The 144,179-nt window shown below is 34.8% G+C and overlaps 1 protein-coding gene, 3 long non-coding RNA genes and 2 pseudogenes across 13 annotated transcripts; 4 read left to right on the top strand and 2 right to left on the bottom strand.

Annotated features, from left to right (window-relative positions):
* Nucleotides 1-12,289: 12,289 nt before the first annotated feature.
* Nucleotides 12,290-39,114, top strand: LOC129928588 (uncharacterized; annotated as a pseudogene).
* A 1,567-nt stretch (nucleotides 39,115-40,681) lies between these two features.
* On the top strand, nucleotides 40,682-67,868 carry LOC129928685 (mitogen-activated protein kinase kinase kinase 13-like; annotated as a pseudogene).
* LOC129928693 (uncharacterized) lies at nucleotides 42,486-50,506 on the bottom strand. The gene is made up of 2 exons (XR_008780167.1): nucleotides 48,315-50,506; nucleotides 42,486-42,978 (listed from the first exon to the last, which is right to left on the bottom strand). It is a non-coding gene; the product is annotated as an uncharacterized LOC129928693 (long non-coding RNA).
* Nucleotides 67,869-90,153: 22,285 nt separating the features above from the next.
* LOC129928688 (uncharacterized) lies at nucleotides 90,154-118,234 on the top strand. 10 transcript variants are annotated; one of them, XR_008780154.1, is made up of 17 exons: nucleotides 90,154-90,351; nucleotides 92,729-92,886; nucleotides 99,783-99,973; nucleotides 103,316-103,424; nucleotides 104,074-104,190; nucleotides 104,856-104,980; nucleotides 105,895-106,206; nucleotides 107,597-107,692; nucleotides 108,556-108,679; nucleotides 108,946-109,088; nucleotides 110,386-110,448; nucleotides 110,596-110,662; nucleotides 110,894-110,999; nucleotides 111,105-111,228; nucleotides 111,730-111,796; nucleotides 111,998-112,120; nucleotides 117,270-118,234. It is a non-coding gene; the product is annotated as an uncharacterized LOC129928688 (long non-coding RNA). The 10 variants fall into 10 exon arrangements; XR_008780155.1 differs by having other exon boundaries at nucleotides 92,740-92,886; XR_008780151.1 differs by lacking the exon at nucleotides 92,729-92,886 and having other exon boundaries at nucleotides 90,155-90,351.
* LOC129928694 (uncharacterized) lies at nucleotides 96,883-98,445 on the bottom strand. Its single transcript, XR_008780168.1, has 2 exons — nucleotides 98,133-98,445; nucleotides 96,883-97,125 (listed from the first exon to the last, which is right to left on the bottom strand). It is a non-coding gene; the product is annotated as an uncharacterized LOC129928694 (long non-coding RNA).
* A 14,366-nt stretch (nucleotides 118,235-132,600) lies between the features above and the next one.
* LOC129928589 (piggyBac transposable element-derived protein 4-like) lies at nucleotides 132,601-134,466 on the top strand. Its single transcript, XM_056043254.1, has one exon. It carries the CDS (start codon nucleotides 132,601-132,603, stop codon nucleotides 134,464-134,466), a length of 1,866 nt encoding a protein of 621 aa, XP_055899229.1.
* Nucleotides 134,467-144,179: the final 9,713 nt, after the last annotated feature.

Here is a 144,179-nt window from a genome sequence, read left to right on the forward strand (position 1 = left end):
CTAAAAGTGTTTATTCTACTTTGGCCGGCCACTTCGCAAAATGCCGGGGAATCCCTGGCCAATACCCAATTTGCGGATTCAAGTCTGTTAGGTATTTCTGTAACGATAATTTTCAGCTTGCTGCTTTTTCAAGAAAATGCCCTGCCCCCGTCATCTGTGTGTGTGTGTTTTACTGCAGTTTCATTGTTAGTGTTATTCCTCGGCTCGTGCGAAGCAGAACGTTGTGACACCGGACATTTTGGTGCTAAATGTATTTGAATCATTATACATTTTCATTTATTATGTCTTTTAAAAAATGATCCTTTTCAATGTTTTGTATGTTTTTGGACGCCTCCAAGCGAGAGTGTGGCGGAAATGGAATAAATCGCCCTGGCTGCCTACAAAGATCAGTGTCTATCAAGAACTTCGAAGAAGTGGTTCTCCCAACTCTTCTATAAAGATCGGAGAAATGGGTACTATACAGAAAGCAGATACTTCTTGAACGCTTTTCCCAATGACTTCTGCGCTCCTCCAGGAACATACGCTGGCAAGAGCAGTATTGTTCTTGTGAATGCGGTATGGACATGATAGAGGTATTGCTTATAATAGTTTGACAGCGACGCTGGGCAGGGCACGTATATCGTACGGGGGACGACCGTATGCCAAAGGCAATCTTTTGGTAAGACGAAAGATGGTTGGAGTCTTTGGAGCAATTATACAGCCATGCTTCACCCCATTCTTTACAGAGAAATAAGCTGATATGTCACCATTGTATCTGATTTGATTCTTTTGAGACTCATGCTGTTGGTTCAAAATAGTAACTTGGAAGGCATCCGATCCAAGATAGTATCCTACACACGGCATCGCGTACTCACTGTGCCAGATGTTTTGGTAGTTGATTCTAGTAGCAGTAGTTTTTGGTAGTAGATTCTATATTTATAGTAAATTTACAATAAAGTATAAAGGTCATTCATGCAAGAGATACCAAACATTGTATTGACCGGGTTTCTTAATGTGTTAGTTTGATTTTTACATGAATTGTTTCAGACACGGAAAAAAAAGTTTGACCTATTTTTAGTGAAAGTAGACGTGTTATCATTGCAGTTCATGCGCGCACATATTTCTTTTCGATCATTTACTTTTTGTATAGAAATATGCTTCAGTGAAGTTCAGATATTGGAATAATTAGATTCTTCAACAGATTGGATTATTATAATCATACGGGTATTACAGGCAAAGTTTGGATTATTTATTACGCAAAGGTAAGATTCTTTTTCTTAGAAGAAAAAAGAAATGACATGAACATCCAACTTCATGAAAAGATCTATTAAAAAATGTTGGCCTAAGTCCATATAAAAAAGACAACTTACAAATAATGAAAAAATAATAATACTGTATAAATGTCTCCGTCTCTCTTTCTATGTATAGGCCTATATAAAGCAATAAATATATTGTTGTAAACCTGGTGGTGACACAGATGGAGGTAGTGCTGTGTATTTTTAGCCTACCCAAATCGCCACTGTCCAGCGCAGGAAGAGCGGTCAACTGTGACCAGTGACAGTACTCGCCAGTTCGGCAACGACCTATGTGTAAATATTACGCACGCAAGTCACGGCGAAAGTGATCAACTGGAGTGGTCAAGAAGGTTCGAGTAGGCCAGTAGAGACACTATATAAGAGCGAGTGTGTTAGAAAGACTAATTATTACTTTTCTTGTATTTTAACGTAGATCTATATTATTAATTTATTAGTAGTTAAAAGTTAGGCAATCAATCACTGAGTACCGGCACCTATTTTTTTTTTATAAAAAAAAAGCCGTGATTCCTTCATTGTGAAATGCTTATTGTTCTATTATAGTACATTATTGACACGAGACATGAATTCGACAATTATTTGCATTACAAAGAGAGCAAAAGATTCTGACGATGGCATTGATTCTTACTTATAAATTACTGACGTCACTTCAAAAAAAAAAAGATGATGATTACATCTTACGCGTGTCAATCTAGTCATGCATGTTATCCTATGACTTAAATTCTGCCAAGTCATTGGTTTTCCTGACTCAAATAACCCATTCAATGCTCTAATAGCACAAGGAAAGCACTTACTTTTAAGTCTTCTATCCTAAAGGTTTCTAAATTTAGTGATTTTACAAAAGGTGTCTAATCAAATAAGAATATTCGTTTGCTATGAATCTCGCTGCTCTATTTTGTGTCTGTTACAGTTTGCTCACTTTCTTTGAGTTGGGGGTTCCAAACAGATGCATATATTCTACTATTCGCATACTATGAATAACAGCACAATAAACCACTTTTTTTAAAGCAAAACAAATCAAAGTCGATTAAAACTATTTTGTCATCTCAAAAAATTGAGAAACTATTTTAAGCTTACTTTATGTATCATCATTTGTAACTGTAAGTGTTCTTACATAGCTTATATCAATTCAGCCTATCTTAATGTTTTCTTGAGTTGATTGCTGAAACCTAACCCTTCCTGCCATAAATAGGCTTACTGCCTGTGGAAGTGTATTTTCAATGTACATTGACAATCATTGAGCGAAGGCTTAAGCTAAGCCAGAAACATAAAAATAGTGATATTTCTCAAATACAACATGCAGCCCTGATTGATAAACTGACAGTAGTCCAATTAGCTACTTTATATATATTTTACTGCTTCGATGCTATGTGTACTTTAACTGCAGCAATTTGAATGTTTCGTGTTTGCAATAGCTAGTGTGTTGTAATTTTTTGTTTTATCAGAGCATTCGGGTAATCAACCCTAGGGAAAAAAAATGTAACACTTTCATTCACATCCCCCCTCTCTCTGCCCTAGACTGAACACTAAAAGTTGGACAGTAAACCATTAATGTGTTGGATTGGTCAGATAGACCTAGCTTGTATAGTCGATGTCTCGATACGTCGACTAGTTGCTATATATGATGAAAAGACTGCCTTGTATTTTTCCTTGTGCGTAATACTAATAGCGTTGAGTTGTCTAGCGATCAAATAACACATCTGTCAATGAAAAATCTAGATCTGGGTGTAATAAAACGGTTGCCTGACCTAGAACACTACGCGGAGAGAGATGGTGACCAAGAAATGTATGGACAGTGAAAAATCACGGGCCTCAGCTCTGGAAGAAAAGCGTGCCATACGAAAAATGTCCAGCTCATCTAGATAGACCAATAAAGCGAAATAGGCCACCTGTTAATGCGTAAAATGTGGACTAGAGTGTCTCTCCACAATAGGGCTCTACAGTTATATACACGAAAAAGTGTTCTGCGAGATTAACCTTAGTCGTTGTACGACTGAATGAGGCCAACACTTTTACACAGGTCAAATGTGTCTTACCCCGCCCTATTTTTGAAAAATGGATCTAGCGTGCACCAGTTACGTGTGTGTAGGATTTTTGTAAATTTCAGATCTACTTGTGACTATTCTAATATAAGCTATTAATAATACCGCTCTAATATCGACTATAAGATAATTATTTATTATTAAACTGTATAATTATAACTGATTTAAAAAATAAAATACGCATTAAAAAAAAAACTTTGCGTCCCGAAAAAAAGACCACGCATTTCCCCTTTGTTAGCACCTCCTACCAGCACAGTTGACTACACAGTGGGACGGAGTAAAAAGTTGCCGTATTCCGCGTTAAAACGGCGCCTTCGACATACACGGAGGTCACGGTTAAAATGCACAGAACACCTTGTGATGTTTTTGCTAAATCGGAAGGCGTGTTTCACAGACTAACCAATCAAATCTTCCTAGGCTTTCAAGTTAGGCAGACTCTAGAAGCACGTGTAGTTGTTAATGTCTATTATTTGCGGCCAAAATTTTAGGTGATCATATTCAAATCATCATTGCTCATTACTTCAAATCACTACACCTTACAGTAGATTATAATTATATCTAGATACAATAGAGGCACATTCCTAGACCAAATTTCTACAAATGCTCCAGCTTCCCTAGTGATATTAGAGCATGGAATGGGTTGCAGAATAAATGCATGACGCATAGAGGTTTAAAAAAGACTAATCGTTTTTATCGCTATAACAATAGGTCTCGTTTTTTTATATGTTAATAAATTAATAATGAATCTAGTATCTATTTTATAATCAATATAATAGTAATTATATCCAAATACTATAGTTCTCTCTTTTTAAATTAGTTTAAAAGAAAGGGGGAGATATAGAATGTAGATATGGTATTTTAAAATTTCTTTGGGTGAGGGGAAGATACTATCAAGTAACAAATCTCAAGGCTCAATCCAATCACAGCCATCAGACCAACACACATTAGAGAAAGTTCATTAATAGCACAACACACAGGTGTATACCAGGCCATCTACACAGCCCCAAAACATTGCTCTAGTTTTATTGACAACAATGATGAGAGAAAAGGGGGAGGAGCCAATTATTGATCGGTCAAGCCGTTAATTAGGTCACACACTAAGCATGCTAGTACGTTGATGCTTTTTGTATGTGTGTGCAACAGACACTGAGCGTGCTCTAAGATACGTTGTTTTTTTTTGGTCAACTAGGTGGCTTGGAGAAGGCGGAATTTATCTAGAATCTAGATGTATAGGTAACACAGTTCACAAGCTATCATAGCTTTTTAGCCCCTTCCCCGGAAAAAATATTCAGTACTGACTTTGGGGCCTTTTTCTTTTGTCAGACTGTGTTATATATAGACTATAGAGATAATAGACTACATAGATTAAAGATACTTAGAGTAAGTTAGATCAGCGCATGTTTTGTTTTTAGGTCAACCAGGTAAATTGATGTGTCCTCGAATGCCTAGGGGAGGGCGGGATTATCTAGATCTATATACTTAATATAGACTATAATCTATACGTAGATCTAGATTATATAGATCTAGATCTCATTCTATAGTAGCCTTTACTATCATGCTATGATTTAAACGTATTTTAAAAAATCCTTTTCTTTTTCTTAGAAACAGGTTAGACTAGGCCTACTCACTGTTAGACCTAGATGGTAGACCCAGATTCTAGATCTATATAGACTAGACTGACTAGACAGTCTAATATTCTTATAATATAAGATCGATCTAATTATCTGATCTAGCTAGACTAGAATTGACTAGATCTGATCTGAATGGATTGTCAGGAAAAAAAAAAGGATTTAGTCGGCTTAGTGGCTTATACTGTAACTTTAGTTTGTTCTTTGTCTTAGTGAAGTAATACTAATAGTAAGGTACTAAGGTGTTCTTGTTTTAGTGTTAGTGTTATGGGTTGGTTGTAGTAGTAGAATATTGTAGATCTAGACTAGTTTATTGTAGTGTGTTTGTGTCTAGTAGATCTAGTATCTAGGTCTAGTATAGATTGTAGTGATTTAGTTAGATTTCAGTGATTCCCAAAGTGGTCTATATAGACCCCCAGGGGTCTACGAAGACCTCCAGGGGGTCCATGAAAGTGAAAAAGTAAATTGGGGGTCTATGAGATGTCCATGGGGGTCTACGGTGGTGGATTTCATTTAAGCAGGCCATGACTTTAATGTTCACACTCCATTAATGTAACTATTTCAAGCACGTATAAATAATTTGTAATTTAGTTCTAAATATTTGTCCTGCTATTGAAATGTAAAAATTGTTGTATTTAATTTCAATACTTATCTAAATAGTTACTTTTGTCTACATGTAACTAATGTTTAACAAAAAGAAATCTAGATTTTACATCATAGATTATTTATTTCCTTGGTTAAATAAGCGGTTGTCTAAGTGCCTTTTTATGACCATATGAAACCAATAACACTGAAGGATTATTTGAGACGATGCTACCCTCGTAAAAAAATAAAGGTGATAAAAAATTTCAAAAATAAAGTTCAGAATAAACCAACACAAGCTTTCTTCAACATTATATAGAAAAGATTTGTGAGTGTTTTATAAGATCTCTTTACCTATTGTCAAATATGGAAAACACTATAGATAAAACATTGATTTTACCAGCCATTGAAGTAGTTTTAAAAACTGTTTTACATAAACGTAAATCTGTTATCATGCAACAAATTTCTTTAAGAAACACTATAGTTCAAGGGCACATCGGTGGGATGAGCATTAAAGCTGCAAACTGCCTAATGGTCTTCTGCTCCATTTTTATCCACAGGGCTGACCCACGAAACCTTTCCCATGTTTGGGTATAGCTGCAAAGCAGCAGATTATTGAATTCTTTTTTCCTTTGGCTTGGTGGGCTGCAAGCCAAGGCTAATGAGTCCCTCCTGCCAAAGCTTACCGATTTAGGCGCCAGTAACTCATCTTTAACCCTTCTCATGTTAGTGAAAACAGCTCCGCGGGCCCAATATTTGAGCCAGATGTGAAAAATCAAGAAACACACTAGAAACTGCTCTTTTCGAAAACATTTTAAAATGATATTTAAGGCAAATTGATTAATTAATTAATATTTAATGTTTGAAGGACTACGTCATAGAACAAAAAATTTCTATATGAAACATAATAACCGTAATAACGAATGATGAACAAGCAAAAAAAAAACATCTCTAGTGTGTTTGGTGATTCCAGCAATACATATTTTTTTTTTTTTTTGGTTTAAATTTTATCAGTCAAAAAAGATAGATCTCTGCAACTTTTGAAATTACTTTTTCACTCTTCGACTCAATACAGTTATAAATTAGTTTTAAAAATGAGTTTATGAATCTGCAAAAATTGCAAAACAAGTTAAGCAGGGGGTCTACCGAAAACCAGAAAACATGGCAAGGGGTCTACGAGACAAAAAAGTTTGGGAACCACTGAGTTAGATAGTTGGTTTTATCAGTTTGTGTAGATAGTTGGTTTTATCAGTTTGTGTTAGATAGTTGGTTTGGTTAGTTTATTGGTGTTTGGTAGGGGCGTAGATTTAGAGGGTTTTAGTTAGTTTCTGGGTTCAGTTGTAGTGGTTAGTATATATATATTATATTTTATTATTGATTTATTTTTCATGTAAATAAAATATCGTTTAATTTTAGTATTTCAAGTAAAGTTTTTGTTCTTGCTTTCTTTTAGTTAGTTTAGTGTAGTCTAGTTGTCTGGTTACTTAGGCGACTCTAGCCCCTTGGTCGCAGACCGAGGTGCACAGATTGAGCCCACCCAGTAGCGCTAACATCTGTCTACTGTTATAAAATTTAATGTTGAGCAGAGAGAAAAGGTCTCTCTCGCGCCTCCTGACCTGCTCACATGTTAATTCACAGGACATCACAAACACATAATAACAATATGTCTTGAGCATAGGTTGTAGGAGGGGGGCGGGGACTTGGTTAGAAAATTCTCTTCTTTTCAATGTCAACATTCCTTCTCAGGCTAGTCTTTAACAGTGCACTCCTACTGCACTACTTGAATGGTGGTGTGCATGGCAGGGTTATAACTATATATAGATAATAATAAATAAAACATGATGATTGTTATTCTATACTGATTTATTTTCTTGCAAAAACAAAATAATTTTTTATAATAATAATAATAAAAGTCATGTGACCTTCACATTCCAATATTGTTTGCATAGTTTAAATTTGTTTAATTTTTTTTTCCCTATAGCCTGATGCCTACTTATGAACAGCTTATCCTGTTGAAGATGAGGAATATTATATTTGTAAGTCAGTCACACTTTTACTTTGTGTTGACAATGTTAATATATTACTGTAATATGCATGTCTGACTCATTCTAAGACAGGAGATCCAAACAGATCTTATAGCTCACTGTCTCTCTTTTGAATTTGCAAGTGTTATTCTGAGAAATGCTTATCTCAATTCAGTTGAAGGAACAAGTTGAAGTTGAAGAATCCAATGCATTTTATGTGTAAATTTAGTCATGAATGTTAATCAATGGCTTAAACTCTGCCAAGTCATTGGTTTTCCTGGCTGATTCATGCAGCCCATTCCATTCTCTAATGGCACTAGGAAGAAGAAGCACTTTTACAAATTTGTTACTACATCCTAAATAGCTTGTATCAACCAAGTCCAGCACCTGTCATGCTAATATAACTTAAACTGTTGTAAAGAATACCATAGTTAGTTCTTAAGTTTTATAGAGTCCTCTCAGGATTTTCCCTCAATCTCTTGTGGCTTGAAACTGCTGCAGCTTGTTTGGAATTGGGAGTACTAGATAAATATTCAATGGCTACAAATGCTAAAAGTTCACATAACTAAAAGATTGTTTATTGATGTTACTACTCAACTACTTTGTATTGTGTTTGAATGTCACTTACTTTCTGTCTCATGAAATACTGCATTCTTCCTTAATCTTTGGACTTATTATTATAATTACCTTCTATCTACTTAATATAGCCTGTAGTGTTGTGACTTTGACTCTTAATATTTTATGTAGATTCTGAGCCTACTGATCATTCAAGTCTTAAGATATACACCACATTTCAGAAGTAAGTTTTTAAACCCTTACTCTTGTATTTTAATTTGTGTAATCATTTCTATTGAAGTGTCAACACTCTTATTACAACCGTTCTTTCTGCTCCAACTTCTAGGCCTCAGTTTGTGGCTGGAATATTTCTTTTGGCTAGTTACCGGTTTCAAATTCCACCCCAAGTGTCATGTAAGTATTGACATTTAATGGTAACAATGTAACAGTTCAACAGACATGCACATTATAAGAGAACCATGTAAGAGAAGTATGTAATAGCTCTGTAAGAGAGATATATGATTAAGTGTTAGAGAAGTATGTGATAGCACTGTATTAGAGATATGTCTATGATTAAATGTAAGGGAAGTAATCATAATTTTCAAAATTATTTATTGACCATAAAATGTAAGAGCCCTAATGTCTGGTCTTTTGGAATTGTTGAGAAATGTAAACTGTTTGCTATTCTTTGTATATTATAGCATATTGTAGCATATCCTGTAGATATCAGCTGTACATTCCAAAAAGAGAAAAGTATATTCCCCTTTGCATATAGAACACATGCTCATAAACATAATTTTTTAATTTTTTTTTTTTTTTTTTTTTTTTTTTTTTTTAACCTAAAACAATTAAACTCCAAAATAAAAAATGTTTCTTTAAACTTAAATATTTTTATTTTTAAACTTAGGCAAAGTTATCACAGGCTATCAATACAATGGGACTTATCATGAAATAGGCAAAGGGAATCCCCAATGGCCACAAGTGAGTTAGTTCTAATATTGACACTACTAGTGACACCAGCATTAGTTTGATTTATTTTCTGCAAGTGTAAACTTACAAAAGTCTGCAAGTGTAAACTTACAGCGGTGTCATACAGCCAACCGGCATCTTATACCATTTCTTTGCAGATGACTCACAGTTATATGATTCATCAGTACCCTCAGAGGTGTCGCATCTGGCAGAGAAAATCAGTGGTACCGTTGCAAGGGTGAGCGATTGGATGGTTGAAAATAAACTCAAGATGAACGAAGACAAGACAGAAATAATTAAGATTGGCACTAGGAACAATGTCTCAAAAGTTGAAAGCACAGATTCTCTCTTTATCATGAACTGCCATGTTCCTTTTGTCCATGTAGTGCAGAATCTTGGGAGTTTTCTTCTACTCAACACTATCTTTCGACCCACACATAAGTCAGCTCTGCAAAGGTCTTTATCTGCAGCTGCACAGATTAGGCCAGATCCGACCATATTTAACAACGGAGTCAACAAAAACGCTAGCTGTGGCATTCATACTCTCCCGCCTGGACTACTGCAACGCCATGCTAGCAGGTATACCTGATGACAAAATAGCCAAGCTGCAATGTATACAGAACAACGCCACTAGAATAGTCCTTAAAAAAAACTAGACAAGATTCTACTACTACACTCTTGCGCACGCTCCATTGGCTTCCAGTGAAAGCGAGAATCGATTACAATGTCGCCACACTTTGTCATCAGTATATATATAACGATGAGATGCCCTTGTACCTTAGCGAACTGATTACTCCATATGTCCCCCAGAGAGCCCTGTGCTCAATGGACTCAACGCTTTTAATAGTGCCACGTTTCTCCCTCAAAAGCTACGGTCTGCGGGCTTTTTCAGGGCACGGACCAAAGGTTTGGAACTCACTCCCCATTGATCTCAGACAGACAACATGCTACACCACTTTTAAGAAGAACATTAAGACCTATATGTTTAAAACTTTTTTAGATTAACTGTCATTTTAGCTGTCATGTTTGTGTTTGTAATCTTATTACAGCGCCTTGGGCCTACATTTTGTTTGTTAACAGCACTTTATAAATAAAATTATTATTATTATTATCATTATTGAATAGCTTTGGTTCTAAGAAAGATCATTATGGCTGAAGAAGCTACTCTTACTTCTTTACCTAGTACATGAGGTTGAATTACTTTCTAGTCATAAATCTTAAAATACAAAGTTGCTTTTTTTTTTTTAAATATTCAACAAAAACCACTAAAAAAAATTGGATACTAAAAACAAAAAAATGAATCCACATATTAATTTGCTGCTTTTTTTTTTTTTGCAATAGCAGTTTTTTAGGTTATTTAACAAAAAATTATTGTTTAAAAAGTTTTCCTTTTTAGATCAATTTTTACATCTAAGCCTCATGTATTTAAAGAGGAGTTTCATTAGTCTACATTCTATTGGCCCACAATGATACTTCTTTAAAAATAAAGTTATCACATGTTTACAAATATAAATCCAAACCCTTTGAACAGTTTTAGTCTTAGTGGGAACTCCACAAATTTCTCTATTTTACTATTCCATTTTTCAACCAGTCTAAATTGATTCCATATCTGATAGTCTCAAAACATCTGGTAAAGAAAAGAAATAATGAGGATAAAACTCTTTCAGTTTTAAACCTTAAGTAAACACTTTTGGTCTAAGGATAATGACAGGAGCAATCAAAACAACACCCATAAGATGGAGGAAACCGCTGCCCTGATTTCTCTGGATGAAAGAAGAGAAATTAAAATTCTTTCCCAATTCACTAAATTGGAAACCTTGGAGAGGCACCCACTCAGAACAAAAATCCACAAAACTGGCACAAAAAACCGTCTCAAAAGGACCAATTTCATACAGGAATCTCTAAACCTAAAAAAGAAACACCAACTTGAAAAAATTACTCTGGAATCCTCGATACACTATAATGAATCTCCACCCTGGGACGAAAGCCCTCTTCCTACTATAAGGGACCATATTGAAAACATAAAAAGAAAATCTGATTACAGACCAACAGAGCTCAAGGAAATAGTGAACTGTTTTCTACATACCAATTACCCTAGCAATCAGTGGATCAGAGTTTACACGGATGGCTCATCCCATAAAGCCACCACACATGGAGGAGCTGGAATACTTATCGAATGGCCAGATGGAGGAAAACTAGAAAAATCCATTGCAACTGGAGAGCTCTCTGACAGTCACAGAGCAGAAAGGGAAGCACTAGCACTAGCTGCTAGCAAATCATCCAAGTTCCCCTCACAGTCAGATTGTCTTTCTAACAGACACGAAAACAACCCTCCAAAGCTTGCAAAACTCTGATTCCCCTTATATTAAAAACCTCAGAACAGCACTTATAAAGCTCAACAACAACAGCAAAATACAACTAGCAGGAAATGAGAAGGCTGACACACTCGCCAAGAGTGGGAGAACAAACTCACAAGTAAACTCTGCACTCTATCCAGAAGAAATGAAGAAATTAATTGTACATAAAATAAATGAGAAATGGACGAGCTCTCATCCAAATCACAAGAAAGATGACGCTTACTATAAGCTATCCCGACAAGACCAACGTCTAATCTTTCGACTCAGGACCGGACACAACAGAATGCGACAACACATGTTCCGGAAGCTCAAAATTGGAACCAGTGAAATCTGCCCATGTGGAGTATCACCAGAAAATGCTGACCACGTCCTCCAAAACTGCTCTCTCTACCAAGAGGCCCGTATAAGACATTGGCCCCAAATCACCCCAATAGAAAGAAAACTATATGGAGAGCTCCCTGATTTGGAAACCACTGCGCAGTTCATCTCATGTATTGGTCTAGTCATATGAACACTCCAACATAACAATGAGAATGATGAAGAAGAAGAAGAAAACACTTTTTTTTTTCTCAATTGTATTATTGTTGATTTTCAAAACATTTTTTTCTTTTAATCTTGTACAGGTCAACAGGAAATGATGAGTTGTTCACTTACTGATGATAATTTCTGATGCAGGTCAACAGGCAATGATGAGATGTGCAATTATTACATCATGTTCTACACAAATAGTTCTGTAGCTGACTCATCAGAAGATTGTAAATTCAATGAACTTACACCACTGACAGGAGATAACTTTCCCAAAGATGTTAGTGTTCCACTTCCACCCAATCCAGCTCTTGAAGAAGCAGCCATAGGATCTCACAACCATCCAGGAGTAAATCCCCCAGAACAAAACAATGGTCAGTTGGATTTTATTGATTAATATCTTAGCAGTGTCTGCTTGAATCCCAACTGAGCTTTGTGTTTGCTGACTGCCTAAAGGAAGCATGAAAACTTCCATAATACCTTCTCTCTCTCTCTCCCCCCCCCCCCCCCTTTTGTCCATACAAGAAATTTGACAGTAGTGCACTAAGCATGCTTTGCAAGCACTATATAAAGGCAATTTATAAAAGAATGAAGCTTTCTCCTTTAAGAAAAGATGAACTTGATGTAATTTATTTGCACACAAAGACCTTGGAGTTGAGTCTTCTTCTCGAGAAGCAGAATACATTGGAGACATTAAGAGGATTCTTTCAATGGCATAGCTCAGTAAAAGAGACTTACTGAAAGGCTTATTGACTTCTTAATATTTTGAGCAATTTTCTAGATATTTAAAATACCAACACTCTTACAAAAATAACAACACTCTTTAATACAAATAATACAAATAATAATACAAACAAAAATGTACAATTAATCAACAGAACTTTGTTTTCAACAATGTTTATACAAAAATGGACATGATCTTAAACCACTAATAATTTTGTGTTTCATTACTGTTTAATTATTTTTTTGTTTTCTTTTTGGCTCAAATTTATCTACTAGTATTAATACTTTGATGTCTTTTTCTCTCCTAGTTAGTCTACCTTTATTTGTCTTTAAAGAAATATTTCTCTTTTATAAATATAAATCCCCCTACTGGAACATAGTTGGCTTTCTAAGTGGTGGACATTATTAAATGGCATTTTTTTTTTTCCTTGAGACTTCCATAAACTATTCATAAAAACTAAACATCAAAAAGTCTATTGATGGTCTTGCAAATCTTTTGTGTTCATTTCAAACCATTGCAATGCTTATGTCAAATTCATCTGTGAAATGAGCTCTCCATACTTTAAAAGCAACTATTATTTTTTTAGTCTGACTTATTTGAATAATGTAAAAGTTTTAAATATAAAAGAAATAATCTTTAGAAAAAAAAGTTTGGTGGATGTTAAGTTTCTATTCTGCTCTACTCAACAGGAACTGTCCACTAATGTGTAAAAATGGTCAGTCCTCAATAATGTTTGCCTGGGCTAAGAATGCTCCTCCAACTGTCATGCCCAAAGGTAAGGAAAATTTAAAATAAATATTTGTGTTGATGAATTATTTAATTAATTATTAATGCCAATGTGCTCTATCAAACCACATTTTGTATGAATTGAACAAGGGAAGACTGACTGAGGTCTTATAATCCATCCATTTATTTATACATGTTAAACCCTTTAACAATACGCTAATTCTTTTTGTTGTACTTAATAATAACAATACCATGTTACATTCAAAGCTTTATTTCACTGAATGACAAACAACTACACACATAGTAGAGTTCACAACACGGACTACGAAATACGGTCAGTAAACAGGTTAACAAGTGTAACAAACACTAAGGGGTGACAATCCAAATAAGCAAATTCACGACATTCACCCCACGTTTAAATTTTATACATATAACACAACATTAAGTAGTCAAAGCAAATACAATGATTAATAAAACATAAGCATCTAAACACATCTGCAATACTGGTTAATAGCAAACTGTTTATCAAACACATCAGTCTGTTAAACCCTGTAGTTGGGTCTTGATTTTCGTTCTCTTAGGTTGTATCGGCAGTTTGGATCGGCAGTATCAGTACAATCAGTATTAGTACTAACAACATTACTTGGTGACTCGATGGTAGGGGCTTCAACCGGGTCCACTTCCCCCGAAAGGGGTGGTTTGGTTGTTCGGTTAACAGGAGGGTTCAGAGAAGAGTTCTCTGTGTTGCTTTCTGTTTCGCTTTGAAGTGAGGGTGTCGCATTCCTGGGGGAACCGTCTCTCAGCACAGGGGGTCTCACATTCTCTGTGAAACAGTCTTTTTCTTTGGGCGCCAACAATCTTAAAGAAACTGTTTCTTCTCGGCCCGTAGATGTTTTGATAAGAGCGTATTGAGGGTTGCTGTTCACCAGCTCTACCTCCTCTGTTAAAGGGTCATACTTAGAGGATCTATTATTTCTTTTTAACAACACGGGGCCAGGAGATGTTAACCACGTTGGTAGGGAGGTTCCAGAAGTACTTCTGCGATAGTATCCAAAGAGTCTCTCGTGTGGAGTTTTATTCGTCGCCGTACACAGAAGTGACCGAATTGAGTGCAACGCGTCTTGCAATACTAGTTCCCACTGAGACGTACTCAAGTCCTGGGAGTGTAAAGCTAAGGTTATAGCTTTCCAAAGGGTACTGTTCAGTTTCTCTATTTGACCATTTCCTCTAGGGTTGTAAGCCGTGGTCCTGCTCGTAGCAACTCCTCTTTCGTTAAGGTACTTCTGTACTTCAGCAGACATAAAGGAAGTACCTCTGTCGGTATGGACATAGGAAGGTAGCCCGAATAAGGCGAACAACTCATTTAGGCATTTAATAACAGTAGCAGATGACATATCTGGGCATGCAAAGGCAAAAGGAAACCTAGAGAATTCGTCGATCATGGTAAGCAGATATTTATTGCGTGAGTTGGAAGGGAGAGGTCCCTTAAAGTCCATGCTTATTCTTTCGAATGGCTGAGTGGCTTTGATTAATTGTCCTATTGGCGGCCTGAAGAATCGAGGTTTAAGTTCAGCACATGACTGGCACTGGTCGATCACTGTTCTGACGTCATCGGTGGAAAAAGGTAGATTTTTTGATCTCACAAAATGTAGCATTCTTGTTACACCAGGGTGACACAAACTATTGTGGAGTAATTTTAGGTCGTTACGTGACATTGCGGATAAGTAGCGATTTCTGCTGAAAGTGTCAGCAGCAGTGTTCTGTGTACCTGGTCTGTAAACGACGTCATAGTGAAAGCAGGATAGCTCTAACCTCCACCTTTGGATCTTCTCATTCTTGATCTTGCCTTTATTTTGTCTACAATACATAAACGACACGGATCGCTGGTCTGTGACAAGGGTAAATGGTCTTCCAATAAGAAAGTGTTTCCATTTCCTCAAAGATTCTACTATTGCATACGCTTCTTTTTCCACTGATGAGTGCCTTCTTTCGCTTTGCGATAGTGTCCGGGAAAAGAAAGCCACAGGCCGGCCATCTTGATTAAGTGTAGCTGCTATAGCTATGTCAGACGCATCTGTCTCCACTGTTAGCGGGCGAGTGTAATCAATGGTGTACACGGCGGATTCCTCGAGCTCGTCCTTTAGGTTCTGGAATGCTTGTTTGACTTCCTCAGGGACAGGAAATCGTTTATTTCTAGCTAAGAGGCTGATTTTGTCTGAGAAGTTAGGAATCCATAGAGAATAATAAGCCAGCAGGCCCACTATTCGTTTCTGTTCTCGCAGGTTCGACGGAGCATTTAATTCCCGCAAGGCTGTGAATCTTTCAGGGTCAGGCTTGAGCTGACCTTTAGATATTTCGTATCCCAGCAGTCTGACGCTATGTGTTCCTATCTCACTTTTAGCTTCGTTGAAGGTAATGCCATACTTCTGAGCTACTTTGAAGAATCTCTGCAGGTTTCTATCATGAGATTCATTATCATGTCCACAGATGGTCACATTGTCCACATAAGCGAATGTATTTTCTAGTTGCTCATCTTCGATTATTTTATCTATGGTTCGCTGGAAACAAGCCACTCCATTTGTAACTCCAAATGGAATTCTTCGAAACTGGTAAAGTCTACCCCCAGCCTCGAAAGCTGTATATGGCCTTTCTTCTTCTTTAATCGGGATCTGATGATAAGCATTTTTGAGGTCCAGAGTGCTGAAGACAGAAAACTGTGATATCTTCTCCGCTAATTCATCCATTCTTGGCATGGGATAGGCGTCTAGCAGCGTATATCTGTTGATCGTCTGGCTATAGTCAATAACCATACGTCTTTTGTGCCTCTCATTGGATGTTATTAGAACCTGTGCCCGCCAGGGGGACTTTGAGGGTTCTATTACTTCTTCTTTGAGTAGTCTCTGAATCTCAGCATTAATAAACTTAGAGTCCAGTAGTGAGTGTCTGCGTGACTTAGTTGCCACTGGGGTGCAGTTTGGAGATAAGTTACCAAAAAGACTAGGCGCCTCTACTTTGGCTGGTCTAAGGGTACTTACGCACAGAGGTGGTCTCTTCCCACTAAAGGGAATCTGTAGATTCTCGTGTAGGCTTATGAAATCCAAACCTAGAATAACATCTGAACACAATCCATCTAAGAGTGACAGTTTAATATTTTCATATTTTTCATCTTTGAGTTGAATGGTAGCAAAGATATGGCCTTCAGTAACTCGAGACAGGTGAGTAGAAGCCATAAATATTCTGTCCACGGAGGTTTTTATCGGCCATTTGTGATTCCTGGCAACTCGAGCTGACACGTAACTCTCACAGCTTCCAGTGTCTATCAAGGCTTTAAGTGGCACCCCATTGAGAAGAATCAAGGAGGTTGATTTGCCTAGTCCTAAAGAGTGCAATGTAGCGAGGGCAAATGCTGTAGATTTTCTTGATTTGCAAGATCTCTGAAAATGTCCCTTCTTGCCACACTGATTACATGTGGCTTCACGTGCGGGGCACTCATTACGAGGATGTCTTCCTCTGCCACAGAAGTAACACTTGATAGATATAGCGCTTACCTCTTGTTTTGTTTGAGTCGAATTAATCGAGGCTCGTAGATCAGGCAACTGGGGAGCGACAGGATCAGCAGGGTGTTCTCTTACAGCATTTGTAGTAGCCCCACTAGTGGTTTCTGACTGTGACTCGTACAATAACGAATGTTGATAGGCGTGTTCAAGTACTCTGGCTTCCTCAAATGCATCCTTTAACTTTAAATCTGTTTTCTCAAGGAGACGTTTTCTAATGCTGTTGGAGGCAATACCTGTGATGAATGCATCGCGTATGGACTCGTCACGATGTTGCTCAGCTGTCACGGCTTTGAAATTGCAATCCTTGGATAGACTGCGGAGTTTTTGAAGAAAGGCGTCAACGCTTTGACCCTGTTCTTGTCTGCACGTGGCTAACTTGTGCCTTGCGAAGACCTCGTTATTGGGTTGCACATAGATGTTGTTTAGTGACTGGATCGCTTCCTCATATGTTTCCTTGTCACTAATCATCTGGTACACCGATGGCGAAATGTAGTTAATTAGTAGTTTCTTGTTATCTACATTTTCTATAGTAACTACAGACAGAAAGTTTTTAAATGTTTCGTACCAGTGCAGCCACTTTTCTTGTGCTTGAGGTGCGGTAGGTTCCACATCGAACCTTTCAGGCCGAAGTAGTCTATCCATGTTTAGACAGATTCAGTGAAATAAATTGTTGTACTTAATAATAACAATACCATGTTACATTCAAAGCTTTATTTCACTGAATGACAAACAACTACACACATAGTAGAGTTCACAACACGGACTACGAAATACGGTCAGTAAACAGGTTAACAAGTGTAACAAACACTAAGGGGTGACAATCCAAATAAGCAAATTCACGACAATCAGACTTAACTAATTTAGAGTGACAACTTGATATTTACAGCTTTGGTTTTGCCACAAAAACATTCATAGCTCAGTGGTCTAAGCTAGCCAGAAATAGTAACAATACATAAGACTATTCCTTAGTTCTATAGTTAGCTATCTACATGTTTTTATTGAAACCATTAAGGCAACATTTTCTTTACTTCCAGGTCATCATCTAACTAAAGACCCTTATATAATATAACAGTAATAACTTGTATTAATATTTTTATTTTCTACACCTTTGATTTGATTGCTACTTGATAAACTGGTGCATGAAGACCAGAATGTGTGGGATTTTTTTTTTCCTGCTTTACTGATGCATTGATATGTGTTGCAGCTTCTTAGTGCCATGTGAACTTAAAATGAACAAAAAATGTTTAGGAAATTAAAATAGAGCTATAATAGAATTTTTTAAAAAAATATATTTAGGTCTGAGAGTTGGCAGTAAAACTTCCTCACTAATCTTCAGACTCGAAGACAAGCTTTATTATTATTATTAATAAGTAAATTAAAACTATTGTTTTATAAGTAAATTATGCCAAAGTTTGTTTTTTTTCTATTTAGGTGTAGGTCTGAGAGTTGGCAGTAAAACTTCCATTCAAACTATTGTTGTACAAGTACATTATGCTAAAGTTTTTAAAGGTACATTTCATTTTCTAATGTTAATGTAAATTGATTTTTTTTTGTTTAAGTCACTGAGTTGTTGATGATTTTTTAAATTTTGTGTTTACATGTTTGAATTTGTTTTTAAAGAACATTTAGTAAAGAATAAAGATATACTGATGTTTATATCAAGTCAAGATAGTTTTTTGCTTTACTACTTTTGTGATTTCAGATTCAGAACCTGAAGATCACTCTGGACTAAAATTTTACACAACACATCAGAAGTAAGAAATTTCAATATGTGTAGTTTCCTACCTACTGCTGTTTAAAAAACAAAAGCTATATCTAGGGAGAGATTGAAAAGATGAAAGCGTTGAAGATTAGTCCATACATAATACTATGGGCTAATGAATTTTTGACCCAGAGATCTCAGAGGGTAAACAATGTTATTTCAAATGAATGCATAGTTAACACAGGTGCGCCCCAGGGGGCTGTGACATCGCCATTGTGGTTCATTTTGTACACCAATGATTTTCAATCTGATAGTCCTTTTTGCTCCTTCACAAAATTCGCTGATGATGCGGCTCTTCTTGCCCTGCTCTCAGAGAGCTCAGACGTAAATGAGTATTTCAAAGAAATAGAACACATTGAAAAATACTGTAAAGATAATTTTTTATTATTAAGTGTAAAAAAAACCCAAAGAAATGATAATCGATTTTCGTAGGGAAAAGAAGGAAAATGATGTTGTTTCTGTAGCTGGAGAGACTATTGAAATTGTGCAAACCTTTAAATACCTTGGTACTATCCTAGACAATAAACTAAATTTTACTGCAAATACTGATTATATCAGCAAAAAAGGGCAGCAAAGATTATGATTACTAAGAAAACTGTCCTCGTTTAATGTTAGCGAAAAGGCCTTGGCTATGTTTTATCATGCTCATATCTGCAATATTTTAAGTTTCAATATCACTGCCTGGTATGGCAATCTGAGCATTAAAAATAAAAATAAACTTTATAGAATCCTAAATGCTGCTGGTAAAATCATTGGCAAAAAACAAACCCCATTTAGTCAGTTGTTTGAGACAAACATCTATAAAAAGGCTAACAAGATCCTCGAAATAAAGAATCACCCTTTTTGTCAGGATTTTGTGATTTTACCATCACAAAAGAGATACAAGACACCGATAGCAAAGACTAACAGACACAAACTCTCTTTTGTTCCCCTGGCAATCAAATCATTAAATAAGAACAATCTGGTATAAACTTTGTCACATGTAAATTATGAGTGAGTCTGGTGTGAATGTACACTTTGGTTTCTTATAGTTATAATGTTTTTGTTTGGTGTAATGCACAAATTGTAAGACCAATTTCCATACGGACAATAAAGATTATTATTATTATGTTAGAAATGAACGAGTAGTCATTCTCTGGCGCTGCCAGGGTCGAGTTTCGCTAAAGAGAAACAAAATTCATCGTAGTCCCTTTAACAGTTTCCACTGAGGAATTTTCTGGTGATGTGGCAGGTCTGCATTATTATTATTATTATTAATAGAGATAACTAAAACAAATGAAAACTGCTTATCCTTATTATTCAAAACCATTATCTCAAAGCTCAAAATACCTTGGAATTATAATATTATATTCATATTATGGAATTAATTTAGAAATCAAACAAATCATTAGAGCTTAAAAATTATTAAAAGAAATTTTTAGAAATCCAATAGGAACATACAACTGAAATTCTATTTAATCTTAGCATTATAAGTTGATCAGGTCTAAAATAGAGCTGTTTAGTTTCTAACAAATGAATGTTTACAATTACTGGAGTAATACCAAGAGTAAAGTTACTAGGAGACAATTCAGAAGTAAAGTAACAAACAATATTACACAAGAAAAATACGTAAAAATACTTTTTAAAAAAAAACAAGCTTATATTAAGTGTAATTGTATCAATTAGTTTGGATCAGTCATGTAATTAAATTTGTAATAGATCTAGACTAACAATAAGTCTGTGCGATTAGAAATATTTCTACCTATTGTTTTTGTTTAGCGCAATTTCCTGCCCTTAGCTCTCTCTTATGGCAGCCTCTTTGTGGAATAGTGTGGTGGCTTGTTTGAACTCAATGGGGACCATATTCACCTGTTGCTTGCAAATCCACTTTCCACAAAATAAATGTTTCCGAGCCGCTTCGTTGATACCATGGGAGCTGGAATCTTCAGAAGTCTTTCAACAGCTTGTTTTATATTTTTAAACGCTTTTAGCATTTGAAGGCTCTTAGCATAATTAACATTTTGCTTTTTAAAGTTCTATCTTCAAATTGTTCTAAATCTAGTTAATTTAATCAAGGATTTTTTTCTATTTCTCTTATTATATACTCTTCAATGCTTACTTACAACCTTCACTTCTAGGCACCAGTATATTCATCATCATCATCACTCCTTTGAGTTCCTCATGGAACATAGGGCCTCGACAAAAACACGCCACTCTCCACGGTCTCTTGCTAGCTTTTTGATGGTGTCCCAGCTCTTCCCGGTCTTCTCTGCTTCTTCAAGTACACTGCGTCGCCATGTTCTTTTTGGTCTTCCTCTGCGTCTTGTTCCCTATGGGTTCCACTCTAAGGCCTGCCTAGCTCTGTTGCTGGTATCTTTTCTAAGGGTGTGACCAATCCATCTCCATTTTCTCTCTAAGATCTGCACTTCTATATTTTTTTGTCCACTCATCTCCCACAGTTTGGTGTTTTCTACTTTGTCATACCAGTGTATTTTTAGGATATTTCTCAGGCATCTGTTGATGAAGGTCTGTATTTTTTTTTGTTGTGGCTTCAGTTGTTCTCCATGTTTCAGAACCATACAGTAGGACAGCCTTGACATTAGAGTTAAAGATTCTTAGTTTAGTCTTGTTTGAGATGTAAGGAGATTTCCAGGTTGGTTTTAGCTGTGTAAATGTCTGACGTGCTAGATTTATATGGCGTTTAATATCTTCATCTGTTCCACCTGATATACTGACTACACTCCCAAGGTATATAAAATTTTCTACTTGGTCTATTGTCTGAGAATCCAATACTATGTCTCCGATTTGTTTATTGTTTACTTTAAGTACTTTAGTTTTTTGATGGTTTATTTTGAGGCCTACTCTTTTTCCTACTTCACTTAAAGCTGTGACCTTTTCTTGCATATCCTGTAGTCTGTGTGATAATAGGGCTATGTCATCAGCGAATTCCAGATCTTCCAGCTTTTGTGTGAGAGTCCATTGGATTCCTCCCTGTTTGACTCCTGTTGTGACTGGAAATTCCTCTGACAGCTTGCCACAGTGGGTTACTTGGCAGGTGAAACCATCATAAAGGTTCTTGATTATGGTTATTATTTTATTGGGGATCCCATAATGTCTCATTACAGTCCAAATAGATTCTCTGTCGACACTATCAAAAGCTTTTTCAAAGTCGACAAAAGTTGCATAGAGAGGAGATTGCCATTCAACACATTGTTCTACAATTATCCTGAGTGTAGCTATTTGGTCAGCACAAGATCTCCCTTTTCTGAATCCGGCCTGTTCTTCCCTTAGGTGTTCATCACATGCTCCCTTTATTCTGTTTAGTAGGATTCTGCTAAAAATCTTGCTTGGTACTGACAGCAAAGTGATGCCTTGCCATTTCTCACATTGTGATAGATCTCCACTCTTTGGTATTTTTATTAGCAAGCCCTTTTCCACTCACCCGGAGGTGTTTCTGTTAACCAAATTTTGTTGAATAGTTTGTGCATTTGGTCAACTATTTCACTTCCTCCTTCTTTTAGGACTTCGGGTGGTATGTTGTCAATTCCAGCCGCTTTACCTGTCTTCATTTGTTTGAGTGCATTCCTTATTTCTTCTTTTGTTATTTCTTCCATGTTTATGTCTAGTGTTGGTCCTGCATTTAGATCTGGTGGATTTCGTGGTTTAGGTCTATTGAGCACTTCTTGAAAATATTCTTTCCTTCTTTCAAGTTGTTCATTTATTGAAGAAAGTAGTTTTCCGTATTTGTCTCGGACTGGAACATTGCAATTAGCCTTTTTGGTACTGAGAAGTTTGGTGATTTGTATAGTTGTTTTATATCTCCTTTACCTGCTGCTTCTTCTGCCTGTTCTGCCAGATTATTGTAAAATGATCATTTGTCTTGTCTAAGCATTTTGGTGACTTTCTGTGAAACTGCTTGGTAGTCTTGTTTTGATTGTTGCTTGTGGTTTCTTGTTTTTGCCTGTTTAGCGCATTTCCTTTCTTCGATTAATTTCCATGTCTCGTCACTAATCCACTGTTTTTTCTTCTTAGGGTTAAGGCTTAGTACTTCATTGCTTGTTTCAGTAATAATTTCTTTGAAATTTTGCCAAGATTTATCGACGCTTTGTTTGGCCTCATCTAGTTGTAGCACAGCAAATCTATTTTGAAGGGATAGTTGGAATTCCTTTTTAATCTGGGTGTTGTTGAGCTTGTCTAGGTCAAATATTTTCCTTTTGTTTCTTTCTGTTTTATTGCTGGCCAGCTTCATTTTTAGTTTGGCAACAACTAGGTGGTGGTCTGAGCCAATATCTGCTCCTCTTCTGTTTCGTACATCTAGTAATGTGCTTCTCCAGTTCCGCCGTATGGTAATGTGGTCGATTTGATTCTCTGTTTTATTGTCTGGTGAAACCCATGTCACTTTGTGGCATTTTTTGTGGGGGAAAATGCTGCCTCCTATCACTAATTCATTAAATGTGCAGAAGTCTGCAAACATTTCTCCATTTTCGTTTATGGTGCCAAGTCCATGGGTGCCCATAATTTTCTCTCTCTCTCTGTTGTCACTTCCCACTTTGGCATTCAAGTCTCCCATGACGATCAAAACATCTCTTGTAGGTATTTTGTCAACTATACTTTGCAGTTGGTCATAGAATGTATTTTTGTCAGTATCACTTGCAAGGTTGGTGGGAGCATAGCACATAATGATGTGAACATTTTTGAACTTAGACAAAAATTTGGCTCTAATTATTCGTTCTGAAACTGGTTCCCATTCTAAAAGACTTTTGAAAGCTTCCTTGTTTAGTAGTAGTGCTACACCATTTTCATGTAAGTCATCTTCTTTTTCCTTTCCAGAGAAGAGAAGGGTTTTTCCTGATTGCAGTCTTGTTTCACCGAATGTGTTCCATCGAACTTCACTCATTCCCAGGATCTGTAGTTTGTAGTTGGCCATTTCCTTGGCAATTTGTGCACATCTACCTGGTTCTAGTTAAGTATGGACATTCCATGTTCCCAAGTTAAATGCTGCCTTCTGAATAAGGAAGTGTTTCTTTTTCATTGGTTTAAGTAAAGTGGTCGGCCTCACAGGATTCGTTTGACTTTCCCTGCATAGCTTCATAAGTCTCCTTTGTGGAGCTCTACTTTCGCCTCTGACAATGTTTAGTGTTTGTGTTTTTGTTCTGGTTTCTATAACACTATTTTTTCCACGGACAGGTTGTTAGCCTATTGCACAATCCCTGTGTCCCGTGGAGGGGGATGCACCTTTTGTCTGGCCTCTTTCCTAACAGACCTGTCTGGCTTGGTAGTACCTGCCAGGAGTGATGAGCTCCCGCCGGTATAGCTCTGAGGGTCATTGAGGCACTCAAGCTGTCACACCACGGCAAGGTATGTGCATCAGGTGACAGCCCCAGTATGTTGCTGGTATATTTTTGTTGGCTGCTGGCTTCACCATCCCACCACATGTAAATTGTAAGAATTCTTAAATTCTATAGACTATTTTCAGTAGATATTATTCCAAAGAAAAAGCTTTTTTTTTGTTTAATGAAATTTAATAATAGTTGAATCTTTTTTTTAAAACATTATAAACACCCAAGGACATACATTTTTTTTTAAATTTCAGTGTACCCTGTAGATATAAGCTGTACATTCAGAATGGACAAGAGTATCTTTCCCTTTGCCTACAGAACACATGCTCATGGATTTGGTAAGAGTGAGAATTTCTCTCTTTTCTCCTCTTCAAGATAAACTATTTCACTTCTTTCACTTCCTCATGTCTCACACACTAACTAGAAAATGAATTAGGGTCTTCAAACTAGATCTAGGTAACAGCCTTGTGCCTTTCAGTTCTCTTCCACCCTAACTATTGTTCCAGGTCGAGTCATCACTGGTTACCAACACAATGGTTCTTATCATAAGATTGGCAAAGGAAATCCACAATGGCCACAAGTGAGTTAGCTTGACAATATTATATTAACATTAAGAAATTATATGTAAAGACTAAGCAATATTTTCAAGACAATATCGAGCACTGTCTATTATATCCTTTGTATAGGCTTTTTACCCAGTGAAAGATATTATTGAAGTCAAACCTGGAGATGCTTTGGTATGTTTTTAGAATTCCTACTACATTTATTTTTTGTTATACATTCATTATTCTATAATGCTAGGACAAATTTGTACAAATACTCCTTCTTCCCTAGTGCTATTAGAGCATGGAATGGGTTGCCTGAGCTAGCCAGGAAAACCAGTGACTTGGCAGAATTTAAGTCATTCGTTAATATGCATGACTAAATGCATGACGAGTAGGACGTAATCATCTTCTTTTTTGAAGTAACGTCTGTATTATATAAGATAAGATAATGAAATTTTCAGTTAATGTGTTTTTTTTTATTTGTTGAAAATTAAATTGTTGGACCTAATCATTTAAGAAATTACGTCACATTCATTTTTATAAGAAAAGTTCACTAAGCAATGTCTAGAACGTACTGATATTTTATGTTAAAAAAAACAAACTATATTGTTATGTTCATATGTTTAACTAGTTGTTTATTTCTTGTATACTAAGTGATTGGTTTTCATGTCTGTTTTAGGCAACCTATTCCATCTCTTTAGAGAGTATACACTTTAAGGCACTGCACATTTTAATCTTTTTTGGGTTTTTTTTTTACATTGAATGATCAAATAAAAAAATATGATTGCTATTCCCAAGACATCACATTCTTTCATAGGTAAACAAATGTGTGATATTTATTTGCTAATTTCTTTTTTGTTTTCACTTCCTATGTAGGCTGCTAGATGTACTTATAACTCAAGTTCAATGGATCATACTGTTGGGTGTCGGGTTAGTGTATTGACTTTGTATTGTATTTTCACCTCATTTGTATTTATTTTCTAAATATGTGTGCTGATAATAATTTAACCATTAGTTCAATAATTATTTTATTATTCATTCTTTTTAAATGTATTATACTGTGTTTAACAAGTCATGAAAGGATTCTTTCCAGTCATCATCATTAATTTAAGATTTACAAGTAAAGAGGGGGCAGCAGGGTGGCTGAGTGATAAAGTGCTTGACTTCCACACCAGGGAATCCCAGGTTTGACTCCTGGTGAAGAATGGAATTTTTAATGTTGTGATCTTTGGGCAACCAGCTTTAATGGATACCTGTTGTTAGTTGGGGAAAAATAAAGGCGGTTTTCATTATACTTGCCACATAACACCATCGTTAACCAGAGGCCACAGAAACAGATGACCTTTACATCATCTGCCCTATAGACCACAAGGTCTGAAAGGCACTACATTTTTATGTAGGAAAAACTTAAAAGAATTAGTCCTCAGAAAATATACAACTTAGTAAGGGACTTGACTGTAGTATTTGTATGAATCTAATGATTGACAGTCCATTAAGTTCCTTCACTCATTAAAAAAATGTGCCCCATGACCTTATTTTTTCTGATCCTCTTGTAAATTAATAATGTACTATTGAAATTGTAGTTTGTATGCCATAATTAGAAGCAAACTAAATAAACCCAACTATTTAAAATTCTTATTGACAATAAATATATCCTTTTACAGGTCTACAGGAAATGATGAGATGTGCAATTTTTTATATTATGTTCTACACGAACAGCTCTGTGGCTAATCCTTCATGGCAATGTGGCACTAATGAACTTCCACAACTGACAGGAGATAACTTTCTCAAAGATGTCAGCGTTCCACTTCCACCAAATCCAGCACTTGAAGAAGCAGCCATAGGATCTCACCACCATTCTGGCATGAATCATCCAGATGAAGCCAATGGTTAGTTTTGTAGCATATAGAAGCAATTCAATTAATTGTTTTGCATTGTTAAACCTTAATTTTGTTTTGTTGTAAATAGATTTTTTTCTTGAGCAATTAGAATCATCATTTATTTGTATTACAAGTGATATATTGAATACACTGTCACTTTCCAGAGAAATTGTACCAAGACACAAAAACGCAAGACATATTGATGCCTGGTGCTAAGCCTAATACAGTAAGTGTTTATGAAATATAAAGAAAAAAGCTTATCCCACAAGCTGACATTCAAGTTTTAGATGTACTAAGAAAATATTGTGATGGTTGCTGGTATTTTTTATATTCAGTCCTGTGTTATTTCTAAACAATTCTTTATCCAAAACCAAATTTTTAAAACATGGGCTAACTTTGGAAAACATTTTTTTCTTAATCAAGATATTGAAGTTTAAATTAAAAGACTTATTACAGTAGCATCTGAACATTTCTCATCATAAAAGTATTGGGTTATATTAATTAATATTTTTATTAAACTTGCTTAAACATAAATGTATTTAATAAATAAACAATGAAGTCCTACCTAGCCATGAAAAATTATTAATACAAGTGTGTCAGTAATCTAGTCAATTAATGTGTTTGTGAGATGATGTTGTTTCTCTTGTCCTGTAGCCTGACACCTATCTATGTACAACCTATCCAGTTCTAGAAGAGGAGCTTTATATTTGTAAGTCATCTCCAAGTCTTGTTGACTAAACTATAGTTACAGTGGTGTATATGACATACACTGAATAGTTAATTTAAAAAAAAAAATCATGTAATATATTTAATGGTATTCAATTATCTTGCTAATCAGATAAATTTGAAGCTCTGGCCAATGCTGCCACTGCACACCACATGTTGCTGTATGGATGTGATGGTGAACCTTTTTCTACAGACAGCATCTGGTAAGTAAGAAGCTTTAATTTTTTAATGGTAAAGTTGTTTTTTTTTTTAAATAAAATTCAAATAGTAATAAAATGATTCTAGATAATTAATATATTTTATTTGTGACAAAGTGCTTGACCTTCTAGTTTGTAGCTAAAAATAAATAAGAATGGCCTCCAGCTTTTGCTGAATTAGAATTATACTTTTTCTCTTTCAGGAACTGTCCACCAATGTGTAAAAATGGTCAGCCTACAATAATGTTTGCCTGGGCTAAGAATGCTCCTCCAACAGTTATGCCTAAAGGTAACAAATAAACAGTTGACATGTTTTAAGCTTAACAAACTGACTAGAAAGAAACAAGTTTTTTCAAAATTCAGTGATGAGTGAAGACTTCTGTTTGAGCAATTCACTTGTTAATTGATGGTGGAATTGCATTTCTGAACTTGTTATTAAATGTTAATATCCTCTCACCCCATCAATATGTAACACTTTTTAAAAATTTAATACTATAACCTAGACATCTTTTTCTATGTACCTGAAATTGATTTTCAGATAGGATCTTTGCTTATGTTTTTGACAGTAAATGGACTTAAAAGAGCCTGGTAATGGTCCATTTTTTTAAAAACCTGCATAAAATATATTTCAAAATAATTTTTTGTAAAAACGCTATATTTCTCTTCAGCAAGCTGACAATTTAAAATGATTACATAATATTCTAAGATCTTTGATAAACCATTTTAGTATTTTTTTCTTCTTGGCACTTTTGTGTTGGTGACTGCGCCTTGCCATTTTATTTCCAGAGTCTTGCACAAATACCTGAGACAGACACTTTTAATGTGGCATTCAAGACATGCATTCTTTTGTTTATCTCTCACTGCCACTGAGGCATGTACTAAGCATAAATGCAATTGGTGAAAACCAGCTGGAAAGGTTTAACAATAGGTTAATGACCTGTCAAGAACTATGTTAGGCTAAGAACATTACAAGCATGCTGAAACTCAGATATAAGCTCTCAGTAGTCCTTTTATATTATCATCATCACATGATGACAGGTCAGAGGGATTTATCTGTGAAGAAATTGAGTTAGGCATACTATTGTTGAAATTAGAAGATTACTGAAACTTTACAGATCAGACTGTGCCCACCTGCTCTCCATTGAAAGTAGTTTAACACAAGTAAGGGTTTAAGGTAGCAAATGTAATTTCCAAGATATAAGCTGCATGATCTGTGATAAAGTTCTGAGTTGTGTTCTTAGGAACACCTGACCAACTTAGTGGTAAAACATTGAAAGGAGGTTCATTAACATATGCAGTGCAGTGAACAAAATAGTTTGGCAGTAATGCATTAAGAACATCTGGGTTAACATTGACAAAAGAAATAGAACACCTCAAGAAGATACACTGAGTGTTTCATTGGGAACGTTTAAGTAGGGAGAACTTACTCTGCAATTCTTTCAATTAATCAACCATCATGTTGCTTGTATCACCTTTACAAAAGGTTCCTTTTCACCTATTCCTTACTATTGCTAAAAAAAAAAATCTAGACTTTAAAGTCAGTAAAAAAGTCATTGAAGATCAGATTTCTCCTGTCTCCACCATTACTTGTCAATACTCACACACACAACATGTAGGAATTAAAATGTTATCAAGAATGTCATGTTCTTTCTTTAAAGGTGTAGGTCTCAGGGTCGGCAGGAAAACATCAATTAAGACTATTGTACTCCAGGTACACTACGCAAAGATTTTTGAAGGTTAGTTTTATTTACTAATATATAAATGTAGATGAACCTATAAAATTGTATTCTATATAATTATTAAAAAAAAATTTAGACAATGTATTAGAATGCATTATGGGGGTGCGGTGGCTGAGTTGTTAAGTGCTTGGCTTCCAAACCTGGCGTCCTGGGTTTGAATTTCAGTGAAGACTGTGATTTTTAATTTCGGGATTTTTAGGGCGCCCCTGAGTCCACCCAACTCTAATGGGTATCTGACTTTAGTTGGGGAAAGTAAAGGCAGTTGGTCGTTGTGCTGCCCATTAACCATTGGCCAAAGAAACAGATGACCTTTATGTCATCTGCCCTATAGACCACAAGGTCTGAAAGGGGAACTTTTCTTTATTAGAATGCATCATTGAAATGATTTGAAAACTCAAACTTCAGATTTTTTTCCTTATATGAACTTAGTCATAGAAATTGATGAGATGTCATTTTGTCAACTAAATTGTTATTTCTCCTTCTGCTAACATTTTATTTCATTATGTTTATCTTGAACAATATTTCATTCAGTGATGTTATTCCATAATGTTTTATGTAACACTTCAATCTATTTTCTTTAGTAACTACCAATATATTTCAGACTCAGAACCTGCAGGTCACTCTGGACTTAAACTTTACACAACCCACCAAAAGTTAGTAGTTCATCTTGAAATAATTCTCTTGTATTAGATTATTATTGATATATTTGCCCCTCCTCACTCCCCCCCCCCTCCTGGAAAAAAAAATATGCATGTTTTGACACCTTGTATTTGTCATCTTCACTAGGCCTCAGTATGTTGCTGGTATATTTTTGTTAGATTCTGGGGACATTCCTCTACATACTAATTGTAAGTTTTCATAATTTTTAAAAAATATTACATTGTCTGCTTAACAACTAGTTTACTACTTTGAATTGTATTAGAAGATAGTGTGTGTGTAAATTATGTTAAACCTTTATGTATGATGATGGCCAATAGATTGCTATGAACATTGCCAAACTCATTTCTAATCATAACAAAAATAATCTGAAAAAAAAAATAAAGATTATAATTTTTATTAATTGCTGTTTTTTTTTAAGGATAGATTACTTATATTTATAGATTTTAAGAATCATAAGTTTCTTTTAATTTTATTCAAATGTGGTTTTAATAATGAACAGTGTAGTTGTATTTTTGGTTATTATGATTTTTCTCATACAACTTAAGGATCTAATCACAGATGAATTGCATAACTTTCACCTAATTACATCAGATTACATAAATTTAATTGATGATAGCCTGATTAAAATCTGACTGGTCAATCAAATTTCATCTCATAAAATCGAAAGTACTAATTTGTCTTTGCCCTTCATAAAATGTAAAGAAGTTATTTTTCTTTGTCCTTCAGTGTATCCAGTAGACATCAGCTGTACATTCATGATGGACAAGAGTATCATCCCCTTTGCTTTTAGAACACATGCACATGGTCTAGGTAGGAGACAAAACACTGTCTTAAAATATCTCTTTGTAATGTCTAAGATTTTATCATATCTCTTCTAATTGTTATTAATTGTAATGTTCTTCAGGTACAGTCATAACTGGTTATCAATACAATGGAACGTATCATGAAATCGGTAAAGGAAATCCACAATGGCCACAAGTAAGTCTTAAAGTTACCATATTTGATATTCAATTATTCTAACATTATATGATCTTATACAAACTTACACTTAAAGTGCCACATGTTTATGATATGAAATGTTCTTTCAATTTATTTTTTTTAAAACAAATCTAAAGGCCTTCTATCCAGTGAAGGAAGTAATTGAAGTCAAACCAGGAGATGCTTTAGTAAGTCTGATATAAATATTTACCAACTGTAATGTCAGCTTTTCTTTTTCTGAATTATTATTAAAGCTCTTATGGTGTTTTTTGTCTAAATTTGAAATGTAACTTATGTTCCAGGCTGTTAGATGCACTTATAACTCAAGCTCGATGGATCATCCTGTTGGTGTTGGGTGAGTTTCTTGAAGGTTTAGCTTTTAACTCTAAAATTTAAACAAACTAACTAAAAGTAGTAAAAATTGCTGAAATGTGTTTTCTGTTTACAAATTCTGTCATCAGCAACATAAAAAAAATTTTTTAATAAAACATTCATCTGTAATATGGACACCTAATAAATAATTGGAGAAAGAAACAAAATTGACTAAAAAAAAAAAAGTAAAGAAAAATATATTTGTTGAAAAACTTCATCTCTAATATTAACTTTAACCATAAGAAAGATAAATCTATTTCAATTAAACCAATTTAGCATTGTTCACTTACTGATGATAGTTTCTGATGCAGGTCAACAGGCAATGATGAGATGTGCAATTATTACATCATGCTCTACACAGACAGTTCTGTGGCTGACCCATCAGGAGAATGTGCTTTCAATGAACTTATACAGCTGACTGGAAAAAACTTTCCCATAGATGTCAGCGTTACTCTTCCACCCAATCCAGCCCTTGAAGAAGCAGCTATAGGATCCCATAATCATGCTGGCATGAATCATCCAGGTGAAGCCAATGGTAAATTTTTTCTCAAAAGCTTTAAACACAATATTTCCAATAAGATTGCATAGTCTTGTAATGTTTTCAGTCTATTGTTTGTTGGCTTGTGTTGTACATGAACAGAGCAAATTTTAAAATGTTGTTCACTATTTCTGATTCTTTTTTATCTGTAGTTGACTTTGAAGACACACAGATATTAAAGATATTGATGCTGGGAGCAAGCCCTAGAAAGGTAAACTCTTTGTAATTGTTCATGGGACATAAGAAGAGAGTGAAGATGCTTACAAGGATTCTATTTTAATAACCTTTTGGATCAATTTAGTCATATTTCTCTAAAGTACTAAGAAATTGAATAAGGAAATCAAAATGTGTAATTTCACAACTGAGTTAGGAGTTGTCAACAAAAGAGAAATAGTTGAATATCTTAACAAATTTAGTTTCTATTTTCATACTTTTAGTTTCTGCCTTTATAAATAAACAAATATTTCTACAAAATCTTTATTGTGTTTTCAGCCGGATTCTTATTTATGCACAGCTTACCATGCACAGGATTTGGAATCATATATTTGTGAGTGTATAATCCACATTTTTTTTATGATAAACATAGCCTCTTTCTATTCTTTAGAAGATTTCACTAATTTAATATAATACAGTATAGGCTAAATTGTATGTTAAGCAATACAGCAAACAAGTGACTGAAAGGTTATTAAGTACAGAAAATGTTATTTAAAAAAAAAACATGATGAAAGCAATTGACTTTTATTATTGATGAAGGCATAAAGTCTGATTTGTTGTTGAAATAGAGTTCAAAGTACATATTTCTTTTTTCCTTGTTTTGCATTAACTTTTGGGTGCCTAAGTTTGTATCTTTGCTCTGAAGCCAGCCTTCTCCCCATCATTCCCATTCCTTCAACAAGAATATAAAACTTCTCTTACAAACATTTATTGGTATTCTGTATAGTAAAGAGCTTAAATCATCGCTTGCCCTGAAGTTGCTGTTTGTCCAGACAAACCTACTGCTGGCTTATTTTTTTAAGTATAATGGAAACATCTTTCTTAGTGAAAATTGAAACAAGTATATACTTAATATAGGATCTTATGTACATTATGTCATAGGCCTTTTTTTTGCTGATACCTCAAGTTAGTTTTGAAGACCTATTTTAACTCTGGGAACTCTGTAGTTACTGTTATGAGTTTGGTGCTTTTTATTTCAGATAAGTTTGAAGCTGTAGCTGACGCCAACAGAGCTCATCACATGCTGTTGTATGGATGTGAAGGTGAAGCCTATTCTCAGTAGCCAGTTTGGTAAATATTTTCATTTGTGCATGATAGGTAATGCAAGGATAGTCATTGTAGTGTGTTGGTGTAGTGGTGTATTGGTTGTGATACGGTGGTGAAATGGTGTTCTGTTATATCTGTTCATTATTCATTAAGATTTTTTAAAATGTTTCTTTTAGGAACTGTCCTGCAATGTGCAAGAATAGTCATCCTGTGATTTTATTTGCTCGGGCTAAAAATGCTCCTCCAACTATCTTGCCTAAAGGTACATTAATAAACTCATTGTTATTTTAATTATTAGTTATTGGTATTGAGAGAAATACATTCAATTGAAACTTTTTTTGGTTACTTAATGTTCTTTGTATTATCTTAGATGTTGGTTTGAGATTTGGCAACAGAACATTCATTAAAAACATTACTAAACATTAGTACTGCAAGTTCACTATGCTAGGATATTTACTGGTGAGGAAAGAGAATGTAACCATATACTTCACTATAGAAAACTTTGTAACATGTATTGTCTATACTTTTTATTTTGTATAGTTATACTGTTTTGTTTGGTGTAAAGAGATTTTATCAACTCTCTGTTTCTTAGTTAAATAACTGAAAACAAAAACCAAAATGTCTTTCTTATTAATTGAACAGATGCTGAAGATGAAGACCACTCAGGTTTGAAGATTTATGTCACACACAAAAAGTAAGTCAATCTGATAAAAATAATTAATTATAGGCTGTTGTAATTAGAACTTTTTTTTTAGAGCTAACTTGGCTGTAAACTTCATTTTGTGTTTTCACAGGCAGCCATATGTTGCAGGAGTTTTTTTCTTGGCATCTGATCGTTTACGATACCTCAAGGACATTCCTGTAAGTACAAGCCTAGTTTGTTGTCTCTATCAATATATCTCGCTAGTGGCATGGTTTTATCTGGTCACTTTAAACTTCTCCCATAATGTAGAATATCAGCATTAAACAAGACTCAGAAATGTACTTCATCATTGTTTTATGCCATTTTTTTAGGCTAATCAGCCTCTGTAAGAAATGTAAATCCTCTCCCCCCCCCCCCCCCGGCTGAAAAATAAAAGTGAAGGATCACTGTTTTATACCATTTCTTAGGCTCTGTTAGTCATTTTTGACATTTCTACAAGGCTATCCACATGGTTGAAGTTCAAACAACCTTGACCCAACAATTACTTTACTCAGTCAATTACAATTACCCACAGTTCTCCACAGTAAATGACAAGAGACCTACAGTTAACATTTAACCCTCAGAGACCTGCAGTTAACTTTTATTCTTTTTTTTTTAATATTTAATAATAATTTAATAATATTTAAGATTTTTTATAGAAAAAAAAAGGCTGTAACATTTGTATCAAATTTATTAACAGCCTTCCCTGTGGATGTCGGCTGTAGATTTTCAAAAGAAAAAAGTATTTTTCCATTTGCCTACAAGCCACATGCTCATGGTTTAGGTGAGAATATCTTTGTTTTTTAGTCTAATATAAATAGTTTAGGCAAAAATATAGTTATGATTTTAGTGTAAAATATGTGCCCATGGTTTTAGAGGAGAATATCTTGGTTTTTAGTGTACAATACATTCCCATGGTTTAGGTTTTCAGTGTGTACTAATGACACAATGGTGTTAAGTTTTTTTAGTCATGTCAAATTTTGTTATCTTTAAAATGACAATTCTAAATATACTTGTTCTTGTTTAACTGTCATATTTTGTTAGGCCGAGACATCGCAGGCTACCAATATAATGGATCCTACCATGAGATTGACAAAAGACACCCTCAGTGGCCACAGGTCAGTACTAGTCCATTCACTTATCTAAATGCTTCATTCAATGTGTCCCTGTAAATTTGTAATAGTTTGTAAAAATTAACTATTTCTTGCAGTTAGTTTTAATTGAAACCATTGTCATGGGAAACTAAAAAAAATTACTTGGTGACCTTTTCAAATTGTGATTAATATAATTTTGTTTCTCTTTAGGTTTTTAAAACATCACCAGGTCAGACTGAACCAAAAATGACACTAGGACAGAAGTTCCAGCATGGTGAAGATACAAATCTTTTTTGTAAACCTACTGATGTAGCTGTTCTTATGTCTGGAGAGTTTTTTTGTATCTGATGGGTAATACTAGGCTTTGCAATTAATTGTTATTATATATTGTGTCAGCAAATATTGCTTTAAATAAATGAGTCCATTGATACTAATTAGGCATTAAAAAAATATATTTTACATTTGTATTTTGAATTATGCAAAAATAAAAAAAAATCTTGATTGTTTTTTATTACAAACCTACTTTTTGTACAACAGGTACTGTAATAGCAGAGTTCTGAAAGATGGAACTTTTTTGATGTCCTTTGGGAAAAGAAACGTTCAGTTTGGTGGCAGGTAACTTCCTAAATATATATCTGATTCTTAGTTTGATGGGCATGATTTTCAAGTCATGTTTCATGATAACAATTTAAAATAATATATGAGTTCTTAGTTTGATGTGCCTAATTCTCAAGTCATGTTTTGTTATAACAATTTTAAAAACTCTTTTGTCTTTAGCTCCTCCTGTTGTGACATTTGACATCCCTCATAGCATCACTGTGTCAGAGGAGCATCATTTGGTTTGTGTGGCTGACAGAGAGAATAATCGCATACAATGTTTTGATCTGGATGGAAATTTCAAGCAGGTCATCAAACGCCCAGAATTTGGTCCACGACTGTTCGCTTTAGAATATTGTCCTGCACATGGTATGTATGGGCTATGTGTCTGTAGAAATAGGTTTGGTTACCTTCTGTTCATTATCTGTGCTTTGTATATGAACAGCTAGATTAGCTTTGTTTATTTTATTGTCAATGAACGTTGAATGATGTAATACTGAGTTCTTACTTCCTGAAGTACTCTAGACACGTGACAAGACAAACACTATACGACTGACTCAAGTCCGTTCAGCAGACAACATGAAGTTTATTTTACAAAAATAATAATAATATACTGCACTCCTTGTTAGTGCTACAAGTCAAGAAATAATAACAATCCTATCCGCATAGCAGCGGTATCAAAAGTATCCAATACGTTAACAACAAATCACGTCCGCATCTCAGCGGGCAACACTGTGTAGAAATATAGATTAACTAATACATGTCTCAAAAGACCACTGGCAACAACTGCCCACAAGTTACTTTCTAACTGAAATTACTACAGACTTTTCTAAGTCGCTACTGTCCATCCCGGACTAAAATATTACTTGACCACCCGGTCCAAAGAATAACACTTGACTTCTAACTTGACTTCAATTGTCTGCTTGACTTCACTGACTGACTTCAAAGTCAACTTTATTCATTCTACTTCCTGTTTTCTACATCAGGAATTCCACGTGTCTTTTAAACTCTTAACATGACGTGAACTTTAGATCATGCAATGTCAGCTAAGACTGTGACATTTATATAAAGCTCAAATACTCTTTCCACTAACTATACCACTAGATATAAAACTATAAAACCAGATACCATATGAATTGTATTCAATAGCCACATTTTGTGGTATGCACTTCGAACTCATCAGGATTGTTTTGAGTTTGAACACTGCCATCCCCTGTTATCCTGCAGGAGGTTTGGGTTAGAACATAGTTATGTTTAGTTCTGAAGGAACATCCAGAACTTAAAAAAAAAAGCAAAATAAAGATTTTAAGCTAAATAAATTAGGTTATATAAATGTGCTTAGCTTGGTAGGTTTTTCCCCTTATCAGCGTTTTATAAAGTTCAAACTATGTTTCTACTGTTTCTTCATTATTTTGTAAACAAAGAAAAATGTTACAATATCACCATCAATATTTTATTGTAGATTTTGGTCAGTAGTTTGCTGCATTGTCAAACAGCTCATTTTTTGTTCTATAGGAGGTTTACTGTATGCTGTGAATGGTCCTGCTTTTGAGATTTGTTGGAAATGTGGAATGTACCAGATGTAAGGTTCTATTTCATGTGACAACAAAACTCAGCTTGGTTTAACTACAAATAGCTAATCTCTCTCTCTTTCATTGTATCATAATTTATCAAAGTTATGTTTTATTTATTTATTCTTTTTCAACTTTTACAAAGTAAAAATGTTATGAATGAAAAAAATTGTATTTTTTTAAAATTTAGTTACAGTTATATTGAATAGAATTATTTATGTTAGCAACTTTTGAATGCATCACATAATTTTAATTTAACACAGAAACTGAAAATCATTTCAATTAAAGATTGTTGACTGTTGTTTCACCTCAGATGAATTGATTACATTTTAAGAGGTTATCAGATATTTATATTTATGACATACAATCTTTTTGTTATGTTATGAGTTGTTTTTGTTTTTATTTTCTACATGTTTAGGGTATTAAGTTCTAGTGCATACATATGTAGATTTCAACCCACATTTTTTTAGTTCTTACTTATGTATTTATGTATTTACATACATGTACTAAGAACTAATGTCTTTTTTTTATTAAAATCATTTGTATCATGAAATATTCCACCTGATCTTTGGCAACTGCATTTAATTTATGTAATTGTTTGATTTCTTTCTGGAAATGATCTGCTGTTTGAATATTTTAGTTTCAGCTCAAGGGCTGTGATAAAAGTTTAAAAAAATTTTTTTTTTTTGATTATACACTGTTTGTGTGAAATTACAACTTAATCATTTTTTGTGTGATCTTTATATATTTGAACCAATTTTTGTTTTAAATTAGCACAAGTTAAATCTGTTGATCAGAATTTTTTTCCTTGTAATAGTTATATTTATACTCAAACCCATTTGATGTTACTTCTGCAAAGATTTATAGACACTCAGAGGAAATGATAGCATGGTAGACACAGCTAGACTTTAAAGGCAGAGTTTTGGAATTCAAACTAAAATTTTAAATAAATCAAAAACATTGATAAACAAGCTGTTTACTGCTAGTTCAGTGCATCAATCCATTGTCTGCCTTTGCTTTAGTCTTTTGTTCTTGATTTCTATGCTGCACTGTGTCAATAACTTAACTTTTTAAAGCAGTTCTATTAATCTCTTTCAAATACTATTTGCTTATACTAATCAGAATGTAAGATTAAATGGGTTTGATATTTGTTTCAACTGGTGATGGTCCCCCTAAAGTATTGTATTAGTACTTCAAAACTTACTTATGTACAGTTTCATTAAGCCCTAGCCTTTATTTTTTACTTATATTTTTTAGGCTGTTGAAGGTTTATCAATTTTTTTTTTTTTATCTGGTGGAGACATTTAACAATTTTGTTTTTGACACAAAAAAAAATTCAACTTGTCTGTTGTGAAAAATGAAATCAAAAGTGAATGATCACCTAGTCTTTGAAAGTTCAAAATATTTGTACTACTTTATTTATGTCATGTACTCACATAATATTTGTGGATGGCTGCCTGGTCGTGCGGTTTGCTCGCTGGACTGTCGTTCGGATTTATCGATGGTCGAGGGTTCAAATCCTGCCCGCTCCCATCCCCCGTCGTCCTGCGGGAGGTTTGGACTAGGAAGTAAACTATCTTCAACTCTGAAGGAACATCCGAAACATGTAAAACATTTTTGTGTGTTAGTGTTTGTCTTAACATGTTGATGTTGTTTTGTGATATCTATATCAACATTGTCTCTTGTTGGTGGGGTATGCAAGACATTGGTTCTATGCTGTTGGTAAACATTTCTCATCCTTCATTGACTTCCATTGTACTCCACCTTGCACTTAGAGTGTTTTATGGAGTGCTAGAAATCTAAAAAGTATCCCAGTCATAATAGAAATTTATAGATTTTTTAAACTAACCACATTTAGAGCATTTCATTTTTACTTTGCTCTTTTTTTATTGTGTATGTTCTTAATTGTAATCAACATCTGACAGTGCTACATAATGTTTTATTTAATGACTGAGCATAATGCTTAATTTGATTTTAATGTGGCTAAGATTCAAGAAACATGTTTACAAGTTCAATGCAAAAAACACCTGGTGCAGAGTCAATGTATATTTAATCTCTGAAATAAAATGGGACTAACAATGACTTTCAAAATAGTGATGTCATTTGTTTCTCAAATGTTAGTAGCATAGAAAACGTGGACATGTTTGATGTATTGTAAGGGATCATATGTAACAGTTATGGGTATAGAGAATAAAATACAAAATATTAAACTCATTATGTTGTTTCATTTTTCTTAAATAGATGACCAGACTTGAATAGATCCACCATTATGAAACTGTCAATCATACCTGCTTAGACACAATTTAAGTTCCCTCAGACTGACTTTATTAAAGCTAATCTTGAGATAAAACAAAACTTGATCATTTAGCTTTAAAAAAAAAATAATACCATGCTTCTCTTGAGGTTAAGAAATTAATACCTGGTTAATAGTTAATGAATGTCAGGGTAGGTTATGTTGACAGTGCAGTGTGAATAATCAAGATCAAATAGCTCTTAGACCTGGGTGGACTTATGTTTTGAAATTTCATACCTACATCATAATGAGAAAGTAATATTCTCATTTTACCAATTAAATATTTGAACCACAAAGCAAGGAATCTTTAAATGCAGACAAATATCAAGTAATTTTTTAGATTTATTTTACAAAAAGGAATGATAAATCTTCATTTTCATTTCTTAGTTGTAAAACATGTAAAAAGAGATTTAATTTGAAACATGAGAGTTTTGATACCTGCTGCTGAAAAAACTCTTTACCTATCCCTTAGTCTGTTGGACCATTGGGGCACCACGCAAGATTTATTCATCATCTTTCTCCATTCCACTAGTCTTTTACCTTAGTTAGAACCTCTTTCAATTGCAGGGCCATCCATTCTTTTATGTACTTTATCTTTCCATCGCTTTCTGTCTGCCTCTTCTTTTTCCTGGTACTGTTCCCTGAAGGAAGGTCTTAGCGAGCCTCGAAGACTTTGTAATATGGCCATAGATTTTTAGCTCAAGTTTTTTTATGATAGTAGGTCATCATGGGGTCATCATGCCTCTAATATCTTTGTGATGTGGTTTAAAATGTGATACCTAGGATCCTTCTGTAGCAGCTCAATTCCATTGCTAGGATCCTCCTCTCTAGCTCTGCAGTCAGCGTCCAAGACTCACAAGCATATAAAACACTTGCAGGTAAACATTGAAAAGTAGGCATGCTGATGCCTTGGTAGTAAGGGCACCTAAATTCCCTAAGTAATGCTGCCTATAATATAGCTTTAAAAAGAAAAGGACAATGGGCATTGCTGAAATCGAAATTTTCAAAACAGGATCCTTACTTTACATTCAGCACTAATTTTGTAAGCAGCTCAAAGGCAGATCCAAAACATTTTTTATGGGTCGAAAGTCGAGAGGCACTGAAAGGAGCACAAAGAAATTGTCGTCCAAAGCAAAGCTGGCTGCACAACGAAAAAAGGCCACTCTTTAGAGATCCTGCTAATAATAATAAGGCTAGTCTTCGAGTCCGAAGATCAGTGAGGAATGCAGTATTTCACGTGGCTGCGCAGTCCCAGCTGTGACCTACATATTTTGCCACATCCAGGGCAAGCATAACCATTGTCCGCAGGTGGTCGATTTAGATTTTCTTTTCGCCGTCTGTTCTCGACAGCAGATTTTCTTTTGGTTTTAAAATGTGTATCCCGCGGCCTTCGTAAGTGACCTCCAGCTGTCTCGTTCTGAGGCCGCATGTAACCAGGTGCTCTCATCTGTAAGCCAAAGAAAGTTGACGCCTAAGCTGGTCTTTGAAGCGTTTCCGCGGGGAAAAAAAATGGGGGTGGGGAAGATTTAGATCTAGTTGCTCCATAAATCTAGAATCTATGTAAGAAGAATAGAACTACAGAAAACTGAAAAATATCCTTGGTAACTGATAATTTAGTTTATTTGATTTCATGGCTTTTCAAAAAAAACTTTTTTAAGCTTACGGACAGTCAACTCATTTGTTTTGAAATCACGGAAATGGCAACACTCAATGTTTGTCGTAGAAATAGAGGGAAAATTGATAGATTTCAAATTCCCATATATCAAGTCTAGATCTAGATCTAGATGATTCTGTTGATTCTCTTGCAATTGAAATTAGTAAACAGATTCTAACTGACGATTTCGGTAACCTAAAATTTTTATAAATAGTTAAAAATACTTTCAATGAGATGAATCTGGTAGATCTATCATCTTCTATAAGTAAGTATAAGTTCTACTAAGTTCTAGACATCTCTCTTGTCTCTACTACTCTGACTCTATCTAGTTACTAGATAGTATTCTTTATTTCTTAGTTCTGGACTAACTCTTGACGTCTTGAGTCTCTTGATCTTGAGCTAGGCCTAGTACTACTACTAGTACTCCGAGTAGTACTCAGTGAAGTCAGTGTGTAGTAGTACTATTAGTAGCACTCTTAGACTCTAGTAGTAGTAACTAGATTCTAGATCTAATCTAGATCTACAGTAACTTACGTTTATCGAACAAGTTAAGCTCATTCGCCGACATTTTTTATGTTTGAATTTGTGTATCTCCGTAAAAATTAGACCTAGAAAAAAACTGATTATATCTATGAACTCCTCATCCATTTTTCTTAAAATGTAGATATGTTTTATTCTATTACTACTCAAAGTTAAACTTATATTTGATGTTAAAGTGAGTCAGGTCGATGATTTCAAAAGCTTAAATTATCGAACACTTTTTTTACCTTTATCTTATCTTTTCGAACATATTAAGAACTTATCGAACACATGAGAAGTATGGTGTTTAAAAGTGTTATAATCTTAAAATTTTGTGAAAAGTATGGTGTTTCAAAAGTGTTATTTAGTATAATCTATATTTTTTTTTATTTATATCATTTTCTTTTTACGCCATGTCAAGACAAACAGATTTTAGTCATTTCCACATGGTCCACATCGAAGGAATCTATAATCTATCACTGATCAGCTCTGCTTAGAAACTGACGGTGCTAAGCCCAGTAACGCATTATCGTAGTACTTATTTAGGTCTAAGCTATTTTGAGTCATAAGGTCATTAATAAATTAAATCCAGATATTATCTATTTGAGGGAGAGCCTAATAAGCTTTGGTAGCCAATAGATAATCCTCCCCAAGTCATTGCAGGACACAACAGTTTACTTGGTTCACCTAAAAACAAAACATACAGTACGCGGTCCTACGGAACTAGCCGCCGATCTAGCACGCTCAGTGTATGTAACAGCCCAAAAGTCAGTGCTAGATATTTTTCGATCTGGGCGGGGAAGGGGGGGTTGCTGAAAAGCTATGGTAGCTTGCGAGCTGTGTTACCTATAGATGTAGATAGATCCGCCCTCCCTAAACCACCTGGTTGACCAAAAAAAACAACCGTATTTTAGAGCACGCTTAGTATTTGTCACACACACACAAACAACATATCTATATATTGTGATGTTGCTAGTTCAGGCTGTCTTGAAGTCAACCAATTACTCTGCAATCGTTTGGGTGTAATTGTTCGGGTGTATTACGTGTAGTTGACCAACAACACAAACAAGAACTGGCACATCGATTGTAACAGGTGAAGAGATGTAGTCAACGATGATGAACAAGTTAATATATATTTATTATGATAAAAGGCCACAGTAGAAGTCTCTGTCACTAAACACGTCGTTACCCTGGAGTGTTCTAACGCTAACTGATTTTCCGGTCTCTAACCCAACATATCCCAAACGTCACTAGTCCCGTTCAATATGCGTCTACTATGGTGCGTCGCTAAATAACTAAAATAACTAACCTATATAAATAAGGTGTCTAACAGATTCCTCCCCCCCTTGAAAAAAAAATATGTCAATATTTTTCCACTACTGTCAAGTCTTACAAGGGCATTTTCAATTTAAGGGGAAGACCACAAACATAAAATCTTGATCTCTTCATCTTGACATCTTCATCTTGACAGTTCCTCATATTCATGTCAATGTTCATAACAGTTCATAACATTCCAGAATCATCTTCATTGGTACACAGTTCATCATGGAGGAAAATGTGGCATCTTATGGGCATGTCCTACACATCTCAAATGTTCTTTACTGGCAGTAATCTGATAAAATACAATATTTCAAAAAACAATTACAAACTTTATTTACACATTCAATAAATTTTTTTTTTTTTTTCTTACCACCCTTTTATACGCTTTTGTCCATTTTTCTTTTATACTCACCCTTTTCCATAGAACTAACTTTCGTCAATGATATATGAAATGATTCACACAAAAAAAATATCCATACTTACTTTTAAATGCTTAACATCAAATTTACTTATCTCCCTTTTTCATAACATATAAATGGTGTCACTATATTAATATATATTACATACTCAATATAATCATAGTTTATTTACAAAAGTATTTCATTTCAATGTCATTCTAGACAATAGATCAGCTACAATATTCACAGATCCACTAATAGCTTTCACTTCAAATTTATATTCCTGTAGTGCTAAGAACCATCTATAAACACGACTGTTTTTCATGCTCTTTTGCTGTATATATTGAATAGGTTTATGATCAGTTAATAATATGAATTTCCTTCCTATTAAATAGCTCTCTAGCTTAGTAATTACCCATATTACAGCTAAGGCTTCTCTTTCAATGACACTATATTTTTTTTCTGCCTCTGACAATTTTCTGCTTACATATAATATAGGATGTAAGTTATCATAGTTCTGCATTAAACAACCACCAATAGCATTACCAGATGCATCAGTTGTGACATAAAATATTTTGTCTTTATTAGGTAGTCTTAATATTAGTTCATGACTAAAAACATCTTTAATTCTGTCAATAGCTTTCACACATTCCTCATTACAAACTACTTTTTGAGGTTTTCCTTTTTTAAGTAAGTCATTTAGTGGATTCACTATTTCTGCTAAGTTTTTTATAAACTTTCTGTAATAATTTACTATTCCTAATATGCTTTTAATTTGTCTTTTTGTTGTAGGTATTTCAATATTAAGTACTTTCTTTATGTTATCTTCAATAGGGCTAATCATGTTGTTATTTACTTTATGTCCTAAGAAAATTATTTCCTCCAATCCTATTTCTACTTTTTCTGCTTGAATTGTAAGTCCACTTTCTTTTATTATTTTGAATACTTCTTTTACATCTACCAAATGTTCCTCCCAACTATTATTAAAAATACATATGTCATCCAAATAGCAAATAACATTTTCTTTGTTTCCAATTATCATGTTCATCATTCTATTAAATGTGGCAGGTGCATTTACTAATCCAAAACTCATATAATTCCATTGAAAAATACCATATGGTGTTACAAATGCTGTGTAAGGTTTTGCATTTTCTGTTAAAGGTATTTGCCAATAACCTTTAGTTAAATCTAATTTAGTAAAAAATTTTGCTCCATTTAATTTATGTAAAATATCCTCTATATTTGGCATTGGATATGGGTCAAATTCTGTGATGTTGTTAAGTTTCCTATAATCAATACATAACCTTATATCTCCATTCTTCTTTTTGGCTATCACAATTGGTGAAGCATAAGGAGATGTTGATGGCTCAATTATACCTGATTCTAGTAAATTGTCTATTTCTCTCTTTACTTTGTCTTGTAAATGTAGCGGTATTCTATATGGCTTAAGCTTGATAGGTTTTGGATCTGTTACTTTAATGTCATGTTTAATAATATTAGTTTTTCCTGGTATACTGGAAAAAATTTCTTTGTATTCCTGTATTATTTTAGTTATATCTTTTGACATTTCCTTAGTTAAATTATTAAGATTAATCTTTTGCCAAGTTTGATTCTCTTTTGTTTCTATTACAGGTATTTCCTTAATATCATTTTCATTGTGATTTTCATTTGTTATTATCATCAAGCATTCTTCTCTTTTTGAAAATTTATTTTCTATTTCCTCCTGAATGTTTTGTATCAACTCATCTTCTCTATCATGATACAGTTTCAAATTATTTATGTGATATGTTTTAATTTTCCCATTTATTTCAATTTGATAATTCACATCACTAATTTGTTTTATCACCTTAAATGGACCTTTCCATTGTTTACCAATTTTATTTTTCAGGTCATTTATCAATATTAATACATTGTTTCCTACTTCTAGTGTTATCAATTGTCTTTTCTTATTTATATTCTCATGAGCACTTTGTTTGTACTTCTTATTGTTGTTATATGCTTGAGTCCATATTTCTTTCAATTCTGTTGTGATTGTTGTTTCACTGTCATTATTTAATTTATTCTCATTGCCTATTAGATTTTCTTTAAAAACATCTAATTCATCTCTGGGTTTTCTTCCATGTATTATTTCATATGGTGAAAATTGTGTTGCTTCATGGATGTTGTTTCTATGAGCAAATAGTACATAGTTAATGTAATGATCCCACTTGTTCTGATTATTCTGAATTATTTTTGTTAGTGATCTTTTTAATGATCCACCATATCGTTCACATAAACCGTTACTCTCCGGGTGGTAAACCGAAGAGTATATGTGTTGTATATTGTATTGTTTAGTCCATTTCTTAAATTGTTCTGACTTAAACTGAGATCCCTGATCACTCAATATAATTTTAGGTATACCATGTCTTGTAATTACTTTTTGAGTTATGGCATTAATGATATTTTCTGCACTTGTATTTGATAATGGGATTGCCTCTGGATATCTACTAAACATGTCTATTACTGTTAAAATGTATTTGTTATTATTTTCAGTTTGAATTAAAGGACCTATTAAATCAATAGATACTTTCTGAAATGGTGCTGTAGGTTCATCCATTTCTTGAATAGGTGCTTTATTCACTAGGCTTTTGTTAGATCTCTTTTGACATATGTCACATGAGTTTATGTATTTGTTGATTGTTGCTTTCATTTTGGGCCAAAATACTTGTTTTGACAAATTCCTATAACATTTCTTTACTCCCCTATGTGCTGCTAAATTATTATCATGTGTCATGATTAAAACATCTTTCCAATATTTCTGTGGTAAGACAAGTTGTTTTATTTTCTTGTTATCATTACTTGTTTGTCTAAACAATATTTTATTCTCTATACAAAATTTCTCCATTGGGTTATTATTGTTTTTATCTGATATTCTTGAATAAATTTTCCCAATAATATTGTCATTCATTTGTTCTAATGCAAATTTGGGTATTGTTTCTTTTTCACTTTGAGATATTTGTGTTTCAAGACTATTTTGTGTTTCATTTTCTATCTCTCTTTCCTTAGTATCTGTATTTTCTATTTGTATTACATTACTGGTTTCTTTTTCTTTATCATTACTTATTACATTTATTGTATTTTCCTGTTTCTCATCTTTTTTATCCATTGATCTTGTTATTATCATACTTGTTATATTTTGTGTTTCTATGTTTTCATGATTTTGTCTTATGTTTTTGTATTTGTTTTGCCAGTCTTCTAATTCTTTTCTTGAACATTCTTTAACTCCTTTTATGTTTCCTACTAACATATCATATCTCATTTCTGGTATTGCAATGCCATCACAATAACCAGTGAAAAATGGAGTTTCAATGTATACCCTTATAGCTTTAAATTCCCTTACAGTGCCATCTGCTAATTCTACTTTCTTAGTAAATCCTTTATACCAATGAGGTTTGACAAATTTAGTTTTTACTGCCAAAGTGTTACAACCTGAATCCCTGATTAATTCCACCGGAATTCTATCTACAAACCCTGGGTACACTGCAAAATTGTTCCTATTTCCTTCCATGAAATATATCCTATCTGTACCTTTATTTTTGTATTCCCTACTGTAACTTCTATTTCTATAATTTCCCCTGTCATTCCTATCTCTACTCCTATATCTATTGTTATTTTGTTCATTGTATCTATTTCTACTTCCAGACCTACTATTCCCTCTTCTACAGTTAGCTGCTATATGACCTTTTCCTTGACATTTAAAACAGGTTATTTCACTATATTTTCTATTTCCACTATTTGATCTGTTTCTATTTCTACTTCTATCAACATTTTCTTTGGTGTATCCTATTAAATCTACTTTGCTCTTATCCCTATCAGAAAATGGTTTATTTGGATAGGCATTTTTGTATACTCTCATTATCTCTGTTATTTCATCTATAGTTTTTGGGTTTCTTTCTCTAATAAAAGATTGTAATTGAGGATCACATTTATTTACAAAGTTGTCCACTAGAATAAAATTTTTTAATCCTTCATAAGAGTTATTCACTTTTTCTAATTTTACCCACTTATTGAAGAAATCCTTTTCCATATTAATGGTAGTTTGGGGTTCTATTTCTAATGATGGTATATTGTCAAAGTATTTCTTTCTAAAAGTTGTAGCATTATGACCATATGCATTTAATAACTCTCTTTTTAAAACCTGATAGCTATCATCAATATGATGGTCATGATTTTGGCATATTGTTAGAGCTTGACCATGAACAAAGTCTATCAGTATTTCAGACCATTCTTCTTCAGGCATATTAAATGTAGACATTTTTGCCTCATATCTTTTCAGGAAATCACCAATGTCATCCTTCTGTTCATCAAAACTTTGTATTTTTCTCTTTAGCCATGTCTGTGAATTAGGGTTGTCTCTTTGAGTGGTATAATTATTTGAGTTATTTGTGTTATTTCTTTGTTCAGTTTGGGCTCTGGCTTGTGCTGCGTCCAATCTCATCTTCTCCATTTTAGCTTCATGCTCTCTCTGCCTTTCTTGGTCTTCTTTTTGCTTTTCATATTCTTCCTTTCTGATCCTTTCTTGCCTCTCTATCTCTTGTCTTTGATGTTCTTCTTGTCTTTCTATCTCTTCTTTTTCCCTTCTTATTTTATCTTGACGTTCCATTTCTTCCCTCACAACTTGCTGTACATAAGCGGCTAAGTCTTTTCCTTTTAACTCCATGGCCTTTCCATCCTGCATAGCTGTTTCCTTAACCTCCTTAAGGTCCACATATGATGATGTAGCCATTGTGTTTTATATTTTATATATATTTTTACTTAGCCTATATTGGTTATGGCTATACTTTAAAAGTTTTTACACACTTTTATACCAGTTTTAAGTGTTATGTCTCTATCTATAGATTTAGTAAATGTGTAAATCTAGTCTGAGTTATTATGGTTATATTCAAATCTGTATATTAGGTCCAGTATTACACACAAATTTAAATCTAGTATATTATAGTATGTATAATAATACTATTTAGATCTATAGTTATCAAGAGCACTATGACTTTTAGATCTAGTATGAATAACTATGATCAATTTTAAAATCTGGTATGACTGAAGTCACAGTGAAGTGTTTAGAGTAAATTCAAAGACTGTCTAGAGTCTAGATCTAGATTAGATTATGGTTCTATTTAACCATACGAAACAAATATGTGTATACAGTGTCAAATATATCTTCAACAAGATATATATATCTAGAATGTACTACCTTCATTCATCTTCAACTTAATAATATTTAAGTAGAGTCTAGATAATTAAATTGTACCAAAGAGATGTACAACAATTTGCAGATCTAAATTTAGCCAGACGATAGTGTTTGACTACATAGCCAGTTTCGGCATTATTCTCATGGCAAAATCATATTTGATTTTAACCGCTCAAACTAAAAATTATTTTAGTCTGATTCACAATGAAAGAATCCTACCCGCACTTTCTATCATTAAGTGAAAAAAAAATACAGATCTAATTAAATTAATAAAAATAAATAATTTAAAATAATATAAACAAATGAAATAATTAAATGAGACTATCGCTATGGGTTGGGATGTGACAATATGGCACACAATGATAACGTCACGAAGTAACTAGGCAACAACGGATATGACGTTTACACAAACAAAACAAATTACAACCCTAAATGTATAATATAGCTTTTCATCTAAATTACGTCTTCTACCCCGACGGGTTTTAAGGCGCACCACCTGATTTTACTCAGGCTAACGTACCAAATTTAGACAAAATCTATTTCTAAGGGCAATCTAAACATACACTAATAAGAAAAATGGCACTTAGCTTTTGATAAGAAAGATCCCTTTGTTCGGACTCCCGAATATGCTAGATCACAACAAATTCCACTGCCTCTCTTCCAGTTCTGACTCTGTTCTCCGGTGCTACCAGTATCCCACGTAATGCCACAGATGTCCTGATATGCCACAGCAAAATGTTCCAGTTCCTTCGACGACTGTTGATGACCGTATGTGTAGTTCCGACGACTTTGTGTACACAGTTACTGACGAAAAGGTTAACGGTTCTTCTGGCGATGACTTGATTTGTTTAGATGACTACTGACAAATAACAGTCTCTTGACGGCAACTTGATCTGGACGACTGACGAATAACGAATTTCTTGACGATGACTTGATCTGGGCTGACGAATAACGACTTTCTTGACGATGACTTGATCTGGGCTGACGAATAACGGTTCTCTAAAATAGTTCACTGCCTCTGCTGCTACTCTGGTAGTACGACGAAGTTTGCTGTTGTACGTTGCTTCACTAGACCAACTGTCCAATGTAGACTAGGTGAAACCAAGGTCACCTCCGACGACGTTCCGTTAGACGATTAACGGTTTTCAACGAAATTAAGTGGATGTAGCTGTTTCCACAACTTCACTGCTAACAAGTCTAGGTATGGTCTAGACCGACGAATACTAGATATATCAATGTTCAGTACTGATAAAGATTACTTTACTAACCTTCCAAAGGTTAAACACAGTGACCGTTATAAACGTGGCAAGCAACCGGTTCAATGAGCAAACTGCTCCACAAGAATCTCTCCAAGGGTAAGACGACAGAGCGATTTCGATTTAGTTAGCTACCAAACTTGTAGTACTCACAATACTTCTGACAGCGGGCAAACTGTCCTTCTCGAAACTGACGAGGTAAAACTTGATACTCGACGTGGCTCCTACGACGAAGAAAAAATATGTCCAACAGGTTCACTAACGATCTCTCACCCGTTATGAATGAACGGTTTCTCTGGTTGTAGGTCGATTCAGCATATGAAGATCAGGCGTTGCGATGATTACGGTCCTGACGAAGGTCACCCTGAGTTAACGGCTCGTTGAACGTGCGATCAAACAGGCGATGACTGTATGTAGATCTAGAACAAAGTCACTCTGCGATACTGCTGTGTTCAGCCGTACTCCGATGAAATCTTATATCTTCGAGTGCACGACCCTCACCTGAGTAAACGTTCTGCTTCGAGGTCCGGTACGATGTTCGGACTTCGGGCGTCGGGGGTCGCCACTGTGATGTTGCTAGTTCAGGCTGTCTTGAAGTCAACCAATTACTCTGCAATCGTTTGGGTGTAATTGTTCGGGTGTATTACGTGTAGTTGACCAACAACACAAACAAGAACTGGCACATCGATTGTAACAGGTGAAGAGATGTAGTCAACGATGATGAACAAGTTAATATATATTTATTATGATAAAAGGCCACAGTAGAAGTCTCTGTCACTAAACACGTCGTTACCCTGGAGTGTTCTAACGCTAACTGATTTTCCGGTCTCTAACCCAACATATCCCAAACGTCACTAGTCCCGTTCAATATGCGTCTACTATGGTGCGTCGCTAAATAACTAAAATAACTAACCTATATAAATAAGGTGTCTAACAATATCTATCATGCCTAGTGTTTGTGACCTAATTAGCGGCTTGACCTTAGGTATTTGTATGCATAGGTTACCACACTCTCTATATACATGAAATTTTAAAAATAAATCATCAACCTACTCCTTTAAAAAAAAAGGGTCATCACCAAAGAATAATTTTAATGGAAAATATCTTTTTCTTTCTTTCAGGAGTGCAATGCCCAGAAATAGACCATCATTTAGACTAATTCTCATGCACATTGAGATTGCCTCTGCTGAATTACTTCGGTTCAGTCTGGAGGACTTTTCTGAATCTCAAGTAAGTCCTATACTGATTGACACTATGGGTTCTGTCATTATCAACAAGAAACTCTTAAGAAATTATCTGAGGTGTTCTCATTTTCCCAATTAAAATATACAGATGAAAAACCTACCTTTGTGCATTATGCATATAATTGTACATTATTATTTGAGTAAAGAGCAGATGGCTTCCTGACTTGTCATATTCTGCTAGAAAGTTTGTCTTTTTATGGCATTTAACGTTTAACAGTACATATTTAATAATGGCCTCCTTCAGTCACAAAGCAACTATGGATCATCTCATTGAAATAAGATGAATGCCTGGGCATCAGCTGTGGTCAGAATGATATTGCTTTCTCCATGCAGCTGATGTATCCAAAGGAGTGGCAAGTGCTGATACAGTTTGGTATCAGTGGTGTTGCAGGCTCTGCAAATTGCCTAAGTGTTGCAGTCTCCTGATTTTTTCTCAGGGTCAACTCTCGAAACCTTTCACATGATTGGGTATAGCTGCAAGGCAGCAGAGGTTTGAATTCAGAAGTTTCCTTCTCCTAGGTGGGTACAAAGAATTGATATTACTCTAGTATCAGCATCTTGGTTTGTCATCTGAAGTTGGCTTTGTACTTAATGTAGCTGTGTGATAGCAATGGTAGAGCCAGAAGTGAACTTGTGCTTTGAATGGAAAAAAAAAGAGACAGCCTCTTATTTTCTAGCCTTCTTTTACACTCTGAGAGAGAAAAGCTTTTACACTGCAAGTATCCCTGCTGCTATATGGTAGTAATGGTGACCATCTTTCAGACTATTCAAACTTTTTATTCTGACCAAATGCAGAAATAAAGCAAATTTAACTTCTTTCTGTTCCAGCTCTGGTTTATCTTCTAATGTCATTAGTTCTTAAAGTGAACCAATTCCTATCTAAATATTTTTTCATGATACATTTTTTTTTCTACTATATATATTAAAAAATGTTAAGAAAATATTTAAACCTTTTTTGCTTAGGAAATTTGGAGGAAAGAGATTCGTGAAAATTTCCAAAAAATGAAAGCTGAAGGTTCCAACTTACCGCAGCTAGAAGAAGAGCTTATAAAAAGAAGAAAAGAAGAATTAAGGTATTTTGTATGGAGAAGATTTGTTTGTTTTTTTTCTTTCTCATGAAATTAAGATCATTTATTTATGCAACTGAATTATTTTTTTTCATTTGACTTTTAAGTACTTTGTTTTATTTTTAAGTAAGACATAATAGACTTGACAATTATATCTCATGCCGTGACTTGTATCTATATAGACTTTGACTAAACATATAGTAAATTTGGATATTTCCATTATTTGTTGCTATGAAGTGTTAACTGTTATGTTTCAATATAAAATTATTTTGTTTAGACATGCACAGGATGTCAGAGAGCATTATGAAAGCAAGTTGGAGCATGCTAACAATTTGTATATGGAATTAACAGCTTGTATGCTGCAACTGGAAAAGAGAGAACGGGAGCTCATCAAGTAAGGACATGTTCTTTGGTGTTAATGTTAGTCATGCTTTACAATGTTTTAGGGGTGCTTTTCTCAACCTGTGGGCCATATCACAAAAGGACCCGCTAACAAGGACTTGACTTATTCCTGTGCACTCCCAGGGTAGCATAGGGCCACAATCACCACCAAACTCTCCACTAAACTCGGTTCTGAGCAGCTTCCTTCGCCTGTCATTCAAGTACCCTCAGCTTCACTGATGACTGACCTCTTCCAGGTTTGCGTGGGTCTGCCCACTTTCCTCTTTCCTTGCAGATTCCAATCAAGTTCGTACCTTGCAACATTGGTAGCTGGTTTTCGCAGGGTGTGTCCTATCCAGCTCCACTTTGGCTTTGTGATGTCTTGGGCTATGGGCTTTTGTCTAATTCTCTCCCACCAATTGCTGACAAGGAGCAGTCACATATCTGGTCCCTTTTTTTTTTTTAAACTTTCTTATGGCAGTATTAATAAAATTACTTTATATTGTACAATTAAATTTTACTAAGATTATATAATAGTTATATTTATTTATATTATATTTATGTTAATTTTTGTTGTAAATGTTCTTTTTCAATGGATACACATTTAGATACAAGTAAAGTAACTTTAATGTTGCGTATACTACCACTTTGGAAAGCCTTACTATTTTACTATTGATATAGATGTTTTGTATGAACCACAGCATAAGCACAGTATATTCTATTATAGATGTATCTAAATAAGTGTTTCCCAAATATTGGAATATAAATATTGCACATTGGAAAAAATATTTATCTGAATATTTATCTTATTTTTAAGGTAGAATATTCCTTACATGTAAAATATATAATTTGTAAAACACTTTCTGTTTTGTATTAGAATTTATGCTAAGATAAACTGTTATTATAATTAACCCATTAGCTCCTTCTGCAATCTAAAACGTTTTCTCCTGTCATTGTTGTCGTAAACTGTTGTAGAACGTTTCTAAAATCCCCTTTTTCAACATAGGCCTACTTGCTTTAAACTTTTTTAAATAGAAGATTTCTCCTAGTCTCGTTGCAAGCATGACTATAAATCATTGTGAAGATTATCGATTCTATTTTTAGTAAAATCTGGAAGATTTTTATTGTTTAAATAATTTTTCAAATGAAATGGCCCATAAACCCCAGTGTATAAGCCCCCACCTGAGAAAATGAGTTCTTCTTCTTCGTTCTCATTGTTATGTTGTAGTGTTCATATGACTAGAGATGAACTGCGCAGTGGTTTCCATATAATTTTCTTTCTATTGGGGTGATTTGGGGTCAATGTCTTATACTGGCCTCTTGGTAGAGAGAGCAGTTTTGGAAGACATTGTCGGCATTTTGTGGGAAGCGTGGTCGAGGGGCTAAGTGCGCTTGAACTTGGCTTGTCTCGGCTACCTAGAAGGGGGCTAGAGGTTCGACACCCGACTCGGGCAGAGTTGCGTTTACTGAGCGCCTAAAGGCAGCACGGAAAACCAACTCCTAGATACCCCCTCCCCCCCACCGGTCCACAAATGAGATTGGACCAGAGCGCTCTGAGCATGCTAAAAGCATGAAAGTAGCGCTGTATAAAAGCTATAATAATAATTTTCTGGTGATACTCCACATGGGCAGATTTCACTGGTTCCAATTTTGAGCTTCCGGTACATTTGTTGTTGTATTCTGTTGTGTCCTGTCCTGAGTCGAAAGATTAGACATTGGTCTTGTCGGGATAGCTTATAGTAAGCGTCATCTTTCTTGTGATTTGGATGGGAGCTCGTCCATTTCTCATTTATTTTATCTACAATTAATTTCTTCATTTCTTCTGGATAGAGTGCAGAGTTTACTTGTGAGTTTGTTCTCCCACTCTTGGCGAGTGTGTCAGCCTTCTCATTTCCTGCTAGTTGTATGTGAGCTGGTATCCACTGAATAACAGTTTTTTTTTGCTGTTGTTGTTGAGCTTTGTAAGTGCTGTTCTGAGGTTTTTAATGTAAGGGGAATCAGAGTTTTGCAAGCTTTGGAGGGTTGTTTTCGCGTCTGTTAGAAAGACAATCTGACTGTGAGGAGAACTTGGATGATTTGCTAGCATGGTAGCAGCTAGTGCTAGTGCTTCCCTTTCTGCTCTGTGACTGTCAGAGAGCTTTCCAGTTGCAATGGATTTTTCTAGTTTTCCTCCATCTGGCCATTCGATAAGTATTCCAGCTCCTCCATTTGTGGTGGCTTTATGGGATGAGCCATCCGTGTAAACTCTGATCCACTGATTGCTAGGGTAATTGGTATGTAGAAAACAGTTCACTATTTCCTTGAGCTCTGTTGGTCTGTAATCAGATTTTCTTTTTATGTTTTCAACATGGTCCCTTATAGTAGGAAGAGGGCCTTCGTCCCAGGGTGGAGATTCATTATAGTGTATCGAGGATTCCAGAGTAATTTTTTCAAGTTGGTGTTTCTTTTTTAGGCTTAGAGATTCCTGTATGAAATTGGTTCTTTTGAGACGGTTTTTTGTGCCAGTTTTGTGGATTTTTGTTCTGAGTGGGTGCTTCTTCAAGGTTTCCAATTATCTTATCTTATCTTATATAATACAGACGTTACTTCAAAAAAGAAGATGATTACGTCCTACGCGTCATGCATTTAGTCATGCATATTAACCAATGACTTAAATTCTGCCAAGTCACTGGTTTTCCTGGCTAGCTCAGGCAACCCATTCCATGCTCTAATTGCACTAGGAAAGAAGGAGTATTTGTACAAATTTGTCCTAGCATATGGGACGAGGAATGTGCCTTTATCTTTGTGTCTTTCAGAGTATTTTATTAAATTTTGTTTTTGTATTTGAAGATTATGGTTCAGTGTTTTATGTATGATTGCTACTTTACTTTTGAACCTTCTGTCCTGAAGGCTTTCTAAATTTAGTGATTTTACTAAAGGTGTTACTCTAGTCAAATGTGAATATTCGTTTGTTATGAATCGCACTGCTCTATTTTGTGTCTGTTCTAGTTTCTTAATGTTTTCTTGAGTTGAGGGGTCCCAAACAGAGGATGCATATTCTATTATTGGCCTAACCAAGGTTAAATAACATTTTAGTTTTATGTTCTTATTTGATTTATAGAAATTTCTTTTAATAAATCCTAATGCTTTGTTTGATTTTTTTGTAGTTTCATCAATATGTGGATTCCATGACAGTTTTTCATTTATTATAACACCTAGGTATTTTGCGTTTTTAGTCTGTGTTACTGGTTTGCCATGAATAAGATAAGTGGAATTAATTTGTTTTAGTTTTTTTGTTACTCTTAACAACTGACATTTTTCTGGGTGGAAAGACATGCTCCAATTTGATTCCCATTTCTGTAATTCATCTAATTCTCTTTGTAAAATATCTGTGTCTTGTGTTGTTTTTATTGTTCTATATATTATGCAATCATCTGCAAATAATCTGACTTTTGTTCCTGAAGTAATGCAATTTGGTAAATCATTTATGTAAATTAAAAATAGTAGTGGACCCAAGACTGTTCCTTGAGGTACACCTGAGTTTACTGTTATCGGTGTTGATTTAGAGCCATTTATTATTACAGTTTGTTCTCTCCCTATCAGAAAGTCCTTAATCCACTGATGCAGTGGACCATTAATGCTGAAATATTTTAATTTTTTAAGCAAACTATGGTGGGGAACTTTAGTGAATTGGGAAAGGATTTTTATTTCTCTTCTTTCATTTAGAGAGATCAGGGCAGCGGTTTCCTCCATAGCTCTTATGGGTGTTGTTTTGATTGCTCCTGTCATTATCCTTTGACCAATATTTTGAACCTTGTCTATTTTTCTTAGGTTGGTTTGGGCTGCTGAGCCCCATGCTGTGGCACCATATTCTAGTACAGGTCTTACATAACTGGTATAGGTCTTTTTCAGGATGTTGTGATTAGCTCCCCAATCTGTGCCAGCTAATTTTTTCAAGAGGGATAGTCTCTGGATGCCTTTACTCTGTGTTTTATCTATTTGTTTTTTCCAGGTTAGTCTTGGGTCATAGGTGACTCCAAGATAAGTAGGGCTGTCATTTTTTTCTAAAGCTTCCTTATCTAATGTTAATTTTATTGTTTATTGTTTTGTTGACAGTGAGAATATGGTATATGTGGTCTTTTTTGTGTTGATGGACATGCCCCAGTCTTTGGACCAATTATTGAGTTTATCAAGAGCATCTTGTAATCGAAATTTCGATGTTCCTACATATTCTTCTGTGCTAATTATGGCAAGGTCTTCTGCATACATGCTGCTTTTAACTTTTCTTGGTAGGTTTTGATTTAGATCGTTTATGAATACTAGGAAAAGTGTTGGGGATAGGACTCCTCCTTGGGGGACGCCATTTTTTATACCCACTTTGTGGCTTCTTTGTCCTTGCATGCAAACTAAGGCTTTTCTATTATTTAGATATTCCTTTATCCAGTTGTACATTCTGTGGGATATGTGATGCTGGATTAGCTTGAGCAAGAGACCTTGTTCTCAGACTTTGTCAAATGCTTTTTCTAAGTCAACCCACACAATTGTTGTTGGTTTCTTTTCTTGAAAGCCGTCTTCTATTTCTTGTGTGATGAAGGCAATTTGATCTTCTGTTGATCTGCCTTTTCTAAAGCCAGCCTGGGCTTCAGTGAGTAGGTTATTTGACTCAAGGATCCATGTCAGCCTTCTATTTATCACTCTTTCCATCAGTTTGCAAGTACAGCTAGTGAGGCTGATGGGATGGTAGCTATCCAGTTTATTTCTTGGTTTGCTTTGCTTTAGTATAGGTATCATAATGGCTTTTTTCAGATGTTTGGAATTCTGCCAGATTTCCAGCTAGCATTGAATATTTGTAGCAGTTTTCTTTTGGCTTGAGGACCCAAGTGAAGAAGCATGTCATTTGATATTTTGTCCGAGCCCGGGGCTTGTTTTGGTTTGAGGACTTTTAGGGATTCATCTAGTTCCTTCATTTTAAGATTAGTGGTCATTCCCAAGGAGTAAGCTGGATTGTTTTCTTTAATTTTATCTGGGATTTCTGAGTTTACATCTTTATTTCTACTTTCATTAATTTGTATTTGTCCTACGCTTTGGAAAAACTTAATGAATTCATTTGCTGCTTCTTGGCCTTTCAGGGGTTTGTTGTCCTTTTCTATTACTATAGGAGTTGTTCTGCTTTCTTCCTGGTTGAGACATTTGGCTATACGCCAGAGTTTGTGACCATCTCTATATACGTTTAGTTGTTCTCTTTTTTCATGCCAACTTTTCCTCAAGGCAGAAAGGTAATTTTTCCTGAAAACTGCGTTAGCTGCTTTTAGATTTATGTTATTTTCTATACAAGGGTTATTTTCTACTTTTTCTGGCTTCAATAGTGTCATTGAGGAGTTGTTGAAGGTGATCAGACCAGTTGGGGATATAATCTTTACTTGCTCCTCTAGGAATTGATTCCTTAGCTGCTAGGAGGATTGCTTTGGAGAAAGCTGAGTATGACTTATTAACCTGATTTGATTTGCAGTTTATTGAAGTTGTGTATAGGTCTGTGAGCTTTGAGAATAGGTGCCAGTTGGCTTTTTTGTAGTTGCATCTGGGGATGGTGGAGTTTTCTGATATTTTGAAGGAGGTATCGATACTGATCAATATGGGTCTGTGGTCACTGGTGGCTAGCTGGTCTGCAACTTCTCTGGTGCACTTTTTGGATAAGTTGTCAGTTGCAAAGGCTAGATCTGGAGTGGTTGATGTTAGCCAAGCTCTTGAGAAAAAGGTTGGTTTATCCTCAGGTTTATTAAGCAAGATAAGTCTGTTCTCTGCTTGCCATTCTTCAATTTCTTCTCCCCTGGCATTTAGGTCTGGCTATCCCAAGCTCTGAGAGTGACTATTCATATCTCCTAAGATTAGACAGTCTTCTTGGTCAGGTATTTGTATGTGGTCAATCTCGATTTCCTTGTCTGGTGGGAAGTAGCAGTTAAATAGATAAATATTTCCATCTGGGAGAATTAGCTTAGTTCCCATTATTTCTGATTCTGAGGAGTTGGGCATAGTTATGTCTGTGGTAGGAATATCATTTTTAATGAGGGTGGGGATTCCTCCTTTGGGTCTGATTTCTCTATCTTGTCTGATGCAGGTGTAGCCTCTAATGGAGAAACGAAGATTACTGTTCAAATGAGTTTCTTGGATGCAAGCTACATCAATTTCTTTCTCATGCAGAAATATTTTTAGAGCTTGTTTTTTCTTTTGGATGCCCTCTGCGTTCCATTGTAAGATTTTTAGACTTTTGGTCTTGGAGTGTTGGTCAGTAATATTTACTTTCTTGTCCCTGCTCCTGGCTCCACAGGCAGAGATAGAAGAACCACCAGCTCGCTTGTGTGGGCTCCTTCGAGGGGGAGAGCCCGGCCCCCTACCTGCGCGGCAGGATGCCACATCTATTAGAATCGTTACTGAACTCCAACATAGATGAAGTTGCTTGTCAATGTGTTATGCGCCAGGAGGCCCATTGACTCCGACTTCAGCCTGCTTTTCTTTCTGGGTGTGCTCCCATAACCTTTGATCATCCAAGATCATCTGCAAGGTAGCAGGTGTTTATTTTCTGAGTTTTCTCTCCTAAATGAACTGCTATCCCTAGCTAACGGGTTTCATCTACCCGGGTTTAGAGTTAGAGCGCCCTATACTTGCTTTTTGCAATCATTTCCCTGGATTTCTCAGATGTTTTTAGTAAATATTCTAACCACTGGAATACTTCACCTCATCCTCCATGACTGCAAACCAGTTGGTCCTCAGCTGTTTATTTGCTATTCACAGCTAACCCTTATATCTAAGGGTCTTTCCCCTATCCGCCACCTGGGGACGCGCTTGGTAGAAGGTGGTAGCTCCCCCAAGAGAAAATTAGTATTTTTGAAGCTTTTTTTATATTCTAAAGGTATTAAAAGTATATATTTTTTTAAACTAGACATATTGTTCTATTTTTTAAAGTTGTTTGTTTATTTAGTATTAGATCTTAAGTTTGATTACTTTTTCAAAATATTTATTTTTTAGGATTCAGGGTTATCCCTCTTTGATTAGGGCCTTGAAAGGTTTTTTTTTCTAACTGGAAATAGAAGCTATTGGGTTAAAATATGAAAAAAAAAAAAAAATGACTACATGATTTTGGGTCCTTGAAGTGCATATCTTATTTAAATCAGGCCCAGTATTGGTAAGTTCAATGCTAAAAATGAATTTTGAACCCAAGATTGATTTCAAGTTATATAAAATAATTTTGGATCATTTTCAGCTCTTCATTCATTTTTTTTTTTTTTTTTTTTTTTGAGACTATCTCTTGTTACTTATGCATGATGTTGATATTTTCTGTATGATTATTTTGTATCATGGCGAACATTGAATTTTAATCATGAAATTTTTTTTTTATCAGACGAGAACAACAACTGACTTTGTACAATAAACATAGAAAGAGTATCGTTCGACCAATCATAAAAGCTCAAGAAAAGTTAGATCGACTTGGTAAAAAACGTACACATAGGTCAGGGTCTGAAGTCACGACGTAAGTAAATTTTCTTGTTGTGTGAGTGTATCTTTATATCCACAATCTATAGCTCACACTCCACTATCATACTGCAAGGGATCCTTGGCCATGTAGATATAAAGCATCAAGAGAAATGAAAAGATAGAATTTAGGTATAGAATGAAATAAAGAGACAGATTTATGGACAAAAAGGGAAATGACAAGGCACAGTCTTACAGAGGGAAATGACAAGGTAGACATAATGTCAAAGTCAGGGTCATTAATTGAGGAACTGGAAAGACTTGTAATCTATAACACTGTTAAGTAAATATTAACTAGCAATCATAAAGAATCTCTTCACCAAATGGTATTAAGATGCACAGGCTGAGTTTTGTATAGATAAATGACCTGCCATTAGACCTATAAATGTTTGACATATCAAATTTGTATATGTCACAATATGAAAATGGTATTTAGAAAAAGAAAAAAAGAAATTAATTTTAGAATATATATGTGGTTTTTAAAAGATGAATAACAAGAGATGGAGATGAGATAATAAAAATAAAGACTTTTTATTTCTCTTCTGACTTTAGGCCAGACTCTATGAAAAACACAGAAGGGAGCATGACAACTAGCTCTGAGCTGGTACCACCGTCTCCTACGAAATTGCTCACCAGGAAGTCTCGTCATCGTTGGAATAACAGCAGAGGGTCTATGAAAGACATTACCTCTGCTCAAATCTCAATCTACATATGAAGCATCACTGGACACCCAAACATCAGACAAACTTAACCCTGCAGGGCTTCATCCTACTGACCATGCACCCTATCCTGGGACATTTAAATTTTTGGGACCTGCCACTGCAATCGGGGAGTATCGAAGTGAAGATGAAGCGATGGCCAAGAGACAAGGTTAACTCATATGGAAAACAACATTAAGAAACGTCAGGAGTGTTGTAGCAGAAACTCATCCACTTCTGCCACCAGGCACTCGCCAATCTCAAAACACTCACCTGTAAGTAAACACTTACCAGCATCAAAACAGAACTCTTCATCCTACCAAGACAATAACATTAATGATGTCTGCTTTGGCTGTGATGGTGGCTGCAGTGATGCTACTTGTAGCAGAAACGCTCATCCCAGGTCAGTGCAGATGTGGAGAACACATGTGACCAATCCCCTCTGTCCAGCCCAAAACAGAACTTGGAAACTATGAGTGAAAAATCCTCTCCGGATATTGACCTCTCATCCCGACCTGAAACTGGGTCAGGTTCATGTTCTTGTTCACCGGTTACCTCCCCTGCTGAAATACTGGAGGATCAATCAAAACCGGTGCGAGAAAAAGACTCATATAAAAATTTAAATTACTAATCAATAGCTCAGCCACTGAAAGTTGTCATTTAACATCTGGACAGAAGAATAGAAGCCCCTCCAGAAGGATTCTTGAATCTGATTTGATGGAGGGAAGGAGTTATAAAAACATTAGAGGATACAATACGCTAGGAAATTTAGAGACCAACTGTTTCCAAAGTGGAATAGAAAAAAGAAATGAGTCACCAGAGAAGACCAATGCTCCGAAGAAGTTTAGAAATACAAAGGTTAGTATAGTAAAATATTGTATCAATGTTAAATGACCATTTTTGTTGTGTAGTTGTGTAGGTCTTATCTACACTGATCTTAGTAAAATCCTGACTTCCCTGTTACTTTGATCCACACTGTGTCAGTGGAAGTCTTCCAAAGTTGTAGTTTGATCATGACTCAATTATTTATTCCACACAGTGTCAGCGGTGATAATCCCCATATCTTGATAATAAAAGACATAACCATATAAATTTCACTGAACCGAAGGTTAAACACCAGTCCACTAATCAGGACTGAAGTGCCAAAGTGTTCTTGTATCACATAGAATAATCATTTAATTGGTTCCAGGTCACTTCATCCCATGGTCATTTCATCCGCTAGTCATTTCATTCTCTAATCCATCAAATTATAATTGTAAAAAGTATGAAATTAACAATATTTCATATATTTATTTTTATTATTACACATTATAATATAATAATTATAATAAGTATAATAATAATAAATATAATAATTACACATTAATAAATAAGAATAAAGTATAATGTCAATATAAAAATTGTTTTTGCTTGTTAATTGAAATCAATAAGATAGTCTATTGATAGTAGGTACAGAAGATCTTTTGATTTCTATTGCTGTACATTGTTCCTAATTTCTCGGCCAGTGTTGCATATGTCTTGAAGTCAGCGTTTATTAGAATAAATAAAATGTTATATATTAGGGTTTGAAATGACACACACATATTGAAGAAAAAAAGTTGGACAATGAAAGATAAAGTGAAAGATGGCAGTCAGGTGATACTTTATCTGCGATATGGTCATAAGTATTCTAACTATTCTCATCTCTCAAAAGATTTACACTACTTCCACCACACCTTGGCCTTTGATGATAAAATTATGAGAGCAGAGTGGCATGATCATAATTATTCAAATTGTACTTCTATTTCTAAAAAGATTTTCCCCACTTCCACCACGCCTTGGCCTTTTGTCATTACATCACGCAATATGCACAGGATAATATTGACATCCCTACAACAAACAGAAACTATATAACTAAATACAAACCCTGCATTACAATATATTGGGGGAACACTATAAACACTATAATAACATGTTCAAAACATTAAAAAAAAATATTCTAAATAAGAATATTTATATATTATATGCAATGAGTGCTTAAAGGCAAACCCTTAACAAAACAATTATACAATGACTAAAAACATTTTTAATTGGGAATGTTCTGACCAAAAGTAAGAGGGATGAAATAACCAGTCACCGTGTAATTGGACCAGCCAGTTATTAGCACCAAAATGATCATTTCCTGGTGCGGTCAGATTAAACACAAGTCTGTAAGGTTATACAGCCTTGTATGAATTTTTATCTTCAGCCTATATGGTTTGTTAGTGGGATACTTATAAAATCACAGATGATAGATTTGTATGTTTGTATCATTTTTCTTATTTCATCTGGTTTGTAAAAAACAATACTTGAAATAAAAAAAAAACTGAAGGTGAAAATGCTCCTCATGAGTTATGAAAATATGAAATCAAGATTAATTTGTTAAATATTAAATCCATTGCCATGTCTTTTCAATTGTAGCAAGGATATCAAGGCGAATTATTGCAAATGTATGTAGGCTTTGCCCCTCACCACCCAACAAACAAGAGGAGAAGCAGTCTTTATAAGACATGTATCTAGAAACTTTCATTTGAACATGACAATTCTAAATGATTACATACTTCCTTTGAATAATTATTGTATTTGCAATGTATGCAAATTTACTTTCTTCCTCTATGGGGGACATTGCCTGCCAAACTCCAGTTGGTGCCTTCTGGTAACTTGAGGGAGTTTACCCTCTTGAATGTTTTGAAAAGAGCTAACATTGTGAAACATCTGACAGTCGCTGGCCTCTGCAGGCTAACTGGTGATATGCTAGTGCAGGCTAACTGGTGATATGCTAGTTGGTTGTTTGGGGATAGCAATGAGCTGTGGCTTACATGGTTCTTGCATGCTTGTCTGGTTTAAGGGCTGTGATTGTCAGAATTTAGAGCTACTGCTGGAGTTGATCTGCTGCCTGTTCTGAAGACTTTTGAAGGGTCGAGCCTTTCTCATATGTGTAGGTTCCAAACTAGTGGTATTAAAAAGGATCTCTTGCCCCCCTTCACTTTTGTGGATTAAACCCTGAAGATGATGCTTCCTTCCACCTCACAATTATTTGGCTATGTGAGAAAAATTGTCAGAAATGAAACATTCTATATTTTCTTGCCAAATGTTTTAGTGTTCAATGTACAGTGGATATGAAATAATAATAATAATCTTTGTTATCTGTAAAGACACTTGTCTTACAATTTGTGCATTACTTCAAACAAAACATTATAACTATAGTAAACCAAAATGTACATTCACACCAGACTCACTCATAATTTACCTGTGAAAAGTTTATATCAGATAGTTTCTGTGAAGTAAGATTTCATTCACATAATACTTTGTTCTAGTTATCATCATTCATTATTTTTATAAGCTCTAGCTTAGGATTGCACTAGACAAATTGTTAACAATCTGGGCCAACTTTGGAAATGTTTTGACCACTTTCTGAGCCAGGAAATTATTTGATGAAATATTTTTAAAATCTTTAACATAATTTGGATAAAATAAATTATACGTCTTGAGTTAGTTTTGTTTTATATGTTTTCTTCAGAAATTTAGCATATTACCTCCTAGTTCAAACATCCTGCAGGATGACAGGTTTGAACCCAGGGCCATTGTAATGACAACCAAAGCACAGACCACACTGCTAAGAAGCCATACTTACTTAGTAGTCAGTTCTTCCATCCATCCATCCCAGTGGCGCTACAGCCCATGGAGGGCTCTGGCCTGCTTTAACACATCCTTCCATTCAGATCTCTCCTGGGCCTTTCGTCTCCACACCCTAACCCCAAGCTGCTTCAGATCTGCTTCCACGTCATCTATCCATCGCATTCAGGGTCTGCCTTTGGGTCACCTGCCTTTTGGTTTCTGCCTGTATACGATTTTCGCCCCTCTGTTATCTGACATTCTTTCAAGGTGACCTGCCCAACGTAGTCTGTTCTTTTTTATTTCGTTCACTATTGGTGGGTCTTCATATAATTGATATAACTCATGGTTAGTGCTGTCCTCCACCCTGTTTCATCCTGTTTGGCACCATAGATTTTCCTAAGAATTTTTCTTTCCCAAGTGTTAAGTAAATTTTCAGATGTCTTTGTCCAGGTCTCACTTCCATACATTGCTGCTGGTCTTATTATGGTTTTATATATTATTTTCTTGGTTTTCCTTGAAATCGTTTTGCTCTTAAGTAAATGGTGGGTGCTATAAAATGCCCTGTTGCCTGTTGCTATTCTTTCCTTTATTTCTGTTAGTAGGTCATTTTTTAAATTAATAGTACTTCCTAGATATTTGAAAGTTTGGACGTTTTCAAATTCATGGTCTTTGATTTTGATATTTTGTCCCTCTGTTTGATTGTCTCTTGTCATTGTGATGTACTTGGTTTTACTGTCATTGACCTCAAGTCCTGCTGGTCGAGATGCTTCTTCTAGTTGTATGAAGGCTCTAGCGATGTCAGAGGTTTCTTTACCCAATAAGGCAATGTCATCGGCATAAGCAAGGTATTGTAGAGGTTGGCTGTATATTGTCCCTGTTGGTTGTGGACCCATGTTTTCTCTTTTGAAGTAGTTAGTAATAGTTCCCCTTGTGTTTATGTGTATATTTCTTATAACTCTCTCCAGTGTTAAATTGAAAAGCATGCAGGAAAGTGCGTCTCCTTGTCTTAATCCTCGTTTAATCCTAAATTCCCCTGAGTGTTCTCCTTGTATTATGACTTTGCTTTTTGAGTTGTTTAATGTCATATGTATAAGTCTTGTCAGCTTGTTGGGTATTCCAAAATCCTGTAGAGTGTCATATAGGTATTTCCTTCTGATACTGTCATAAGCCATTTTATAGTCTATTAAGAGTTGGTGGATTGGTATGTTGTATTCATGGCATTTTTCTAGTATACATCTTAGTGTGAAGATGTGGTCGGTTGTGGATTTTTTGGGTCTGAATCCACATTGGTAGTCACCTAAGATTTCTTCTGAATATTTTCCAAGTCTCTTAGTTATAAGCCTAGACAGTATCTTATAAGTCACATTTAGTAGAGAGATTCCTCTGTAATTACAGCACTTTAACTTGGATCCTTTTTTGTGTATTGGGGTTATAAGAGCCATTTCCCATTCTGTTGGTATTACTTCTTCTTCCCAAATTCTTGATATTAGTCTGTGTATTTGGGAATGTAAGTCTTTCCCTCCATATTTAATTAGTTCTGCTGTGATTTGGTCCTCTCCTGGTGCTTTGTGATTCTTCATGGTCCTAAATATTTCTGATGTTTCAATGAGTGTTGGAGGGTTCACTAAGGGATCTGGTCCCCCATGTGGCAGTTCATATTCTCCATTGTCTCCATCTTCAGTGGTATTTAGGATCTCCTCAAAGTATTCAGCCAATCTCTCAATGACCCTGCTGTTTTCTGTAATAATCTTTGTTCTCACACATGTGTGATCTAGCTTGAAATCCGTTCTTTTCATCTTTAATTTTCATATACATTCCTCTCATGTCTCCCTCCTTTGCTAGTTCCTCTATTTGAGTAATCTTGGACTTTTCCCATTCCCGTTTTTTCTTTCTTACAATTTTTGTGGCCCTTCTTCTTGCTTCATTGTATTGCTGTCTAGTGTTCCTGGTTTCTCTCTGTAGCATTATCATTCGGGCATTGTTCTTCTCTTCTATAGTTTGTCTGCATTCATCATCATACCACCCTATTTTCTCGTTCTTTTGTTTAAGTCCAACTACCTCTTCTGCTGTTCTTTTGATAGCATGCTTTATTATTTCCCAATGCTCATTTATGTTATTTTTGCTGTCCTTTTCTAATGTTGTCAGTTGCATTTGGAGTGCCATTCTATAAGTTTCTGCAACAAGTGGATCCTTTATGAGTTTTTGACTATCATATTGCTGTGCTCTCTTTCTTTGGTAATTGTGTATGGTACTTATTCTTTGTCTAAGTTTAGCTTTTACTAGTAGGTGGTCTGAATCAGCATTAGCTCCTCTGAAACTTCTAACATCTAGTATGTCTGATCCATGTCTCTTATCTATGAGTATATGATCTATTTGATTCTGGGTGTTGCCATCAGGTGATATCCAGATTACCTTGTGAATATTCTTATGTTGGAATTTTGTGCTGCTGATAGACATTCCTTTTCCTGATGCAAAGTCCACTAATCTTATGCCATTATTGTTGGTCTCTTCATGTAAGCTTTCTTTGCCAATTATTGGTCTGAATGCTGGTTCCTTTCCAATTTTTGCATTGAAATCTCCTAGTACTATTTTGATGTCATGCTTTGGTGCTTCATCATAAATTCTTTCCAGTCCATCATAGAAGGCTTCTTTTGTGTTATCATCTGCATCTTCAGTAGGGGTATGGACATTGATAAATGATATGTTGAAGAATTTTCCTTTCAAACGTAGTGAGCAGAGTCTATCACTTACAGGTTTAAATCCAATGACATTACCTACCATTTCCTTTTTAACAGCAAAACCTGTACCTAAGTTGTTAGTGCTTCCACCACTATAAAATATAGTATACTCCTTGGTTCTGAGAATGTCCGAGTCTTTCCACCTGATTTCTTGTAGGGCTACAAGGGGTATCCTATATTTCTTTAACACTTCAGTAAGTTGGGCTAGCGCACCTGCTCTATAAAGGCTTAGCACGTTCCATGTCGCAAAACAAAAATCATGTCCTTTTCCAGGCCTAGGTCGTTTTCCGTTGAGATCTGTCCAGGTTTTCTTGTGTGTATTAGCTTTCGTAACAGTATTTTTTTATATGACAGAGTTGTTAGCCCTGTGCATAACCATCTGGGGGGCTGCCCCTTTCAGCTCTCTGGATAGCTGCCTTTATTTTCGGGTAAGGTGCCCTAGCTTTTGTGGATCCCTCCACTTCCTGCAAGGCAGCAGGTTTGATTTTGGTCCAGCCCGGGTATTTTATTTCCCCGGTACCCACCATATCTGGAGGGCATTCCCCTATCCGCCACCTGGGGAGGCGCTCGATGGGAGATCAAAATCTCCACACGAGAGTCAGTTCTTCTCTTTAGATAAAATCTGTGAAGAAAACTGATGAGATTTTATGTTTAAAGACAAATTTAGATTAGGTTTAAAGAAAAATTTAGATTAGGTTTAAAGACAAATGTTAAAAAAATAAGTTCATCCACAGTAATTATAACTTCAAACTAAATGACAACTGTATGTTTTGATCACACCATTTTGAACTGTCCCCACAGCACTCTGAAGATTCATGCTCAGAAGAAGTAGGAGACGTTAGTGAGGATGATGAATCAAGTAGCCACCCTCCCTGTCGTCAGTCTCTCTCAACTCTCAGTTCTGAAGGTGTGTTGTCTGAGGAGGACATGACTAGCAATCGCTCTGGTCATCAAGATGGCAGTGGTGATAATGGCTTGTTGTCTACGGGTAGTGCAGAAAATTTACAAGCAGAGTTGACAAAGTTTACAAATATACCTGATGGGTTGTCCGACAGGCAGAAGACTGTCAGGAAGATGAAGAATAAAGTCAACTCCCCTGTGTAAGGGAACTCGGGTGAGTTCTTTACCACTTACATATGGCTCGATAATCTAGGGTATGATTCTCAATTACATTTGTTAATACTTGCTTAACTCAAATACGAACACTTAGTATACATCAACTCTAACTCCTTATATTCACGAATATCGATAATACTTTAATACTTAATAAAGCACACAATTATATCACTCTTATGAAAATACACAAAACACCAGCACACTACTCAGACCAGGTCAGCTCTCCAACTGCTAGACTGACCGCTAGAAACCTAATTTTCCCCCCTTGAAAATCCCGTGATAAAACAATTCACACACCAACTAATAAAATAAACAAACACACACACAATCTCACATCTTACACACCCCCGCTCTTGACACCCTGACAGAATATTTGAAGTAAGTAGGAACTATTAGTTTTGTTTGTTTCGGATGTACCTTTAGATTTGAAGATTATTTTCCAAACCTCCTGCAGGATGATGGGGTATGGCACCGGGCAAAGTTTGAACCAGGGATTATTGGAATAACTGTCCAGGGCGCATACCACATGACCAGGCAGCCCTGCTTTCCACTCCAACCAGTTGTTGATAAATAAATTTGAAAAACTAAATAAAATAGAAAGAGGCATTATCTCTGAACATCAAGAGGCTACACTGAAATGGCCTGGAACATATACTGCATATTTTTCCTCAAGTAAAAGCACATGTTAAAATGTGAAAGGTTGGGGTATACTAACTTGTGCCATCTCTACTTCTCTTTCATGAAAACTTTCCTTAAAAAGATGTACAGCTATGTCTGTTGTACAGCGTACTGCTCAAAAGAAAATAGAAGAAATGTGGGGAAAAGAAGGAAAACATTCATGCAGCTAATTAGAGAGTTTAAAAGCAAACACTGCCTCAGGTTATAGAAAAGAAAATTAAGAGGGCTAAAGTATAGGTTGGGGGGCATGGTGGCAGAGTGAGTGTTTGGCTTCTAAACAGAAGACAGTTGGTCATTGTGCTGGCCACTTAACACACTTGTTAACCATCTGTCATAGAAACAAGGCGACCTTTATATCATCTGCCCCAGCATGGTTCAAAGTGTGGGTGACTGCCAAGGGCCTTGTGGTTTTAGGGGCCTCACACCTCCAAGGTTTATCTATTGCATGAAAGACGCGCATCTAGTAGAACAAAATCATTTGAAAAAAAAAATCTTCAATTTCTATAGCGCTGTTAACACACATAATGTAGGCTCAAGGTGTTGTGATAACATGGCTTAAAGAAAAAAGTTAAAATGACAAACCAATTTTTTAAAAGGTTTGAGCAGACAAGTCAAAATTTTCTTTTTGAGTGTAATGAAGCATGTTGCTTGTCTAAGGTCAATGCTTGCATGCACTGAAAAAAAAAAACTCAACTTTTGAGGAAGAAACTTGGCAAAACTAGAAGTGTTTAGCCCAAAGCAAGGCTCTTAGAGGGTCACATGGAGTGATCAGTTCACTAAGGTACAAGAGCATATCTTTGTTCTAAATTAAAAAATGACAAAGTATGGCCACCCTGTAGTTGATCTTGTACTCACAGAAAGCCAATCAAGTGTATTCTAGAGTGTACAGAATCTCATGTTGTTTTGTTTCTGAATTCACTGCAGCTTATCAGTTTTACATGCTGGCATTGCATTTTATTAGTTAAGCCAGAAAAGTATGAATGCCAAAGCAAGCTTTTTTGTTGACACACTTGTCAAATATGGTAGAATCTTGCCCAATATGTGCAGCTGCAGACAGAGATGCTTACAGAATTGAATTATGTGTGGGTCAAAAGATACAGTTGATTCAAGAAAACTCTGAGATTGTGAACTACATGTTATGCAGATTCAACAGTGGATATTTAATCACATCTGTCTCTTCTGCCAGTCAATTCAAGTGTAGTTTTTTTTTTCATTATCTGCCCCATCAGCAGCGGGGTGGGGGAGGTCTATAATGTATGAGCTGCTGTCTCTGTAAACTTGGAAAAATTTAAGTAATTCTGCAGTCAAATAGCTGTATATAAAAAGTATGAATAATTTCAAATATTTTTTATTATTCACTATTAGCTCTAAGTAACTCTAATTCTGCTTCACTTACTAACAATTTTTTTATTTCATTTTAGAAATGTGATACAGAAACTAGTTCAAGTTCTGATGAATGCTCTGACATGACTGTCTCATCAACTATACACAAAACCAGATCTCTAGAAACTAGTACACACTGGTAGTAGTTTTTCTCTTAGTTCTATTTCCTCCAGACAGAAGTCATCAGTTCTATCACTTACAATTAGTCTGTTCAGTGAACTGTGCTAGATAAACATCATTCGGACATCGATACAAATGGTTAGACAACCATTTACAATGTTTTGTTTGGACATCCATCAAGTTGGATAGACTACCATTTACGCTGTTTTGCCATTTGTTTAAATCAAGCAGTAAACTAGTCCTGTGACGTCATGGATTCAAAATTTCACTATAACAAAAACATCTTAAAACACAAAGACAGCATCTTTGAATTGCATTACTTGGAGGATGTAACAGTGCATCAAACCAATGTTTTCACTGCTCTTGGTCTGAGACCACCATCAGTTGCACATAAACGGATTCATTTATCATTGTGCACCATCTTTAGAAATGAGGACCTTCATGGAATGCATTCAGTTTAAATCTGAATTGAAGTCATGTAACAATCTCAATTTAAAAAAAAACTCAACAATTGACATGTCGCCACTACAGCAAGTCAGGAGAAACAGAATGTCTGTGAAAATGTCTTAATTTTATATGTTTACACTTAAATAAATAAATAAATTATTGCTTTAATATAGTGCTACTTTCATGCCTATAGCATGCTTATAATGCTATGGTCCAATCTCATTCATGGACCAGTGAGGGGGTATCTGTGAGGTTTTCCGTGCTGCCTTTAGGTGCTCAGTAAACACAACTATGCCTGAGTCAAGTGTCGAACCTCGAGCCCCCCTTCATAGGTAGCCAAGCCAAGTTCAAGCGTACTTAGCCTCTGGACCACGCTTCCCACTTAGAATAAACTTTAATTGTATATTTTTACACTTAGAATAAACTATTCAGTTAGTTTGGCTACCATACACAAACTGTCTGTCATTGCCACTGATACATCAAGACTAAAGAGTTTTGATTTTCCTTACTTATGCTCATCTTCTTTGCATTGATGCGAATATGTAATTTTTTGTGTGGCATGATTCTAATTATCTTATACTAATTATAAAACTTTAAATGTTTATGTAAGCATCTCCTCACCATATCCTGATTGTATTATGCTTGTCACATATAGAAAAAGTAAAATGATTCCTTATTAGGGAAAATCATATTAAAATGATGGCAAATTTGTGCATTTTCTGCCAATAGAAACTTGATCTAAACTAAATAAAAGCATGCACTAAATCAATGAATGAAAAATTGTCATTTTATATCAGATTTGTCAATGGTTTATACAAGTCTAGAATAACTTTTCAAAGCTAACCCTGGGCCATTGATGTATTGTCTGGAGGAGGATGAGCTGTATTTTTTTAATTTTTGTTGTTTTATGTCCATTCTAACAGTTCTGTGAACTCATCCTTTCTAAAACTACCAGCTGTTTCAATTGAACTAACTACTTACTGGTTAATAGATTTTTTAAAAAATTGCATTGTTAATTATTTTGATCTAAATGAGATTTTATCAAAGGATATTAGTACCTTTAGATTCTAATTTTGAAATGTATTTAGTTAAATTATGCTACAAATATTAGTGATTTTCACACATTTTTCCATTTCTCTGATTTTTGCTTCTTAGATAATGTACACTTATGACATAGACCTATTTTTTTGTTTCTAGTATAAATAATCAATTTGAACAAGTCAATGTGAATCTTGTGCATATGAAATTTACCTTCCAAAATCCCCCTCAACCCCCTCCCTTTTTTTTTTAGTTTTATCAGGGGAGTCAATAATATTTAAACTTCAATGAGTTACCAAAATCATTGTAGATGTAGTTTTATAATTAGTACTGGATCCACTACATCTGTGGGGATATGATCATTTTGAATGGTGGAACTTCATATGGGGATAGAGCCAATGATAGAATCATCAGATGTTTGTGGGAACATTTGGAAATAAAACTAAGTGGGCCTGTGAAGAAGGGCTTCTAAGTGTATGATGCTTGCTATATATTTTAATTTATTTTTAAAGTGAACTAACTTTTTTACTAATGATTTATTTCCTTATGCTAAACCCAGTCTAGCTTCAATTCATTGTGATTGACCTATCTATAAGTTGGCCATCTCTATGGTCACTTTCCCCACTATGTAGTTTTATTACTTCTTTCATCTTAGGGAATCCTATTCAATATGTCATTTATTAAATGGCTTCACCTTCTGAAATAATTTCTTGATATGTCTGGTAATTATTAATACCAAATCTTCAGAGATCAGCTCCAACAGCAGAAATAGATTATACCATAAACAACATTTTAATACTAGTCATTTTGTTTAAAAATAACACAAATTGTTAGTTGTATCAAGTCTTACAACATTGGCAAGATGTCACAAATTATACATTCAACAGTGGTGTGCCTGGCTGTCTGAAATTGCATGAGTGTTTTTGTCTCTCATTGCACTTTGTTTTAAAAGTTTTTGTACCAGACTCTCCAATGAGACCAATTTTTTTTTATACACTAACTTCCTTCTATTGTCTAAAGGCATTGACTGATACTTCTAAACAAAGATATTTATTTTCTCTCTTTGTTCACTTTTTTTTCTCTTTCTTTACTTTTGGATTATCTTCCTTTTCTTGTTTACATTTAAGCTATGGAATGTTATATTTTCCTTTGATTTAGAATCATCTATTTCTGACATCAGCACAAATTTTAGGGCATTCTCCCCTCATGAGTATTTTATTGCTAAGCTCTTTGTTGTGTCTTAACATTTAGTGCTGAATTCACTACTTCTATAGTGATATGTCAAAGGAATTTATTAGGCTTCACTTGTTTACAATATCAAATTAGGCAGATAAAAGTTTAGTTTTGTTTTTGTTTTGTGTATTTTGAGTAAGTTTTTATATAATGACAATAATGTCATAGTAAAAACAAAAGAGTTTGATATGAAATGAAAACAGTTCATAATGCTAGTGTCTTTGGAGACAGTCAAGTTTTGTTTATCAAGAGGTTTTGGACTTAAAATTATTTGGTTAGTGACAGCGATGACAGACAGATTCCATTCATTATTAGATTAAATGTTTGAACCGCCAACACACTTGATTGTCTCATTATATTGTTGGCATTGCCTCTGTGTTCATTTGGTTAGTTGAAATTAGTTGTTAGAATACTCAAGACACAGCGAAGAAGTTACCATCCACATGTACATCTAGGCCTGACCACAGTTTGAAATGCTAAGAAGATTATCAAAAACTAATAGTCAAATTGTATGAAATAATTGCTTCTTGGTAGAATGAGATGTTAGTTAGTAAAATCTTGTTTTTTTTTCCCTCTTCTATTATAAAAAAAAAAACAATTATACATATTTTTATCTATCAATATTAAACTTGAAATGTTTAGTTCAAAAATGTGCATCAAATTTTCCTTGGAGAAATAAAAGCCATTTGTTGTAGCTTCAGGTTCTTGAGTGAATTCAAAAGTTTCTGCCTCTAGCTGCTATGTCCCTTCAGATGTCAAGTAGCCATTGTACTTGAAAGAGTGTCAACAAAGTATCACTGAAGCCTAACCTTTATTGATTAGACTTGAGAGAGTTCTTTACTTACTTACTTAGACTTAGGTCCTCCCGCGCCGTTTGGCGCATTGGGCGGCAAGCTGTCTCCATAAAGATCTGTCACTGGCAATGTCTGAAGCCTCCTCCCACCTGGTGTCCACTGTTCTGAGGTCCTCCATGAAGGTATGTCGCCAAGTAATACGAGGACGTCCCTGTTTGCGCTTTCCTCGTTTTGGCTTCCATGTTATCGCAACTCTTGGTGTGCGTAATTCTTTTTGACGTAGAACATGTCCCGCAAACCTCATGCGACGCTCAGTCACAACCTCACTAAGTGTTTGACTCCCAGTTCGGCATAGGATTTCCTTGTTTGAGACCCGATCTGTGTAACTGACTCCCAAAATCCGTCTCAGCCATCTCTGATGAGCCACATTTAGTCTTTTCTCAATTTTGACAGATGACTTCCACGTCTCAGATGCATATGTAGCAGTTGGAATGACCTTTATTTCAATGCTGACATAACAAACAGACAGTTTGTTATTATTGTATTTGAAAAACATAAATGTCTACCAAAATTTAGGCCTACTTTCTCAAACTCTTTACAAAGGTAACCTGTTAATCATAAATACTGTATGTTAAAAGATGAAGTTAGTGATAGGCTTCTTCAAAAGTTGGTTACAAGTTTCAATTGTGATTATAGAGATGCTTGTTTTGTTTGTTTTTTTTTTTTTTTTTTTTTATGGTTGTTTTCTTTTTATTGAAAATAGTCAACTTTTTATGTGTGTGTGTGTTTGATCTCAAAACACACAATAAAAATTAAACTGAGTGAATTCATCAGTATGAATTTTAACCAGGTGCAGTAGTTTGTATTTCAAATATCTAATAAGTCCACTTGGGCGTTGTTTGCTTATTGGGAGCTCTGTTTAATTAGCCAGCCACTAGGAACTTTTGTCTCTTTAAAAAAAAAATGAGCATTTCCTTTAATTTCCTTTGAACTTTAAGATGACTCATTTTCAAAACCTGATTGCATTCAAGGTTTGCGTGGCCGATTGCTGCACTTAGTGTAGCTATATTGGCTTAGCCAATGTACAAGGAACTATTACATATTGGTAATAAGCTAATGCATAGGAAAATAGTATTTATTGATGACTATTGCTAACAGCCAATATGAAAAGGATTTTCAGCCAGTGCATGTTTTCAAGAGGGGAAAAGTCCTCTTAAATAACCACAAACAATGATTTCATTGGCAGTTTTCTTTGCTTCTTTTCTCCTCATTTTCATCTTTGCTAATGATACATTTATTTGTTTAGCTCAAGTTTATTTATTTAATGACAATATTTTATCAAATCTTTAAAATTTCAAAAATAATTTAAAATTAACATATCACATTTTTTAAAAAGTTGTTTTTTTATGTATTTTATAACATGGTAACCACTTTTGTCATTCCGAGACAAGAATAAAAATAGATGCACATTTTTTCAAGTCTATTTTTGCATTCCTAAAAGCATGTATGCATCCAAAATCCAAAATACCCAGCATAGGGCCTGCAGGCCATATCTGGCCCATGGTGCAGTGCTGTTTGGCTTTTAAAGCTTCTGCTCATAGTGCATAATCAAATTGTTTTTAAATGTGGCCCATGACCTGTATTAGAAATTCAGGCTGGAAAAGGTTGGGCAGCGCTGATCTAAATCATTCCTTGTGAGTGTTGTCCACAGCTTTCTTAAGCAATGCATGATTTTATTTCCTGTCCAACTTTTCACAGGCCAAAAAAAAAAAACTTGTAGGCTTTTTAAAATGTTGATAGAACAGAAAGAAAAAAAATAGATTTAAGTTTTCTTTTCAGGGAATGGGGGCTCTAGTTATTAGAAATACAGCATTCGGTCCTACAAAAAAAAAATATTTTTTGTTGAGACTTAAATTTGTTTTGTTTTTTTAATAGATCAATTTTCATTGTCATCATCTCTAAATTGAACTATTCTCAATCTGAAAAAAAAAATTTTGTCATAGAAACATTTATTACTACATAACCTGAAAAAAAAAAAAAGTTAAATATTGTATATTACAGTATCTTATTGATTTTAATAATGAATTTTTTATTTCAGTTTTTCTGTGTCTTATTACTCTTCTTCCATACATTTGTAAGTGTTTATTTCTTTGTATAGATCCTTTTATTTATTTTAACACACACATTGCTTCGTTTGTCTTAAAGTTTACCAGTGACATTTGTATTACATGTCCAGATTATAATTGTTTAATTTGGCCACATAGTTTTGTCACTATTCCATTCATTAGACAAACTCAAGTTTTGCTGGATAAAACTTGCGCTTCATCAAAACATTGGTTTCGCTGGCAGGACTATCACCTTGATTTTACCTCTTATTGAAAAGAGTTCATGTTATTTATGCTTTTGTTTGACTTTTGCACTCTCAAATATACAAAACATTAATCATAGGAAAATCATGAAACAATTGGGTTTTTTTTGCCATATCTACTACTGTTGTTAAAATTTTAGGGGAAAGGGGGGGGGACAAAAATGTCCTCTGTGGACCTCTAATTAATTTTTTTTTATGTTTGCTTTTTGGTTTGTTTTATTTACATTTAGTTTGTCTTGCTTCTCATTTTATAAGTCTGAAGAAACCAAACAAGCTGAGTGAACATCTGCTTAATACTTATTTTTTACAAATTATATTTGGTAGCACTCTTTGGCTTTTTTTTTTTTTTTTGCTAAAGCCTTTCTTGTTGAGTAAGTTTTAAATTTGCTGTGTGATTAGTACATTAAAACAAACAAAAAACAGTTTTGTATATATTATATTACATTATTATTCATAATTGTTACTAATCCATTCAAACACTTGTACATTGACAGTAGAACTCTTTTGTGTTCTCCTGATTCCTACAATAATTTTTTTCTTGTTATTTGTAGGACTATGATTCAGTTGTTATTGTTGTCAATTAGTGCTGCAAATGGTTATTATATATTGTGTGTATATGGTTTTAAAATCTTTTATGATTATTCTAAAGACAATCATTAACAAATGATGGGTTTCCAGGCATTGAACTTGACTTGTTATAAACTAATAGGCCTGTAAGCTAATAAACTAGAAATGATTGAATTTAGTTGTGATGTCTTTTTTTCGTTTCATTTAAGAAATGTGCATTCTAAAAATAAAATAGACCCCATGTTTTAGGAAGTAATTCAAAGACATTTAGGTGGGGTAGCTAGGTCTTGTATTCCTTTTTAGCATTAAAGAAACTACATGTCGCCCATAAATAAGCTAAATACAAATGTGAAGGTAACTGCTGAACCAATGCATTAAAGAAGTTGATAATCGTCTTGCAAGTACCTCTTTCACTCATGCTGCCTACAAATAAATGACGTCTACCAAGCAGTGGTTGTCACCACTATTTTGAATAGTTCTTCAATCAAAGGGGCCTCCGTTCTTAAATAGGCTTACTTCGAAAGGACCACCTTACAAATATAACTGTACCAGTGACTGTCATATAGCTATGGACTAGATCTAGGCCATGGCAAATCTAAACAGCCACCGTAAGAGTGAAGCAATAAAAAATGATATCTCCTCATGAACTCAATGACCTCTTTGGCGCACCGCAACAAACACATCACCATCACATCTATGAGATCCAGACTGCGGCCCGTCTCCTCCAACCTGGTGAGTTGGCCAAGCACGCTGTCAGTGTGGTAGCCAAGACCATCACCAAGTACACCAACAGCAAAAAAAGTTTTATAACAATAAGTCAAACAAAAGCCCTTTTCATTTAACACATGCCATTTTTATCGCCTTTTCTTGTTCCCAATTAGATAATTCCCTATCCGATTGAGTCTCTTTTGATTTATCTACGTCATACTCTGTTAACAAAATTTAAGAAACTTGGTTCAAACTCTAAAAATAGAACTTTCCCCAAATGAAAATTATAGATCTATTGTATTATTATATTATATTTGTCGAATGTCATAGACACACAAAAGGCCTTCTTAAATGCTGATAGATATTTTCTCAAACATATATTTTATTGCCTTGCAGATTTAGATATTAGTAAATTTATTTGAAAAAAATGTGTAGCCACTTGGATGTCTTTGTTAAAAGATGGAAGGTCAACTCTTTTTTTTTAAAGATTATATCAACTCACTCTGTCTGCCTGGTAAAAAGCCTGCACACGTTAATTCTCACATATATTTCTAATCGCTTAGAATTATTATTAATATTAGTCTAGAAAAATCTAGATCTATTACAAATTGGATTACATGACTAATACAAAACAATTGATACAATTATTCTAAATATAAGCTTTATTTTTTTTTGTAAGTGATACTTTCCCACCCCAACACGAATTAGGTCAATGTCATCATCTTCCTTATTTCCCTCGTTTAGCACAGTGTAATAAAAGTTAAATCACGTGACAATAGCTTGTCTAGTCTACAGGGTATTAAGGTCAACGACTTCTCCCTAAAAAAAAACAACTTTGTAATTGTTACACTTTTTGAAATGGTCATACACATTCCTCAATGTTTCATCTAGACTCGGCCAGCAAATTGTCTCTTCTAACACAGTTTTTCCAAAGTGTGGTAGCCTACGCGAATCCCAATGAATGCTGAAAGAGTTTGAACAGAGTGCGCGTTGCAATGCATTATTAATGATGTTTTAAAATACTTATTTATTTTGTTCAGTTAATACATTAAATTAAAAGCTAATAACTTTTCAATCACATTTTATTACATGTATTAAAAACTAAAACATCGAATGTAGAGTGAAGACTAGAAAGCAAAGATAAGAATGTAGAGATGAAAAAATGGAGATAAGAATGTTAATATGAGAATGTGAATATAAGAATGTGGAAAGGAAATTGTGAAGATAAGAATGTTAATGTGGGAATGTGGAGAAAAATGGCAGCTGCATCTGAAAAACGCGAAACAACTTAAAAAGACAAAGGCATAGCCCTCAACAACAAAAATTCAGACCGACACGCTCCCTGGTCACTGCCACATTCTTATGTGTGTGAATCTTGGACGCTTACTGCGGAAGTAGAGAGGAAGATCCTAGCAATGAAATGGAGATAGTAAATATTTAATATACAAGGATCCTAGACATCCCATACAAAGTCAGCATCACAAAAGAACCGATAAGAATTAGGATCACAACGGCGATTGGACTCCAAGACAACTTGCTAACAACTGTAAAACAAAAAAACTCTAAACTTTATGGCCATATCACAAAGTCCCATTTCTTGCAAAGACCTTCCTTTATTAAACAGTACCAGAAAAAAGAAAAAGGCAGATAGAGAAAGCGATGGGACTCTGGGAAGACAACGTAAATGAATGGACGGGCCAAGGCTTTTCGATAGAGAGGAATGGAGAAAGATGGTCGACAGATCATGTGTGGTATCCCAGCGGTCCAACAGTCTAGGGCACGTGTACTGCTTGGTCTCTTCAATTATCAATTTTGTTCTGCCTCTCTTAGTTCATCATAGAACCAAAACATGATTTTGTTCATAAGAAATAATTTCATTTGTTCGTATCTGTGTGTGTGTGTGTGTTTGTGTTTATGCGCATGTGTGTGATGATCCTATACGGTCAAATGTTTCAAGTCGCCATGTCGACACGTGTATTTTGGGTCGTGTTTTTATTATTATGTGCTATAGGCTAGGATTTTAGTGCACGAGTTTCGCTCGCGTGGCTAGCCTTTAGAAACTAGCTGTGTTGCTGTACATTAAACTTGAAAAAAGGTGACTAGACAAGCATTGTTATTTCACATAGCACTTAACTCAGTGTTTTTCATACTGTATCCCGGGATCTCAAGGTTCCACGTGACGAAGGAAGTTCCACACAAAGATGAAAACTATACAATTAAAATAAATTCTTCTCTAAAAGCCAGTTTATAAAATAGGATAACTTCAAAAATAATCGACTCGTCCCTTACTACTGTTTAGTATGTCTATTACTATTCTATAAAGACCTTCACAAAAAAAATTTGCGCGTTTTTAATGTTATAACATGCTTAGTGCACTAGGGTCCAATCTCATTTATAGAATAATGGAATGGGCAAAGGGAATACATGTGTATAAGAATGTTTCTAAACTAACTTAGGGCGCTCAGTTAAAGGAATGGACCTCATTCACCAATCGTAAACAAACAATATTTAGCCACGTGATTCTCTATCTCTTCTATACAAATTACGTAATACACACAGGCTGACAGTTTTTTCAATATTTTATCAATATTATCACGTGGCTAAATGTTGTTTGTTTACGATTGGTAAGTGATGTCCATTCTATTCGACTCAAATTTTAAATCCTTCGAAAAAACAATTTCCTGGTGCATATTAAGAATGACCTCGAGCTGCTTAACTAAGCGGTGTGTATGACTACTTCTAAGTCACACAGTCTACAATAGAAATACACGTCTTCTTATTTTATTGTGATCTCTACTGGCAAGCTGTTCAGTTTATAACCGATGTAAACGAACTGAAAACAACTTAACTATAAAATAAACGTAATTTTACTATCAATATTTCAAGAACTAGACTAATTTAACATTGCTACTTTCTCTTTACAGACCATTGGATGACAGCCAGAATTTCTCGAAAATTTGACTTAACATAAAATTATTTACTTAAAAATTGTATTTATATTTTATTTATATATCACTGGAAACATTAAAATATAAGGGTTATTTGTTAAATGCTTCAATTTAACGGTCCAAATATTATTTTGTAATTAAATCTGTGATTTTACTGTAAATTATATTTCCTCAAAAGATTATGTTTATGGTTTCTTATGTATACAACTCTTGAATACTTGCGGTAATTTCCCACAACATGTATTAAAAATAAAACTTCAAAAGCAATGTTTAATTGTAAGATTATTATATTTTTAAAAATTATAACAGTCCAACCAGAGTTTTCATTGTCCACACACACACACCCATTAAAGGGACATTTCCCCTGGCCATATTAATCGTTAGTGTTACGTTAGCCCTGTTCATGTGTAACTCCAGAGGATAACACCTACATTACCTTGCTACTAGACCTCTACAGAAGAGATAGTGACTCAATGTGTAATTTTAGTTTTAAAAAAATATATACATATTTGTGAGTTTGTGTAGCACAGCCGTAAATTCGGAGCTCGCGATAGGGGGTGCGAGCTCTTGACTAAATGGGGGAGGTGGAGCAAGTCATTTTCTTTTTCAAGTGAAGAAAAAAAAACGTAATATTTTTGTATAGTTATCAATCCATGCCAGATCCACTCGCATACCAGATGGAAAAATCCCTAAAGACATCCTGTACGCTGAGCTAGCAGAGGGAGCCAGACCCAAGGGCCGCCCAAGACTAACTTACAGAGATGTCTGCAAGCGAGACATGAGAGCCATGGGCATCGACCAAAGTATGTGGGAGGAGATAGCCCAAGACTAACTTACAGAGATGTCTGCAAGCGAGACATGAGAGCCACGGGCATCGACCAAAGTATGTGGGAAGAGATAGCCCAAGACTAACTTACAGAGATGTCTGCAAGCGAGACATGAGAGCCATGGGCATCGACCAAAGTATGTGGGAAGAGAAAGCTCAAGACTAACTTACAGAGATGTCTGCAAGCGAGACATGAGAGCCATGGGCATCGACCAAAGTATGTGGGAAGAGATAGCCCAAGACTAACTTACAGAGATGTCTGCAAGCGAGACATGAGAGCCATGGGCATCGACCAAAGTATGTGGGAAGAGATAGCCCAAGACTAACTTACAGAGATGTCTGCAAGCGAGACATGAGAGCCATGGGCATCGACCAAAGTATGTGGGAAGAGATAGCTCAAGACTAACTTACAGAGATGTCTGCAAGCGAGACATGAGAGCCATGGGCATCGACCAAAGTATGTGGGAAGAGATAGCCCAAGACTAACTTACAGAGATGTCTGCAAGCGAGACATGAGAGCCATGGGCATCGACCAAAGTATGTGGGAAGAGATAGCCCAAGACTAACTTACAGAGATGTCTGCAAGCGAGACATGAGAGCCATGGGCATCGACCAAAGTATGTGGGAAGAGATAGCCCAAGACTAACTTACAGAGATGTCTGCAAGCGAGACATGAGAGCCATGGGCATCGACCAAAGTATGTGGGAAGAGATAGCCCAAGACTAACTTACAGAGATGTCTGCAAGCGAGACATGAGAGCCACGGGCATCGACCAAAGTATGTGGGAAGAGATAGCCCAAGACTAACTTACAGAGATGTCTGCAAGCGAGACATGAGAGCCATGGGCATCGACCAAAGTATGTGGGAAGAGATAGCCCAAGACCGGACAGCATGGAAACAGAGTGTACGTGCTGGTACGAACTTTGCTGAATGCACAAGAAATGAAGCTGCATCGGTCAAGAGAAAGAAAAAGAAAGCTGCCCTGTCAGTGAGCCCTAGGACAGATGAATATAAATGCTCGAACTGTGGCAAACTCTGCCGATCCAGAATTGGCTTGATCAGCCACTCCAGATTCTGCCACGTCTCAAGACGTAACCAAAGCCAGTGACTCATCTGGGCGCATCCATTGTCTTACGAGACAGAAGGAGCCATGTATATCAATCCATGTTTTGTTATTAACCAAGCCAAATGACATTTCATGTATTACAAATGTTTTTATTTTAACTTCGTTTCATCTTTTAAAAAGAAAGAGCAATTCGGGTGCTGGTCCTTAAAGCGTGTGTAAAGATGCGGATGGGCTGAGTGTATTGTGTAGACAAATGGCTTTGTGTGGGTGAATGCAACAACACACTGGATAAAGAGTATGATTCTGATAGCGGTTAGTACATATAAATGTGAAAGAGATGGTACATGGGTTGACCATTCTAGATTGCTTGAATGTGAACGACGACTATATCAACACTCCCCAATGGAGTACACACTTAGATTTAGTTACAGATCAGCCGATATACATATACAAGTATCTCATTAAAACCTATAACAAAAAAGTAAATACACCCATACACATAGTACTCGGGCGCCTAGGCTAATACTGCAATTTATGTAATAATATTTTAAAGTATAACAATTTGTCAACAGACCTAATCATTACCAGTAACAAGAACCAAACTAAATAAAAGAGAAAAAATAATATCCCTTTCATACTCTATAACAGAGGTTCTCAAACTTTTTTGATCCGGGGACTCCTTTGAATAGTCAAAATTTGCCCTCGAATCTCAAAGTGACAAAGCTACAGAACTACATAGTAGATAATTTTTAAAATGTAGAAAAAAAAAGTAAAGGGGAAGGATTGATTTATGAAATTGTAACTTTTGTTAAAAGTAAGTTTTAAAATAAATACTTGGATAACTGTCACGAGATTTTAGGAGTGTATTTGTGTCCGGGTCAATGTTTTTATAAATAGCAACCGCAAATTTCAAGTCCTTTTTTTTTTTAATGTCATGAGATTCTTGGCGGCAATGTATCCAAATAAAAGACGGGAAATCAGCCAACAACTTTGTACAATGATCCATAATGCAGGGTATAAAATTGGAATTATTTTTGAAACCAGAATCTTTCATATCATTGTTCAAACATTGGTTGTAAGTTCCTCTTTTTGTGTGTGTGTTCTTATTGTGTGTGTGTGTTGATATCTCAATTAGCTGCTCCTGCATTAGTATGGATTGATCTGTGTAATGAAATGATAACAACTAGAATACCAATAACATGGCTTTATTCGACAAAATTAGACTACAGTAAACAGTGAATGACACCAGCACGTCTAGCATACCACTGATGCAGACTATACACACATACACAATGGCCATGACCTTCAGACACGCTGGACGCACGCAGAAAATCAACTCAGTTACACTACAATCTGTTATTGGGATCTAGAGTTTGTCTACGCGCTAAAGAGTTCAGTAGAGTCCAATAGGGTATATCAGGTGAAGAGTGTCTTCAAATCTGTTGCCTAGGTCGTCATAAAATAGTTCGTAAAAGACAATAAACAATAGAGATGGGCGAGTCGATTATTATTCGAATTATCCGATCGAATTAACTGGCTATCAGCGAAGAAATTATTTTAATTGTAAACTATTTTCTTTTTTTTTTTTTCGGACCTCCCCACGGTCGTATGTGGACCACAGTTTGAGAACCACTTCTTTATAAACAAACAGAATCCCGCTCCTAACAAAGACCAGCTTAGCACTCGAACTTCTGGCCCAACACACATAGTCTCCCCTGAATAAAAAAAATGTTAACAACACAATTCTCATGTCTCACAATAAAAAACAACTTGCACACAGTCTCACATCTTACACCCCTCTCTCCTGACATACTGTACTAGTGGAGAGGCTTTTTACAAAACTTAAATTGACTCTGTCCGTCTGGAAAAAAATCTGAACACGTTATTACTCCAGCACCTATTTTCTGATCAAGTTGAAACTTCACTACTGGAATTCTGTCTCCCCGCACCTTCGATATGGAGTCACGGAGGTCATGGTCTCACGCGTGACGGCTGGGGGATTGGTGGTCTCAGGATTCGAGACCAAGATCGTCTAGACCAGGGGTTCTCAACCTGTGGATCGCGACCCCTTTGGGGGTCGATTGACGACTTGCCAGGGGTCGCCTAAGACCATCGAAAATATGGATTGTTATTGTCTACTCTTCTATTGCTGTGTGTGTGTAAGGGGGGAGGGGTCGCGGCAAAGTGAGGAATTGTAAAAAGGGGTCACCGAGCTTAAAAGGTTGAGAACCGCTAGTCTAGACGACAGTGTGGAGCGCATAGAACATGACCGAGCAGCCATCTATCTTGTGTGTAATAATAAATCTAACCAATCTAGTTAATTAAAACTAGTTTACATTGATAATTAGCGATGTTTATTTTAATGTCTATCAATTAATATTAGATCAATCTAACATTTATTTACTTTTTTTTCTTTTGGTCTTCTAATGAAATAATTCAGAAACCAGTGAATCTATTTATAAACGTTTGCTGTTTTTCGCTTGTGCTAATATGTTTATATTACGTCAATGTTTGTTGTGAATGTTTTTGTGAGAAAGTACTAGAAAGGATATTACGAAATTAAAAAAAAAAGGAAAGTCTTCTATGTCTACTTGTATAAACACAAAGTCTCTGTTAGTATTATTGTTATAATTAATGTCTACAGTATTTTATTTATTTATCTGTGACAACAGAACATCGCTCATGGATAGAACAGCAAGTGAAGTCAACCTGCTCTGTGTCCTAGAACTTGTTATATACTTTTTTACTTCTCTCAACTTCGAGAATGACCGAGGCCATTCGTTATAAAAAGCCTCAACACTGACCTGCAACGTCACAACCTGTGGATAGTGCAGATCAATAGCTAGTTGTCACGTCGGAATGACCACTCTTCTGAACAAACGGTAACAGGCTTTGACAGTGTTTGGAAAACACAAAATGCGTATATATGGTATAGAGTAGTATAGTCTATAGACCATGTTTGGGGAACAACTGAAGCATCAACAAAAAAAAATTACAGATCTTCATCAACAGATGTCTGAGAAATATCTTAAAAATATACCTGTACGACAAAATTTTAAAAAACACCTGTGTGAGATTGGTTGACAGAGAAATTAAGATATGCAGATCTTAGAAATAAAGTGGAGATGGATTGGTCACACCCTTACAAAAGATACCAACAACAGAGCTAGACAGGCTTTAAGAGTGGAACCCCCAAGGCATAAGACGTAGAGGGAGACCAAAAAAGACGTGGCGACGCAGTGTACTAGATGAAGCCGAGAGGACCGGGAAGAGCTGGGAAGCCATTAAAAAACTAGCAAGAGACCGTGGATGTGGTGTGCTTTTACTGAGGCCCTAGGTTCCATGAGGAACGCAAAGGAAAGATGATAATGATGATAGACCATAGTATCACTTATGATCTAATGGGGTGTTTCTTCCTAGTCACGTCGTGGTTGTGTTTACATCTCACCCCGTACTTAGTTTTTGTTTGTTTATAGTGGGAATATGAAGTGTTTTATGACAATATTTAGTGGTTTTAATTTTTAATTAATTAATTAGCGCCAAACTATAATTTGTTAATATTTTAATAATAGGAAAATCTAAGATATACATCTTTTTATAATTTCACTTAAAAAGATAGTTAAACAATTGACAGATGGTTCGGAAGCGTTGGTCTATAGGTCATATAGGTCATACACTGACATTACTAAAGCTATATGCTCAGAGCATTCAGGTGATCAAACCTAGAAAAAAAAACAGTAACACTTTCACCCACACCCATCCCTTTCTGCCTTAAAATAAACAGGCTAGATCGCTAAACGGTGGAGAGTTGACCATTAGTTTGTGTTGGATTGGTCAGATAGGCCTAGTCTATCGTGTAGTCGGTGTCTCGATATGTCGACTAGTTGCTGTAAAATGTTTTACATGTTTCGGATGTTCCTTCAGAGTTGAAGATAGTTTACTTCCTAGTCCAAACCTCCCGCAGGACGACGGGGGATGGCAGCGGGCAGGGTTTGAACCCTCGACCGTCGATAAATCCGAACGACAGTCCAGCGCGCTAACCGCACGACCAGGCAGCCATGATGAATGATGAAAAGACTGCCGTCTCCTTGTGCATAATAGGGTTGATTGTCTAGCGAATAAATAGCACATCTGAAGGTCAAGGATAATTATAGATGGACTACAACACAGGCCAAATTTGTCTTACCCCATCCTTTCATTGTTACTTGCCAAGTATGCCTACAATGTCTTTAGATCTATTTCGTCTACGCATTTTTTAATCTTTGCTGAAACATTTCGTATAAAGTAACTTACTGAATTTCTTAAAAAAACATAATAGGGCCTAATACACGTAGGCCTATACAACACACATTTTAATAATTCTTATTATGTCATTGATATGCATAATATATCAGGAACTATCGGTATATGAAATACATAAGTTGAACTAATAGCTGAAGTTTATAAAAAAAGGGGGATAGGACCGGAAAAACACACACACACGCGCGAATATATATATATATATATTTGTGTGTTTTGTGTGTGTGTGTGTGTAGTTTACAACCAGCCTTTTTTTTTATCTTGCAAGATCGTTTGTAAACATCGTATTTCTGGATTTATTGGATATAGATTTCACAAAAAATTTAAATAAATAAAATAAAATAAAAAAAAAAAGAACTTCCATTCAAATAGATTAACTGGGTTTAGACCAAATATGCTATCGTTTGTTGCATCAGTACTTTTGACAGAGGCTAGTTGGCTTATACTGCCTACATCTCAATGGTAAAGTGACATTGAGATATACCACACAAAAAAAAAACAACTAATTGTAGCAGCAGTTATTCCTTCTTTAATACGCTTAAAATAATTGAACTATTCATACATTTATTCAGTTGACTTTAGCATGTTATATATTATGATATTAGCAGTTGAAAAGTAATGGAAATAACAAGGCCTAGCCTCTGTAAACACGCCACAGCGTGACTTTTTGAAAAGTAGATCGAGATTCGGAACAACCCCATTACAACCAAAAATGTTTAAGATACAATTCCATTTTATTAACATGAACAAGAAGAGAAAAAAAACTAACAGAAGATTGCCAACACACTAATAACACGTGAACACACTGAACATTTGAACAAAGGAGACTACAAGAACCCCCCCCCCTCCCCCCAATTGCGGTAATACCATCAATTATTTTATCAAAATGCAGGGGAGGGGGAAGTCATACCGACGCACGTGTGCAGTGTGATTAGGGCTAGCCACTATTACGAAAAACCTGATTGAAATATTTCCTCACACCAAAGAAGTCCAAACCACTGGTAGGCCTATACAGCTTGGGATCAACATTAAGAGGTTTGATATAGTGTAGCGCTGTGTGCTACAAACTGCCTAATGGTCGCCTACGCCGTCTCCTTATTTTTCCACAGGGTGACCCACAAAACCTTTCCCACGTTTGGGTATAGGTGCAAGGCAGCAAAGGTTTGAGTTCTGTTTTCCGTCTGCTAGGTGGGTAGCAAACCAAGGTTAATGAAAACAGTTCCGCAGATTCAATATTTGTGCCACACGTGAAAATCAAGAAATACATAAGAAACTGCTCTTTGCGAAACCTTTTACAATGATATTTCAAGAAAATTAACTAATTAATATTTAATGTTGGAAGGACTACTTCATAGAACAACAAATTCCTATATGAAACATTATATTCATAGCAACGGAGGATAAGCCTTAAAAAAAACAAATTTCCAGTGTGTTTAGTGATTCCAGCAATACATATAAATTGTTTTTTTTAATTGGTTTAAATTTCAATATAAATGTTTGTTTTATATGTTTCGGATGTTTCTTGAGAGTTGAAGATAATTACTTCCTAGTCCAAACCTACCGCAGGAAGACGAGGGATGGGAGTGGGCAGGGTTTGAACCCTGGACCATCGATAAATCTTGATCGACAGTCCAGCGCGCAAACCGCACGACCAGGCAGCCAGCAATAGTTCTATATGACTTCATATGTAGTTTTACAATTTTCACTCTTCAACTAAAAACATTTAGAAATTATTTTTAAAAAATGTTTATGAATTTGCAAAAAATTTGCAAGTTAAGCAATGGATCTACCGAAAACCAGAAAAAAATGGCAAGGGGTCTACGAGACAAAAAAGTTTGGGAACCACTCCTTTATATCTTCTGCTTTAATCACATAAACTCACTCTCAAATGATGAATTGCATGGGAGATAGGTGTGAAATATAATCATGTGTGTGACCAGAACTACACAAATCATTTAGAGAACAGAAAAATTGCATTCTACGTGGATTCCTAGGACGCCCCTGCTGAGTCCACCCAACTCTAATGGGTGCTTAACATTAGTTGGGGAAGGTAAAGGCGGTTGACCGTTGTATTGGTCATATAAAACCCTCGTTGAAACAGTCGGCCATTGAAATAGATGAGCTTTAACATCATCTACCCCTCCCTATCAATAGCAAGGTCTGAAATGGGTAGGCTACCTATTAGTTGTTTTGCAATTTAAGATTGAATGACACGTTTCATTAACTAAGTTGCAAAACTTTTTTTTTTAAGTTTTATTTTCATTGTCCTCCTTTTGAAGGCTTTGTCCTTCTTTCTGTGCTCCTTGGGCTTGCATGTATAAAGTGACCCTAATCTAGCCGGACATCTTATAAAAAAGGACCAAAGTCTTACGTAACAATCTCTTATTTACTTCTACTATAATGAATTGGGTTGCTATAAGAATACTTCTTATTTTATCTTATGAATTACAGACGTTTCTCAAAAATATAATTACGTCTTTATCAAATACATGTGTTAATCTAGTTACGCATGTTAATTAGGGACAACCGCTAAACTCTTCCCACCGTCACCATATTGTAGTAACTTTAGTGGCGGACTGAAAGGGTTAATGTGTGTGCGGCCTACTGACATTCATTACTCATGCCAATCACACGGGTCAAGGGCTGATAAATAAGGGGACAGTACTGCTAGTGCACGCAAGTATGACCTGTGCTGAGGTCATGTGACAGATAGCCTTTACGGGGGAGAGACTCAGTGTGTAAAGAAAGGACAGTTGAGTCCAAGACAGCAAGAGAAAGACAGTGCAGTACCTTGAGAGTCCTCGAAGATGTAGCTGTGCGAGCTAGAGAGACTTGTAGGGATTAGTTAGGCAGTTCTGTTGTGAAGAAATGTAATTTGTCATTAAACCGCCACTTTGTTTATTGAAGCTTTTGTAGTCAAGTTGTTTTAGATGTGTTGTGTTGTTGGCAGTGTTTGCAAAAGGCCTGATAGAGAAGATCGTAACAATATAAACACACACACATACACAATCCATATTAAGGCCACCAAGTGAAAAAAAAAATAAGCGAAAAGTTTCGCTAACTACTCAGAACGTGCGAAGTGTTCCTTTAAGGAAAAAGTTTGGGAAACACTGCACTAGAGACACAATAGCGCTGACTTTGATCTAGGTTTTCTTTCAGTGGACAGTGACTTGAAATTCCCATCGCTTAAAAATTAATATATGAACAAGAAAATAAAAAAAAAAATACTTTTAGAAAAAAAAAAACTACAAACTTTTTGACCAGACAGACAGCAATTGATGTAAGCTTTGTAAAAACAATTGGGGAAGGGGAGTATTTGAAAATCCCCACGGACCCCCCCCCCAATTTGGAGGGCAACCAAATTAGTGTGTTTTTTTATAAAAAAAAATAAATATTACGCAAAATGCGGAGGCCTCAAAAGAGGCCAAGCCCCCCCGGGCCCCCAATCGATGAAAAATTCCTAGCTACGCCCCTGCCTCAGACAGGACAGAGGTGAAGAGCCCTACGTCCAGGACTGGTAGTTAGATAAAAGCCTTTCTAACCACCAATGGGATAATGGCGCCTACGCCCTTCTGGACTTCACTGTAGGTAGACAACTAGAGCGTGACCGCTATGTCGAAGGCGCCGATTAGAATCGCCGATTTTGGGTTGTTTCGTTTACGCACGCACTGCTAGTTTTTAAATAATGATTTATACCTTTACTAACTCTGACCTAGAAGAGCGATAGTGAAGCTATTTTTAGGTGCTTATGATTATCAGTATTATCATCAGCATGTTGGAATGGATTTTTTGAAAATTACGTTTTTTTTGCTAGCCTTCAAAATGAAACATATTTAGGCTTATGTGTAGGCTTTAATAGAATAAGATTCTAATGGGAATATTAATCTTTCAGCTGTAGAATATGGATATAAATAATGATTGGGGTAAGTAATTCTAGTAGTAGACAGTGACACTCAAGTGACAGTAGACAAGTCACTAGCTAGTCTAAGTCTGATTCTGACTAGATCATACTCATACTAGATGACTAGACTAGTCACTGTGACTATAGTTATAGAGTTATAGAGTAGATCTATATAATAAGTATATTACTATATAATAAATAAATTATAGACTATAGAGATAGACTAGATGAAGATTCAACAAGATCTAGACCTAGACGACTAGACTTGACTAGACTATACTAGATCTAGAGGAGGCACTATAGAGATAGACTAGATGAAGATTCAACAAGATCTAGACCTAGACGACTAGACTATACTAGATCTAGAGGAGGCTCTTATAGTTTGAACACCCCATCGGATTCTCCTTTCTAAACGGGTCGCTTTTTTTTGTTTGTAATTCATTTGTTTTTATGTTTGGAGCTAAAATCGACGATTCGGGACTGAGCATGTCCAATTTTAGATAAGTTCTGGTAATTTTGTTCCGTTTTTCCAAAGCAGATGGCAGTTATTTAGATTCTCGGTAACCATGTATGTTAAGCTGTTGTTTTAACCTCCCCCGGCAATTCATACCCATATAAGGGATGAAGGCTATATCATGAGCCTGTTTGATCATAGGCTGATGGGCATATCAAAATAAGCTTCCAAACATCTTTAGAAAGACTTTCCAATCACATTTATACCGTTAGCTGTTAAATAAAATTAAAAAAGGGGGTGTCCAAACAAATAATAATGAATTCAGCTCATTCTCCTTTTTGAACACAGCAAAATCGTATTAAGAAATATTATTGGGATTAATAAATCTATGATTTTTTCAATGAATAAACATGACCTAGATAGAGATATCTAGAATATATAACTTATGAGTGAAAGAAAAAGTGTGGGCTGCTAATTTGAAGCCAGAGACCATGCCCACTGCATGTGATCACGCAAGATAAGCTGGCGGTAAGGAGAGGTATACACTCAGCGAGTAGTGTCACAAATTATCCAACAGGCAGTGGAGGGAAGGGGGAGAGAGTCATGAAAAGAATTATAAGCAACTATGGGAGGGAGGGGATGTTAAGGTGTCACAAAACGAACATCCAAATTATGAAAACAAGAAGAGGGTCCTTGGATGGGAGTTAAAAGAAAGACAGAGAGAAAATACAAGTAGCCTATAAGAAAATATGTTTATTAAATTAAAATAATTAATTTATAGCTCTATAATCTATATAAATTTATTTCTGTCTGTTTCTACACATAGATTAAATAGGTATTTAAATAAATAAACTATACACGATATATATATATATATATATATATATATATATATAAAGAGAGAAATAGAGAGAGTATATGAGGAAATAGACTATAAATACATATTGCAAAATTGAATCTACTTCTTTTACTACAATCTAAATAATTTTTAAGTAACACCGACATAATTTATTAGCAATTACATAGTGGTGTTCAACACCGGTGCTCACTGTTCAACTAAAGGAGAAAGCCCAAAAACTGCGTTCAAAATAGGAGCATGAAGTGACCTAATTTATTTTAAAATAAAATCTTGACTATGGGTGGTAATACAAAGGAACACAGCTATTTTTATAGTCCTTTAGTTGCAGAATAAGAATCTGCTTTCAGTTTTTTTGTAAGTTAAACCTTCACCAAATAAAAAAATAAAATAAAAAATTGACCTAGTTCCCGAAAGTCGGTGTTCAGTTATAAGAATCTACCATAGAGACGAGTAATCTAGACAAACTAGAATCTAGATCTATATATTCTAGTTTCTAGATCTATCTCTCTCTCTATATATTTATATCTCTAGATCTAGTATTTGTGGATGGCTGCCTGGTCGTGCGGTTTGCGCACTGGACTGTCATTTGAATTTATTGATGGTCATGGGCTCAAACCATGCCCGCTCCCATCCCTTGTCCTCCTGCAGGAGGTCTTCACGTCTGACCAAACTATGATATCTAGATCTATTATATGGTGACTATGACTATGAGTAAAGTAAGGGACAGTCTACAAGAGTCTAGATCTGAATCTAGATCAAGTATTACAGTTAGACTACGGTATTAGTGACAGTAAGAAAGTCAAAGTGCTGCCTGTAATCCTGTATTGTTGCATGATGTAGAATCTTAGTGCATCCAGAAATCCAGTCCATTCCTTTATGATTTATGTATATATATGATGATCAAGTCATGTATATTTATCACATATATATGATGTCAAGATGATGAAATTTATCACTACATCTAGATCTTATTTAACCTATTTAATACAAAATAGTTATTTTGAAAGAAATACTGTTAAAAGACATCGTAAAATATGAATCTAGAGCAAATATTTTTTTTTTTGTTTTAATGTCATTATTTTTCAGTCATTTTGCAGGAAACACTGTCCATCCATCCATCCCAATGGCACTACAGCCCATGGAGGGCTTTAGCTGGCTTCAACACATCCCTCCATTCAGATCTCTCCTTAGCCTTTTATCTCCGTCACTATCTGTGGGTCTTCATACAATTAATATATCTCATGGTTAGTACATGTCCTCCACCCTGTTTCATCTTGTATAGCACCATAGATTTTCCTAAGAATTTTTCGTTCCCAAGTATTTAGTATATTTTTGGTTGTCTTTGTCAGCGTTCAGGTCTCACTTGCATACACTGCAGCTGGTCTTATGGTTTTGTATATTATTTTCTTGGTTTCTCTTGCTATTGTTTTGTTCTTAAGTAAATGATGGGTGCTATAAAATGCTCTGTTGCCTCCTGCTATTCTTTCCTTTATTTCTGTTAGTAGGTCATTTTTTAAATCAATTGTACTTCCTAGATATTTGAATGCTTTGACATTTTCAAATTTGTGATTTATGATTTTAATATATGGTCCTATCTTTTTGATTGTCTCTTGTCATTGCGATGTACTTGGGTTTACTGTCATTGACCTCAAGTCCTGCTGGTCGAGATGCTTCTTCTAGTTGTGTGAAAAAACTAGCAATGTCAGAGGTTTCTTTACCCAATAAGGCAATGTCATCGGCATAAGCAAGGTATTGTAGAGGTTAGCTGTATATCGTCCCTGTTGGTTGTGGACCCATATTTTCTCTCCTGAAGTATTTAAAAAGTTAGTAATATTTCCCCTCGTGTTTATGTGTATATTTCTTATAACTCTCCAGTGTCAAATTGAAAAGCATGCAAGTTAGTGAGTCACCTTGTCTTAATCCTCTTTTAATCTTAAATTCCAGTGAGTGTTCTCCTTCTATCATGACTTTACTTTTTGGGTTATTTAAAGTCATATGTATAAGTCTTGTCAGTTTGTTAGGTATTCAAAAATTTTGTAGAGTGTCATGTATAGATATTTCCATTTGATACTGTCACAGGCCATTTTATAATCTAAATAGAGTTGGTGGATAGGTATGCTGTATTCATGGCATTTTTCTAGTATACATCTTAGTGTGAAGATGTGATCAGTTGTGGATCTATCTGATCTGAAATCAGATTAGTAGTCACCTAAGATTTCTTCTGAGTATTTTCCTAGCCTCTTAGTTATAAGCCTAGACAGGATCTTATAAGTCACATTTAGTAGAGAGATTCCTCTGTAATTGCAGCACTTTAGCTTGGATCCTTTTTTTGTGTATTGGGATTATAAGAGCTGTTTCCCATTCTGTTGGTATTACTTCTTCTTCCCAAATTCTTGATATTAGTCTGTGTATTTGGGAATCTAAGTGTTCTCCTTCATATTTAATTAGTTGTGCTGTAATTTGGTCCTCTCCTGGTGCTTTGTGATTCTTTGTGGTCCTAATTATTTCTGATGTTTCAATGAGTGTTGGTTCACTAAGGGATCTGCTCCTCCAATGTGGCAGTTCATATTCTCCAATGTCCCCTCAAAGTATTCAGCCCATTCCAAAATCAAATAATTTAAATAATTCAACCGTTTTACTAGAAATAGTTTTACCTTTCAGCAAAGGAAAATGTCAAAATCTGTTTTCACTTGCTTGCCTGGAAAAATGGGAAAGTTTTGTGCAATACCTCCGAAGAAAAAAAAAGTTTGAGTCTTCCACTCTTCATTAGAAATATTAGTAGCAAAGTCATAGTCAATGTCCTTCAAGGAACATAATTTCTTCCTTGAGATCCTATATTGTTCTCAATATCTTGTCCATGCTAAGCCAGCGGACACTACTGTGGTACCGAACCTTAGAATGTTTTATTTCCAAATCTTCAAGTACTTCTCCTCTGAGTTTGAATCTTTGACTGGATCTTTAAAATATTGCAAATAAGAATTTACGCTAGGTTTAGTTTAGGCTTTTTAGAATGATGTGTAGAGACTATTTCTTTCACCTCTTCATCATCACTGATAAGAATCAGAAATTTCAATAATTTATATAGATATTTAAAAGTAGTTATTTTTTTATATATTTGCATTCTTTATATGTATAATCTATGAGCTCACCTAATTTCTGTAGGTATGCGCAGGTCGCATAAAACAGTTAGGCGGGTCTCATGTGGCCTGTGGGCCGTAATTTGCACACTTCTGATCTAGCATATCCGATCCATGTCTCTTATCTATGAGTATATGATCTATTTGATTCTGGGTGTTAAATCGAGTGAGATCCAGGTTACCTTGTGAATACTCTCATGTTAAAATTTAGTGTTGCAGATAGACATTCCTTTTCCTGATGCAAAATTCACTAATCTTATGCCATTATTGTTGGACTATTCATGTAAGCTTTCTTTGCCAATTGTTGGCCTGTATGCTGGTTCTTTTCCAATTTTTGCATTAAAGACCAACTGAAGAGGTTTTGGGGTCAATCACAGAAACCGTTTTAATACTTGTTTTCTGTAATATAATGCTTAAAAAAACGTGTATGCAAAATATTTTCTATAACTTTTCAGCCGTTAATGAGATATTAGCGTTTTAATGTGGGTTTTAGGGACACTAAAAAGTCTTAGTCTCGTAGCCATTCGAGATGTCTTTCTCCCTCACTACACTGGTCCGTGACGTCATAGTATGGAAACTAGGTCACGCTACTAAATTTAGAGGTAAGCGAATTAATGTTCGCCGGATTAGCCTAGATCCAATCAAGCGTACTAGTATCGAGTTTTAGTCCACCGTACAACGTGGATCAGTCTACTATATCTCTTGTTAAAGTCCACGTGTGGTTTTTTATGACTATGAGTGTAAGCTAATCACAATTAGCAAGCCGGTTTAACTTAGATCCATTCATGCGTACCCAGTATTTGACCACAACACAGTGTTTCTGTCCACCATATCGTGCAGTACACCTGCAATTTTTTTGTATCACCAATTCTTTCAATTACCGGTATTTTTCGTTCTGATAACGATGATAGTAAAATAATAATAATAATAATCTTTATTATCCGTAAGGAAATTTGTCTTACAATTTGTGCATTACACCAAACAAAAAACATTATAACTATAAGAAACCAAAGTGTACATTCACACCAGACTCACTCATAATTTACATGTGACAAAGTAGATCTATATGCTAGAAACTATGGTTGCAGAAACAGCTCCTTGACTAATGGAATTCACTTATTCAAATGCCCTTGGAATGATAATGTGTAATTGTGTGTAGAGATGGGGTGGGGGAGAAACAAGTCAAAGCTTGATAGTTACTTACACACTAAGTACAAATTCAGCTTCCTTAACTTATATGATTTAAAAATTTAAGAGTAATCCCCATATTGGAAGCAGTTAGCTCAATGAAAAGCTGATAGCAATGAAGAGCTCAATTTGTTTTTCCTAATTCTGTTATAAAGCAGAATTGCTAACTAATAGTTCACTTTTACTTTTTCTTATATTAACATATTTTCAAAGTACCGGTAATAATAATAATAATAATCTTTATTGTCCAAACAAAAAACAGTATGACTATTAGAATATTATCAGAATACTTTAATTTAAATAAGATAATAAGAGCAGAAACAGCTGAGGTAATATATTTGATCAGTTAGGTTCAAGCTATTAAATATTTCAAGTTCTAATATTAAATTATTTATCTGGCTAAATAACTTTTGGGTGCTAAATTTTCTTTAAAATATCTTTGTAAACAGTGTCTTACTGGAAATATTTACATTTCATTAACTAATTTATAAATATAAACAAACTATGCATTCCGCATTTATAATAATTTAATTTTTTTTTCGTCGTCTGCGTCTGTCTTTAGCAAGCTCGTCAGAGCTTTTCAGCTGTTTCTTTCAAATGCAATCTGCTTTCCTATATGCCATAGAAACCACTGGTTTGTCTGTATAATGAATTAGATATGACAAAATATACAAGTTGCAACTGGGTTTGTGTGATCAAGAGAAATGCTGCATTCATCCTTAATCTTTGGAATCAAAGATAATGCCTTATAACTTTATGTTTGCATTAAATATAAAGGGCATGTCCCACAAAGTTGAAATTTATCCAAAAGAATATTTTTTCACTTTTGAGTATTTATAAAGAAAATGTAACAAATTTGTTAATTCTAAAAATTTAAGACAACGTTAGCTTAAAACAAACCAACTGAAAATATGATAATAATAATAATAATCTTTATTGTCCTTGTATAAGACTTATTTATTAAAGATTATTGTCATAACCATATAAAACTGACAGGATTTCTTCTAAGCCATTGAGTGTCATAGCATCAGCTTTTAGATTCGTAAGTAAAAGATGCTCAACAGTCTTATAAAATAACAGTCCAGCTGGCATAACACACAATCAGGCAGCCATCCACTGTTGGATGCGTCAGATCATCTTTTAGTCAATGTCAGGTTTCTACAATAAAATAAAATAAAATATATTGATATATATATTTAGTAATAGATACATAATAGATACATAAATGAAAAATTAAGTAATATTAAATGAATATTGGTGGGAAGCGTGGTCGAGAGGCTAAGTGCGCTTGAACTTGGCTACCTAGAAGGGGGCTCGAGGTTCGACACCGGACTCGGGCGGAGTTGCGTTTACTGAGTGCCTAAAGGCAGCACGGAAAAGCAACTCCTAGATACCCCCCCCCTCCCACCGGTCCACAAATGAGATTGGACCAAAGCGCTCTGAGCATGTTATAAGCATGAAAGTAGCGCTATAAAAAAGCTATAATAATAATAAATAATATGAACATTAATATCAGCCTAGAGGAATCTAGTGCTACTTTACTAGAATATAACTAGATTATATACTATAAAGGTCTATAGTAGATCTATCTTAATTCTTATAATTCTTGGAGTCTAATGATGAAAGAGTTTAGTAAGTCTAGATTTTATTAATTTATAAATCTAGATCTATACCTTCCTTAGATGATATGTAAAAATTATATGCTTTCTAAAAACTATTGTTACTATAGACACTATAGTGACTATAAGTGATAATAGTCTTCTAAATCTTGTAGTAGGCCCTACTACAAAACAAGAATAGACTTTTAATACTTTTTTTTATAGACCAACTAAAGATTTAGACAGAACCTTCCCCAGGACATAGAATCTATATATATTAATATTACAGACCACTAGTGAAGTGACCTAGCCCTATAGCCTAGGCTAGTCACTATATAAGTCATAAGACTATATTTTTATATTCCTATATTATTGTTTTTTGTATTTATTTTTATAGTAATTTATTTAATTTATTTATACTAAATTAGATTTAGATCTACGACTAGATTTAGAATAATTTAGATCTAGATTCTAGATCTACATCTAAATATTCTAAACTAAGACTAGTAAAAAAAATATATCTAGCTAAAAATCTATTATTAGATATCTAAATCCATATCTAGTTACAATCTAGTAATAAGACTAAATTGTCTACGTTAAGTTGGTCTTAATAACAAAAAACAAGATCTAGAATCCTCTAGGCGGTCTAGCTAGATCTAGTGTCTTAGTCTTGAGCTCGACATTTTTCCGTGATTTCCATACTATAACGTCACTTCCGCTTTCGGCCATGACAGAGCCATTTCAAATCTCGTTAATTTTTTTCCACTTTCAAATGACTTTTTCTAGTATAAATATGTATTTCTTTTAACTCAAATTTTTAGGATCTATATTTGATACCATCTACTATCATAATCAATAGTTATCTCAATTTCGATAAAAATCTCTTCAGTTGGTCTTTAAAATCTCCTAGGATTTATTTTGATGTTATGCTTTGGTGCTTCATCATAAATTCTTTCCAGTCCAGTCCATCATAGAAGGCTTCTTTTTTGTTATCATCTGCATCTTCAGTAGGGGTATGGACATTGATGAATAATATGTTGAAGAATTTTCCTCTCAAACGTAGTGAGCAGAGTCTATCACTTACAGGTTTAAGTCCAATGACATTACCTGCCATTTTCTTTTTACAGCAAAACCTGTACCTAAGTTAATGCTTCCACCACTATAAAATATAGTATACTCCTTAGTTCTGAGAATGTTTTTCCACCTGGTTTCCTGTATGGCTACAAGAGGTATCCTTTATTTCTTTAACACTTCAGTAAGTTGGGCTAGCGCACCTGCTCTATAAAGGCTTTGCACGTTCCATGTTGCAAAACAAAAATCATGTCTTTTCCAGGCCAAGGCTGTTTTCCTTTGAGATCTGTCCAGGTTTTCTTGTGAGTAGAAGCTTTCAGGACAGTATTTGTTTTTTATATGACAAAGTAGTTAGCCCTGCGCACAACCTTCTGGGGGACTGCCCCTTTCATCTCTCTGGATAGCTGCCTTTATTTTCGGGTAAGGTGCCATAGCCTTTGTTGATCCCTCCACTAATTTCTCACAATTTATTGAATTAGAATTAGAATTAGAAAAAGCTGAAAAGAAAGAGAGGGATAAACTAGAAACATATATTGGGGAATAAGAGAAAGAGATGAAAGAGCAGCTCAACGAGCTCATCAAAAAGAATTAAAAGACTTAGAACTCAAACAAAAACAATTAGAAACCAAACAAAAAGAAAGTGAGGAATGGATAGAATTAGCAAAAGTAGAAGCAGTCAAAGTAAACCCTAATATATCGACCCAACAAACATCTCCAAATTCCATAACTTTAACATCAAAGAGGAAACTCTTGAAAATTACTTGGATCAATTTGAACACATAGCATCAACCTACACAATGTTTAGTGAAGAAATGGCAAAACAATTATTATTCTGTCGGGAGAATCTTCTCTCGATATTAATTGGAAAAAGGCTTAGAGTCCACTAAACTCTAATGCCTACCTTATATGGGTTGCCTAAATCAGCAAGGGAAACCAATGACTTAGCAGAGTAATCTGAGTTTAAGGCAATAAGAAACAGTCGTAATAAATATAGTTTGTTAAGATGTTGACCATTTGTCTATATTTCAAAAGAAATTGGACTGAAAACTTGATTAGTTGTAAAGAAAAAATTTAACCCAAGAAACTTAAAAATGTTTAATTCAGCTATCAGAATGCTTAACCTTATATATCTTTTTTTTTTTCAAGAATAGAGATGTAATTCTGCTGTGTCCCCGTGAGTTGGAAACCAGTAAGCAAGTCTTCTAATAGAGGTCTGATAGAGTCATGTACATCAAGCGATCAGCACTAAAAGATGTGGACCTGATGTGGTGTCAAGCTGATGAAGCTTTTGCTTTCTTCTTTTGGCTGTTCGTTTAACACAAGACAAAGCACAGACTGTAAGATTTTTTTCCATTTTATGTTAGATTTTTGTTTTAAATTTCTTTTTAAGATTAACTTCATGTTTCTTCACTTAACCTCATGTTCTTCATCGTTCTCATTGTTATGTTGGAGTGTTCATATGACTAGACCAATACATGAGATGAACTGCGCAGTGGTTTCCAAATCAGGGAGCACTCCATATAGTTTTCTTTCTATTGGGGTGATTTGGGGCCAATGTCTTATACAGGCCTCTTGGTAGAGAGAGCAGTTTTGGAGGACGTGGTCGGCATTTTCTGGTGATACTCCACATGGGCAGATTTCACTGGTTCCAATTTTGAGCTTCCGGAACATGTGTTGTCGCATTCTGTTGTGTCCGGTCCTGAGTCGAAAGATTAGACGTTGGTCTTGTCGGGATAGCTTATAGTAAGCATCATCTTTCTTGTGATTTGGATGGGAGCTCGTCCATTTCTCATTTATTTTATCTACAATTAATTTCTTCATTTCTTCTGGATAGAGTGCAGAGTTTACTTGTGAGTTTGTTCTCCCACTCTTGGCGAGTGTGTCAGCCTTCTCATTTCGGTTATTGATCATTTTTTCTGCCATTTTACCAATGTTGGATGTTAGAGAAATTGGTCTATAACTTTTTGAGTCTCCAGGTGGTTTATTTTTCTTTAAAATGGGTATTATGTTTGCGGTTCTCCATTCCTGTGGTATGTCTCCAGTTTTCCATGTTTGGTTGATAAAGTTAAGTATACACTTTTGGGCCTGTGGTCCTAGTCCCTGAATCATTTCAGTTGTTATTTTATTGTTTCCAGGGGATTTTCTTGACTTGAGGCTTGAGGGCAGTATTGAGTTCATGTAGAGTGAAGGGAGTGTCAAAGATCTGACAGTTGACTGTTGGAGCTTTTTCTTCTTTCTTTAAGATATTACTGAAGGCCTGGTCCAGTTGTTTTCTTGGCTTTGACTTGTTAATGCTGGCAAAATATTTATTGAAGGTTTCAGCCTTTTTAAGGTTTTCTGTTATTATGTCGTCAGTGCCTTTTATAGGTTGGGGGTTTGTTATTTGTTTCTTTCCTGTTAACCGGTGCAGAAGGGTCCAGGCCTTTCGACCATCCTTGTTTAGATCTAGTTGTTCGCATGTTGTGGTCCACTTTTTCTTTTTTTCTGTTTTAATTTTGTATCTTATAAGCCCTGTCAATTTGTTGTACGTTGTCTTGTTCTCTCTAGTAGTTTTTTTTTCTATAGTCTTCCTGGCCATGTTTCTTTCTTTTACTAATTTATCTAATTCAGGTGTCCAAAAAGGTTTGTATTTCTTAACTTGGCCTTGAGGGATGTGTTTTTTTGCTGCTTGTAAGATGTTGGAGACTATAGTTGTGTAGGTTGAATTGACGTCTGTCTCAATTATGCTTGATAGTCTTGTGTCTTTTTCTTGTGAAAAACCTGTCCAGTTAGCTTTTTTATAGTTCCATCTAGTTGTTTTGTTGGATTGGTATCTACCTGGCATTCCAATATTGAGGAGTATAGGCCTGTGGTCACTACCTATGTCTTCAAGTACTGTTATTTTAGAAGAGTTGGTGATGTCTGTAGAGATAAAAGTTAGGTCAGGTCTGCTAGTTGTGTTGTGTGCTCTGTGGAGGAAAGTTGGAGGTGAAGTTTTGTTTTGCAGAAGTTGTAGGTTAGAGGCATTTGTTACATCCTATATTTCTTTGCCACGCTTTTTGTAGTGTGGGTAGCCTAGGGAAGGTGTGTGTGCATTGATGTTGCCAGCTATTATTGTCCTTGTGTAGTGTGGTAGTTGTATGTCTATTTCTGCTGTTGATGATGGTGGGCAATAGTAGTTTTTGATGTTGTTCCTCCTCTCCAAAGAAGTATTTCCTGCGTGTCGATGTCTGTATTGTTCTGTATTTGTTTTACTGTGGCTTGTGTGTTGTTTCTTAGGAGGGTCATAATTCCCTGACATTTGGTGCAAAGGAATCTGTACTGTGTGTAGCCTGTGATGTTTATTTTTTTCTTGGGCAGTAGTGTTTCTTGCAATAGCGCTATGTGTATATCATGCTTCTTGAGTATGTGTTGGAGTTCTGTTGTCTTGTTTTGTAGGCCTAAGATGTTTAGTTGCAAAAGGTTTAGGTGTTTGCTGCTAGTCTGTTTTTTATTTCCAGTAGCTGACTTATCACAGGCAGTCCTGGAAGAAACTGACATGCGCAGACCTTTTATGAGGCGACGTCTGAGCTCGTATGGATTTTTCGTTAAATTCCTTGGCATTTAGTGTAGGCTGGCTGTTTCCTCAGGCTTTTTAAAAATCTATAAATATATATAGTCCCCGCATTTTAAGGGAGTTTTCGGTCTTGGCAATTTTCTCCAATACTGACATAAAAGGAAACATCTAGGTCTGAAGACTGTAACCGGAATATCCATGGGACAAGGTGGGGTTGGCCAATGGTCCATTCTCCGCCATCCATAGAGCTCTCCAAATGGAACTTTTCTGCAGTAGAAAGCTTAAAGTGGACTGTGCCCTGGGTATGCCCTGTGGAATTGTCACATCCTGGATCCAGGCCCCTTTACGATATCACATTCACCAGATCCAGAAAAAAAACACTTCATGATGGATTTATATCTAGTATTAGAATGTAGTGAGACAAGGACCTCTGTCTGGTGTAGTGCAATCCAGACCTCCGTCAAAAAGCACCTAGAGGGGGGGAAGGTCCACTATTATTCACTTAGAAAAATGCAAGTGGAAAGGCAGTGGGGTTATTTATTTCTCTTGGTCATTTCCAAGCCCCGATACCCACACGGGGGAGTATCGCCACAGAGTGGAGGTTTGGAGAGTTTTCCTTCTCCTAGATGGGTTGCATTATTTAGGCTGACGTGCCCCATCAACACGAAGCTAAACTGGTTTTGAGGCGCCAGTGTTCCGCCTTTCATCCTTTCTCCTGTCAGTTTGTAACAACACATAAAAAAGGAAAGTTCCCCTTTCAGACCTTGTGGTCTATAGGACAGATGATATAAAGGTCATCTGTTTCTGTGGCCTATTGTAAGTGAGGGTGTCATGTGGCCAGCACAATAACCAACCGCCTTTACTTTTCCCCAATTAAAATTACATGTAGCCAATAATCATTTAACTCTTTGGTTAATTATGTTTTGTTAAGGACAATGAATAATAGTGCTATGTTTCAACTTGATCTGAGTATGGGAAGTGGGAGAATAACATGTACACAATTTTTATCAAAAAGTCAGTCAGACTTGATAAAAGCTTTATAAAAAGTATATTGATATAGACTAGTTTAGGTAACCAAGTGAGCTAAAAGATAAACAAAAATTGTGATGTTTGTGACTCATGGAGTTTTTATTTGTATTTTAAGGATCGTCATACCATTTTAAGATCCTGGGATGTGAAAGACTTTGCACCGGACTGTCGTCAGTATCTTTACCTCTTCCATGCCGGCAATAAAATACATCTGAAACTTGTTGGTAAATATTTATTTTTTATTATATTGCTCTAGATCTAGATCCTAGAGGCTTTTTTTGCAGTCTGTAAATGTTTATTTTTAATTTTCAAACATTAATATAAAAATAATTTTTTGTTTTATTATAATTGCTTTGTGCTATATTATAAACAAAAAATTTATAAAAGTCTAATCAAAGCATTCTTTTCACCCCGAATGGCAAAAAAAAATTAATTCCATCTAAACGTGGAAAATAATTCAGGATTCAAAGAGTTCTAATGGGTACCTGACTTTAGTTAGGGAATTGTAAAGGTGGTTGATCATTGTGTTGGCCACATGACACCCTCATTAACCATGGGCCACAGAAACAACATCTACCACATAGACCGCAAAGTCTGCAAGGGGAACTTAACATACATTTAATGCTTTACTTTTTGGTATAAACTTAAATTTGTTAGCTTCAACTAAATAATGACTTAAGGGGAGACTAACGCTCTGAAAACAATAAATTGGGAAAAAAAGATTTGAATGCTGGGACAAGAAGCCCCTGGATGAGGCTGCCAAGTGATTGGTTCAAATTTCACACAGTTCAGGCCAAACTCTTAGGCCCTTACTCAAATAGAGTAATGTTATTAATATATTTACATTTTGACATCAAAGTTTGTACTTCACAGATCATATTGTGCGTAAAGATGGGTTAGGTTAGATGAGTTCAGCTTTGCCTTGTTAGCCAACAACTGTCTGTATCCTGGACTGTCCACACTTGTATTATTGCTGGTACACTTTCAGCAGTAAGTTGACTTTAAAACATTCCTAAGTTATGACTGTTTTAGTTTTCAACTTCCTTTTAAAATAACTCTAGAACAAAATGGTGACAAAATGAGCCTTATAAACTCAAGAACCCTACATATAACAAATAATTTAAAAGTTTTTAAAAACAATTTTTCAAATTGAAAAAAAAAAAAAAGCTAAATATGTTCTCAGTGTGTTTTACAGCTCATTGCATTGCACTATTAGTTCATTCTAGATTTTTCTTTGTTTCTGGCATTCATCAAAACTGTATCTAGTTAAACTACCAACTATGTCATTTCTTTTGGCAGCCCTGGAAAGGGTGGGTGCCTTATGTAAAGCTTGGCATTTCTTAAGATCAATAGAGAGGCAATAATGTTTGGGCAGCCCATGTTTTTAAAAAATCTAAAGCTAAGGAACTAAGCAGAAAGATGGTCAACAGATCTTTGTGGTGCCCCAATGGTCTAACATGCTAAAGGATAGGTAAATGTGATGAAGGAATGCAGCTTGGAAAAGAAATATTGTCTCTCTCAGCAGATGAAGATTAACAAACATTTCATTCTGAAATTGATTTAACATTTGTAATGTGTCTCTCTAACACCAGAATATAAAACTCTATAAGACTTGGAATAATCTAATTAGTTTCTTACTTCCAATGCCACACCAGGTGAGCCATGGCAGCAGACGTATAGAAGGCATGCTGGGAATGAAATTCATCACATACAGCTGCAAAAAAGTGTTTTCATTGGTAATTATGTGGGCTACACAAGCCTCAGCTGATGCTCACCAAAGGTCAGTGTATGCAAGTATAGTTTTGTACATTGATACAATAGATAAGCAGTTTTTATGATTGCTTTATTATATTAAGCAGATCCCTTTAAAAAAAAGTTACTTCAAAATGTATTGGCCCATCAGTCATGTGAATAATAATGTTTTCATAGCCAAATGACATAATTATAAAAAAAAGTTCCCCTTTCAGACCATGGGGCTGATGATGTAAAGTTCATCTGTTTCTCTGGCCCATGGTTAAATAGGGTGTCATGAGGCCAGCACAACAACCAACCACTAAACCCAAAGATCCCAAAATTAGAAATTCGAGTCTTTGACAGGATTTGAACCCGGGACCCCTGGTTCAGATAGCTAAGTGCTTTACCACTCAGCTACTGCGCCTCCAATTAACAAAAGAGCGTAATAGCAGAATCTTGTCTTGTTTTTCTAAGTACTATTCATGTGGCGTTGTTCTGAATACGTTGCATCTTTTGTCATCAAGTATACCTGCTAGCACGGCGTTGCAGTAGTCAAGGCGAGAGAGTATGAATGCCACAGCTAGCATTTTTGTTGACTCAACACATTTGGATCTACTAGTGGACCTCTTTTAATAGTTCATTTCACATAACACTTTTTCATTAATGTGGCTGTAGAGAGATGTTCCTTTCCTCATGTGTCCCAGGTTAAGGTGACATTTGGCATGCTTTTTTTTTCAGAACTGAGGCAAATCTTTTTCGCTGTCCATACCTTTCTTGGTTACCATTTCTTTACATAGTGTGTACATCTGGAACCTGTCGTGAGTTGTCCATAAAAATAACACTTGGTATATGATTGTCCTGCAGGACCAAGCCAGCTCAGACGTCGTTGTCTGAGGATTGTAAAGATATTTGGAAGACCAATTTTATCAAGTAACTTTATAAATGTTATAATATCATTAGCTCTTGGAAATCCTATGCCGAACTGGGAGTCGAACACTTAGTGAGGTTGTGACTGAACGTCGCATGAGGTTTGCGGGACATGTTCTACGTCAAAATGAATTACGCACACCAAGAGTTGCGATAACATGGAAGCCAAAACAAGGAAAGCGCAAACAGAGACGTCCTCGTATTACCTGGCGACACACCTTCATGGAGGACCTCAGAACAGTGGACACCAGGTGGGAGGAGGCTTCAGACATTACCAGTGACAGATCATTATGGAGACAGCTTGCCACCCAATGCACCGAACGGCGCCGGAGGACCTATGTCTAAGTAAGCAAGCTCTTGATACCTCAACATCATCAGCAACTTACATCATTCAATAATTTTAGCTACATTTTATAACTTCAGCTATTAATGTTACTAAAATATAACATTATCAGCTATTGATGTAATTATATTGAAAGTTACCTACATCATGATATCAACAGTGATGTTATAATAATACAAGATACATCAGTATCTGGTCAGCATGAAAGAGAGATGAGTGCTGATGTTGGAAAGCCCAGCAATCACACATTTTATGCGCAGATTTTTCCTCAGTAATGGAGAGGTTAGTCCATATCAAATAGAGGGCAGTAGAGCTTCTCTATTCCATTTTTAAATGATTCTTGGCCTCCTTCAGTCATAAAGACAAAGGTTCATCTCATAGAACACTTTTTCAACTTAACAGTTTTATTCCATAAATCCATGGTGTTGTTTTTTCACTCTGCTCTATATGAAGCTTTTCAAAATCAACACCAATAGCATGGAGAAAAAAAGCAAAAGCACAGGATAGACCCTCATGGAAAGCAAGCATAACAGAAATGACCTGGATCACAGTTGAATATGATGCAATGTTTTGTGATCAAAAATACCAAGCCTGTGACTGCAGATGTGTATCTAGGATTTTGGACTGGCCTCTTAAGGCACATGAGTAGTTGCAAAGGGAAAAGATCATCTATTGAGATGTTAAAGGATGTAGACAGACAAGCTTCATCCACAACAATATTTCTTGCAACTTATAACATTTTTATCTTGCATATCTTTGTCACACTTATTATAAGATTACTCTCTAAACCACAATAGTACAAGTTGCCTTATTTACAATACTGTTTGCTTACTGTCAGAATACTAAAAAATAGCCATCTATGTTGTAATATCACTAGCTATTGATAACTTATTATCCATGGTTAGATACCAACTTCATTATTTAAATAAGTACCTTCTATTCATTATACTCATTAAAGTAGAGAGGCAGGATAACATTTTCAGTGTCAGAACACTAAAGTCTGCAGAAACTGAAGTAAATCCTTTTTGTTTCAACTTACCTGTTTTATGCCATAAATCCATTTTTTTTTTCACTCTGCGCTAGAATGTTGAGTCAGATATTGAAGCCAGAGCTTTGTATCTAAGTCAAAGACCACTAGTATTTGACAGTGTTTACAGAGGACAAGATGTATAGAATTAAATAAGCAAAGGGTTTACAATAGGTCTAGTGCAAGATACATTCTAGGATAACAAATCTATATACCAGTGATTATAGGCATGAAGAAAGTCATTATACCATTGTTCTTAGAGGAAAACTTTAAAGACCAGCTCCTACAAATAAATAATATTTGCTACTTTGTCAAAATGTGTTTAAAAAGAAAATTTGTTTACAATTTCTTTCTGTTCTAATTAGGACTGTGTCTCAGCGAAGCATAAGAGTTGGTCTTGGATTCAAACAGTCAATGAATGTTTAGGCATTCATAGTGAAAATACTGCTAACTATCATCAGGTAAATATTATTCCTTTTCCTTTGTGAAATTTTGTGTATTAGAAATTGCTAGCTAGAATCAAAAGTTATTGATTCTCAGTAAATAATTGTGTAGTAAATTTTCACCCAGCCAACATAGATTAAAAATAAAAATAAGTATTTCAAGACTTTCATCTTATATAGAACCAGAGAAATAGAAAAAAAATATGGTAAAAGAAACATTTAAAATGCAATATTATGAAATGAGCTGGGCTCAAAACCGGTCATTGGAAAATGCAGAAAACTAAAGTGAAATCTAATTAGAAGCAGTAGACCAAGTGAAACATTATTACAAGAAGTAAATGAAACTGACACTAAAGTTTGAGTAGTTAACCAAAGTGTCAATAGCTGTAGAAGTGGACAACCAGATGACAGTTTAATACAGGCAGAAAACCAAAATTCCATGCCAATTTTAATACTAAATCAAACATCTCAGTACAATCAGTAAGACATGCATGAAACCAGGTCTATGTCTACAATAATTGCATCTTAATTGTACCAAGATGCTCTGATATTTTGACCATGATGTTCTTATAGATGTAGTATAATGATAAGACATTTCTATTCTAATGTTCTGTAAGTTCTACCATGATGTTCTGATAGAAGTACCTTAATGATTAGGCGTTTCTATTCTAATGTTCTGAATGTTGTACCATGATGTTCTGATAGAAATACCTTAATGATTAGGCATTTCTATTCTAATGTTCTGAATGTTGTACCATGATGTTCTGATAGAAGTACCTTAATGATTAGACATTTCTACTCTAATGTTCTGAATGTTCTACCATGATGTTCTGATAGGAGTACCTTAATGATTAGACTTTTCTATTCTAATGTTCTCAAAGTTCTACCATGATGTTTGCCACCTGGAAGAAGACATGCTTTCATTCTTGCTTTTGGATGGACAGTTCAACAGTTAGAGCTCAAGTCAAGACTCAAGATCCTGATGTCATGTTAAAACATTTCAGAGTAAGATTATTTATCATTCAGCTTTGTTTAGATTTAGATTATATATCATAAACAAAACACAATTTTTTTTTTTTCATATTGTAGTTCAAGATTATGTCCTTTTTTTAATTACTTTTTTTTATATTCAGAGCATCATATTTCATGTTAAGATTACTTTTTAGCAAAATTGTACAGGTTTTTTACAGCAATAAATATAAAGAAATAAAGTGTCAGATGCTGATGCACAAATAGGAAAATAATTATTTTGCTAATAATTTTTATTTCAGTTAATAAACAATTGTTGGACTATCAGGGCTAGTTAGATCTTCTCACAGAGCGAAGTTGAGATATTCACCCAGTTCATCACCGCCAAGAACTGCCAGAATGGCATTTGAAGGCTAGAGCTCTTGTCCAATATCAGCACAAACATGTGAGTTTGCCATGGGACTTTTTCATTCAGTTTCCTTGTATGAATCTTTATTATTCTGGAGGAGAACCAAATTGTCAAAGTTGCATCTAAAATTGTTCTGTATAGCTGTGTCTATAAACTAAAGCCAGTTATCATCATTGAATTGTTTAGACGATTTTTTCAATGGTTAACCAGATAGTTGCTAATATCAACCTGATCTTGTACAATGAAAATTCTACAGCTACAAAGGACTTGTTTGAAGTCTTATGACCTTTGATGCACTTAAACTGTTAAATGGCACAAGAGTGATCAAAGCTAGGGCCAATTATGTCTGTCATTTATCATTTGTACATTCTTTGAAGTTCTACAAGAAATTCCTTGTTAGCAGCATTATCAGCCATTCCCTAAAAGACACAATGATTTAGCCACTGTTCAAAGATTTATTTTCATGTCTGTTAAACAAATTTAAGATAAGATTAGATAATTTTATTGATCCAATCAAATGGAAATTCAGTTTGACTACAGTTGACAACATCAGCGTAACTACTGTACAATAACATTATAGATGAAAAATTCGAACAACATTCACACACGAAACACAGCGCTTTATAAATTTGACTTCTATGTACTTCTCGATGACGACAGCTGATCTTGTAACACTCCGACCGAAAGTGGGATAAAGGAATTTTTAAATCTTTCTGTTTTAGTCCTAATGGAAATGAGATGACCACTTCGTTCAGATCTTATGTAACAGGGGTTTAATGGGTGCAGGTTGTCCTTATTTCTTCATTCCCAATTAAAAGTCAGTCTGTTTTTGAAACAAAAATAAAAATATTATTCTCATTTAAACATACAACTGTTGTTATCAAAGATCTTGTTCTTTTTCATCATTCCAAATTGAGTTTCCTTGATTTTAAATTATCAGACAAAGTTAGGTGCAATAATTGTCTTGTTCCTGTTTGTTCATGAAATAGTTGGGAGCTTATCCATATATCTTGTGTTAGGACTTGTCCCTGGTCCATGTGTACCAACATCATATCATAGTCACAGTTTTAAAATGCTTGAAATAAAGTTCATCGAAAGACCAAAATAATAAATAACCAGACAATATTTAAATTTGGAAAGCCTCATAAGGAATTGTGTGAAATGAAATATCTTAATTGTAATATAAAAAAAAATGTTCCAAAAAGGTTTGATGTCACTTAGATCCCATGGTACCAGAGCAGGTTTAATTAATGATTAGTGGTAGCTAAGTCTTCTTAATGTGGTTGTATTTGTTGGGATTAATAGTAAAGATTTTTGTTTCTTATACATTCAGGTGTCATTAGCAAAAGGGGACTTTGTCAAGATTTTGGAAAATTTTGATGCTGAAAGATGGAAGGTAATTTTTGTAATTTTTTTCAGTATAAATCTAATTCATTAGCGATTATCAATATAGTCTTCTTATAAATATAACAGCCTAAGTGAAATCTTGGCCTAAACTTTTAATACTATCTCATCTTCTGTGTGTTTCATATCAAAATTTTAGATGGAATAGAAAGTGAAGTCCCTGCTATTGTGTTGGTCATTCCTTCCTGCTTCCAACAGATTGATAAGTAAGTGGATGAATGTTTACATGTTAGTGAAATTAAAACTAGTTGTAAAGTAGGTCAAGCTACAAAATGATTTTTATTTTCTATCCACAAACTTAAATCCTTTGTGAAGTAGCTCTAAAATCTCTTATTATTAAAGATTCACACACTTTCATTGAAATACTGTCTATTGATTAGTATGCACTTTCAATGAAGTCATTTTCTAATCTTTTGTTTTGTCTTTGTTGATTTTAGATTAAGAGAACAAATCAAGGTCAATAGTTCTATTGCTGCTAAAAGATTAAGGTCACATTTGATCCAGTTTTTAAGTGCTGCTATTTCCCAGACACAGTCCAAAGATGTAAGTACACAGTTGGAATAGGGAGTTGTTTCTTTATTATTCATCTTTTTTTTATTTCTGTATGTGGTAAAAGCTCATAAAATAATATTTTGTTATTATTCATAGTTATGTTTTTCCTGCTGAAGATGATGAATGAGGCAGCAGACATCTTGAAAGGAGCTGATTTCAAGTTCCTTCAACAGTCTTTTCATTTTATTTAGGAAGAAGCTCATCAGTCACTTCAAACCAGGTACAATAAGCAGTAATGTTTGTACTGTAGATATTAGAAATTAGTGTTGCAAACAGAAAGAGATTAATTTTTTCCTTCTCATGATTAAACTATTCTTACCATAATAATAATAATGTTTTAATCTGTGAGGAAATGTGTTTTACATATGTTTACTGTATATTGGAGTGGGGGCAGGGCTGGGCGGGGAATGTGGTCATTGACAGAGCATGTCAAACACAGAGTATAGAATCTTGAATGAGTTCTTTAATTGTGGTCTTAGTTTTTGAGGTCTTAAATAACAGACTGCACAAAACAAATGCCATGGGTGCATGGAACAGCTTGCACTAATTTGAAAATGTGTTATGAATACAGTTTAAATCACTAATGAACAACTATATTTCCATGTACATATGTTGTTGTTTTTTTAAGAATTATTTGAAAAATAAACATTAAGTTGTTACTAAGTCCATATATCCAAAATTAATTTGACTTGATCTCTAACACAAATTTGTTCTTATTTAGGTGATGATGGAGTCATAAACAGTAGGATACAGAGGTGAAACAAAACTGGAGCTTTAGTTTGTTTGTAGTAAGTCATTTTTCTTTTTTTTGAAGTCATTTCGTTGGGACAAATCAACTAATTTGTTTGAATTTTTTTTTTTTAAGAAAAAGTTAGTTTTTGAGTTTTGTCAACACAAGTCAGTTACTTTAAAGCTGTAATTCTCTCTACTGTACAACAGTATTTCTGGATTAAGGCATGCAATAAAATTTTGGGTTATTTCTTGTCTAGGAACTTGGCATCTACTCCAGACATTATTCTGAAGAACACTCAAGTAAAAGAAAAGAAGAAATGTTAAAGGTTAAGGACTTGGGCTCCTATCATACTTACACTTCAAAAGCTTTAATTTGAAAGGTCAGTACTTAGTGATGGGAACTAAACTAAATTTAAAAAGTTAAACTAAAACTAAGTTTCAACTAACAAAAAGTAGTTAAACTAAAAGTTTATCATGAATTTCAAAATGTAGTTAAACTAAACTAAAGAAGATTAATCATACCATACAAACCTTTTCATAACTTTGGGGGGGGGGGGGGGGGGGATCTAGACCTATCTATAATCATTCGACTCTATGCCTGCGGCTTGAACTAATTCTTTTAACATTGTAGAGCATAATAAAATCAGTATTGAGGAAGATGTTTCTTACATAAACGTTAATGCACAATAAAATTTAAAAAAAAAGATGTCTAAATAAATATGTGTGCTTGTATATTTGCCTTGAATTAAAACCTTTACCTGGTACTTTTACAAAAAAAATTATATTAACTTATTATTATACCGGTAAAGTTTAAAATCTCATTAAATAAAAGATTTAGAATTTCAGATTTAGATCTAGTAACGAAAGATATAGAAACAAAATTTTGGAGTGTTATTTTCTTGTCTGACCACTCAAAAACACTATTGCATAACCGTTAAAAGTGTGCATAGAAAAAACCATGGGGTGGTCTTGTCGCTGTGGGCCGCACACTGCAGTACACTAGACCTACATGTGTCTATGTCTATCTGATCAGGTTGTCAAAATCACTGTCTGTTTACTTTTTGGGCAGGAAGGGTGTGTACAAATTTCAGTGTAAAGATAGATCTACGAACATGCTTGACTAAACATGGGCCAGTGTGTTATTTTCTTGTTTGACCAATCAACATTAAGCAAACACAATTGCATAACGTGCAATGAAAAAAAAAAAACAGGGTAGTCTTGTAGTATCATTGACTACACATGTACGGTACACTAGGCCTACAGTCTATTTACTTTTTGGTCTGGGAGGGTATGGATTAGGATGTTTTTTTTTTCTAGAGTTCATTATGCTAATGCTTTTAGATCTATAATTTGTCAATTTAGACATAGATCTCAATAATAAGTCTTAAGACTAGAATCTATTATATGTCTCTGCTTCATCAAAGGTTTAAGCTATTAAAAGGTTGTACTTGATGTTCCTGCAGTTAATAAATTATTGTTTGCAGAAAATGAATTGACTAAAACTACTAAATATTTACCTAACTTGCTAATCAGATTCCCACTATAAACAGACATTAAACACCAGAACATGATTTTAGAAAAAACTCGGAACAACTCTATTCATAATATTGCATAAAAGCTTTTGGTAAACAAATGTTTAGCAACATTTAATACTACTGCTAGTTTCAAGTGCAGATATTGACTCACGGGTAACTTCTACTTTACCCTCTTCAAATGCAGACTGACAAAATAGTTGTTAACTGCATCACTCTTTGATAATCAAAGGTTGTTGATATCACAAGACCAGAAAACTGGGATGTGCTTTTCAACTGCTACTACATGTTGAAAATTTTACAAATTTTAATTAAATATTTTAGTTTGTAACTAAAAAAAATAATTAAACTACGATTTTAACTAAACTATTTTTTTCTAGTTAAACTTTGGCCTTAATTAATTTGTTTTAGTTAAACTAAAAGTTTCTAGCTTTTTAATTAACTCTTGCACAGTGATATATAATGTCTGATTAGATTTAAGTAGTTCAAGATATAGATAGATCTAGATCTAATGAGACTAATAAAAGTCCAACTACAAGTCTAGATTTATCTAGAGTTCTAATCTAGATTCTTGATCAAGAAAATATCATCTAATGAGTGATTTATAGTAGATAAATCTTTACTAGGAATTACTAGTGTCTAGAAAATCTAGGTTTAGTCCTAGATTTTAGTGATAATGAATGATACATTATTTAAAGAATATAATAAATATAATTAATTCTACATTATTTTAAAAAATTCAGCGACATCTTTTTAAAGTCGCTGCAACAGGCCAGTTAAAAAAACGCTGGTGGACAAAATTTCCTAAAATGTTTTCAAAGTCTGTTCCCATCACTGATTGAAGTTAATGTTAAACTATTGGTAGAGTTAGTGAGACAAAAAATTCAAGTTAAAAAATGGAGGCATGTGTTTGTGCGTGCTAAATAAAAACTTGAATGTAATAGCCACTAACTATCAGAAAAAAAAATTTATTCTTCTTCTTGAAACTGTCAGTTAGAGTTGAGCCTTCGGCTATTTGGAACTCTAGGCCAGCAAAAGTGAACAAGAGCTCTCTCTCACTGGCCTGAATGAGAACAGTGTACACTGTTCTGTCTGGTGGATGGGTCAGACTCACGGCAAGAGGCCGCGTACACTAAGACACCCCCCCCCCCCCCCCCCCCACATTTTCCTTTTCTATACCAGGCTAACCATGCGGGACACGCCATTTATGTAACAGCCCCTTGAGGAACAGCGCCTGGATTGTGACAAGGTTGTGGGAGCTTTTTTACAACTCTGCGCAATGCAAGAGGATGCTCTCGCACCCCCTTAGGCACCCCCACGGGAGTCTTGTTTTGCTACCCTTTAACCTCGTTTCCTCCTACGATCGTTTCCACCCGGGCACCACTATGAGGCAGGGTATCATGCCCGGGAAAAAAATTTCTATCAAATGATGATTAATTTATATGTCAAGATAAATGTCAAGATTTTTTAACCACTTATTAATCTGCGTGTCATGTGTTTATCACAAATACCAACTATCTTTATTTTCCAACAAAGGAACCAAGGCCTTCTGAAAATCCTATTTTGAAAATTGTTTTATTTGGATTCATGTCAAAATATTTAAAAGATCCATTTTGTATAATTTAAATAATAATTGTGAAATTCAACTTGATATAGCCTAGATTTTAGTCCTACTCATAATATTCTGTATGTATAAATGATTATTTTTTCAATGAGGTTTATAGGCATATTAGATAAATATTGGATATGTAGCATTAAACAATATAAAATTTGTTTATAGTAGGGGTGCACTGGATAGTACTTTTTTATATCCGGCCGGAGCCGAATACCTAAGTGTCTTGTAAATAGCTTGTATTGCTGAGCATTTTACGAAACTGTTAATAACATACCTATATTTGTTTGTTTTTTTCTCCTTTTATATTCCTTATTGTTTTAAACTCTGTTACTGATTGATTTATAAAAGATTAACAGTATAAACAAAAATTAATCTGTGTAGCATGAGCGTGTCTGTATGTATGTACAAGGCCACCAACTATAAAGGCTGTGTGTTGGAGGGTCAATGTAAAATATGTTAGTAAATATTTAACTAGTTACTAATGTAAATCTCTCATCTGGCTTGTATGGTGGTTGGATGTATGTGTTCAAGAATTTCTGACCAACAACTTGTAATTTTAAGTCCAAAGACTGCTTCTGGATTCAAGGGCATAATACTGATAGCTGTTAGTTAATAGTTGGAATCTGAAGCGTTGTAGGTCATATATTTATTAATCCATTTGCGGCAAACGATATTTTATTAACAGCAGGAACATCTATTATACCTACTCATAGCCAGAGCCTTAAATGTTGCGAAACATAGATTTAATTGTAGTCTGTAGGCCTTTTATTGATATCTATGTTTAGATCTACTGTTATATAGATCTAAGAGAATTAGGAAAACAAAAAAAAACAAAAACATATTTGTTTTATTTTATTGTGCAACGAACGTTTGTTCAGCGCCCTAAATGACATTTCTCTCCAAGTAAACAAACTTAGTCTCATCATCTAGTTACCTCTAGACAGTGTCAATATTTCTCAACAATCTGCGTTAATCCATTCTGGCTTAAGAATGGTCAATGTCTATCAATACATTGTCATGGATTAAACAAATAAGAAGTTGAGCATGTTGAGTCTCTTGAGCCCTCCCTTAAAAGATACCCCTGGTCAGTGTCTGTTTGGCTTGTAGTCCAGCCTCCTAATTGAGACTTAAAGTAAACAAACTTATTGTCCCGGCCAAAAGTATAAAAGGTGTGGCATGTGGTCCAGACCCTTGATTGACAACCTATCTCATAATAAACAAACTCATACCAGATTAACCTTATAAAGATTTGGCTTGTAGTCCCGCCCCTAATAAAAATTCTTCTCCAAGTAAACAAACTCAGTTCCCTCATAAGATGTGACCTCTGGAAAGTGTCAACACGTTGACATCTGGCTTGATGTGGTAAGCTGCCTATCTGTGAACTCAATGTTATGGACTATACAAACAAAAAGAGGTGGGGGTTGCTCATCTCTACCTCTGGAGATATACCCGCACATCTAGACAGATTATCAGCGTGGCATAGTTAAGGAATATTACATGTTTACTAGACCACTCAAAAGTCAAGACAAGCTTTTAAAATGTGCATGACATCGTTGCTATGTATGTAATGCGAATTTATAATGTAAAGTCTTATTTCTATTTAGATTAACACGCCTTGTCTTTGTACTAGAAAAATATTTGGTGCATATTCATAGTTTTTAGTTTTAAAAACAGATTTTTTTATTTGAAACAAAAAAGTTAATGTATTTCAGAACTGACATTATTGAATCATGTCCACTTTATGAGTATTGGTTTATTTTTATTAACATGGAGATTTAGTTTAAACTTCTTGTTGGACATCGTTTATCAGCATCGACTACTTTTATATTGTTTGCCTTTCGCCTGTGTTGTTTCGATATTTAAGTGTTACCTCCGTTTGGCGTATCTGGAAAACACTTAGCACGGAGGCGCATAACAATATTCATAGAAATACAGGTGTAGCTTTTACTATCCGGTAGTGATATCCAACCGGAGCCGGATAGTGAAAAAGTGCAGAATATTCAGCAGAAGCCGGAGCAACTATCCGGTGCACCCCTAGTTTATAGGCATATACATCAAATAATATTCTATCTGCATGATGACTGGGTTAAGTTTAGGGATTTGGTTAGGTGAACCCCATGACAAAAGTCAAGGAACAGATGATATATAATATATACAGTTAAGCATTCTGTATTTAAAAGATCTCTAACATAAAAAGTTACTCACTAAAACAACTTAAATTTCCTTACTAAGTCATTGCAGTGTGTTAAATTAGTCTTTCTGATTTCATGATTAGCCATGTAAGCTGTCCATTTCACACACTAGAAAATGATTTTTTAAATATATTTAGTTACTTAACTTTATTTTTTATATTAATACAATAAACATTCTTTTATTTTACAGGTCTTATATTTTTGTAGAAATAAATTTTACTAGTGGAGTTTTTGTAGCTGCCAGAGTGGATCAAGGTGGATGTGATATCTATTTATAAACATGTATACCAGTATATTGTAATCAGTGATTTTCATTTTTTGGTAACAGTTTGTTTCCATTTAGATTGCAGTCTTTCTTATGTGAAAACAAGATGTCTGCATAATCTTAGAGGACATTTTTAAACTCATTTAAATTTATTAGATGAAATATTTATAAAACATACAATGTAAATTGTTTTGTAAAATGATTATACATTTGAGTTCATAAAAATGTGTAATTTTTTAATGGCATCATGTTTCTGCTTATCTGTATCTGATACTGATGATGTGTTTTCTAAATCTATTACTGCTTCACCATTGAGGAAAAACTGCACATGTTTAAACCCATATCTGAAGTAACTTTCCAGAAAAAAAAAAGATGTATGTTGGACAGTGTCCAAAATTTCAAATCATTTCCTTCAAAATGTTATCCATTTCCTCCATAACTTCATAACATTATTGAATTTTTTCCTTCAGAACACAATTGTAAATTATCTTTTTTTTTTTTTTTTTTTTTGTTAAACCACAATGAGAGTCTAATAACTAATAGTCTAGCAAACAATTACTTATAATTTGCCTTATTATTATACAATATTAAGATTTACTTCTGCAGGGATGAAAAACTTTTTTTAAAATACAATAGACATGTATAATAATAAAGTACATTCACACCTGACTCACTCATAATTTACATGTGAAAAGTTTATATCAGATTGTTTCTATTTAATGATTTGATTGCCATCAGTGTCTTGTATCTCTTTTGTGATGGTAAAGTCACAAAATGTAGGAAACCCCACTGTGTTTGGTCCAGTATGTGGGTTATTATATGTAAGTCTATTGTATTTTCTATATTATTTTACAAATGTAAAAAAAATAAAAAGAAATTGTTACACTGTTGATGTTTTTAAACTAACATTTTTATTTATTTATGCTTACATATCTGTTGTGTTTTAGTTTGTTCATAAATATAGATTCTTAAATTAAATTGTTTGTTTCCGCACTTATAAACCATGATCATCTGTAAGCCTATCTTCACTCTTTTTTTTTTTTTAAGTTCCAGAAAACATTTATATTTTTTTTCTTGAAACCACTCTATGGAAGCCTCAATTTTAATTATATTAACTTTCATCATAAACATTGGATAGCTGCCTGGTTGTAATGTAGCGGTTTGCTACCATCTCAAGAAGAGCTTTTCCATGAAACATGCCTTTCCAAAACACTCACTATTCTTAAAGATAACCTTCACCCATTAAACCACTGTTACATAAGATCTGAATGAAGTGGTTGTCTCCTTTCCATTAGAACTAAAACAGAAAGATTTTAAAACTCCTTCATCTCACTGTCGGTCAGAGTGTTACAAGATCATCTATCATCATCGAGAAGTTCATAGAAGTCTAATTCATAAAGCGCTGGTTGTGAGTGTGTCTGTGTTTTGTGTGTGAATGTTGTTCGTATTTGCATCTATAATGTTATTGTTACAGTAGTTGTGCTGAGGTTGTCAATTGTTGTCAAACTGAATATCCATTTTCTGGACTGTCGATCAGAATTCTCAATGGTCCAGAGTTCATACTCTGGCAGTCTGCCCAATGACATCCCCGTCATCTTGCAGGAGGTTTGTACGTGGAATTATGTTATCCTGAAGGTACATCTGAAACATGTAAAGCAAACATTTCTTTAGTCTGGCACACAACTTGCACAAGCTTGGACATATGTTGAATACCAGAATAGTTTACTCTAAAGAAAAGTGTAAATATTTGAAATCCATAAATCTATATATGAAAGTCAAAACATGGACTCGCTCTTCTGTGATTCTCCTATTTAAAGATAATTTAAAATTTTACCCAGTTTTTCATTACCTCTTCCTTGGAATAAGTGATCACTTTTTGCAATCCATTTCTTTACTAGAACTGATTTGGTACTCTTTCCTAAATGTTTTTTTTTTTATTTCTGCACATAAATTTGTAAAATGTAAAATGCAACTTTTTATTCAACACAATATTTTTATTTTTTGAAAAAACTGAATATCACACTATAGCTTTTAGCCTTTATATGAGCCAATGCATGGACTAGATTGAGAATGGTAATGCCTTTTGGCAATGGTGAGTGACTACAAATTGAAAGATGTCGTAATGAACTTAAAACAGTTTACAGCCATTAAAAGAACAATAAATACAATAATATTTTTAATTACAATTTGACTAAGCCAAACTTAAAATACACTCAAAAGTACATTCAGCTTAATGTCCATGTTAACATTTCGGAGAAGAAAACAACAAATCTGTTTCATTATGTTATTAGTAGAGTTGGATCATGAGTTCTCCGTAATGAAGAACATCCTGTTAAAGGGAAAGAATCAAACTTAGGATCTATAGTAATAAGGCTTGTCTTCCAGTCCGAAGATTGATGAGGAATACAGTATTTCCTGTTGCTTCGCAGCACCAGCTATGACCTATATATTTTGCCACTCGCAGCACAGCATTACCATTGTTCATCTATTGTGGTTAACAAAATGCTTCTCATTCATGATCAAAGATGTCTACAAAACATCATCATGTACCGGTTAACAAAATGCTTCTCATTCGTGATCAAAGATGTCTATAAAACCATCATCGTCATGTACTGGTACTGAGCACGAATCCCTCTTAGTTCACACACACATAAAATCTCAATGTGTTCGCAAAGTTTAAGTATATTCTCATTTTGAATGTAGCCATCACTAATATGGATGCAAAAGACGAGTTTATCTGGATCATTAAATTAGTCATGGCCTACGGAAGCATATACCTTATTAAATTAGCTCTATTCTACGTTTCTTGTTGCAGCTGTTGTCTTTCTTTCACAGCAAGACAATTCCGACTACAAGAAATCAATTTTAAGCTACGTTTACCCAGTCCGATATTAGTTCCACATTCTTGGATAGAAATCTTGAGTGTAATTTCATAGCGTTTTTAATGATCCCCTTGTGTCTTCCTCTGCAGTCAATCGGCCATACGCTTAAGGCAATCCTTTTATTTTGGGTGAGCAGAAAGGTCGGCCTAACATATGTTCACCCCCCCCCCTCTCCAATCCCAAGAAACCATTTTAAGATCAGCTTAGAGCCAGCAAGCTTTAATTGACATAGAAAACACCTGGCAGAAGCGACTTCAGGACGAGACTTCGAGACTTGTTACAAAGGCTGCGAGATACACTATTGAGACAAAAAAAAAGAAATCTAGGCTACTGCCGAGGACTGAGTTATTTTATAACAATAATAATAAGGCTCGTCTTCGAGTCCAAATATATTATACAGACGTTACTTCAAAAAAAGAAGATGATTACGTCCTACGCGTCATGCATTTAGTCATGCATATTAAACAATGACCTAAACTCTTCCAAACCACGTAGGCCTACTGGTTTTTCCTGGCTAGCTCAGGCTACCCATTCCAAGCACTAATAGCACTAGGGAAGAAGGAGCATTTTTACACATTTGTCCTAGCATACGGAACGAAGAATATGCCTTTATCTTTGTTTCTTTTTGATTATTTTATTAAATTTTGTATTTGAAGATTATGGATAAAAAGTGTTTTATGTATAATTGCTACTTTACTTTTGAGTCTTCTATCCTGAAGGTTAATGAGGAATGCAGTATTTCCCGTAGCTACGCCTCCTCAGCTGCGACCTACATGTTTTGCCACATCTAGCGCAGGCATAAACATTGTCCGACGCTGGTCGATTTAGATTTTCTTTTCGCTGTCTACAACAGTCCTCGGCAGCAGATTTTCTTATGGTCTCAAATGTGTATCCCGAGGCCTTTGTAAGTGAACCTCCGACTGTCTCGTTCTGAAGCCGCCTCCAACCATTGCCAGCAGGCGACTTTTAGAGGTATCCTATCGACCTGTTGTGGCTAGTAATTAGTTGGCTATTTATCTAAAATACTGTATTGCCTCTAATATATTAGGCTATCAATTAAGTCTAATATTTAATTTCAACACTGATGTTTAAGATGCAACTCAATTTTATTGATATGAAAACTAGAAGATGAAAAACAACACACTAACAGGAGACTGTAATACACAATTATAGGCCAAACAAACTTGAGAAAAACACGTCAACACACTAATAAGGCTTGTCTTCGAAGATTAGTGAGGAATGCAGTATTTCCCATGGATGCGCACCCCTAGCTGTGACCTACATACCCTGCCACACACAGGGCAAGAATAACCATTGTCCACAGGTGGTCGAATTAGATTTTCTTTTCGCCGTCTGGTCTGTCCTCGGCAGCAGATTTTCTTTTGGTCTCAAATGTGTATGCCGCGGCCTTTGTAAGTGACCCCCAGCTGTCTCGATCTGTTTGAACGCGAAAACACTGAACAGTAGAATAAGGGAGACTACAAGAAAACAAACACACAGCGTACACAAATACACATATAAATGTAACAGCCTCCTTTATAACAATAATAATGTTATATTATTACAAGCAGGGCGGACTGGCTATATGGGCATTTGGGGAAATGCCCGGTGGGCCGGTACTCAAAGGGGCTTAAAGCAGGCATATCAAACACGGCGTTCGGCGACACTTTGCATGCGGCCCGCTTGGTCAGCTCAAAAATTATCAAAATAATATTAGTCTATTACGCTGGAAAATAAGAGATAACAAGCTACTTGAATTGAAACAAGTATTTGTTAAGCTGAACAACGAGAATGAGTCTGCGGTAAAAGCAAGCTACATTTTGTCAAACTTAATTGCAAGCCATAGCAAATCATTAGTGAATGTGAGTTTATGAAGGAGTGTGTCGTTAAAGCTGAGATTTTTTGCACTGCGTGAAGAAAATGTATTGGTTCTGAACATGAAAGGTGAACCTGTTGAACATTTCCAAACTGACGAATGGATTCAGGATTTTTGCATTTATAGTTGATCTCAATGCTCACCTGCAAGACTTGAATTTGAAACTTCAAAGTAAAGACAAAATTGTCACTACTGCGTGTGATCATGTCAAATGCTCTCAAGCAAAATTACGACTATGGATAAATCAAATATGAATAGAAAATCTTGTTTACGTCTCAACGTGTCAGGAACTAAAAATATTAAATACGGCTACAACATTTGGTAAATATGTCCTACACCTGGAATCATTAGTAGATGCTTTTCAATGACCGTTTTCTTGACTTCGTTTCATACGAGCAAGAATTTTCGTTGTTTGTATCTCCATTTTTATTTGCTTCTGAAAATGCTGCTATAATGTGCAACTAGAGCTGATGGAAAAGCAGTCTGGATCTTTGTTGAAAGCAAAGTAGATAGAAGTGGCTGTGCCAAAATTTTTACAGTTATTTACCTGTAAAGAAAGTTAAATTGCGGAAATTTGCAGCCCGAATTCTTGCTTTGTTTGGAAGCAGTGATCTCTGTGAGCAGTTCTTTTCCATAATGAAAGCTACAAAAACACCTTCCCGTTCGAGATTATCTGATCAAAATTTGTCATCAGTGATGAAAGTGTCAGTGGCAAACAAGCTTCAATCAGACATTTATAAACTTGTATCCCAGAAAGATTGTTAAGCATCAGGACAAAGAAAATAACGCGTAATCATTGTAATTTATAATTACCAAAATAGTAGGCTACTACAAATTTAGCTAACTATGGGACAGGTATATTATGCTATTAAATAATGTATTCTATTGTATTGTTTATCATCATCATCACTACTTTGAGTTCCTCATGGAACATAGGGCCTCGACAAAAACACGCCACTCTCCACGGTCTCTTGCTAGTTTTTTTATGGTTTCCCAACTCTTCCCGGTCTTCTCTACTTCTTCAAGTACACTGATGCGCCATGTTCTTTTTGGTCTTCCTCATCTGCATCTTGTTCCCTGGTGGTTCCACTCTAAGGCCTGCCTAGCGCTGTTGCTGGTATCTTTTCTAAGGGTCTGACAAATCCATCTCCACTTCCTCTCTATTGTTTATAATTTACATAAAACTAGTAGGTTGTTTTGCAACTGATTTTTGGCTGCGGCCCCTCAGGTCATAGTAAGTTTTTTATGTGGCCCATACACCTTAATGAGTTTGACATGCCTGGCCTAAATGGTCTCATGAATGCCACTATGGCACGCATAAAATTTTTAAAGGTTTTATAATATTCTCTTATATAAGGGGCTATATGAGCATCAAGTTAAATACATCTTTTACAGACTACAGTGTAATACTCATTTAATCTCACACATGTTCAAAAATAATGTAATAGCCTACATACGTAGACAGTGCTATTGGTAGGCTTCATTCTTTAGGACGATTCAAAAGCAACATAAGTCCTATATTTCTTTTAAAGATATAGAGTATTATAGAGCATGCATACATTTATCAATACGTCATTAAAAAAACCCAATGATTTTGAGAACAGATAGGCATATAATTGGAGACCCATCAAATGATATACAATTTACGAAATGTACTGTTTAGAAATGCCTGGACCGATTTTGACATCCAATCCGCCCTTGATTACAAGTACAAGTTCTTCTTCCCTAGTGCCATTAGAGTCTGGAATGGGTTGCCTGGATCAGCCAGGAACACCAACTTAGAGTTTAAGCCCCTTATTAACATGCATGACTAGATTGACACATTAAACGCATTTAACGTAATTAGCATGTCTTCTTGAAGACGTGTCTGTAATTTAAAAGATAAGATTAGCCTATAATAAAGTCACCACACTCAACCATTCCCTGGCCACTGCCAACAAAAGGTAGATAAGGACAAGGACGCCGCAGATTTTACCGTAAGTAGATCTAGATCTAGACGACTGGACAGATATCTAGATATATTAGAATTAGATTGTTGAATCTTCTTATCTTATAAAATACAGAGTCCCCAGACGTTACTTTGAAAAAAAGAAGATTATTATGTCCTACGCGTCATGCATCTAGTCATGCAATGACTTAAATTCTGCCAAGTTGAATCTTATCATTTTTATTTTACACCATGTGGCATGTCATAATTATAATCAGATTACCAGTCATCATAACAATAACATGTTATGAATTATACTAGACTCTAGATCTGTATAAATCTAATGTACATCTTTGTCCAAACCTAATTAAATTAACTAATTTGGTAATGTGCAGTCCAAGACTCATTTTCTCTCTAATATATGTAGATCTATCAAATCTATGTGTCATGCTAAATGTACCCAAGTCTGGCTGGGCAATACCATTTATTATAATGACACATACAACGACAAAATAAGATTCAGAATGCCACTTTACCGACATAGAACATGTTTAATTACATTATTTGCACTATAATACAGAAAAATAGTTAGAGTCCACACTTAGACTATATATATCCAAAAAAGTCCAACTGTCCTGGACTAGGAACAAAAAACACACTCGGAGATATGCGCTGTCTGGGTGCAGCAGATACTTCATGTTACTGTACTCAGATATGCGCTGTCTGGGTGACAGTGGGTGCAGCAGATACTTCAGGTTACTGTACTTAGAGATATGCGTTGTCTGGGTGCAGCAGATACTTCAGGTTACTGTACTCAGAGATATGCGTTGTCTGGGTGCAGCAGATACTTCAGGTTACTGTACTCAGAGATATGCGCTGTCTGGGTGCAGCAGATACTTCAGGTTACTGTACTCAGATATGCGCTGTCTGGGTGCAGCAGATACTTCAGGTTACTGTACTCAGAGATATGCGCTGTCTGGGTGCAGCAGATACTTCAGGTTACTGTACTTAGAGATATGCGTTGTCTGGGTGCAGCAGATACTTCAGGTTACTGTACTCAGAGATATGCGTTGTCTGGGTGCAGCAGACTTGGACTTTGCTGATGATGTTGCACTACTCTGGGCTACAAATAAATGCATTCAAGAAATGACGGAGAGCCTAGACAGAGAGGCACCCAAAATTGGCCTCCGCATAAACTTGGATAAGACTAAAATTATGCGAGTTGGATATAAGGCAAAGGGTGTCCCCGTCAGACTTGGCGAGTCAAAGCTTGAAGAGCTGGACAAGTTCACGTACCTTGGCAGCATCATAACAAATGATGGAGATGCTTACCATGATGTAGCATGTCGAATAGGAAAGGCAGGGAGCATTTTCCAAAGGCTGCAGCCTATTTGGACTAGCCAAGCCATTGGACTCGAGACAAAAATACACCTTCTCAACACAATCGTCATTCCAACTGCTACATATGCATGTGAGACGTGGAAGTCATCTGTCAAAATTGAGAAAAGACTAAATGTGGCTCAACAGAGATGGCTGAGACGGATTTTGGGAGTCAGTTACACAGACCGGATCTCAAACAAGGAAATCCTATGCCGAACTGGGAGTCGAACACTTAGTGAGGTTGTGACTGAGCGTCGCATGAGATTTGCGGGACATGTTCTACGTCAAAATGAATTACACACACCAAGAGTTGCGATAACATGGAAGCCAAAACGAGGAAAGCGCAAACAGGGACGTCCTCGTATTACCTGGCGACACACCTTCATGGAGGACCTCAGAACAGTGGACACCAGGTGGGAGGAGGCTTCAGACATTGCCAGTGACAGATCATTATGGAGACAGCTCTCCGCCCAATGCGCTGAACGGCGCGGGAGGACCTAAGTCTAAGTCTAAGCATAATATCATTATGGTTTCTAAACAAAAAACTGCTGTAATTTGGAAGTTCAAAATATATAGAGATCTATGTTACTATGTAGGCCTATTAAAAGAAAAACATAATAAAAAGGCAGAAAAAAAAATACATCAAAAAGATATTATTTTTTTCTTTATGTAAATTTGATGCTTTAAAAAAAAAAAGCAACAACTAAGCAAATAAAAAAAAAAAAAACATGTAAAATAGAATAAATGAGACTGCATAGAGTTGATAAAGTAAGCTTACACTGTTACACTAGAAACAAACAGATAAGTTTAAAGTCAGGCCACTGATTTTAGAGATTTAATGTTATTTAATTAAGAGAATTCAAAACATAAATGAAAAAATTACAATGAGACTAATAAAGCTTAAACTGACCCCATGGTACCAAACACAGGATTTTTTTTTATAGCACTGGTAACTGAGGAAGGTTTATTACAGGCATGAGTTTGATCTTTTTGAAACTAATTCCTAAAAAAAAATGTTTTCCTAGGCAACTTCAAAACTACTTTGTCAACTATCCAGAGATTCAGGGGAATGAAATCTTAGACTATTTATAATTAAGGTAAATTTGAGAAAAATAGTAATTTCTTGATTATGATTTTAAAACTGCTTTTTTCTATGACATATATATTATAATGTAATAATGTTGTTTTTTTTCAGTTAAATTAAACTGATGCAAACAGTATTTACTTATTAACTTTGACTTACTGATTATCTATGATGAGTCTGGAATTATTATGTGTGCATGATCTAAATTGTGGTGACCCATTCTGATTATTGTAAAAATGTTTTACATGTTTCAGATGTTCCTTCAGAGTTGAAAACAACTACATTCTAGCTTGAACGTCCCACAAGAAGATGTGGGGTGGCAGCAGGCAGGGGTCTAACCTAGGATCATGGAGACCACTAAACGATAGTCCAGAGTGTATATGATTGATTGAGTAGACAAAGAAGGGATGGATTACTGGAGCTAAGAGAAGGCATAATTTAACAATAGACTACTTTGGGGTAAGTTTCCGTAGCTGCCCCTACACTTTCTATGGTCTTATGTATTGGTTTTCTCTAGACTGTTTTTGTTTTTTTGTTGGTCTCTATTACATACACAGTTTAGTTCATAATATAAAGATATTTATATTTAACTCTATATGAAAAAGTTTATGTTAATATGTATTACAAGTGCTATGCCCCTTTGCTTGGGTTTGAAATGCCCTCTGTGTCAAATGAGTTAGCCTTAGTCAAGATAGCAACATAAAAAAAAAAACATTCTTGAAAATGAACTCTACAAAACGAATATATTTGTTCTAGTTTCTACTAGCCTTAATTAACAGTTGACTGTCTAGATTTTACTTTTCTGTTGAATGAAATTTAGATGTTTATTTATTTATTATTTTTCTTTGGTTTATCATAACATAAAGCTTGCTCAGTGCTCAGTTTAAGCTCTTTGGGGAACATGTGGGGAGAAGCAGTATTTGGGAGAAGATTTCTATGCTGTTTCCAACCCTTACTTAACCCTTTCTGCAACATAGCTCAAGCCAAATCTAAATTGAAAATTTATGAAAATGTGTGGTGCTTACTGGAATTCTAAATCCAGCCCCTTGAAAGGTAGCCAACTGGTGTATGCCCCTCAGCCCCACAGGGACTTTGTATAAATCTAACAACTAATTTTAATTTATCTTCATCAGATATGGAATGAGAGAGGCTATAGTGTTGATTATATAAATATGTAGGTCTCAGCTGGGGCTGCACAGCCACGGAAAATACTGCATTCCTAACTTATCTTGGGACTTATTATAAAGGTAATTGTCTACATTTTATACTATACTATCTTTATAAGACATACTGTATAATAATACTTGTATATTTTTGGAAAAAGTGAAGATCTTTGTTTTTACCAGATCATATTGGATGTATCTGATAGTTGTCCAAGAGTTAAAGATTAGTTTCTTGTCATCACAAGGCATCACTTATTCTATAGTGAATCATTGTAGAAATGATATAAAAAGTATTCTGACTTTTAATGTATATTGACATTTTTTCTCAAGTGATCATAAGGACAATCTTCTATAGCTTTTAAACATATCAAAATATTTTTTGAATATATAATAAACCAGATGGTTCATAAATAAATTGATTATTGAAATTCAACAGATTGTATATTTAGGGTCATATTTTCCTAATCATTTTTGTTTTTGAAATTATTAGTTCTGTTAGAAGGCCTGCATACAAGATTTACCTGACATCTTTGTTTATCTCTCTATTTGCAGACTTTGAGAAATGCATTAGATTTAAACTTACTTTAGACTTAGGTCCTCCCGCGCCGTTCGGCGCATTGGGCGGCAAGCTGTCTCCATAAAGATCTGGCAATGTCTGAAGCCTCCTCCCACCTGGTGTGTCGAGTTTGCCGTTTCTGTAGCAATAGTGGTTTTACAGGGTGGGGGTCGCTAGCCCCACGCCAAACCCTCCTCCTTTTTCACCTGGGCTTGGGATTTAAATGGCTTTTAAAAATATTTTAATTATAGCACATGATGGAGGATGGGATATTGCTCATGACATCTTAAAAGATAAAAAAAAAAAAAAAATGAGCTAAATCTGTTTATGCTATTGGGTATGTTGGTTAAGTTTTTTACTCCCCAAAGCTAGTGATGATGAGATAGAAACAGATAAAAAGACACCACATAATTATTTTCAATTTTCCCTACTGCCATTAGAGAGGGGAAAGGGATGCCTCAATCAGACAGGAAAACCAATGACTTAGTAGAGTTGAAGTAACTTATTAACATGCATGACTAGATTGATCATGAAATGCATAAGACATAATTATATTCTCTTTTGAAGTAATGCCTGTAATCTAGAAGAAATGAAGATTGTGTTGTCCTGTTCTTTTTGGTCTTCCTCTGTGCCTTGTGCCTGTGGGTTCCCATCTGAAGCCTGAATAGCTCTTTTGTTGGCATTTTTATTTTAGGTGTAACTTGTGTATTGTTCATTATTTATTAAGTTTTGAAAGTGGTTTTCTGAGTTTGGAAAGATCTAATCAACTTTCTAACAAACAGCTCTGCTAGCTTGTAGACATCTAGGTGAACATATAAGGATATCTAGCATGTAATAAATTCTATGAAACTTTTAAAAGAATAAGTATATTATTATGAGGTTGCTTTTAGAATAAAGGCATATATTAATATATGTAAATAGTTTTGGAAAGTGTTATGCAAAAGTGATTCTGTTCACAGCTGCCATTATCCAAGGACATATGATTCTCTGGAGGCTTACATCACTGGAAAAAGTCTTTGGGCCCCTGAAGATTACAGTACATGTAATGCTGCAAAAGGAGGAGGATGCTGGGCCAGGGTAAACACTCCATAACATAATGGCATAGTGAATGAAATAACATTTTATTTTAGTGTATAATAGTTGTAATTTTAGTCTAAAATATTTAAATAAATGTTACAGTATAAGCCAGTTCCTGAATTAGCTTGTCACAATGCACATTCAGCCAAAGTTAAAAATTCTTGAATAAAGTTATCTTTATTGTACTTAAGCTAGCTATATCCTGTATAGGCAAAAGATTGGCAGCTATTCTCTCTGCAAATGATGATGTGCTGATTCATAATGGAACATTTTTTTTTTTAATTGGGGGTGGGGGGGGGGACTTAAGTGGTTAAGTGCAGATTGAAATCTTGGTCAAGATTGTTTTTGAATTTCAGGATCATAGAGTGCCTCAAGTCTGTGCAATTTTAATGACATTAGTTGGGGAAAGTAAAGAAGGTTTATCATTGTGCTGGCCATATCATGATACCTTTATAACTGTAGGCCACAGAAACAGATGACATTTACATCATCTGCCCTATAGATTGCAAGTTTTAAAAGGCATTCTTATTACATTTTAATCCGCAACTATTATAATAATTTTTTCAGACATTTTTTCTTTTCTGAGCCACTAAATTGATGATTATGTTAAATCAACAATTGATTTTAAAATAATATTTCTGATTTACTTTGATGCAAGAAAAAGCTAATATTATAAGCAATACTTACTATAGTCAAATTATGCACTTTTATAAAGTATGCTAAGCAGGCTTAAACAAAGCATAAAAAAAGAATATTTGCTATTGATCTTTTAGAAAATGGGGCTATAGAATATACAACTATATATTTGTTATAATTTTAATGAAGGTTTTTTTTGTTTTTACATTTTATCCTCAAATTTAAATCAAAACTATGTCAATAGCTATATGTCTTCATAAGTTATAACTAATTTAACATGTATTTATCTTTGGAATGTTTGTAAATTGTTTTACATGTTTCGGATGTCCCTTTAGAGTTGAAGATAGTTTACTTCCTAGTCCAAACCTCCCGCAGGGTGACGGGGGATGGGAGCAGGCAGGGTTTGAACCAGAGACCATCGATAAATCCGATCGACAGTCCAGTGCGCAAACTGCACGACCTGGTAGTCAGGATCGTTATCTGGATAACTATTGTCTGATAAATTGAAATAATGATTAAGTCTAGAAGAAGTAAAACTATGGCATGCATCCTGTCTGGAACTATCTATTCACCTTAATAGATTTCGATTTAATTCCACTAATTTCGATAGTAAAGCAGTTTACTTGCTATGTTGTGAGTCTTTTTTTTTTAAAAAGATAAAAAAAAAATGAAACATCTGTTGGTGCTTCTGCTCTGACACTGAAAAAAAAGTAGGTCTGTTGAAGTTAATGAATAATAAAAACAAAGAAGAATATCCAGATCATACATGATTACATTTTGTAGTGTCATTCAATAAGGAAATCTACTTGAATTGTAAGCATGTTTCTAACCCTAAATATTTACTATATAAATAAATTATGGCTTTCATATAGTGCTACTTTCATGCTTATAGCATGCTCAGAGCACTATGGTCCAATCTCATTTGTGGACCAGTGGGAGTAGGTTTTCTAACTGCCTTAAAGCACTCAGTAAGCACAACTCAACTCGAGTAGTGTGTCGAACCTCTTGCCCCATTCATAGGCAGCCAAGCTAAGCCAAGTTCAAGCGTAGTTGGCCTCTTGACCACGCTTCCTACTAGGCTCGATTGGTTACCTTGGTTGTGGAAAAGGAAATATTTAAAGTTCTTGAAGTGTTCAGTATCCTCATTTTGTAATTAAACCTGATGCATAATGGACATTAATATTTTTACTTTATATTTTCATATGTTTCCAACTGTGAATTGCCTCTTACTTTAAAATTTAGCTCTAGCTGGATAACTTTGTGCAATAAAAAAATTATGTTTAGATTTTGGAAATTATAATTTATGTGCTACATTATAAATTCACTATATACTTGTAGAACTATTGCTTGGAATCTAATTGCAAGCTTCTACAGTCGACTGTCATACTAGATAAGGTCTTATGACTGCATTAGAACCTTGGTCAAGCAACTATAATGTTTGCCCCCCCCCCCCCCTCCCTCTCTTCATATGGAAAGCAGGTAAATCTTTCATTTAGAGCCAAATTATATAACCCTAACCGTATTTATACAATAAAAGTGTACTGAGCATGTTATAGTAGAAAGAAGACACATTATAGAAATCTTATACATAAGAATTTGGATACCAAGAAAAAAAATCTTTTCTCTAGTGAAACTAGATCTGTATGGATAATGGTTTGCTTTTAATCTTTAACAATACAGCCAATCAACCTTACTGGTACATCTGGTAACAGGTACATATCTTATGGCTAAAATGACCAGTGTGTGTGTTTTGTATCAAGGATGTGCATGTTGTTGGTTTTGAAAAAATGTTTGATGTAACTGCCAAGGCTTTTTACAAATCTTTTGTATGTGTGTATGTGTTTTTTTTTCCTATTTTTTTAAATTTTGTATTGTAATCGGAATTCTTAAATGGTGGTAAAAAAATGTAAACCACTATTTTGACTGTCAAAAACAGTAAACCTAAAAAAAATGAATTTTGTAGTTTTAAACAAATTGAATCACACTTATAACATATATAAAATATAGATTTATAACATATTGAATCACACTTATAATACATACAGGCTGGCTGCCTGGTCGTGTGGTATATTGTTTGGACTTCTCGATGGTCCTGGGTTAATACTCTGCCTGCTGTCATCCTGCTGGAAGTTAGGACTAGGAAGTAAATTATCTTCAACTCTGAAGGAACAACTAAAATATGTGAAACATTTTACAAACATTTTTTTGTTTTCCTTTCTCAGCACATACAACTCAATTTACTTCTATTGGCTGGAAATATTTAAAGCATGACAGTGGCGTAGGTAAATTACCAAATAGTGGATCTTATGTTGGATTAATCAGCCCTGATGAACTGACCTGACCATTGTAATTGAAACCATAGTGAGTCATAATTTCTTAAAAGCACTCTTCTTACCTCCCTCCCCTCCCCTTAACTCTTTCAGCCTGTTTTGCCAGTATACTGGCAAAACAGCTATACCTCATAGCCTGGTTTGCCAGTATACTGGCTTTTGGGGGGTGGCTTCTAAAATTAGTCCGTTTCTTGTAGTTAGAGTTTTTAAAGTTATTTCTAAAAACAAAAATAGTAAAAAGAAACGAAACCTTCCTTTTTTAAGCGTCTTTGTGCAATAACCTGGATTATTTTTTTGTTTTAATAATATTTTAATTAGTGTGTTGCTTAGTAAACATAAACAAACATGGATGCTATGCCTGGATGCAGTGGTGTTAGTGGTAGGCCTAAAAGATTGACGGTAGCACAAGCTACTCAATTGTTTTTAGCTTTAGAAAGTTCTAGTGATAGTGATAGTGAAGATGATTCAACATATTTGCCAGAAAATCATGGTGTAGATGATAACATTGTGAAGAAGAAAAGAGCTAGATATGATGATACTGTGGTTGACTCAGATTCTGACAGTGATAGTGGCAGTGAAACTAACAATGATGGGACTGGTATTATTGCTACAATTCCAGAACCAGATGATTTTAGACCTAGAACTAGTGGTAATAATGATGGGTGGCAATGGGAGAGGGTTGCTGACAATTGTCCTGTCAGTACTGCCAATACATTTAGAATGTCCCAGCCTTCTAAAAGTGGAGTCAATTCTGAGTTAGATTTGACAAGAGATTCTACACCATTTGATGTTTTTACCAGGCTAGTAGATGGTTGTATCATGACCTTTTTAGTTGATAGCATAAATGATTATGCTAAAATTGTGATTCAAAAACACAATCCTCCTACTGTCAGGTCCACTTTTAATAATTGGACAGACACAAATGTTGCAGAAATGTACAAGTTTCTCGCAGTTTTTATTTCGATAGGTCTACAAAACAAAAAGTCTGTCAGGGACTTTTGGTCTAATAAAGACATATATTATCAGCCATGGTTTAATACCATGTTTACAAGAGCTAGATTTGAGCTCTTGTTCTTTAGCATGATGCATGTAGGTGAAGCGGTCTCGGTCGGTAAGGATAAAGTTGAACCCTTCGTAAAGATGATGTGTTCAAATTTTCAAAAGGCATTTTATCCTTTTGAGGAGGTTGCTATTGATGAGATGGTGATAGGATTTAAAGGCAGGTTTGGACCATTACAGTACAACCCTAGTAAGCCTGAAAAGCACGACATAAAAAATTATGGCCTGTGTGATAGCAGTACAGGTTATGTGATAAATCTTATTACTTATTATGGAAGTGACACTTCTTACTCAGACTCATCCAACAGTATTACCAGCCATGCAGTCAAAATATTTGATACCCTTCTACAACCACTTCAAAGTGGGCATCATATTTTTGCTGATAGATATTATACATCAACAGATCTCTTAGAATATCTAACTCAGAAAAGATTTTATTATACTGGGACAGTCAACTTGGCTAGGAAAAATTTCCCTGCCGAGCTCAAGAAGCAAAAGCTGCGTCACAGAGAAACTCAATTTTACAAGTCTGTGGGCAGTATAGATGCTCTTTGTGTGGCATGGCAGGATAAGAAAGCTAAGAAGCCTTGCATTATGGTGTCCACAAAATCAACCAATCGCATCATTAATGTGCAACAGAAGCGCAGTGTTGTCGAGAAGCCAGAAATGGTTCACGACTACAATATGATGATGAATGGTTGCGACAGGGCAGACCAAATGCTCTCTTATTATTCTGTGCATTCTAGAAAAAGCATGAAATGGTGGAAGAAAGTCTTCTTCTGGATATTAGAAATTGCACAGATTAATGCCCTCATCATTTATAATGCCACACAGGTTACATGTGACCAGCCTTCAAAAAAGCTTTCTTTAAAAAAATTTAAAGAAACTTTAATTGATGGTTTAGTTGATGCTGCCACTGCACTGGGTGATGTTCCCAGACAGGTGAAAGTGAAGACTGTTAAAGCTGACAGCAAAATAGCACCTGGGCCTCATCTTGTTCATTATGAAGAGAATGATCGCCCTTGTGTCTATTGCAAGAGTCAATCACAACGGAAGCGCACTAGATTCTTTTGCTCGGGTTGCCCGTCGCAACCTCGGCTCTGTGTGAAACATTGTTTTCGTCTATACCATGAGGATCTGGCAAAACAATAGCTTTCAAGTAGTGGCAGTAGCATCAATGTAATGTAAATAAATGTATATATATGTGTGTGTGTGTGTAAAATGTAAATATTATTCCTATTTCACTGGATATTGTTTTTTGCCAAAAATGATTTCCAATTGGATTTACAACTCTACGCGTCTAAGGTAATATCTGTTTTATAATCTTCACTGCATGTTTAAGTGTTGTATATCAAATTATTCAGAAATGAATCTTCTTTCTAATTAATAAAAAGTATTTAGTCAAAATGGTCAATACAAACAAAATAGAGAGTATATATTGATGTTATTGCAAAGAAAAAAAATCTGCGAAAAAAAAATGACTATGATCTAAGACATGAAATTACAAATTATTTACATGTAAGAGAATAAAGAAAGGGTAAAAAGGAATTCTTATGCATATCTATGTAGTTTGATATATAATTTATGTTGACTGTAATAATAAAGAAATTTTAAAAAATTATTTTATAATAGATATGGAAAAAAAAGTAGTTTAATTAAAATTAATGCGATTTAGAAAAAAAATTAAATTAAAATAAATAAGCAAGAAATTAGGAAAAAAAACTTCATTTATGTTTATCAAAATGAATTTACTTTAAAATGAGTACAAAATATACTCTTTTCAAGCAATATTATACATATATTATGTATAACAAACCTAGACAAAAAAAATTTTTTTTACTCTTTTATTTTTTTCCTTCCTATTCAACCTGTAAAATCATCTATACAAATTAAATAAACTACAAAAAGATTAAAATAGTTGTGTTGGTGACGATCTTTTCTTTAATTTGATATATAACTTTATTTATCTGTGATTTACCGTTTATGAGATAAAAAATATTTTCATCACCCTATTGTAAACAAAAACTGGTAGCCATTTTTGCCCGCATCCATTGCTATTTTAGCAACAGGCTGAAAGAGTTAAGATTCTAAAGAAACAATTTGTAGCATGTTACATTACTAGACTGTAAGACTATTTATGACATATCTGTCAGACATACCTACAGGTTGGAAAACCTATCTATTTGACATACCTAGATGACATATTAACTCTGATTAATAAAAGAAAAAAGTTTTTCAGACACAATCACTTTATTTGTATTTCAGACTCATGACCACTCTATCTGTATAGGTCCTGGTATACCCTGGGATGATGTTCACCCACAACTTTTAACTTGAAATCTTAAAGGAAGTTTTGTAAGTATATTTCATTAGATTCTTCTGCTTAAAATAATTTATAACAATAAAGAAAAAGTTAAAGACTGCTATTGCATGAGGCTTGTATTTAAAAAAAAGAAAATATAATTACTGACAAATGAATTCAAAAGTTTGATGTCAGCTGGCAGAATATGAACCTGGCACCATTGTGAAAGATAATCCAGTGTGCATACTGCACAACCAGGCAGCCATCCAGTCTTAAATTAATCATTTTATTTAGTTTTAAATTAGACTGTTTTATGTTTTATTTTTATCTCTTTTCTATGGACTTTCTTTTGTTTTAACAATAATTTATTACCAGTTATATAAATTTAGTAGAATGTTTTGCAGCTAAATATCACTACCATTGTTATCTTTAGGCTAAACTAACAAGCATGAATGTCTAGTACAGTAAGTTAGGGTTAATGGTCAACCTGACATTATGGTTCATTCATTGGGACAGCTAATGGTGAGTCAATTCTATTTTTAAATATTAAATTAATCTGATGAATTCCTTTGACTCTTTTTGTATTAAGTATCAAACTTGGCAGTGAAACAAAGACCAAGGAAAAGAAGCATAACTTAATTTATTTAGGTGATAGAGTAGCAGAGTAGGCCTAAAGTGTCTAATGCAGAACATTCTCAGGACATAAGCAATGTATTCATATCTTGTACCATTGCTGAAATGTTAACAGACAGAAATTTAAAGAAGGGAATCCACCTGGGAAATAGTTTAAAGAGTGTTGGTAGACAAAAAGATTTTTTAAAAATAACTATAGACTTGCAATGAAAAAAAAAAAGAGCCTACTGCTGTGCCACACCAGTTGGTTAAAAGAAAGACTTAGCAAAAGAAAATCTGGAGATGCTTTAGTAATAAATAAGTCAGCACTTTAATATTGTATTCATATATATATATATATATTCATATTATCACATTCCATCTTTCACAGTTTGTGTCTGATCAAGCAGTTCTCAAGTTAGGGCTTGATGAAGTCTACAAACTGACCATTATATCTACTGGACAAAAAAGGATCTTATATGTATATTTTAAACCTGGTCAATGCCTATTTCTCCACTATTGTCGACATCTTGAGATTTAGCACGGCCTGACATCACCATCGGCAGAAACCGAAGACGGCTGATACATTTGTGTGGGTGAAAAACTGAAGGCGTCGCTCAAAGACAGCTGATACATTTGTGTGGGTGAAAAACTCAAGGCTTCGCTCGAAGACAGCTGATACATTTGTGTGGGTGTAAAATTCAAGGCGTCGCCTGAAGACAGATGATACATCGTTTCCACGTGAGCGCTCGTCACCAACTTTTGACACGCTCTTGCATTGTCGAGGTTTCACCTTACATTGCTATACAGAAGGTCCTCCATTTAGACCTCTGTTCACTTATGGTCATTCTAATTTTTCAGAGACTTTACATATTTGGATTATCTAAGCTGAAGTTCTCCACTTAAGTACTGTTGGATTATTTATACGAATGTTCAAGTACTTTTGGATTATTGATCTTTGACGTTGAAGTTGGACTAACTTGTACCTATTGGCGCTCTCCTAGTCATCGTTGTACGCCGAAGAAATAACACATGCCTGCATTACTACACTTACATTTTGGATTATCTTATTGGATTATTTGGATTACCTGTTGGACTTGTGTTAATTGTAAAGGTCAAGAGGAAATATTTTTTGACATTACTTGAGCATTTGAGCCATCTTATGGCATATGACTGGATTATTTTACTACTACTTTGATGCTCACATTGATGTGTATTCTCAATCGGATTACTTAGTTACCTTACCCATGGATTATTATTGAACTACTCAAGCTGTATTTGTATTTGACAAGCTACGAGAGGATTAATCTAGATCAGTCTACAAAAGAAAGTCTGTAAGTTATAATTAAGGATTGAATATATTCATATGATTAATAAAGTACATTGATTTTGCTGTGGTATAGCAGTAATTGAAGTTGATTATATATAGAGTTAGTGATTGATAACTCTTGGAACCATATTAAATTGATTTTCATTTTTTAAATTTGTTACCTTAAAGGGCGGTCGGCGTGGGTCTGTCTTATGTTTTGAGACTGAATCAGCACAATTTATTTGTTCCGTTCCATTTCACTTCATCTGATAGGGATCTTTAGGGATTTTCTTGTTGTTCTCCTAGTCCTAATAAGGTCCGAGTAGACCAGCCTTGTTCGGTAGGGACTTCTAGATCATTTGGAAATTTTTTGTTTAGTGGTATATAGTTTTGTTTGTACAATCGTAGTGTGATTTCTCTTTGTATTCATATTGTTTGTTTGTGTAAATCTTGTATTTACATATCTGTGATTCTCTTGTCAAAGTCTTCTATTTATTGATTTCTTTTAAAGCAGACTGTATTGTTATCTATATTGTTTTTGTGTTCGTCACCTATACTTTAATTTATCTCTTTATTCTCTCATTAATTAATTTTTTTTTCATTTTTTCACTGCACATATAACATGTTACAAAGATATATTTGAAGTAATAATATTGTGTACATATATACTATCACTTGAATTAGAGCCTTATTTTTTGAGCTCTTGTACTTATTTTGTATTGACACATTTCTCGTACTCTGATTATTTTGTTGGTACATTTTGACGCAACACTTATTACTATTGACTCATTTGTACATTGTATTTGGCACACATTGATTACAAACTCAACACATTTATTGGCCATCTATTATTTAAATATCAAATATACATGCAAAGTGAGACATTATTATTTGTATTTTGATAACTAAGCACTCACTACACAGTTAATACTACATACAGATTGGAATCCTATATATTTGTTGACTTTATACACGTTGAAGATTATTTAATATTTATTGACATTATACACACTTGAAGCCTAAACCCATACCTATCAACAATGTCTACCTATGATAAAATCTTGGAGTTGGCCAGAGAAATGGAATTGAAGGGTGAAAAGAAAAGAGAATTTATCGAAAGAGAATTGGATGAATTAAAGAAGAAAGAACGTGAAGTAGCGGAACGAGATGAACGAGCGGCAGAAAGAGCGCATCAGAAAGAAATGAAAGAAATAGAGAGAAAAGTTGAGTTAGCTAAACTGGAAGCTGCAAAAGTGAATCCGAACATATTACAACCACTGACACAGCAAGCCAAACCATACGTCTCGAAGTTCCATAAGTTCAATGAGAAAAACGAAACTCTTGAAAACTACATTGTGCAATTTGAGCACATAGCCTCAACGTATGACATGTCTCCTAGAGATATGGCCAAGCACCTACTCGCCAATCTTGCAGGTGAACCGCTGAACATAATAGCCACCCTGACACCTGAACAAAAGACTGACTACAAGGCTGTGAAAAACAGACTCCTCGAACACTTTGGCAAATCCGAGGACCACTACAGAAAACTCTTTCGAGACATCAGATTGCAAAAGAACGGTGATTACAACAGAATTATTTTTGAAATTAAGCAAAATATCTTAAAGTGGCTTGAACTCTCCAACTGTGATATGATGAGACCAGACCAAATCATTGATATGTTCTTAATTGACAGTGTACTATTGAATGTTACAGACAACATTTTCACTTTCCTGAAAGAGAAGAAAATTAAAAACGAAACAGAACTCATAACTAACCTGAATTTATTCAAAGACAGCCATCCCAATCACACCATCGACAGAAGAGACCATCAAATAGCTGCCACCATTAACACTGATTCAAGTAAATTCAAATACAGCAGCAACAATAAAACCTGCTTTAAAGGGTCACATAAAGAGCCAATGTAGATCAATCAACAGAAGCACTTTCCAGTATCAAAGTGGCACATATCGAGACAATAAATATGACAACAGAAGAAACAGCAGAGCAACCCAAAGTTACAGCCCTAATGATAGAAGAAGGCAATACAACACCAACAACGATAATTACAACTTCCAGAACTATCAAAGAAGACAGCAATACAATACCAACAACTTTCAGAACTATCACAGACAATCCAGACGTGATGGCTACGAACGAAACAGATACAACAGAAATACTTCAAACAGATGGCAAAGTAACAGCAACAATAGAATCCATAGACGCCCTAGCAGTTATGACAACTCAGCCGCAACCATCGACACTCACGAACACGAACATGTAGCATTCATGAACTCAACTCCAGAAAATAATTCCTATCCATTACTTACAAACGGGCTGGACAACGCATCACGAAACAGTAACATTAGAACTGGAAACACACATGACACTAGTAGTTAGCAAGCTAGACATAGGGCAGCACAACATACAATTTTGTTTATTATACAATAGGATACAACACCATCACAAAATCACTAAATATCAGTAATATAACTAAACAATGACATTGTTCACATAAGTCAACAACTATAATTATCACACTATTTTACATAACACTAGCACCGTTAAGGACTCATTAGCCAGTACAAGTGTAATTCATTGAATCTGTTGATGCCATATTCTACATATAACTTTGATTGTATTTGTACACATGACACTTCAAAAGGTCATATGTGCCCAATTTTTGCATATGTGTAAATTATTTTTCCAAGAGTCCATTTGAACAGAACGCAGTCATATTAAAACCTGAGTATGTGACACTATTTATTGAAATGTATTTTTCATTTTTTCAAATGTACATAACCTTTGTAAATTGTATAGATATGACTGTGACATTGATCTTCACTGATGAATTTATTTTTTCCCACATATCAGTTTTGAAGACTATTTGAGCTTAATTCGAGGCTTGAAACGATACACTTGATGATATGTAATGTAAACAATGATTTTTTGAAAAGAATATTGTATTTAATTAGTGAGATCTATTTGAGCATTACTGATGGCTTGAAAAATAATTGATACTGTGTAATGCAAACTGAATCTTAATATAGAAGATTGTACTTAATATGAGAAGTATTGGAGCATTATTGATGGCTCATGAAGTAATATATATAATGTGTGATGTAATCGCTGATTTTTTGAGGAGAAGATTGTATTTAATATGAGAAAATTATTTGAGCATTATTGATGGCTCGTGAAGCAATACATTTGATGTGTGTCGTAGACACTGACTTTTTGAGAAGATTGTATTTAATATGAGAAAATTATTGGAGCATTATTGATGGCTCGTGAAGTAATATATTTGATGATGTGTGATGTAGACACTGATATATTTTGAGGAGAAGATTGTATTTAATGACAAAACTTTTGGAGCATTATTGATGGCTCAAGCAGTATATTTTATATTATGTGATGATAACACTAATTTTGAGAAGAATATTGTATGGATATGAGAAAACTATCGAAGCATGATTAATGGCTCGAAGTAATATACTTGATTTTTGAAAGAACATTGTACTTGATTCATGAAGACTATTGGAGCACTATTAATGGCTCAAAGTAATATATTTGATTTTTGAATAGAACATTGTATTTGAGTGATGAAGACTATTAGAGCACTATTAATGGCTCGAAGTAACATATTTGATGTTACATAACGTGAAAAGCTGATTCATTTTTTCGAGAGAAGATTGTAACTTACACTTATGTTAAAAGAACTTGTGCTCACAGTAAGACATATGAGCCAAATGAATATCATGATAACGACCTTGATGCTTTAATATGCTTATGACTTTGATGATTTAAATATGTTCCTCATAAATCATCATTAAAGAATATATTTTCTTGACTTTCATGATTTAGTAGCATTGTCAAAACATTGCCATTATTTTTGTACATAAACCATTGAGATAACATAAATATTTATTATAGATACATTTCACTTGCATTGATTTATTTTAAAGAACATTGTCAATATCTTTTCATTTGACCATGTAACCATTGTCAATATTTTTCATTTGATTATGTAACCTGATGGGATAAACTAAGTATATTTGTATACGAGCATTTTTCATGGCTGCTCATTCCTTTGTAAAATTAATATTGAAAGCATTCTTTTGATAAATTGAGAATTTACTTTGAAATTTTGTGTAAAGAAACACTTGCTTTTTGAGTAATGTTGACAACTATGAGTATTGTCTACACAGACAAATATTTTTTCAAATATTGTAAGGTCAAATGAGACCATATATTAGTCTCATCAAATTTTTTGATGGCATGATAAGACATGTGCCAGAGATTATAGCACACATTGTACATTTGTATGGATTATTTCTCTCTCAAAAGATGTGACTATACATATAATAGTATTATTACTTAAATTTCAAAAGATTTTTACAAAATCTTTTTTTTTTTTGAGGGAAAGGGCGTAATGTCACAGTCTTAGTTGACATTGCATGATCTAAAGTTCACATCATGTTAATAGTTTAAAAGACACGTGGAATTCCTAATGTAGAAAACAGGAAGTAGAATGAATAAAGTTGACTTTGAAGTCAGTCAGTCAGTCAAGTAAAGCAGTCAAGTGAAGTCAAGTTAGAAGTCAAGTGTTATTCTTTGGACCGAGTGGTCAAGTATATTTTAGTCCGGGATGGACAGTAGCGACTTAGAAAAGTCTGTAGTAATTTCAGTTAGAAAGTAACTTGTGGGCAGTTGTTGCCAGTGGTCTTTTGAGACATGTATTAGTTAATCTATATTTCTACACAGTGTTGCCCGCTGAGATGCAGACATGATTTGTTGTTAACGTATTGGATACTTTTGATACCGCTGTTATGCGGATAGGATTATTATTTCTTGACTTGTAGCACTAACAAGGAGTGCAGTATATTATTATTATTATAGTAAAATAAACTTCATGTTGTCTGCTGAACGGACTTGAGTCAGTCGTATAGTGTTTGTCTTGTCACGTGTCTAGAGTACTTCAGGAAGTAAGAACTCAATATTACACCATTCAACGTTCATTGACAGACCCCCTTCCTCCCAACCATTTCCTCTGCCTTATCTTGATGACTTTGACTTTAATTAGACATTAAGCTTTCCATGTGCTGAAATTTAGCATTGTAGAACAGGAAATAAATTGTCTATGACAGTTCAAAGTGTGTATACATTTTTTTTGACGCACCCTGTAAATATATTGTATTCAGTGATTTTTTTATTTTACCATTTTCTAATATTAGTTTGTTAGCTCAATAACTATTAACCTTTTAGTTTGTTATCTTTTGTAATGTTAAGACTAGAAAACGATCTCAAAATTATATTTAGGACGATGATTACAATTACTTAGTCAATTACTTAGATAAAATAATTATAAAACAAAAGTTATATAAAGACATAATTATACAATGTTTATGTTTTGTATGTTCATAAAAATGTGTATAGCAGTGTTATGGAGTTTGTGTGTGTGGGTGTTTCCAAGGTAACGTTGAGAAATTAGCGATTGGTTGGCGGATATGCAGTGAGGATGGTGAAATTACAAAAATGGTCTAGTGTAATGCAAATTACCCAGGGATCTGAAACTGTACAGACAGGTTTTTTGTAGTGAGTTAGATTTTGTTTAAAATACTTAAAATACCATTTTATATTATTGCTACTAGATTTATTTCATTTCATCTAGGTTAGTATTAGGGTTAGTGTTATGTTGTAATAAAAGTTATATTTAGTTTTGTTTCATAAAAAGAAGTTTTTTCAAGTTTCACAATTAAATATATATATATATATATCCAAGCAGTAGTTCTCACCAAACTTTCATACACTGGCAGAACTACCTTAAAAAAATGTTCTGCTGGAGGCTGGTGTGGGTAGTATAGAAGAAATACTTATTCAACAGCTGTGATGGGTTGGAAAATTATCCCACATGGGGGGCGACTGCATGCCAAATGGTATCTTCAAGGATGGCGTAACGGGGTGCTCCTGTAAGCACTATAAAGATTAACTCAGGCACCTTTTTGCCATAGAGGAAAGTAGGTTGTAATAGGGTTTATAAAAACACTGCACTCATCTTTTATCTTCAGCATCATTATTATTATTAAACCATTACTCAAATTTTGCTTTGTTATTTTGCCATGTAGCGATTTACTGCTGCTGGGGTGAACAATGCTTAAAAAAATAAAAATATGCTGTGTTTTTACTTTGGCCCAGCGGTGGCTCCCACATTTATGTCTTTTGTATTTTTCTATACCAGTTCTGTTACTATGCAAATGCAAAAAAAAAAATGCAAGTTGTTGCACTATTGATATTTTTTATACTAATTTTTTATTTATATTATTAATTATTTATTATTATCTAAGCATCTGTTTGTATTTGAGCTGGGTAATGAATATAGATTCTTAAATTTAATTGTTGTTTGTTGCTTTACTCACTTTTAAACTGTGACCATGTAAATTTTGTCTAGATGGAGAATGGTAATGTCTTAGTGTTAATGATTAGATTGAGAATGTTAATGTCTTAGTGTCAATAATAACAGTGAGAATGGTAATGTCTTAGTGTCAATGATAACAGTGAGAATGGTAATGTCTTAGTGTCAATGATAACAGTGAGAATGGTAATGTCTTAGTGTTATTGATTAGATTGATAATGGTAATGTCTTAGTGT

Source organism: Biomphalaria glabrata, chromosome 10 (assembly GCF_947242115.1).
Source record: "Biomphalaria glabrata chromosome 10, xgBioGlab47.1, whole genome shotgun sequence".
NCBI classification, from domain to species: Eukaryota; Metazoa; Mollusca; class Gastropoda; family Planorbidae; genus Biomphalaria; species Biomphalaria glabrata.

Coding starts and splice junctions, on each gene's coding strand:
- LOC129928589 (XM_056043254.1), top strand. CDS start 132,601: ATGGATGCTATGCCTGGATGCAGTGGTGTTAGTGGTAGGCCTAAAAGA.